Below are 121896 nucleotides of genomic sequence, written 5' to 3' on the forward strand. Positions count from 1 at the left end.
CAATAATCAAAAGCACACAGCAAAAATTGACGAACAATGAACCCATTAATGATTTTCGGACTCGAAAAAAAAGTGAGTCAGGTGATAAAGCAGTAGCAGCGGAGCACTGGACAGAGGCTGGGAGATAGACACATACAACCACATTATACAATTTGTATGAATCGTTCCCTCAAGGTAAGGAAACAACAGATCCTCAACAGTGGTGGAACTAGGGTACTGGACAGCCACTGGTAGACAGGCACATCCAGCCACATGGTATGGGACTGAATTTCCCCAAAATTAGTAGTTGCTGCTACAGTCCACCCCACCTCAGTCAATTGTGCGTCCGCAGGGGGTCAAAAAAGACAGAAGCATTTTGAAAGCTTAATTTGTCTTTCCAACTAAGCAGGGATGGTTCTGGACAACCATCCCTGTATTTAATAGAGAAATTCCATGCACACTCAAGATCCTTCCTACTTTCCCTGCTGAAAGAGCACCAGAATGGGTTGTAATGGTGCCAAAATGGACATTAATGATCCCTCCCTGTTTTTGTACAAATTCACAAATTAGTCAAGGATTCGGTTGAATCTGAATGCACAAGACTATTATTTAATTTTGTTTTTTTAAAAGTGAATCCATCATTTTCATAGTTATGTGATGGGTACGACTGCTTCTGAGTAATCCTTTATGTCTTCTTTAGTAATGTGCTTGTGTTTGCAAGGTTTTTTTTATTTAAACCTCTCTCTCTTGCAATAAGTGCAGTCGGAGTCATACTTCATGTCTTTTAAAAACTGTTTCCTAAATTCTCTGGGGGTGAAGCAAAAGATTGAATTTTGAACACGATTTCTAAAAGCATATAGTCTGTTTCAAGTCTCTATTTGTTGTCTGTAAGCGTTTTGGAGAATCATTCAGCTTCTAAGGAAAATGATAAGTGTGTAGTTTTCCACTTGAGCATTGCTCCAAGAATTATTAATTCTGTTTCGTTTTATCACCCATTCCATTTTTTCTCTTTTTTTTTTTTCATCAAATGAACAATACACAGCCTCTGACAATTCTTTCCTTTAAATCTTTTCAGCATTATTTCCTTAACCATTTTTCTATACTTTATTACCAGGATTACTGACTTCTTTCATCCCAGAATTATTACAGACTTAAATTGTCTTCACACTTCAGCCAACAAATACGAGCACCGGTCATTGTGGTGGCATAGGATTTATACATAATGGACATGTTACTGCAATAGGTAAAATGGGATGGATAAAACATCAAGTAATAGGACACAACCACAGCGCTGCAACTGCCCTGCATTTTAACCCTGTTAACTACTGTACATTTTTGCAGGCTCTCACCAAACTTTAGGGTTGAGCAGCTCCTCCTGCCATACAGGAGCCTCATTAATGGTGTCCAGAGAAGGCTTTAAATTGCTTGAGAGTCTCATTTGTGTCCAAACGCAGTGGAGTCCCAGTGATTCAGCTCCTTAGTAGGCAATCTAGCCTACTTGGGGTACTTTGACACAGTGGCGGTCTAAGAAAGACATGGCCATATTGTGATGGAATCCCCAATATTAATGGCGTAGATAGTTGTTTTCTGAATGGTATTCGCTGAAGCCTAGCTTTTTATTTATTGGTCGTTATTATTCTAGCAGCAACCTGACAATCTGAACGTATGCGCATTTCATGCTCTTTACCCCTTTTTTAACAATAAGAATCTCTAGCATGTGTCTTGCTTGAAGGACGTATAATGCTTAAGGTTGTCTTTAAGAGTTTATCAATGATATATATGGATGGAAATGTATGTCGGTAGTAGTTTTTCATACAGAATCCTTTTAACTGGGATGCATCTACCAAGTCCAATTGAAATAGGTAACGTATAGTCTTTGACATATAGGGTTTGGGAAAGGTAGTGTTCATAGACACAGTAATTATGTGTACTTTATGCTTGGATGGTGAGACTGGACTTTGTCTTTAATCGTTTATGTATCCATTTTATAATCCATATTTTTGTCTGAGAAGTGCCCAATCACTTAAATGACACAGTTCTATAGTTGACAGTAAGCAAATTAAGACCCAATACGTCCTGGACATTTTTCCCTCCTAACATGCTCCCTAGTTAGGATCATGGACCAGTTAGCTGTCCGCCCAGCCAAGAGCTTAAGAGAATTGTTTTGGGTTTTTGGGGTTTTTTTTAATAGTAGGTGGAAAATGGAATGACTGTTTGATCCACATCCCTCATATCTATCATCAAATCTCTGTTTCTGTGAATATGGTACTCCTTTGCGTACAGGTAACCCTTTGTATATGCACTCTAAATGTTCATAAGATTAATAACCAAACTTTACAATTAGTTTAAGTAATCAGGATGTTCAATAAAACCCATCTTCCGATTTTAAGATGTTTCATTCAACCTTGCCCATGCTGTAACACAGGTAGTTAAACTATAATGCACACAGTCATAAATGAGATATTAAAAGATTGTAGTCACTTCATTACTTGTTTTCCTGATACTGCTTCCAGACGAAATTCATCACCCAGAATACAGCCTCAGTCATATATTAAAAATATTGCCGCATAAAATACTTTGAAATTGTACTAAAATAGATTATTCAATTTCTGGGATTAACATATGCATTCTTAAAATATGTGCAGTAAGCAAGTGTTCAGTTTGTCTTGTCAACAGCCTTTTGATGGGTACTGCTGCGGGTTGCAAAGTGCCAACATATTCCTTTTTTTGTGTGTTCCATATTGTGCCTCATATTAAAAAAAATAAATAAATAAAAAAAAAATATATATATATATATATATATATATATATATATATATATATATATATATAGTTTAACATGATGCATAAAGCTAGATTTTGATCTATAACAAAAATCCAGTTTTGACACATCACTTCAGATTTTAATAAAGTCCCACCAAATATTGTTGTGTTTAAAGGAGCTTTTGAGCCCTCCACATCATTAATAAAACAAATGCATGTGAGATATTGCCAGACACAGACTGGCCATCTGGCAGGCCGGGCAAATGCCCTGTGGGTGGCCGGCTATAACCGCCACACGCTAACCCGAACTGCCGCTCCATATAAACTAAGCATGCGACCGTGCGTATCCAGCCTTCGTCCGCACTTACATCATCAGAAATCCTAAGCAAGATCAATAAAAAATGTTTTATTATTTTCACCCAGATATATGTTATTTATATTGTTTACATGCATATGGTTTCAAATAAAACATAAACCAGCCTTGGTCCTTAAGGAGTTAAGTAGTTTGACCGGTGATCAAATGCTACACTGTGAAACCACAACTACAAGAGTGGTGTCTTCTGTAACCGATTTAATGCAAACGCCACAATGCAGATGGAAGTTTATACCTAGAATATTCAGTTACAGACATCAGGGTGATTAATAATGCATCTAAATGATAGCTGTGTCATCTGGGTTCTACAATTCCGTCTCACCTATGATTTAAAGTGAAATGACACATGAATTTTTGTTTGATCCGCACTGACCTTGTCTCTGTGTATGTACAGGCTGGATTAGGCAGTTGCCACACTTCTGGAAAACAGGTTCTAGGACAAGGGTATACATTTTGAACAACCCCAAGAATATGACCCAAAATATGGTCTGATGGGTAACATAGCTGGCTATTGCTTTGAATGCGTCCAAACACATAAGATGTGTGCTTCCCTTGCCTGCTGGAAAAAAAGGTGCCTCATATTAATATTATTTATTTAGATATTTAATGGCGATGTAACTAAGCCATTAAGTAGTGCATCACAAAACGAGCTTGCAACCTATACAAATACTACTGCACAACTATAGAAAACACATTTGTATCCTAACTCATTTTGTACCCCGTCATACAAATTGAAATGTAACTATATATATCTATATATATATATATTTCCAAAAGTCTTTGTAGATCTGGAATACTTTGTAAATATCGATCCAAAACACTACAGATTACACACTAACACCACACACACGCTTGTAATACCATACACACTTACCTCGTACATATACATGCATACTAACATACATACAAACAAAGTAATTATATATATATATATATATATATATATATATATATATATATATATACTTATATACACATGTACACACTAACACAACACACATCCTCTCCCATCACCACCACCCCCTGCTTACCTTGCCTGGAGTCATATCTTCACTGCAGCTCCCACCCTACGTTCCAATTGCTGCCACCGTACTCTACTGTATTTGCAGCAACTGCCTTAGCACATCCCTGAGCAGCCGTTGGCCTTAAAGCGCCAGGGCAGCTTTTCTTCCTCAGTCCGGGACTGTTGAGTTACTGCAGTCTATGAGTTCATAGATGTTTTTTATATTTCTAATAGTTTAAAAATGTCTCCCAAATCATATTTTAAAAACATATGGGTCCAAAAGAAGAAGCTCCTTTAGGTTTTAGTCTTTTAACAGTGCATAAGGATTGTATGCCAAGGTACAGATACAGCCATGCCTACTATAAACTATTTTTCCTTTTTTCTCAATATTTCTATGAGCAGGAAACAAAAAAACAATTCAAATCAATTAAAGATTTTTCCTAATTGTGATAACTTCATTTAGAAAAAGTTGGCATCACTTTTAAAAGGAGATCCGGGATCCTGTCCTCTAGACATGCTGTGTCCTCCTTGTCTCTAAAACAAGTTTTAAAAGGAAACCTGTGCACATTGCACTTGTGCGTTATGTAATATTTCTTTTTTTTTCCTGAAATGGGATATAGCTTCAAATAATTAGGTCTAAGCAAAAAAAAAAATAATAATTTTTATCTTTCTTCCTTTAAAAAGTTTACACAATTCCATTATTGCAAATAACAAATGAAATTAAAATCTGAACGTGTGCTGTAATATTTTTACAAAATGTATTTTTATTTTTGTGTATTCTGACTATAAAGGGAAAATCCAGCTATCGCACGCACTTTAATGCACAAAATAGATGCATGGTCCCTTTAAATTTTCACAGTGTCCTCCCAGCTTTTTTCTATGCATGTAATATGCCTACTTCTCCAGTGCTGTCTCTGCCAACGCCATGGACGGTGGTCTATTCAGACCGAAGAGCGCATGCGCGGAAAGCACTTCAATGAGAGTGCTTCCCTGTCGCTGATTGGCTGTTTTTGGAGAATACATAATAAAGTACTCTTTGATGTTACAGGTCTATCATAATTTATAATGCTATCCATATTTATTACTCGTCATAGACACCAGTTACATGTTTTAGCTCTATGCCAAACGCATTTGAATATATCTCCTGTTTAATCCAGCAACATAAACTCTTTTTGGCACTATAACTGCTTTTAGGTTCTTTCTTTTCTTTCCTTTTTTTTGTTAACAGAACACATCATCTAAATCACAGCCTTCACATTGTAAAGAACAAAAGATTAAACTGATTCCTGCCAACTTGTTCTATCCATCAAGGTAATAAAGCGCTCTATTAAGATCTCGGCTATTCTTGGAATGATTACAGCTCTGTCGAGCATTCGCTATGGGTACGCAGAAACTCCAATGACAAAACCCATTGTGCATTATTTTTGTCTGGATTTAAAAAAATCTTAGATTAAAAATCTATGGCTCATTAAATATAAGAGGAGGAGTACATTTTTTTCCCAAAGAAATATTACATTCTGCCAGCATTGCTTTGTCCCGATGTAAAGCCTTATCTGTAAAACTTGCACACAATTACTCTTTAATGATTCTGCATCGGCTCATTAGAAGTGCAACCACGATTAAGACTCTTAAGGGTAATCAAGCAGATACACCAAAGACCTGAATATTGAGCATTTTGGAACTAAATACCGACATTAGCTGGTTTATATTAAAGTGCATGTACAGCACACAAATATCTATCATCAAAAATGTTAAATGCTATTTTACTAGGAAAGGTTCTAGACTAAAGGTCCATAAGACCTAACCCTTACGAAAAATTACTGCAGTTTTTCTGAAGTAACACTGCTATTTTTTTGGACATGAAAAAACAGCAATACTGCACCTTTACTTCAGTATTACTGCACATTTACTGCAGTTTTACTGCATTTTTACTTCACAGTACTGCAGTTTTACTGCACATTTACCGCACTTTTTTTTTATATTGCAAACCTACAGTTGTACTTCAATGCACTGCAGCTTTATTGCATTTGTACTTCCGTACAAAAATAACTGCAGTACAACTGCAGTACAGTGAAGTACAAATGCAGTAAAACTGCAGTAAATGTGCAGTAATACTGCAGTAAAAGTGCAGTATTGCAGTTTTTTCATGTCCAAAAAATAGCAGTATTACTTCAGAAAAACTGCAGTAATTTTTTTGTAAGGGATACACAAACGGCTTTACCCAACAGCTTCTCCCGCAGACGACAATTACGGATCGAACCTTTGCAGCAGGGCGATAAATATTTCCCTTTGAACGTCTAACAATGCATTACCGCTGTTATCTCTGTGCATGATGCATATGTATATGCTTCCCCAGCTAAAGGAAAACTCTGCTCACCCTACTTTATAAAAGAGCAGAGTGACCCCAACAGACCTTTTTCCAATATACATTTAACTTGTTGATGACCAGACGTCGGAACAACTGTATTTGTGCTGTTTAGCAAAATGGGAAATCTGCAGGTGTCCTGGAAAAAACGCCTAGTTTGATCCTGTACAAGCAAAAACGTATATAAATAGTTACACAAAACAAAGCGAGAGTTCAGTGTATACACAATGAATACCATTCACACTTGTCACACACCACCCACCTCCTCATGTGTTTACCGATACCATGGAGCGAGCAACCCCTCGCTCTCACCTCAATGTTTTTCCAGAGAATAAATATAACAAAATATTTCTTTAATCCCAGAAATGCCTCTAGGGTCCTGGCTCAGTGACACAAAGGGATTTTAATAATAGTAACCTACACGCATTTCCGGGAACAGCAAGAAAAGGTGCAATATTCCTAGAGAAATTACTTGAAAAAAAAAAAAAAAAACAACAAAGTTTATTTAACCTTAGCTTCCCAAACTGTGTGTTTTTTTCATGGGATTGACAGATAAAGAAAGTAAACTGACAATGCAGCTAAAGCATTTGTTTGCTTATGGTTCAAAACAGAACCACAAATGCTGGTAGAACAGTTGGTAATTCTGCACCCCATGTACTTACTAAGAAGGACTCCCTAGCTAAACTTATTATTATCACCTATGGTTTATTTGATTACTTATCCTCATACAGCCACTCATAGATCAGGTGCCCCCATTCAATTCTATCTATCCGTCTGTCACTCTTTGTGGCACTTACTGTTTTCATTTGAGAATTGTACACAGGGCAGGTCGCACAGTGTGTGTGAGCTGCTCGGAAGTACTCGGGAAATGTATGAGAACATGTGTACATGTGTGTGGTGTTAAAGCGAGTAATGTCTGTGGTGTTAGAGTGTGTGTATGAGTGAGAGATTTCAAGGGAAAGGGTTTCTGAGCCCTAGGAATAAGAAGCCCCCTCCCCCCCGTCCGAAATAAAAAAAATACAAACACTTGCTATTTTTTTTGATGATTTTTATAGAAAGTGGGCAGATATTGAGTATTGAGTAATTCCATGTGCCTGTGTGAGAGTGCATGTTAGTATATTAAGTGTGAGTAAATTTTACATTTTACAATTAAATACAATAAACTACTATGTAATGCAACAGAGTTGCTAGGTTCCAAAAAGATCTGCGATTAAAGCCCAATAAATTGTACAATATAAATAGAAATATATAATATCAATATAATTATACTATAAAGCTCAATAGAAACACACTTTGATAGCAGATAAGAACCATTCGGGTTATCTAGTGTGCCTGTTTTTCCTGCTGTAAAGACTCAGACCTTAATTAGTCCTTGGTCTGATGTTAGATTCAGGATAACATTATGTCTATCCCATGCATGTTTAAATCCCTTACTGTGTTACCCTCCAGCACAAGATGGAGCGCATGTACATGAGGGAGAAAACAAAAATACAACACAATAGTGCAATATGTATGTTCAAAAATATAAAATATAAAAATAAGTACCACTCACAAGTGGACTGCAAATGTGTGCTCGTCAAAAAATCCTATTTTCAGGTCTTTAGTGCTGCAGAAAAATAGAAGTGGACAAATGGTGCAATATCTTCAGTGATCGGATGTAAATAAAACGAATTTACACTTACAATTGCGGTGGCACCACTCAAATAGAATAGTGCATATGCATATAAATAAAACTCCACCGGAATCTTGTAAAAAATGGTTTATTAGATCCCTCGACGCGTTTCGCCGATCGCACGTCGGCTTCTTCAGGAGTAGATTAAAATCAAATACAATAAAATATATAGACCTGTCTACTGGGAGTCCATAAGTCCTTTTATGTTCATGGGAGCACTTCCGGGTTCATCCTCACGTCAGATCACGTGAGCCGACGTATTGATGTCATCCGTGGGGTATCATCTTTAGTCCTCGGCACTTCCGGGTTCGTCCTCACGTCGGACCACGTGAGCCGACGTATTGATGTCATCTGTGGGGCGTCCTTTCTAGTCCTCGGCGGGCTTGCGTAGGTTTCCAGCGTCAATGGATGGATCCTATGTCTGTATCAGCGCTTCCACGCCAGTCACGAAAAAAGGCATTCCCCGTCCTCCGCCGCCCACGGGCGGAATCTCCAGAAGCGCTGCACAAGTCCCCGACGACCATCAACCATCCAGTGGTGAGAGGGAAACCGGTTGCCAATTAGTCCTTAGGAGCACATCAGAGGACTAATTGGCTGATGTGCTCTGATGTGCTCCTAAGGACTAATTGGCAACCGGTTTCCCTCTCACCACTGGATGGTTGATGGTCGTCGGGGACTTGTGCAGCGCTTCTGGAGATTCCGCCCGTGGGCGGCGGAGGACGGGGAATGCCTTTTTTCGTGACTGGCGTGGAAGCGCTGATACAGACATAGGATCCATCCATTGACGCTGGAAACCTACGCAAGCCCGCCGAGGACTAGAAAGGACGCCCCACAGATGACATCAATACGTCGGCTCACGTGGTCCGACGTGAGGACGAACCCGGAAGTGCCGAGGACTAAAGATGATACCCCACGGATGACATCAATACGTCGGCTCACGTGATCTGACGTGAGGATGAACCCGGAAGTGCTCCCATGAACATAAAAGGACTTATGGACTCCCAGTAGACAGGTCTATATATTTTATTGTATTTGATTTTAATCTACTCCTGAAGAAGCCGACGTGCGATCGGCGAAACGCGTCGAGGGATCTAATAAACCATTTTTTACAAGATTCCGGTGGAGTTTTATTTATATGCATATGCACTATTCTATTTGAGTGGTGCCACCGCAATTGTAAGTGTAAATTCGTTTTATTTACATCCGATCACTGAAGATATTGCACCATTTGTCCACTTCTATTTTTCTGCAGCACTAAAGACCTGAAAATAGGATTTTTTGACGAGCACACATTTGCAGTCCACTTGTGAGTGGTACTTATTTTTATATTTTATATTTTTGAACATACATATTGCACTATTGTGTTGTATTTTTGTTTTCTCCCTCATGTACATGCGCTCCATCTTGTGCTATTTGGTTGTCTCTACACTATAAGGAAGAGTGTTTTTGGAAGCTGCAGTCTTGAGGGAGGTATTACATTATATTGATTCATACACGTGTTATTTTGGGGTTTTTTCAGTTCTTTACCCTCCAGCACTTCTGCTGGGGGCGGGTTCAATTTATCGACCACCCCAGGACTGGCCTTACCATGGAGCAGAGTGGGGCAATTGCCCCAGGCGGCACTTCTGAAGAGGTAGCACTTTGCCGTCCCCAGCGCCTTTTTTTTTTTTAAAGTGGAGATAGTGGGCGCCGAGTGGTTTTCGCTGTACCCGCTCGGTTCTCTGCGAGCCCTCTAGCTCGATCTCGGTGCCAGGTTGTAATGCTGAGCGCCGGAATATGATGTCATTTCCGGCACTCAGCAGTAAAGCAGCGTGCACCGTGACAGAGCAGGGAGACTCGCCGCAGGACTGCTGAAAGGTAAGTGAAGTACAAAGGGGGGGGGTAGATAATGAGCAGTGGCGTCGGCAGGGGGGCATTATGTCTTGGGCCGGCCCTGGACCACCCTCTCATTATCTAATTATCTATCATTATATATTAGTACATATTATGTAGTAAATATTGTATTCATAATTTACATGTAAAAATGATTACAAAAAAGTAGAAGGACTATCTGCCCCCCCCCCCGGTATATCCTTCCATCCTCAGTGTAGCCCTCCTTCTTCATGTTTAACCCAGTGAATTAAGCAACAGGGGTGACTTGCAGGACGAGTGGGAGCTTGGGGCTGTGAAAGGTGTTGAAGTAGGTGGAATCCACAGAGAATCAGGTCCCCATTTCAGGCTGCCTGGCAAAACACCTGAGGATTCAGCCCCCTTAGCCCACCCCCCGCAACTATCCCCTGAATTGATGGTTTTTACATAATAACATACCTGGGAAGCACTGTTTCCCATTTTTTTTTAAAATACAGGATTTAAAAAGGTTAAATTAATTTGGTTTAAACCTGGTTTTCCCGTAAAATAACCCACAATAAGTTACTTTAATAGGCATATTACTACTCCCTTTTTAAAAACCTGACAGCATGATAGAACAATCAATTTTTCACTTAACTCTGCCCTTTTTGATCAGTTGCAAATTGCACAATAAGAGGTTCTAAAGGGCAGGTAGTTAACATAGTATTGTATTAGCGCTCACAAGAAACAGTTATGCTAATCATTACGATAATGTACCTTTAGATAAACTATTGTTAAAAGAGAGACATTGACATGATATTATAATTTACATTTTGTCAGAATTAAATTATTCAGGAATGCATGTACAACTTGCTTAAATTATTTATTGCCTAGAAACCGTGCAATGGGCAAGCGCTTAATGGGAAACATGAAATATGATGGTGAGATGAATCCTTAATCATTTTGTATTAAACAAATCATTGTTCATTAAAGAAAAAAAAGTTGTTGTTCTAGAAAATTATGTTGATTTGTCAGAAAAAGCACTTAATTCTCAGTGGTGAATTCACAGTATATAATGCCACTTTATGAATTCCAACTGGTAGAATGTTTTTTTTTTAATTTAATTTTATAATTAGAACTGGAAGCAGGTAATTTACAATAGTGAGAAACTGTCATTTGTATTTATTTTTCATTTGTTTTTTTTGTTTTTTTTAATTAAAAACAATGTAGGGTGGTATGTTAATGCTTCATATTTTTCAATTCCCATTCTGCTATATAACACAAAACAAACCCCACAAACCCCTGTTGGCCACTGGCAAGCACCCAATCCCTTATCTACATACCTAGGAATATGTCTTTATATAATGTCTCAAAATAAATGGGGGGTGCAGAGTCTGCATTGTGCTATAGTTTATGTTGTGTGAGTATGCAGTATGTATCCAGTGTCCACTGGCGTAACCACAGGGGTCGCAGTGGGGGGCCGTTACTCTAAGGGGCCTGGTGTGATCCCTTGTACCTGTCTCCTCTTACCGGTTCAAAATAGTTTAGAAAGGGCCCTTCCGTTCAGGACTGTACTGATCCAGGCCAGAAGGGGCCTTTCTAAACTACTTTGAACCCTCACTGAAACTGAGGCTATACGTTTTTTCTTTTGTTTGTTTGTATGTATGAATGTGAGCATGAATCTCTAAGTGTGTGATAATGGATGCATAATTGTGTATGTGTGTGAGCATGGATGCATATTTGTGAGCATGTATGTGTAAGTGGGGTAATATGAAGTGTGTGTTAGTGAGTATGCGTAAGTATGTGTAATTTGTGTAAGCGTGTTTACATGTTATATGTAGGGGGCAAGGGGCAAAGAAGGCACAGATAAGTTGTTTGGGAGCAATGGTGGTCCAGACCAGCTGTTAAAGTTGTGGGGGGCCCCGGGGCAATTTTCACACCAGGGCCCGTGGTTTCTAGTTATGCCCCTGTGTGTGTGTCCTGAGGCCACACCACAGAGAACAACCACTGTGGATGGGCCCTACAATTACATTTTTGAGTATCCCAGTGAGCCATTCTACATACACATTCCTGTTACTTTTAAAGACGTTTTTTTTCATACAACTATGAAACACAACAAATAAAAGAAATAAAAGAAACGCAAAAACAGCTTTTACATGATTTTTGGGGGGTATTTTGAATTGTTTTGTCTTTGTTTTGTCACAAATTAGTGTATATTGTGTTACATCCTTAGTAAATTGTGCTGCAGATAGAACATACTTACTAAAGCAAAGCAAAGATGCAAAATACCGTATTCGCTAGATTATAAGACAAGGTTTTTTCAGAGGAAGTTCGAGGTTATCTTGTAATCAGACCTCAAATAGAGGGCTGATTACAAGACTAAGATCCAGATCCCTCGCAGCGCTGCAGGGGACATGGATCTTTCTCCCTGGCAGCCGTTGGGCTTCTGTGCGATGAGCGCAACCTCCGTTGTTGCCAGCACTTCCTCTGGGGCTTCGATGATGGAGCACCGGCACACATGACCTTCCGGTGCTCCACCATAGAAGCCCCGGCGGAAGTGCCTGCAGCAGCGGAGGGTGTCTGTGCGCATCCCGCAGCCGGTGAACGTTTGCGGGATGCGCACAGACAACATGCGCTGCTGCCTGCACTTCCGCCGGGGCTTCTATGGTGGAGCACTGGAAGGTCATGTGATGCCGACACTCATTCAAAAAAGCCCCGGCGGAAGTGCTGGCCAGCAGCAGCGGAGATCTCCATCGCACAGACCTCCACCAGCTGCCCCACTAGACACCAGTGAGTCTGAAGCACGGGAGGCAAGTAAAGGGATGCACTGGTAAGTCGGGGGAGGTAAGAGTGGCATGAGGGGTTAAAGGGTTTTTTTGAGTCAGAGTGGTACATATGGGGTTAAAAAGCATATCAGGGAGGAAGAGTGATATATAGGGGGTTAAAAGGCAAATCAGGTAGGCAGAGTGGCATATAGGGGTGTATAAGGCATATCTGGGGGAGTGGCAAACAGGGGGTTAAAATGCATGTCAGGGAGGCAGAGTGGCATATATGGGTGTATAAGGCATATCTGGGGGGGGGGCAGAGTAGCAAATACGGGATTAAAAGGCATATCTGGGAGGCAGAGTGGCATATAGGGGGTATAAGGCATATCTAGGGGTCAGATGTGCATAAAAGGGAAAAAAACTGTCATAATCATAGTTTTTATTAAATATGAAAAAATAGTTTACATGTGAATGAATGTTTACTAGTAAAACTTTTTTTTCATATAGGGTAGTCTTATATTCAGGCTTTTTCTTTTTTTCCTAAATTAATATTAAAATTTGGGGGGGTCGTCTTATAATTGAGCAAATACGGTAAATTTGTATAACTAATTGCATTCATTATCATTAATGTGTACTACAGGCTCGTTGACTATTTAAAAACAAAACATACAATTGTAATCAATTAATTTGATGAGCAATGCTTTTTTTCTGATGCAATCAATGATTTTGAAACCACAGACAAGACAAGATATACCTTTTTACATGTCATTTTTTATATAATCAAACAAAACACCAGATACTTTTGGAAAAATGGCTTAAGATGGGTTAAGGTACATTATAGAACACAAATATGTGGGGACAGAAATATGGATGTCATCATAGCTAAGAAGTACATAGCAGTGATGGACAGACTGTGGGTCTCCACATCCAGACAGTGCCATGACATATTGTATGAGTGGGCAACGACCGGGAAAATGCGCACAGTGATGGCTACTATCCACAGTCTTTAGCACACCATAACTAGTAAAAGCAGCATTAAAATAAACAAAATTCTAGGTGTGTGTTACACATACAGAGAAACATTGTCAGATGGCAGCAGTAAGTACTGTATAACAAGCACAGTACGATTGGAGACCACCGCACATAAAGATCACAGATGTCCATGAAATTAATCTTGTCCAATACAGAGTATATGAACACATAGCAAAACGACTAAATCAAGTTCCCTTTATAGAAGCCACACATTTCAGTGATCCCCAAAAGTTCCAGTGAATATATTCTATTGAAATATAGTAATATCCACTGATGTCAAGTAAACATCAATGCTGAACAATGTCTCAGCAATGAATTTTAATGGTATCCATTGGTATCAAGGTACAGTAGCTACATTAATGTCAATACATTACTGTCTAGTTCAATCAAAAGAGTCAATGTAGCCATCATATGCACCTGACTTCGTGTGATGGTTGAGTGGTCCCTTTAACTTTTCATGTAGTCCTCCTTGTGTGGAGGGGTTCTGCAGAATCCCCCTATATACATTTGCTCCTTTCCATGCCCTCCAGTAATTTATCTTGTAGGAGAGTTGTTGAAGGCATCTCCTGCTACGTGATATACTCACTGCCAGGTAGCTCCAGTGCTGGCTCCATGGGAGTCAACACTCCCTGTGCGAATGCTTACAAAACTATCCCATTGGTTTCAATGAATGCATGTTAAATACTTACAAAACATTTTATTATACAATGTTGTTTAATGAGGAGGCTACCCAGAGCACTGGAGTGACATTTTTTCAATGGAGATATAATCCTTTCCATGAAACTGGTATTCTATCATGTAACCCGATGGCAAGTATCCTGGAATTCTTTCCACTGTATGTTACTGAGAAACTAATGAAACCAGACACCTAGAAGAGCCAATCAAAGGAAAATATGAATACGTCCTAAAATTAAGACAGATAAAATAGGGTCTAGAAAATAAGCGGAGAACCGCAGCATCAGACATTGCACTGTACAGCGAAAGGATACATGTAGTATGAGGAAATACCAGTAGATGATTAACCCCTTCTCCCTCTCAGGGAGAGCCGGTTGAAAGCAATTATATCTTACATGTTATCCCAGCTGTTAACTAAGTACAGCACAAAAAAGTTAATGTAGCATAGAATCAAAGCCTGGAGGCTGATGTATACATGAGGCAACATGCATTGAAGTAGATATATAAATTCATAAATGCATCATGAATGAGACCAAAACCTAAATTAGCTGAAATTATGCTAAATCTGTCCAAAAAAGTGAACTTGCCTAAATACTTAATCAAACCAAAGTGGAAGACATACATCAGGAATTACACCTCAGAAAGGTGAACGATCAATTGAATAGTGGATGAGCATGAAGACTGAAAAAAAACAATACCAATACCATTCTTAAAAAATATGATATGGTATGTATAAACATAAAGAAAAATCCCTTTATTTAATAAGACACAATGGGGATAGTGTTTGCAGTGTATTTATAGAGTGCAATTCCCTTCTTTTTAACAGTGTATATAATGTGCTTACCAACTCGTGCAAAGTGAGAAAAAAACGTGTGCCCCACCACACACCTCACAGTGCCGATTGCCCCAGCGGATCCATGCTTGGGGGCACTATAACACCCCAGGCTCTCTGACATCATCCCAAGCCTTAAGGCCAGAGAACCAAGCTTTCCCTCTCTCGCAGGTACTCACTTGATCTTGGCCAAAAGGCTGAGCAGCGATCAACACTCACAGACAGCTGTTTTGTCCTTAATGGGACTCTTCAACATGAGGCTGTGATACTGTTAATACTTGAGGCTTGGGGTAGCACGAGGAATACCATTACATAAGTTATGGTGGGTAAAGGTGATGGAAAACCCTTCCACTTAAAATTAAGGGGCTAGTAGAAGCATTATTAAACAGTCATTTACAGACACCAGACAAGCCAGAAGGCTTGTTTTTCCCTCAGAAATCTCATGGTGGTGCCACAACCACAAGGGATTCTGGGTAGGCACATGCATGGCGTATAGTGAGCCTAACTTTGCTACAATGTATAGAATATGTGGCGATACAGAGACACCTGAAGTCTTTCTTTTTTTACAGCAACTTTACAATAGTCTAGAACAGTTCCACTATATGCCCATTTTTTGTCTAATGACATTTATGTAAATAAAGTTATCATCATCTGACTTGGCCTTTTCTAACTGGTTAATATGGACGGTTTTAAAAGCCATGGAGAAGAAGAAGTCTGCATGTAAAAAATATATCTATGTCTGTTTCTTGTAAAGCCCAAAATGTATGCATCTATCCTCTGACTAGACAAGGACATTCTGAAAGAGAATACATTTGTCTCTGAAATATTCAGTGAGTATGTCAAAATACAACAAAATTTTAAGTTCTTCTTACTAATACAATCCAGTTTGTTTTGCAATAGGGCATCATCCCTCAAAAAAGGGGACACCGTTACTGCAGTACCTCTCATTAAGGTGCCCTACTTCAGCCTCATGGCCAGAATGGGGATAAAGAGAAGACTATAAGCGTGTCCAACAGCTGAATATGACTGGCTACATGCTATGTTTTTCTGCTGATGTAGCGTGCAGCTGGGTATTTCCAGCATGTGGCCGCACACTGAAGCACCGTAGCGGCAGATCGGGTGCTCATGGAGTGATGTCAGGCAGCGGCACTTACCCGGTGTGCAGGATGGCCAATCCAGGCCAGGAGTGCTCAGCCTGCCCCAACATCTGAGTCTGTGTTCTCCTGTTGCTCATAAAGCTAATGTCTCTAAAGCCACGGTTTATAATATTGTGTTAAGATGACATGACTGGTCGTTGTAAGTTTTTGCAAACAGGTACTAAAGAGCAATATTTGTTTCTATGCTTTTCCATGACTGTGGAAGCAGTATTTGGTTTTGTCAATAAATTCTTACCTAAATGGCTACATTAAAAAAAGCTAGAATTAATTAATCAACCAGATGGACTGCAATTAGTGAGTAATCTGAATGATGAATATGTGATGATCTCACTTAGAGAATATGAAAAGACATCTGCATTGATATTTTCTGTGCTCATCAATGTATTTTCCATGTTTGCAAATTTTGACATACCAGTGTCTTTGTGTCTTTTTCCACTCCAATGCGTCCATAACAGTTCTGTTGTCAAAATTAGTTATTTAAAAAAATATATTCTTCACCCTTATAAAAAAAAGCATTTACAGGTTTTCACAGTACATAATACTTTGGCATGTCCTCATACAATCATAAGTAGCACCTGTTAGGATTAAATAAGACTGACCAGATGGAATACCAAGATGCCTACACAAAGCTGGCATGATATTTGATACAACTGGCACACAGAAGGCAGTATGGTCAGTCCCCCGCTTTAGTTTTAATGCCAAGCTTGCTGAAGAGGAAGACAGCAATCATTTATTTTAACAAAGCTGTGTTCAATGGCATTCTTATTGATATAGGGCCATTAGGAAGAAGGGTGTATGCATACACTTTTACCCAACAGGCAAAGTATTGTATGCACAATTTCATAATACTAGTTCAAAACGATTTAGATCACATTAGCTACATATATAATATATATATATATATATAGCATTTAGAATAAAATGTAGAAATCTGCCTTGCTACCTTCTCCTGGATGACACCTCAAGCAAAATGAGTTTGTGTTTTCATGTGTTCGCACACTTAATGTTATATCACCTTAGCAGTTAATGTGCATCTACTCTCTGGTCTCAATATTTTACCTCCTATGGGGCAAATGAGCAATATCCCAAGCAATGGGTATATGGATCTGCACAGTACCCCTTGATATTTGACAGCTCCTCTCCAGCCATGGTTAAATGTTTATCTTCCATGCAATTCATCCTTGGAATAAGTATGGATTAAGAAGACCATTTGACTTCATACCACAGATGCCTGTCTGCCTCCTGTCCAGAGACCAAAAGTACTGGGCACTCGTATTTACAGCCCCACTACACCTCAGAATCATGTATGCTTCGGCCTGAGACTTCAAGCCAGTTACTTCTTCTCTCTCTCTCCATAGACCTAACATTTTATCAACCACAGTTTCTGAGTCTTAACAGGGCTATATCTTACATGAGGCAGGAGGCGCAGGTGCCCCAGGTGCTGCAAGCTGAGAGACGCGTTTGTGCTGTCCCATGGCGATGCCTCTAAACCCTCTTCTGGTTCCGGCAGATGTGATGACAGTGTGGGACAGAACCTCTATCCTTGCCCCAGACACCAAGAGCCCTAGTTACAGCTCTGATCATTAGATAAGTATAATAATTGAACAGAACTATAAAATATGGGTTTTGTTAAAATCATCAGTCAATTTAAGACTGGTCATCATTGAAGACACTAATAGCCTTTAAAACTGACTCTAGATGAAGTAAAACGTGTATGTAGTACCATATACGGCTATAAAATTAATGTTTTGTCCCATAAATATAACTGCTATATTATATAAGTCATTACAATTTCCACTTACCCAGTTATAATATTTGGAGAATTATATAATTACGATATTATAAGAGATGGTGAACAGAGGTTAAACAGAACGCTATTGGTAAGTATTTTATTTATTGTTGTACAGTTGCCTTTGCCTTCTGGGAACTGAATACTGAGGCAACAGTGCCCTGTGAGTCTACTTTAGTGCTGGCAAAAGACAAATGTGTTGAGATTTGCAAGGTTAAGGAGAACGTGTCAGACATCGTGCATTTCCAGAGCTGGTTGACCTTCTGCAACCTTCTTTGCAGTGCATGATTGATGCAGCACAATGCTAACTGCCTTTAAAAAACATTAGCAATGGACACTGGGCATGTAATCTGTGCACGTGGATATGAGTGAAACATTTTCCACATTTAACATCTAAGAAAGCGTTTATAGTTGTATCTCTTATTATTAGCCTCATGTTACTTTATCGTAAAAATAAGGACATATCCCATTAAAGATGCCTGCTTTTTAATTAATTCAGATAATGTAACATCTAGACGGCCTGCCAAGGTGTTCCACTTCTTCTCCTTGTTAGGATACATATTTTCCAAAGGAGATCTCTGTAGTCCGTTGTTTGTGCTTGCATTCTGAGACAGTGTGTACACTGACAATGTACAGTATTCCCAACCATCCTAACCAAAGAGTATTTTAAAAATGGCGGCATCCACACCAGAGAACGTGGCAAGGCATGTACCTATATATAACCGAGGGGTTGTGTAACTCTAATTTACCTAATTATTCAAACAGCATTTCCTAATACGCTTAAAGGGGCTATGTTACATACAAATTGTTTGTAATGTAGATGCATAGGTTAAATGGTATGTACAAATTATGCAACAAACCAGTAAGATTTCCTAAATGGTCAAAATTTGCGCAGTCATCAGATTCATGCACTAAGTAGTCATAGGTACTACCTACAAATAAGTCCAACAATATGGACAAAATGTGCCAGTGACCTCTGCTCTATTGAGGAGTTTCGTTTTCTTTTGTTTTAGTCCAGAGTTACTGAGAAATGCATGTTTAATTTTTTATTTCAGCAATAAAGGTGAAGTTTTACTACCAAGGATGGTGTCCCTCACTGCCTTTCATTGTTAATAGGTAATATACCTATTTTTTTCATACAAAACCACCACCTACAACTCCACTTTTATTCTGATAATGCACATTTTACTTGGCATGGCTAGATTTCTTTGAAAGGGTAACACGAGATATCGATACGTGTGCAGCACACGCAATGTACATAGCTGCATGGAGATTCTGAGAATAGCATAATTATTGTTCTGGATATGGGTCACGCAAAAAAAATCCTAGGCAAAAGGTATCACAGCTTAATCTCATTATTATCCTATATAATTTACATACTAATGAGTGAAAACCACCAGCCACTGATATTATATTTATATTCTCATAAAATACCCAATTTTCCAAACCAGTTTTTGTTCATGGTCCATCATTTAAGATTACAGCCCCGGTTTGAAGATTTTGGGGTACTTTTGTTTGCTTATTTTACTTTACTTTACCAAATTAGTCTTTTTGCAAAAAAAACTGAAGCACTGGCATCCCCAAATCTTACTTCTTCTCCAAAGTCCATATATTTGCATTGTGACATAGATTGTTCATTCTCAAACCTATACGATAATGATACTAACATAAAAGAACTATTATGTTTTAACATCCTATTATATTATTCAAATAGCAAAAATATTTTTAAGTTATTCATTTAAAGGCATGTCGTGACAGTAAATCTTCTGCAGTAATTAATTTTCCAAATTTCTGTAATGAGATTTTTTGGTAATAATTCATATCACATCCACTGCCTGACAGCAAATCTCGTAACATTCAGGTTGGAATAAACATCAAGGCACTTATTTTCCTTTACTGAAACATAAAGTAAAAGATACATAACGGAGAAAGACTGAAGGAGCACAGGGGTGATCTGACCTGTCTGAAAGAATGTAATCGTGGCCACGTACTGTCTAAATCTCCTTACACAGGGATGCAGCAAAGAGGAAAACTCTTGATTATACAAGTCCCTCTAGTGGCTTTAGATATTTACACACTCGCTTGCATGGGTTGATTGAAAAGATCATTGTAACATTAATAAACCAAACACACAGCTCAAGGACTAAAGCATTTAGCTCATAACTGAGTTGCTAATTCTGCTAAAGGATCTTATGAATCAATTTATTATGTCTCCTCTTACATAAAATTTTACGGCACATTCGACCCATGTAGTCTTTCTATTTTTCCTGATGTAAGGGTTTAAACCCCTATCAGTCTTTGGTCCCATAGTGGGGAAGCTTTATGTCTAGCCTCCACTGCTTCTACTGGGAGACTGTTCTCCTCCACCCTCTGAGTAAAGTAGAACTTCCTTATGTAACCTCTACGCTTGCCTCCTGTACTTTCTTAAATCCCTTTAAGTATCTAAATGTTTCTATTGCATCCCACCTCTCTCTTCTTTCCTCCAAGCTATACATACCGTATTTCCTTGATTATAAGACAAGGTTTTTTTCAGGGCAAATGCTCTGAAAAATACCCCTCGTCTTATAATCAGACCTCAAATAGGTCTGACTATGAGACGACTAAGATCCAGATCCCCCTCCTGTCTCCCCCCCGCCCCACTTACCGGTACCTCTGAGTCCCCGGTGTGTAGCTGGGGCAGCGCCTAGATGTCTACGCGATTCGCATTTGCCTTTACCAACATTAAACTGCACTCTCGACCATTATTCTAACGTATTTGCCATTTGAGCTGTTCCACCCGGAATGTTTACCATCATCATCTGCAGAAATACATAGCATACCCTTAAGGACAATGGGTGGTCCCTAAGCCCATTGAAAACAATGCATTTTGAGCCCGTACATGTACGGGCTTTGTCATTAAGGGGTTAAGACCTTCTGTAATATTACTAATAACAAAAAGTACAGTACTGATCCCTGGGGTACCCAACTAGTAACAATACCTTCCTCTGAATTTACACCATTAACTACAACCTTCTGCCTTCTATCACTCAACCACTGCCTTTAACTATTAAGTCTTCTATAAGGCACAGTATCTAATGCCTTACCAAAATCTATATGGGCTGTATCAACAGCTCCTCCTTGGTCCTTTATCCTAGTTGCACAATCAAGAAAATGTGTTAGTTTGAATGGATCTTTGTATAGTAAACCTGTGCTGTTTCTGATCATGCAAATGTTACCAGATATTTAACAATCCTATCCTTAGCATGATTTCTATTAATTTGCCAGCTGACATAAGGCTTACTGGTCTATAGTTGGCCGAGTCTTCCCTACTATATTTTTTGTGCGGCGGTACTACGCTACTTTTCTTTATACTTCTTACACATGTATGCTGGGTAACAGTAATTTAATACAGTCCTGCATTAGAATATGTATAGTAAGATACCCACTTCTATCTTTTTACTAATCTTTTGACTAATAGGTGCGAATAAACCATTACAGTAATTTTCCTGGCTGTTATCTCAGACAGGTGCATTCCGGTATTAAGTAGAATCAATCACCTTATAATCTATGCTTTGATTTCATATCCCTGAAAGTGCTAGTCTTATTCATACGATCAAGTTTTTCTCTCCTCAAGAATATGCATTTCATAAGTGCTAAAAAAAACAGTCCAAAATGTATTTTTGTGTTTCAAGTGCCAACAGTTCTAGTGAAATATTATTTACATTGACATATTATTTAAAGCTGAAACACAAAGAGCATATATTCATAACCACAAAAACATTTATCCTCACATATGATATTGTTTTTTTTATCAAATAGCATTGGTGTGTAATGTATAGGCATGTGCAATAATTATTAAAACTAATCAAGCCCAGTAAAAACATCAGAACAACACAAAAATGGATAGTTTAATTTAAAAATAGACCAACATTCATAGAATAACAGTCATATAAGCTTTAAAGACATCGGAGAGAATATTATTAGGAGCTAATGGTTTTCACATGTCCCAGAAATTGGTACATCTCCAATGGTATTGCACAAAAATAAATAGGAGGCTCAGAAGAATTTCTAATTTTGCCCATGGACATTATATTTTGAATATGTCATATTCTATAACCATACCTGGGAATTTCCCATTGTAGGTTATCAGGAGCTCGGAATCTTCTGGATGGTGGCTTCCTAAAAGGGCAAGTTATGTGTAGGGGTGGGGTAGCCCCAGAGCCTTCAGTGGGTATTGAGTAAGAGGAAAATGGAGTGAGCATGGCTAAAGAAGAACTTACTCGGAGACCCCAAAAGTTGAGCTTTACCAGAGAGACTTGGAGAATCTATAACATTTAAAGCACACTCTGGAGCTTTTAAAGTCAGCACATAAGTTATTTTGGAACTGTATATTAATGTAAAAGAGTAGTAATCCTGCACGCCTCATCTCTTTGTATAGAACAATACATCCCACTCATGTGACAGATTAACTCTGGCAAGAAAAATTTAAATAAATCACATTAAACTGAATAAAAATGTCCTGAAAATTAAAGTTGAGTTTTTCTTTCATGAACATGCACATTTGCTTGAGTCCGAGTGGACTTAAAAAAAAGTATATTACAGTCCATAATTACAATAATAACCTCTCAATTCTAATCCATGTTCCTTTTTTTTTGGTTTAAGCTGTAAAGTCATACATTTAAAACCAAACATCTAAAACATATAGAGAATGATATTTAAAATGTATACAACAAAACTATATTCAAAAAGCAAAAGTGTTTTTTAACTATATTGTACTCTATACATGCATAAAGTATCACACTGGGCGGCCACAGAGTACTTTCCTTGAAATAACTGTCTTCACATCGTGCAAATACATACTTCTTTGCATACTTCTAAATTGTAGGTTGTTCCAGTGTTATCACAGTGCACAGGACTTGACATAGAGCTCTAAGGGTAAACGTGATCTTTGACTTGTATATTATAAACCTTCTAATCCTACGTTTCCTTTACTTGGATTCTAAGAGATGTGGATTGGATTTCCCAGTAATTGATGACAGTGACATTTGCCTAGTTCAGAGGTCCTCAGCTTGTATTGCTAAGATTAATACTGTGCAGATTTTTTTCTGGATAACCTTTCAAAGATCTCAGGTTGCTCTTTAATTAGCATATATGTCAATTGGAAGGAAGATTGAGTGACTGACCAAAAGGACTGTGCTAATGTGAAGCAGGAGCAGACTGGGAATAAAAACTGGCCAGTGACCAATAAGAGCCTACCACTTGGAAGGATACTACACATTAATACATCAGCCTTTACTAGCTGTAGAAGCGTAGCATGTGGTAGGTTGCCTCACCCTGAAATATTACATTTGTTGTCTGAGCCGGCTTAACAGCGGGAAGTCTTTGTATGTCCCCTTCAGTATACCAAGACACTTTAGACAATGCTATGCTTCCAACTTTGTGGGAACAGTTTGGGGAAGGCCCTTTTCTATTCCAGCATGACTGTGTCCCAGTAAACAAAGCAAGGCGCATAAAGACATGGTTGGAGGAGTTTGGTGTGAAAGAATTTAACTAGCCCCACAGAGCCCTGACCTCAACCCCATCAAACACCTTTGGGATGACCTGGGATGGAGATTGTGAGCCAGGCCTTCACGCCCAACAGTGCCTGACCTCACAAATGCTCTACTGGATGAATGGGCAAAAATTCCCACAGTAACTCTCCAAAATCTTGTGGAAAACCCAGAAGAGTGGAAGCTGTTCTAGCTGCAAAGGGAGACCTACTTCATATTAATGTCTACGTATTTATAATGGGATGTCATAAAAGCCCCTGTTGGTGTAATGGTTAGGTGTCCCAATACTTTTGTCCATATAGTGCATGTGGACCTTTAGGCTAGGTTTCCACTTGGGTTTTTGTCCGGCGTTTTTTTCTTGATGAAAAACGCCAGGAAAACTGCCAAGAAAACTGCCACTGCATTTACCTGCGTTTTGGCGTTTTTTCTGGAGTTTTTTCTGGCGTTTTAGCCTTTCTGTGGAAATTGCTTTTTTTGACCTTAGCCAGTTTTTCCAGCCTTTACAAGTTAGAAGTTTCACCCAGCTAAAAGGGATTAGGATAAATGGCAAGTATCTGCCCTCTCCTGATGTCATTTACTTGGTAGACCCTTTTGTCTCTTTTCTGTGGTTTGTAAGGCATGCTTTATGTCGAATGTCTGCTCCTCTAGGAAGATTGGCCCCAAATGATGGTGCAAATTGTTCCAGTCGCGTATGTTTGTTTGTAATGGCATGTTTGTTCCAAATGGTGTAAAATTCAATATGAACCAGTCCAGGACTTTGTTTTGTGTGAAACTGTTTGTTTTCAGCCTATTTCTCGTAGGACACACAGATACTGGGTCCATCCTCTGCATTGCAACTGTGGAAAAAACGCCATAAAAAACGCCAAGACAATAAACCCACATGGCTTTTTCATGGCGTTTTTTCTCTCCCATAGACTTCTATTGGAGAAAAACGCCAAGATTTCTTGCAAAAAACGCCAGAGTGTCAACATGCTGCGATTTTGAAAAACTGCCACAGAGCCCAAAAAAGCAGAAAAACGCCAAAGAGGACTGAAAAAACGCCAAACAGAAAAACGCCAAGTGGAAATGGCATTTTGCGATTTCCTATTGAAGAACAGCTAACATCTGGCTGCAGCCGTTTTTCACTAAAAAAACGCCAGGTGGCGCTATTGGCGTTTTTATGGGCGTTTTTAGCAAAAAAAAACCAAGTGGAAATCTAGCCTTACTAAGCCAATGAACTTTCTAAAAAGAAGACCCACTGAGTGCATGAACTTTATTTGCATGCTATAGATATATATATATATATATATATATATATATATACACACACATATATACAGTATATATATATATAAAGTATTTTAACATTCAAAACACAGAGCTGAATAGCTTCGGTGAAATTCTTATGACCCACTGATAACTGCTGAGTATATTATGAAACACACACAGGGGACATATAAATCATCTGCAGACTCCTAGTGATGACAGATATTCACTTACAAAGTACATTACTTGTCAATGAACATCCTTGGACTTTCTTACATAGCCAAGTTTTAATTAGTTTGGGACAGCGGCATTTATTGCAGCTTTTACCTATTAGGTTCTGGTTGAGCCTGCAGGTGGAATTAATACCTTATGGTGAGCATAGAACACATTTGAATTGTTGTTGGAACCATCCCTATCTGCCTAATGAACCAAGCAGTCCAAATATGTCCTTCATATGCTCCAGTCATTAATCATAATGCTTTCCATTTTAATACTGTAATGTCTTATTTAACCCTTATTAAGGAGAATCTTGAGTTTTTTTAAGGGCAAGGTGTCACCAACAAAAGCAGGTTTCCAGGCTATTATACAGTAAAATAGTATGTTACCTTAGTATAATGTAAAATTCGGTATAATGATGGTGAACCAATGTTACGTTGACCCAAAGGACAGAATGGAGCAGAGAACTTCTAGAGCAAAATGTCCAATTTGGAGGAGTAATAAAAGACTTTAATGGAATTGACCTGCGAAAGACTTCAACAACAGCTCTTTATCTAAAAATATAAAATATTATTTTATGTTAAGTAAAAACACTTTCCTGACCCGGTAGGCTATTTTGTGATTTAAACCCAAGTAAAATAGGGAATTTACTTTGATATAGAGCAGTGCTGGAGTCTTGTTAGCTTCTAATTGCTAAATGAACGTTCTTATTCTGCAGAAAAGGAACTCTGTAGAATAAAAAGGTGAGATTATATGATATTTAGTAGCACCCACAGGCTCCCAGCCACATTAACTTTCCATGATGTGTTGGGTAGGTTACAAAATGAATGTATCCCCACCTTTGCATCCTTAAACGAGAAGTTTACAGCTCACATGTTCACGATACGAGGAGCCGCCCTTTTGAGCTTCTGTTGTAAGAAAAGCTGAAATAGATAATGTATTGATAAATCAGTGAAATGTTTCATAATAATGATAAATCAGTGCAGGGCCAGCTAAGCCCATTTGCAGGGCAGGGTAATAAGGCTTACCCATCGTAATACATGATTATCAACTCATGTTAAAACTCCTGGTTTGCACACAAATATATGCAATTAAAAAAACAGGGGACCACAGTATGCACAGTTCAGTACAGGCATTAAAAAGGCCAAAGGAGGCACTTTTGTTCTAGGAAGTGTGCATACCTCCAACTTTGTAGGTGTCCAAATTGAGACACCCATGTTGGAGGTGAGGAAAGAGGCAGGGAAGGACTGGCTCCAGAAGTGGGACCGGCTGGGGGTGTAGCATACACCTGCCTTACCTGTCACCTCCTGAAGATAGCATCAGTGGAGGTCTGTGCTGCAACAGTGAAAATCTCCATTTATGTTTCATCTCCGTAGGCCAAATTGCAGACAACGGAGCAGGACATTGCCCAAAAATCTAGACAACAATATTAGGAGGTTTTGGTGTGGCTTTACCAAGACTTTTATGTGACCTGCTGATATAACTATTTATGCATCTGAGTGCAACATTTAGAGGAAGAAAATATATTTTATGTAATCAATTATAAACACAGGTCATTTAGCAGGTATACTAAAAGTACAATTTGGTCCCAAAGAAAGGCAATCTCTGTCCCCATATAGCTTCCCAAATATGTTGCGCTGTCCATATTCGTCCCCAAACAGCTTGTCACTTGCCAGTACCATTGTTGTCTACAAACAGCTTATCAGTGCCATATTTACATCCACACAGCTAAACAGTGCAATCTTTATACCCAAACAGCTAATCAGTGCCATCTTGGTCCCCAAACAGGACCAAAACAGCTAATAGTGCCATGTTGCTCCCTAAACAGCTAAACAGTGCCACATTGCCCTCCAACCAGCTAAACTGTGCCATGTTGCCCACCAACCAGCTAAACAGTGCTATCTTTACACCTACACAGTTAAACAGTGCCATCTTTACACCCAATCAGTGTGCAGGCTGGCTCAATTTTTCCCACAGACCAGGGCAGCTTTCTTTAAGTGCCGCCCTGAGATGTGAGCTCTCATTGCGGGACAATGTGTTGGGATGTGAAGTCCCACTGCAGGACTGTCCCAGGCAATCCGGGACATGTGCTCTCCCTAGTATGTAGTGCCACAACAACTGGTTAGCAGCCACATTTGCCCTAGAATAGAAGTGCGTCTATCCCTTTCTTTGAATTTGATTTGCTTATGCAGGGGCATGACAGAATTCATAGCTCAAATCAGCATGTTACTTGAATTCATCTATCTGAATATATAAACTGGTTGGCGCTTAAGTTACCTTAATATCAGAGTATTTGTGTTTCGCATCAAAAGGCCAAATCTCAGAGGAAAGAGCAGATCTTAGACTGCTTTAAACTGTTTAGTGCTGGAGAGGGCAGCAATACGCTGTTTTCCAAAGCAATGCATTGCTGCGCATAAAGACAGACAAGGGGTTAAAAGGCAATGAAATTGAGATACAAGCTTTCTGAATATCTTACAAAAAGAAGAAGTTATCTCACACTAAACAATGCAGCCCACGTTATAAGAAATGGAGCAGTCTGTACTGTGTAAGAGTATTCACGCTATGAAAATAATTTGTTCTTTGAATAAAAGAAAGGCATCATATTACAGGGAAGAAAAAATGCTTTCCATTCCTAGGTTTCTACTGCTGATAGATCTGATTTCTCTAGATTCACGGGGATAATTGTTTGCTGGTTCTTTATCAAATCATTGAGTGGGAGTGAGGGGCAAAGAAACCTGGAAATGCACCGATCATATAGCAAAGGGGCCAAGAGCAGCTATCAACATACCCGGGAACTCCTAATGGTAGACTGCTTGGAGCTCTCCCAAGGGAGTGGATTCATGAAGAAAGAAGAAACTGTCGCAGAGACCAAGTAAAACATGTCCATGCCTGGAGACTCTGGCTCAAACCTGGAAGTTACTAAGTATGGTCATCAGAAGATTTTGGGCTCAATGCTAACTTAGCCTTTCACGTGCTTCCTTCTGCTTCCTTTATGTTACTAGTACAGCTCCCAACACGCTTCCATGCTCTTTAAAAACAATCCATTGGTATTCAAGGTAGGAGTATAGGGGAGTACCGCAGGGTGTCTCTGTACAGTACTACTGGCCCTACCTCTCAGATAACAGCGCTATGAAGCTCACAATTGTATGTGTGATTCTAACCCACCCAGGATGTCTAACTGTTGAACTCCCATAAAGTGGTGCTAGTCAGGTGGCTGGCTGAGCATCACAGAAATGTAAGTTTACTATCAAAGGGATGGTTGAAAATCCTCAGCATACTGTACTGAAACCATACAGTCTTTGTTTAGTTGGTTCTAATCATCATAATGTAAATCCTACTGAGCAAAGCGTTCCACAACATCTGTTTAGGTTCTACTGTATCATAAAGATGTACATATTGCATATTTCTATGTTTCTATTAGTGACAACTGTCATGAATTTATCTAGGGGAGTATTGTTAACCTTTCGTTCACTTAATATGGTTGGAAATGTCTGGAATCTCATTTTGGCTATTATAATAATTATTATGCCATAGTAATCCATCAGAAGCTCTGTGTTTTCTGCTGCAAGATATCTCATTATATTTCCAAAGTAAGTTCTCAAATGCCAATGTTTTCCCTACAAAACAGGTCAGACAATATGGTGATTTACATCTATGCGCTGCTCGCTGCAAACAAAATCCATTCAAATCATTTTTAAACAAATTTTATTTCCTGATCTTTTGGTTTGCATGATATTTTGAGTGTTTTTTTTCTTTCTAAATGAAATTCGATAAACTATTTTCAATAAGGGAAGTCCCTGCAACCATCTGGACTCACATTTCAACAAGATTTACTTCAAACAAAAGCTTAAGAAGATATCCAGACTAGATTTTGCATTGTTGAGCAACATCAGCACCACACCAATGGATATACACATCCATCAGCATGCTATGGGACTGAATTTTAAGAAAGCCAACTGCTCCATCAGTCGTGGGAGTGAAAGAGAAGGGAAGAGAAGAGAGGGAGGGAAAGAAGGAATAAAGAGAGTAAGAAAGTAATGGAGATAGGAAAGAAGAAGGTGTGATAGAGAGAGAGAAGAGTGGAAATAAGGAGTCACGAAGAGAAGGGAGAAAGAGAGAAAAAAGCCAGAGAAGTAAAAAAAGAGAAAAAGAAAAAAGAAATTGAGTAAACAAAGGTAAATGAAAGAGGAATGGAGAGAGAGGAGAGAAGAAAGTTAGAGGGTAAAGAGAAAAAAAAGGGGGACACAATGAGGGAGATAGAAGAAATGGAGTAAATGTAGAAAGACTGAGAGACAGAGGAAAAAAAGAGGATTAAGAAAGAACAGGGAACTAGAGAGGGGGAGGAGAGTAGAAAAAATAGAGGGGGAGAGAGAGAAAGAAAGTGTGTGAGAGGAAGGGAGAGAGAAAGAGGGATAAAGATAGATAGAGGTTAGAAAGAGAGAGAGGTGAAAGTTATAGAGAGAGAGAGAAAGGGGAAAGATTTATATAGAGAGGGAGAGACAAGAAAGAAAGAGAGAAGACAAAAAGACACAAGACTTATTATCTGCATCTATTGCGTAAGATTTTTCTGACACAGCTGTGCCTCTGCCTCTGTTCTGTAAGGCATCTGGCAGTGAGACGTTTCACTCCAAAAAGGTAACAAGAGTTAACTGACTATTGTATGACATCCAAGAAAGTGTATCAAGAGTATATTGACTTTGTTGGATGATATCAAGGAAAGCCTGGGTCAGGTTCCAAGTGATTATGTTAAGGAGAAACGGTTGTAATGGCACCGAAACTGAGAAATTAATGGATAATGAATATTCAGAGGTTTCTCATTGGTGGTCCTTTGTTAATAATTCATTTGATCTAAAGGCACAAGTCTAATCTATTTTATGGCACTACAGTAATGAAGAGTGTTATGTGACATACAGAGTGTACACCCGCACAGCTGCAACATTGGTTACACTAGACATTTGATACTGGACTTGTCCATTCGTATTCGTGAGAACATGAAAATGAACATAAATGTTGCATTTTCGTTGTTCTGAATACCAAATTAACAAATATGGCGGCGGGTAAACGTACATTAAGATGAAGAAGCACAACACGAAGAATCTTAAATTCGGAGCAAAGCAGTTGTTAACGGGGATGGGAATCCCTTGGGATGCGCCAGGAGCCAAAGGTCTGTATCCGGCACAAGCATCTCTTACTTGGGCTTCTCTGTGTTACCAGAGTGGAAGTACAGGGGTATATCTGAGTCTGAGACAACTGCTCTGAGCAACTTTAACTCCTGATGCCAAAGCCATTGGTCTCACCAATGGCGTAATGAGTTAAAGATCCGTAAGAGTGACTCTATTAGTTGATGTCAGAGGACCTTTAAAGTTTAAATCAAGGCGCCGAATCCATTGGTCTCCCAAAACCAAGTTGCTCCGAGGTGTACCTTGCCCTGCCCTTTGTCAGGGGGACTCATATCTGAGGAGGCCCCTGCCAGCGACCAATAGAGTTGCTCTTGCGGATCTTTCAAATCCTGGGGCCACAGCCGCTGCTAACTGTTACCGCGTTAACCCCGGATTAACCCCTGCTAGAAAACGAAGAGAAAAAAGAACACGAAGAATATACACGAATATCCACCTGAAACTAACACGGCAACTGGCGAATATTCATGGAAGAATTTTTCTCCGAAGACAACCATGAAGACTAACACAAAGACCTGGCCGGCGCCCAAGTCTACTTGATACAATCTTGACTAGGTGTCAGCTCTGCTGCTTAGACTCATATGGTATGAGAGTAACATGAGAGAACAACAGCATCATTCCAAATGCTGTCAATAAAACATTAAGACCAGCAAGAGCTGCTTGTTTCTGTGACTAATAAGACAACCCAACTTGCTATCTGAGCTAGCAGTGACTGTTAATTCATTAGGGTATAAAAGATGAAATTGAATCGGCTTACTGACGAAAGGCACGTGTAGTTACAAGACTCTATAGGTCAGGTTACAATGAATTAGTACTCTTCTCTTGGGAAAAAAATATTAGTTACAATTGCTTTTTTTCTCTCTCTCTTTTTTTTTCTTGGCATGCTGATGTAATGTTCTGCTAAAACTGCACATGTTTCTGTTATCATTATCCTTGATGTAGAATTCACTTATAGCAAATTAAACCATTAATCAGAGTTGGATTAGCGAGGCCCAGTTATAGGTTGGAGAGACCAGATTAGTATGGTGTGAGGTCTGTCGCTCCTACAGCACAAACATCTCTTATCACCCCCATTGGGCTTCTGGAAGTACAGAGATATGGCATCGTGCCATACCACTCAACATTATCCAGCAGCACCTGAGAACGTGAGAAGAAGCAGTGTATAGAGATCAATGCAGTAGGAGGGAGATGAGTGCCTCCTCCAATGCCTAGTTAGATGCAAAAGGGAAAGATGGATTAAGAATATTTTTGTAAAGTAGACCATGGTGGCACCAGATAGAGCCTTAATCTGGCCCTGATTCCAATACACCAGCCCCAATTGCTGCGTTAGGAGAACACATATCAGGATCTAGGGTTTTAAAATGCTTTGTCAATCCATTTGCAAAATGTAGGACCCAAATGCATCATTCTCTGTTTTGGCAGTTAAGTCCACAACAAAAACTAATAGTCACATTACCTTTTCATTGACACTATGACACCGTTTTCTTCTTTAGTTTGTCTTTTTGGGGTTATTTGCTGTTGCCTTTTCCCTCATTTTGTTTTCCATTCGCGACTATTTGTAGTTTCGTGAAACATAAACCCAAATAGCATTCCCTTGTATCAAATAAACACATGGATGAAAGGTAAACAGTGCTTTGTTTTATTTATGTCAGTGCTATCAGACAATTTCATCAGATAATCACAGCGTTGTGGACATTTCAATTAGTTAACATAAACAAAAGAGAGAAAAAATCTAACAAAAATAAGATTGTTGTCTCTAACAGGATTAAAGAAAAGCCTGTCTTTTTTGTTTTTATTTTTTTATATATTTATTTGTCTTTAGACAAGATTATGTTGTAAATTCATTAAAGTATTCGAAAGAAATAATTGTATTTAATATTTGGAATGTTAAACATTTTGATCCAGTTTGATGCTATATACTTATTATGATATATCTATACAGTTTCTATCCAGTTGTAAATTAGGAAGTAATATCAAATTTTTGTATTTTCTTTAAAAAAAAATGTTTATATTTTACTAGAGTATAGAGTACTTTAGGAGATAATTTAGGAGATAATACTATTTTTGTTCAATAAAGTGGCTTTTTTAATCAAATCAATGGAGTCAATAGGTTGTGTTAACATTTTTAACACAGTTTATGGCAATTTTTAAGAAATGTGAAACAATAAATTTCATCCTACATTATGTGAGGTTTGGGCACACTGAGCATCCATTGGAACTTCCTCATATTACTAGTTTTTGTCCAGTTATAAGAATTTACAAAAAAAGTGGACAGTCGAATAAAATGGAAATACTTTCTTGCAAAATATTAACACATTGTGCTGTTCTAGTGTGTAGCCAGTGGTTTTTACAGTGATGCTTTTTACCCAAACGGGGTTTATTCGCTAAAAGGTTGATTTTGTGGTTGATTTTGCTATACATTATGAAGATCCAGGCCCAGTGACCTTCTGCTGGAAGAACAACTGGGCAGGTCCTGTATAATGTATAGTTAAATAATTGATATTCCTCACCTATTGAACTATACATTATACAGGGTCAGCTCTGCTCCTTTTGCTGGAGAAACTTGCAAGTGTTGGCCCTTCACAATGAATAGTGAGATGAGAGAGTCGAAACTACAACTCTCCTGTCAACTCTGCAAAAGAGTTTCACACAGAAACCCTCTATAAGGCCATGAGGATGGGGGCTTAAATTATCCAGCATTAGGAAAATGCATGTAAAAAAACCCCATAAAATTGTCAGGACTACACCTTCATGGAAGGGTTCCTTGTTCTATGCAAAATAAGGGGAATATATTTAAGTCCCCAGAATGCCATTTAATTAAAAATCAATCACAAATTCTATTTCAGTCATTTCAAATGTTACTATTAAAACCAGACTTTGACACTAAGCTCGACTTATATAATCAATATATGAATATCTAAAAGCATAAAAGCCTCATGGGTACAGCCAGGAATTTGGGACATTTTTCACACTCCGAGCCATATGCCATTAGACAGGGGGAGAGCAAACTTGTGACATGGCAGTGAGTGGCAGAACTTCATAAAAATATTCTCTAAAGATCACTACCTTGCAGGGTTCTTTCTGTCAATGAGAACAAATGAAGCTAAAGCAATTAATCTCTACAACTCCCTTTCCCAAATGCATTCAGTAGGATATTAGAGTACACGTTAAACCAAGTGTCACAGGATCTTTGTATTACTGACTTCATTAAAAATCTCTATCAATCTACTATCTACTGACATAATATCATAAGATATAAAGCCTTACATGACAGATAGCGTGTCTCATTGGCTCTCCACCCATCTAGAATCCATGTGTTTGATGTAGCCCTAGGGTTTATTCACTAAATCATTAGTTTACAGAAGAGTTGATATGGCTATATTCCTTCTCTTATCAGGAGAGTGGAGAAATTTACCTGATGGAATCAACATTACATTATGAAGGGTGAGCTTTTTTTGCAAGTGAGCTGACCCTGAATAATGAATAGTTAATATAGGAAGATATATTGAGTTCCATAGATAACTGTACATCACTGGGTTTGGCCCCTTCATAATGCATAGTGAAGTTGTACCTAAATGCAGCCATAGGCACATCATTCTTAGTACTGTTGAATGCCCTAACTTTCCCAGAAATAATTATTTAATCATGTAAACCTTTGTCCCATTCAAATTTTTTTCTATGAACATCGGTCATGTAACACAAAATCAGGCAAGGATAGGTTCTCGTAATAGAAACTGATAAATGAAAGGGACAGTTTAATGCCCCCTCACACCTCCACTATAGAAGAATGCATATTAAAGTACTCTGTGAGTAACACCAACCCTCTGTGAGTATTTAATATGCATTCTTTCAAAACAAAAAAAATAGGAAAAATAAAGTCCATACCTAACACAGGATTTGCAGCCATGGAGTCTGAAAAAATATATATATTGGGGTCGGAGACACTATATATTAAACAACCATTTTAACCCAAAAAAAATTACAGAAAACCTGACAAGTGTTTCGCAAGCAACAAGCCAGCTTCGTCAAGGGGAAAAAACAAACATGATGACAAAGGAAGCAGATTTATATATCCTGCTTTTCCAGGAACCTATAATTGTAATAATAATAAATGCAATAATAATAAATGTAAATCATTGCCCCCCAATATACTCCCGCAGTACCTTTTATGGGGTGATGATTTTTCATGCCATCACTTAGAGGGTTATGTTACCACCACAAGGCAATGCAGCATACTGGCGGGGGCAATGTCTAAATGGGGGACCCTGTCAGGAGCTACACCTAGCATTACAGAACCTTACATGATGAAAGCAGCTGTGTTATATTCATTATTCATGATGATGACGATGTATATGCAGCCTGTGTGTTCTGATTCCTCATAGCATTCCGCACAGCTTCCACAAGACGTTAACAAATAAAAAAAAGGTTGCTGTCTTTCTTTTAAGAGCGGAAGGCATATTGAGTACTACTTTTTCTGGCTCTCAGGCAGTTAACTAAAGCAATTACCTACAAGATGCATTAGTGCCATCCCCTTGGACAACTTCTTTACACAAAGTTGTAAGGTCTTTCTTATCAAGTCATTTGAACATGAAGAATTGCTGTTTTGTTGTGCCAGTCCATACTACTCCTTTATTATCTTCAACTAAGAAAGATGTGGAAACTGTGACTGTGTAGCGATAACACATAATGGAAAACAGGCGCTGCTTGCTTTTTGTACAGATTTTCAACCAATAAATACATTGAACTAGGTGCATGCTCTTAAATTGCTATTAAAAAGTTAGCATTCATTCTAGAAAATGGTAAGAAAATAGGGTTGGACGGAGAGTTGTGCGAGAATGACAACCCCATTCCTTCATTATAGACAGACTTGAAAGGATTGCAGTTGAAGAATATTATTGTCCATCTCATGTCTGCTCCCCGGTATGCAGCAAACCTTACTGCGCATGGGTCATTCATGGTCAAGTGAGGAACCTACATAGTGCATAGTTCAACCAGCAATGTGGCTTTTACCATCTCACAGATGAAACTATGCATTATGTAGGACCAACCAAGCTTTTCTTGTAGATGAAGCTCACTGTTGTCTGCTATTCATAATTTATATAGAGGTTTAGAAATAGATCTGGGAACTTTGTTACAACCTCATACTTAGTTATTAAACCACAAAATCTGGTGTTCCTGAGTTCTGCCGAGTTCTGCCTGGACTCAACATGGTTTAGCTATATAATATCTATGGGCAGTAAGATGTATCTTTAGACATAGTATACTCCCATATACCAGATTGTACATAGGTCTGTCTGTATGTTGCTTTGTACGCAATGTGTACTGTTTGTGCAGCTTGTACATTTTTACATCTTCCATTCAAGAATTCATAACATTGTATTATATTTTTATAGCGCATACATACATATTATTTATACCTATTATTGCATAATACATAACAATGAGAAGCCGTTCAAAAAAATTACTCAGTGTGAGAAATAAAACTCCAGCAAAGCATTTTATGATAGAATCAGAGCAATAAAAAATCGGCAGTTTAAATCCCTGCTCTAATAGAGGTCAGAAAGTCTGCAGTATTTATTCTCTACTTTTAACATCAGATACAGTCTGACAAATGGCAGCAACATAAAAAATATATATAATATTTTATATATATATATATATATATATATATATATATATTTATGTTTTGCTACCCTAATTTCATCTGCTTCAGACAGTAATAGGAAATCTACAATAATCCAACCATTCACTCCTGTGACTTTTGGGTCATGCACTCGTAGAACTAGTTTTTAGAGGTTATGTTATAACGCCTAAATTAACACATTTTACAGGAACCAAGTAAAGCAAAACACATATAATTTGTGTTAAATGTACATTATTTGGATAGTTATGTCTCTTCTACATTGTATTGGGGCTACATGTTCACCTGCTTGCATAGTAGCCGGCCTTAAGGGTGTGCGACCTGTGCGACCGCACAGGGCGCCATGGTAGCAGGGGCGCCTGCCCGGCACTTAACACATCGTTTTTTGTTTTTTTTTTTTTAAACTTCATGTTAAATAAAGTTTAAAAAAAACCAAAAAAATTATGCTTTAATCTAAGTCCCGGGCAGGGGCGCCGAATGGTTGCTCGTGAAGTTCTCAGCAACCGCTCGGCGCCCCTTACTCTCCGTGACTCCGTCGCGGTGCCGGCATCTCATGTACATCTCATGTACATTTCATTACATGAAATGCCGGCACTGCGGCAGAGCGAGAAGACGGATGCCTCCCGCTCTCACCGCAGGACTCCGGCAACAAGATAAGTGGGGGGTGTAGTTTGAAGGGGCAGAGGGGGGGTGTAGTTTAAGGGGGTGTAGTTTGAGGGGGGGTAGTTTGAAGGGGCAGGGGGGTAGTTTGAAGGGGCAGGGGGGGTAGTTTGAAGGGGCGGGGGGGTAGTTTGAAGGGGCAGGGGGGTAGTTTGAAGGGGCAGAGGGGGGGTAGTTTGAGGGGGGGTAGTTTGAAGGGGCAGAGAGGGGGGTAGTGGGGGGGCGCCAGAGGAGTAGTCCGCACAGGGCGCCACAACACCTAAGGCCGGCTCTGATAGTAGCACCACCTATGAGTGGTTGGAAATGATTGGAGTTGCAGTCCAAACAGCATATGGCACCTGTGAAGGGGTTACTGATAGAATACAATGGACAATTATTCAGTCAAATGATTTCATGTATGCTGTCCTCCCAGTTAAATTACACAATGGCAGGCATAGACATTGTAGTACTAGTTAGTGTGGTCTGCGGACTTAAATTAGTTAATTTTAGAAAAAAATATCGTGAGAAACGTCACAGAGGAGGGGAAACTATTGTGTGGAGCATCCCAACCATTGCTCAAAATGAAAATTTCTGCTTAAATACAGGTGCATTCAAAATAGCATTATCTCATGATAAGTAATGATTTCCAAAAGAGCCACTATTAGAACCATTTGTTTGTCCAGAGTAGCTAATTTCTGTAATGGGCCATTATAGTGTTAATGTTTGAAGTATCTTAGGGTCAGCTCATTCCCAGACAGTTCTCAAGGATCTTGGAATAATTGGGAACCAGATGTTAAGTGGGGTAAAATTAGAATAATCAGGTTCTCTGTTTAAGTGGCTTTTCTAAAAGTGTTTTTGCAAACATTACACTGTGTTGATCAAACGAGATAGGAAGAGAAGGAGATAATAAATGCCACAACAATAAAGAAAGGCCAAAGAACATTCAGAGACATAGAAGTTGGAGTATGAAAACTCAATGTAAAGGCAGGAGGGAGACTTTCTACAAAATATTTGTATAAGGACAACAGCAAGGACAGTCAAGGGAGGAAAAAAGGAGCAAAACAAAAATGAAAATAGTAAAACAGGAGCTCAGATCACAGATTGGACAAAATATCAATAAAAGGCCAATTATTGAGCAAGGGAAATAGCACTTAAAAGACAGCGTGTTTAAATCATTTAAACCACCTTTGGATAGAGTTTGGAAAGTAAGGTGATCTGTCATTATTGAGTCAAGATAAATATATGGATCTTAGGTGTAAGTAGAGGGAAGTTGTCTCAGTTGTTTTGCCTGATCAATGCCTATTTTCTGTACTATGTACAAATCATAATATTGTAGAACAGGTCTGCAGGAGCCAACAGCAATTGTGGCGTTACAATGAACTACACTCAGTTTAAATGTGGAGTAACGCCCCACAGAGTCCTCCAAGTTAAATCTGGTTGTACCTTTCGCCCCCTCCATAGACCCTTGGGAAGCCTCATTCTGCCCTGTAGAGTTCTATATGTTGTAAGTGCCACCCTCTACTAGTCAGGTATGTAGACTGCTAAATAAGCCATCAGAACATACATAATTTTTTGCAAACCTATTTACTACATTATAAATTACCATAAACACTGTATCCAATATTGAACATGGATACAATCATTTGGATTTATTTTCTATTATTATTATCATTTAAACAATTTAGGGATCCTTGTAGTGTAATCCCCAATAATAAAAGTATCCAAACCATCAAAAGAGAACAGACTCACGGTGGAAGGCAATCAAAGCAAGATATTACATGTAAAATAAAAGGTTTACACGCGTGTTAGAGGCTGCTCTCTGACCAAAATGTAACAAAGCCTGGTCACAGCTTTATTATCATTATTATTATTGTTTATTGATTTATATAGTGCCATCAGCATCCACAGGGCTGTATGTAGAAGACTTTCTCAGAGAACTTAACACAAACATACACACTTACAGGCTAACACATAGTAACATAGTAACATAGTAACATAGTTCATAAGGTTGAAAAAAGACCAAAGTCCATCAAGTTCAACCTATATACATATTGTGTCCCTACCATGTTGATCCAGAGGAAGGCAAAAAACCCTTATGAAGCAGATGCCAATTGCCCCATACCAGGGGGAAAATTCCTTCCCGACTCCAAATATGGCAATCAGAATAAATCCCTGGATCAACGTTCTGTCCCTATTAATCTACTATCCATAACTTGTGATATTATTGCTTTCAAGAAACACGTCCAGGCTCCTTTTAAACTCTTTTATTGAGTTTACCATTACCACTTCCTCTGGCAGAGAGTTCCATAGTCTCACCGCTCTTACTGTAAAGAACCCCCGTCTGTGCTGGTGTAGAAACCTTCTTTCCTCCAGCCGTAGAGGATGTCCCCTTGTTATAGATACAGTCCTGGGTATAAATAGGTCCTGGGAGTGATCTCTGTACTGCCCCCTTATATATTTATACATAGTTATTAAGTCCCCCCTAAGCCGTCTTTTCTCCAAACTAAATAACCCTAATTCTGATAATCTTTCTGGGTACTGCAGTCCTTCCATTCCCCTTATTACTCTGGTTGCCGTCTTTGAACCCTCTCCAGTTCCACTATATCTTTCTTGTACACTGGTGCCCAGTACTGTACACAGTATTCCATGTGTGGTCTGACTAGTGACTTGTACAATGGTAGAATTATTTCCTTGTCATGGGCATCCATGCCCCTTTTGATGCACCCCATGATTTTATTTGCCTTAGCAGCAGCTGCCCGACACTGGTCGCTACAGGTAAATTTACTGTTAACCAAGACTCCTAAGTCCTTTTCCATGTCAGTCGTCCCCAGTGTTTTCCCATTTAATACATATTCCCAGCCTGGATTTTTCTTCCCCATGTGCATAACCTTACATTTATCCGTGTTGAACCTCATCTGCCACATCCCAGCCCAAGCCTCCAACCTATGCAGATCCATTTGTAATCGTGCACTGTCCTCTATTGTGTTAACCACGCTACAGAGCTTAGTATCGTCTGCAAAGATTGATACTTTACTATACAATCCCTCTACAAGGTCATTAATAAATATATTAAAAAGAATAGGACCCAAAACTGACCCCTGTGGTACCCCACTAGTAACAGTCACCCACTCAGAGTATGTACCATTAATAACCACCCTCTGTTTCCTATCACTGAGCCAGTTACTTACCCACATACACACATTCTCCCCCAGCCCAAGCATTCTCATTTTATGTACCAGCCTTTTATGTGGCACCGTATCAAATGCTTTGGAAAAATCAAGATATACGACATCCAGCGATTCTCCCCGATCCAGTCTTGAGCTCACCTCCTCATAAAAGCTGATCAGGTTAGTTTGACAGGACCGATCCCTTGTAAACCCATGCTGATATGGAGTCATACATTTATTTTCATTGAGATACTCCAAAATAGCATCTCTTAGGAAACCCTCAAACAGTTTACATACAACAGAAGTTAAACTAACAGGCCTATAATTCCCCGGGTCACTTTTTGTCCCCTTTTTGAATATTGGCACAACATTTGCAATGCGCCAGTCCTGGGGAACAGACCCGGTCACTATAGAGTCCTTGAATATTAGAAATAGGGGTCTGTCTATTACATTACTTAACTCCCTTAGAACGCGGGGGTGAATGCCATCTGGACCTGGTGATTTGTCTATTTTGATTTTTTTTAGGCGGCACTGCACTTCTTCCTGGGTTAGACAGGCGACATGTACTGGGGCATTTATCTCATCCTGCTGTATATTACCTGGCATTTCATTTTCCTCTGTGAATACAGCAGAGAAGAATATATTTAATAGATTCGCTTTTTCCTGATCCCCGTCTATAACGTCTCCCTCATTACTTTTTAAGGGGCCGACGCTTTCATTTTTAACCTTTTTACTATTTATATAGTTAAAGAACATTTTGGGGTTTGTTTTACTCTCTTTGGCAATGAGTCTTTCTGTCGCCACTTTTGCTGCTTTTATCTGATTTTTACATATTTTATTTTTTTCCCGATAGCTTCTTAGTGCTTCCTCACTGCCTTCCTGTTTTAGTAGCTTAAATGGCTTTTTTTTGCCATTTATTGCCACCTTTACATTTTTACTTATCCACATTGGTTTTCTCTTGCTCCTGACACTTTTATTCCCATACGGTATGTACTTTTCACAGTGAGAATTTAAGATATTTTGAAAAATCTCCCATTTAGTATCTGTGCTTTTGTTTTTGAGGACATTTTCCCAATTTACAGTTTTAAGGGCTTCTCTTAGTTGATCAAACTTTGCCTTCCTAAAGTTCATAGTTCTTGTGGCTCCTCTAAGAGTTCCCTTATTGAACGACAAGTTATAATGTATTATATTGTGATCACTATTTCCTAGGTGCCCTCTGACCTGCACATTAGTTACTCTGTCAGGTCTGTTGGTTAATATTAAGTCCAGTAGAGCGCCCCCTCTGGTTAGGTCCTGTACCATTTGGGACAGATAATTATCTTTACTTATAGTCAGAAAGCGGTTTCCTTTATGAGATTCACAGGTCTCGGTTTCCCAGTTTATGTCGGGATAGTTAAAGTCCCCCATAATAACCACCTCATTGTGATTTGCTGCCTTGTTTATTTGCTTTAATAATTGATCTTCTGCTGCTTCAATTATATTTGGTGGCTTATAGCAAACCCCGATCAGTATTTTATTATTTTTCTTTCCATATATTTCTACCCATAATGACTCCACATCATCATTTCCCTCACATATATTCTCCCGCAGTGTGGCCTTTAGGCTGGACTTTACATAAAGGCAAACTCCTCCCCCTTTTCGTTTTTTTCGATCCTTCCTGAATAGACTATAACCCTGTATATTAACCGCCCAGTCATAGCTATCATCCAACCATGTCTCTGTTATACCCACTATGTCATAATTTTCTGCAGACATTATTAACTCCAGTTCGCCAGTTTTATTGGTCAGACTTCTGGCATTAGTAAGCATACAATTTAGAGGTGTATGGTTTTTTCTCCTATCAAGCCTATCCCTATTAACTATTCTAACCCTTCCCTCCGCTCCACCCCCAGGTACATTTATATGCCCCAGCTCTCTATCTATACTATCTTCCCCTTCTATATTGTAGTTTCCCTCCCCCCCCTTTCCCTAGTTTAAACACTCCTCCACCCTTCTGGCCATCTTCTCCCCGAGTACAGCTGCACCCTCCCCATTGAGGTGCAGCCCGTCCCTACCGTAGAGCCTGTATCCGACAGAGAAGTCGGCCCAGTTCTCCATGAACCCAAACCCCTCCTTCCTACACCAGCTTCTGAGCCACTTGTTTAGCTCCCTAATCTCCCGCTGCCTCTCTGGTGTGGCACGTGGTACAGGTAATATTTCAGAAAATACTACCTTGGAGGTCCTTGCCTTGAGCTTGCTACCTAAGTCCCTGAAATCATTTTTAAGGACACTCCGCCTACCTCTTACTTTGTCATTGGTGCCAATGTGCACCATGACAGCTGGGTCTTCTCCAGCCCCTCCCAGTAATCTGTCAACCCGATCCGCGATGTGCCGAACTCGAGCGCCAGGCAGACAACACACTGTTCGGCGATCCCGGTCTTTGTGACAGATTGCCCTGTCTGTCCCCCTAATAATAGAGTCCCCTACTACCAGCACCTGTCTGGCCTGCCCTGTGCTCGTCCTTCCCTCCTTACTGGAGCAGACACCGCTCTGGAGGTCAGAGGCAGTGACTTGCTGCAGTACTGCTAACTCTGAACTAACATCCCCCTCATCTGCCAACCGGGCAAACTTGTTGGGGTGTGCTAGATCAGGACTAGCCTCCCTGGCGCTTTTCCCCCTACCCCGCCTTCTAACTGTAACCCAGCTAGCTGCCTGACTGTCCTGTACCTCCATCCCGCTATCCTCCCCCACCTCTACCCGCGAGAGAGCTTGCTCAGTGAGCAGCAGACTCCTCTCCAAGTTGTCAATAGATCTCAGTGTTGCCAGTTGCTCCTCTAGACTCAGGATTTGTGCTTCCAAATGAGCAACCTGCACACATCTCGCACAGCAATATGCACCCTCGAAGCGCTGATCAAGGATTGCATACATTGAGCAAGATGTACACCTGACCGCATTGTCAAACATGGAGGACATCTTGGCAATGGGGATAGCTCAAATAACTAGCAAAAACAGACAGTAAGGTGCAAAATATATATAAATATATATGGAATAACAAGGATGTATACTTTCCCCTCCTTTTTGCTTTTTAACTCCTTCTTTGCTTGTAACTCCTCACTTAGAGATGTCACTTAGGAGATTCGCCCCAGCTCAGGATTCGCTTGTGTGTCCAAGCTAAATGCAACTGCAAAAAGCCAAAGAACACATACTTACCGTTAGCAGAACTTGAGTCTATTTTCAGAGTAACAGAGTTACATGTTGCCACTAAGTACTGCTTCTACGAGTGGGCCAGCCAAGGCTGGACTGGTCCAGTTTGTAGAATTTGGACAGGCTTTCAGCTTGGGCCCTGCAGTGTCACTGATTCATGCTTGTGGTCTTTCCAGCTCTGATATATCATATCATGTTCCAGCACTCCACTCCTCTGAGGCATGCAGGGACCATGAGCGTCAGGGAGAGCAGAAAACATCCTCAGACCCCCCAAATTCCATTAAAGCTCATGGAAAACTTGGAAAAGATTAAGTACACACCCTTATGATGACAAACTTGCAGAATTTCTGAAAGAGCTTATACACAGCTTCTAGAATTCTGTAAAAAGCTGGTTTCTACTATACGGCACTGTTAGTTTAAGAGCTCGTGGGTCTGAAATGTAACAAAAAGATTCATGGCTCCAATTCGGAGAAATGCACTTATTTCTACAATTCATAACCCAGTCCTTCCCAGAGACGACGGTGTTGTGCTTCATTACAATCAGCGCTGATCAATACATACTGTATTAAGAAACTCTGCAGAGTATCTCATTACCCAGGCTATGACAGATCATATGCATTATAAACCATTCCTGGATGTTCCCATTAATAACTCCTACTGCCAAACTATCAGATTTTCTACATTCGTTCAATATTGATGTTAACAGTACTCACAGATTATTAACTCTTCAAGAACAATATAGTTGTCTTAAATATCTACTATTATTAGCAACCCCCAGCTCACATAATAAGTAGCAGCAGAACAGCTGACAACAGTAAATTGTTTCTCTGCCATGTTGCTTTTCATTTTGTCCTCTAATTGTTTTGTCCTCTAATTTAAAGCTGGGGGTCCCAATTTTGCCTCAACTAAGGAAACGACGACCACCATATTCTCAATCCTAGATTTGAAGGGGAAATATACAAAAATGCATTCATGTCAAGGAAGGCTCTGTGTAAGAAATGATGTTATCAGCGACGTGTACTTTTAAATGTGTTTTAACATTAAACCATAAACTGTTTGCTATACGATAACACAAAGAGCATTATAAAGGTGTTTGGGATTATTGTTTTTAAATTTTTCATTAATATAATAAAACATTGATTTTTGACAGCTTTTGAAATTAGACAGTATGGTCAGTACTCTGAAAATCATGAGTATGGAAACATCTCTTTAAGAATTTAGTATACATTTAATTGAAAATACATTTCTATGACCAGAGAATTAATTGATGAGTAATCAGGTTTATTATTATCTTTTTTTTTTTTTTTTATCAGCCATAAACGTTGGACTAGTTCCTAACCCTGACGGTAAGCAGCCATAAATGTTTGATGATACCAGCTATATGTTTGTAAATCATTGCAGAATCATTTGCTAGAATATTATCAGCACCTGTGCCAATAAAGCATTAACCTTTTAAAATCCGAGCCCTTAATTCTAACCCAAGGTACCATTTAGCCCACAACAGAAGCCCCAAAACAAACTCTCCAACAAAGATATAGAGTACCTGGGTAGAACATGGGTAATATTTTTAAATCAAATATTTTGAGCATGCCTGGACCAGCCATCAGACATATAGGGCAAATGCCTAGTGAGTTGAAATAATAATAATAATAACAAAAAGACGAGTGATTGAAGCATTGTAATGCATGTCTTTGGATGTGGGGCCCAGCACAAGTAATAAAAATAAAAACTGAAAAAATAAATCTTGAAGGAAATATCCCTTACGGAAGAAAATAAAAATGAAAGAAAAACAAAAGTGAGTCACAGTTATTTTAGAAGGACTCAGTGGACAGTCTTGTCTTATGCATGTTGACTTTGACCCAGCACATACGGGCAACACACTGATCAACCGTGAATACCACACGATTTCTGCTTCTTGGGGCCCAGATAGTATAAACAATGAAATATTTAAAAAAAAGAAATGAAAGCCCTTTTAAAAATGAACCAGGTTCCCAACTGTTAACTAGGGGTCCAATATGTGTAACCTAACAATAAAACACAAAATGAAGCAAAACATGTGAAAGAGAGGGAACAATTGGTCCTTTAGATGTAACCAGTGTGAACCCCTACACCTTTAGTCAACCTGGCACCAGTAAGAACCATTCGGGCTGTCTAGTCTGTCCAGTTGTACAGACTCAGACTACATAATGCATGTTTACGTTCTCTTATTTAACACCTTTTTGGTAAAACAAAATTCCTTATTACATCTAAGGCTTTGACCTTCTAGTTTTACATTATAGCCCCTTGTTCTAACATGTCTTCTCCTTTGAAATAAATGTCTCTACTGTATTTTGGTAAATCACTTTGTTTTTAAATGATTCCATCACATCTCCCCTCCATTTGTCCTCCACGCTGTACATATTGACCTCCATTACTCTTTCCTGATAATTTTTCATCTGGCAAACCACTCACCATTTTCGTAGCCCTCCACTGAACTTTGTCCGGGATGTAAATACCCTTCTAGAGGTGAGGTCTGACCAGACATTTGTAAAGCGGCAGAAGCAACTCCCTCTGCATGCTACTAATGCCTCTCGCTATACAACCCAGCACCCTGCTTGCTTTTTCCATCTCATTGTTGAATTGCTTGCTTACCTTTAAGTCCTCAGAAATAATTTCTCCCAAGACCCTTTAGGTCTGTTGGGTTTTTACGTATATATGTATGTATATACATTAGAATGAGAATGTATGTGTAAGTGTGTTTACATGAATTTGTATGTATAAGTGTATGTGAGCATGAATATGTATGTGCAAGCATTTGTGTGTGCGTGCACATACACTTGTAAGTGTTTTCTGTGTTTGCATGTATGTGTGTTTGTATGTGCAAATGTTTGTGTGTTAGCATGGGTGTGTATGTGTAAGTCGTGTGAGAGAAACTATGTGTGAGCATGAGTGTTTTAAGTATATATGATCACCAATGTATATGTGTAAGTGTGTGTGAGAGAACATGAATGTGAAAGTGCATGTTAACATGGATGTGTATGTCTAATTCTGTGTGAGCATGTATGTGTAACTGGTGTGAGAGGGAGTGTGTGTTGGTATGAGTGTGAAAAGCTGGTTGGTGCAAAGAAGGTACTGTTGGGGGCACTGACAAACTGTTTGGTGGCAAATATGACACAAGCAGACTGTTTGAGAGCAAATATGGTACAGGCAGCCTGTCTAGCAGCACAGATGAGCTGTTTTGTTGTGAAGAAGGCACCTATGGGCTGTTTAGGGATAAACATGGCACAGGGAGACTGGTAGCTTTGACATGCTGTTTGGGGGGAAAGATGGCACAAGCAGGTTGTTTGTGGGCTAGGATGACACTGCTAAACTGTTTGAGGGCTAAGATAGCGCGGAAAAGCTGTGGGCAAAGGAGGCATACATGCATATATCAATTCATAAAGTAATTAAGCACATAGTTTCTGGTGCTTTGGAGTGGGTGGCTATATATCACTTGATTACCTACAATATATAACGCCATTAGCTGGGCAAGCACAAAAGCTGAGCCAAATCACCCTCTGCAGACATTCTGGAGACCCTGCAAGGACCCAGTGCTGGTGGGTGATGGAATGCTTATGTTGGTTTCTGTTTCCATTCCTTTCCCTGCCAATGTGTAAGGCATGCATTATGATATTTAACTGGTTGTAATGCTATGCTCCAGGAAAAAAAAATCAAAACAATCTGTGTAATTTTATTTACAAATTCCTAACAAAAATAGAGCACATATTTTCAGTCTCCTCCTGTCTAATCCTAACTTTATTTACATAAATATCAAAGCAGGTACAATTAACACATGCTTTCCTAAATGCAACTATTTCATAAATAGATGTAGTATTAGAATCGTGATTCCTAGTACTGGTGAATTCCACAAATCTTCCCAAAAATTCATTTAAAATTGCCTCATTCATATTTTTTCAGGGAATGGTTTATTGTCATGTGGCCTGAACAGCCACTGTTTGTTGAGATATAAACTGAAAATGATTTATGTCAATTGATTAACCCTTTAGAGGGAATAAACAATAAGGTTTATGTGCGTAACATATTGGAGGATTAGTTGCAGATGTATTGTCTAGGTGGAACCGCAAATTTCTGTGTATAGACAGTATAGAGTTCACAGTGGGTGCCCTATTCAAATGTCATCATACCCCCCCCAAAAAAAACATATATAATAAACATTATCCAGGTGGAATAAACACAACTTAATACAACACACATGATGCTATAGACATCTATTTTAATGTCAGAGCAGAAACACTCTATAATATCTGACAACATGCAGTTATCGATGAAGAGCAAATATGTTCTGTGTTGACACCCAGTTGTGAATTTAGTGTTTTATTTTATCTGGTAATTTATATGAAAAGCCCTGCTGGTGAATAAAGTGATTCTGGCATAAATATATTGCCAATTCTTTAACCTTCTAGGGGGTAAAATCCCATTCTCTCTCTTTCACAGAATAATACATGCTGCTATGGATTGGCATGTGATTTAACAAAGACATTCGTTCTTACATGCAGTGTATGTATGTATGTATGGGCAGATAAATGCACATATAAGTCTCTCTTTCTGTAGCCTTTCATTAGGATATGATTAAAAAAGAGGCAGACGGAAAGGGATCCTTAAATGGGTTTGTTGAAAAAAAAAATTTATTCTTCTTGATCAAAAAAAGAGCAATTTCCAGGAAGGTGCAGGTGGAAGAAAAGAAAAGGGAAATGCAGTCAGGAGGGTCTGTGGCTTTAAATAAAACCCCCACCCCTTATTTTCTCTGGTCCTTCAAACCCCTCTGCGAAGTGGTTAAGTGAATGCAGCTTTTAAGCATCTGAACCTATGCAGTCTTAAAAGAAAGCACCTGCTTTTCCCACGGTCTGTCTTAATGCTTGCAAACAGAGAGAGCTCTTGTCTAGTCAACTAACCCCCCCTAGTGCTGAGCACTGCTTGTGACCTGCAGATAGCAGCCAGGGAAGCTCTTCTACCCCTCTCTGAGCCCGGCTTCCATTCTCCTCCAGTGGAAACATACAGCAGAGCAGCTGGAATCTCTCAACTCTCTGCATCCTTCTCCCTAAGCAGTGAGATTCTACCTCCACCGCTGGATTCTGATGTCTCTCTTCTGCTGCTGTATGTCTGGGTTGGAAGCTGTTCTTGCACAGGGCACACTGACTTAAACCGGATTATTTCATCCTGTGCTTCATTGGAAGAAGGACTCGCACATTATCTGTGTTACAGGCATCAGTGGATAAGCAGGCACATGTCAGCTAAGATTAGATGGTCAGGAGATCTTCAAGTTTCACCTGGAGAGGAATGCTCCATGGACACCGTTGTATGATGTCCTGAGGACAACCTTGAGGACCGAGTCCCTGGAGAATGCTGAAAGATATGGAATTTCCCTGCAAATGACTTTGCTGTAAGATTTGGGAGGAAGGAGATCTGCTTCTAATGGCAGAGGGGGATGGGGGTACTGTTATGTAAAGGGAGGCTCCTGCAAGGAGCCTTCAAACTTCCCACCTGCAACCCCAAGGAGGGGCACAGCCAGGGAACAAGACTTTGTGTACTTCCACTGTCTGATCGCAGGGGGGTCGTCAGTACACCCACTCCACAACTAATCCTCAACTCACACACCATGCTCACCGTGCAGTTGCTCAAGCAGTGTGCGCACACCTGGAGGCTGGTATAGCACATTTGCACAAATGACACATCTGAGAAGCAGGGTGCAGTGCTGACTTCGGACTCCATGCCCAGCGACGCACCGATATATTCCTCCCGGCAGCGTCCACACCGGAGTGGATTTCTTTGCTTGTGTAATGCATTCTATGCAGTGTCTGCGCTGGGATTAGCACCTGGTCCCGGGGTCCCAGACAGCAGTCCATGCGCCTATCAGTCCCCGACGCGTTAGACATTCATCCACCAAGACTCAGGGTAGACTCATTAACCTCCAGGCACCGCCACGATACTCCGGACATGATGGCACCGACATGGACAAGAAGGATCTACAAGCTCAGGTATCGGCTATCGTGCAAGTTGGTGGGTCCAACTGTGCTTTAGGATCCGTCCTATATGGTCCATCCTTCCTGCTTTGAGGGCTTATTCTCCGTGTAGAGTGAGTGGCCAACACTTGTCACCTGTATGACTGCACCAGAGGCCAGCTTCATATTCGGACTTCTGGACCTGCTGTTGTTTTTCAGATCGTTAGTCCCCCTAAGCCAGGTTTTATTTATGTGGACAACTATGTTCTGGATCTTGCTGGATAAGAGGGATAATCTTACCCCAGGAATGAAAAACGCGGTATAATTTATTTTTGTGATACTTTTGGAACGCGGAGTTTAAACTCAGTGGCTGGGTGACTTTGCAAGAAGGAGAGGTCCGTTGACCACGCCCCCTAGGAGCCTCAGTCAGTGATTAGGTGTCAGTGGATAGAGTTCATCTCCTTGGGGAAGAGCTGGAGCTGCCTGCAGAGGGAGCCGGGTAGCCATGGGGTTGCCTCATGGGAGGGCTGCCCTGCTGAGAGTTGCTCTCCTACTGCCTGTGCTCAGCAAGTTCCTGGCAAGCTCCAGCCATCTATCAGACAACCAAGGTAATAAAGTAATCTGCTGATCCGTGATGTAAGCGTGTTGTACTATGTGGGGTTCCTATTCTATGCTATCTTGTAAATTGTGAGCAAAATATAAATTGCGTCATAGATTAACCCAGGTATTCAAGGGACAGAGATGGAGGCATGTCTAAGTGTCTAAGTGTGACTGTTGAATTAACCTTATTGTTATTATAGGTTCCATATCTCAGTTCATGAGACTCATTTTGATGCCACCACTTTCACTATCTTCCTATAAATAAAAAGTAAACCCATATCTTGAATACAATTCCAGCCACCTATATTTTACAAGTGGGCCCGTGAGATCAATGAGACAAAAAATAACCCTATGTAAAAAAGTTTTAAGATGCCTTACAGACTAATACATTTAAATGAAATGTATATATCAAACTACCAACAATGTTATTGAATCATTCAAAAAAAAAAAAAAAAAGTTAAAAGTAACTCCTGAAGCCACTTATGGGGTAAATCTATACCAATATAATTACTAAGACAGAAGTCAATTTCACAGAGGTGGGGTACACTGTCCCTAAACAAAAATGCAGGGTTCCTTCCAAACTTTTTTAATTTAATATCTGTAAGCTCAATATTTGTTCATCTAATTTTTCTAATGTATAGTCAATAAGTATGTATTTTAAGTACATGTTTAGGTATGTAATTATCGAATGTTTTAAGCCTTCACAGATGACACAAATGAGTAATAATTACAAACATTGAAGCAAAACATAGTAAATACAGCTATCTTTTTATAGCTTTGACTTAGAATGATGATATTTTTAAAAGATACCTGGTATACAAATATAACATTGTAGATGCAGTAGGTGTTACATTCCAGACATGTATTATGCTTAAGTTATTAATTTCCCAAAAATGTTTCTATCTGCATGCACATGTTAACAGATCTAGATACCTATATTTAGATATATCTGTGTATCTTTCTGTTTACACATTATAATGAAAAAGAAGCTAACACTGGGGAAAAAGAGATCTTGGATTCATGTCAAAGAAAAAGGAAACCTACATCTGATCTGAATATATATGTGGAACCTGTAAGAGGTGTTTGAAACACACACACACATACAGTACATACATAGTGTGCGTACACCAATATGTTTTTTTGTTTCTGCTATTGATTTTTTAAATTGCCACTACCATGAATCCCAGCCAAAAGTGGGCTTAATGTGATTAATGGAAGGGTTAATTAAAGAATATATCTGATCTGCTGTACACATATTAAAGTTAAGAGCTGGACCTTCAATGTGAAATGTATTCTGACTTCTACACTTATATCAATCACAAGGTTATGTTAACCCCTTCACTGTCATCTTAATATCCAGACCACACGCGATGCCTGTTTGAGCTATCAAAGCATGTTCACGTAGGGCACTGATACGCCTTACAATATGACAATTGTGATATGGTGGAGACTTATTGTATATGAATATTTTGCCACAGGCCCCAAAGCATAGAGAACCGCTGATGCCAAATGATATTTTAAAAGTCCATATGATGGCTGGCTGAGGTTTATGAGATTTGGAAGTAAACAATAGCTAGAAAGCTACAGGCTAGCCAAACCTAATCTAAAGTAGGTTTCTAATTTCCGCGAATTAACGTAAATATCGACTCATGTACCTACAACAGTGGGGACAAGTTTGGTGTTTGAACAGTGACAAAGTGTCATGACTTATTTAAGGACTAGGATTTATTTAATGAACTCATGATCAGATTATTTTATCAATAATACTAGTGAACCGCAGGTGTATTCCTTTGACCTATATGGATTGTGCAGGGTGTATATGTTTGACAATCCAATCCAATGTACTTTGCATCTGCCACTATGTTTAATTGTTGAGGGGTAATTCTGGCCCTAGTTCATTAGAAAAAATAAAGCCGTTAATAAGCAAATGAGAATGTTAACATGTAATCTAAAGCGTGAGTATTATTAATCAAGGACATTGATAAATAGCATTCCGTGACCAGAATACTTAATGATTCACCCCCCCCAGAAATCATATTTTCAAGATTTAATTTACCAAAGATACAGAATAATATGTTAGCTGTTTTTTGCCCGTTTCTCTGTTCTGTTTGAGTAAAAATAGTTTTTCAAAATCATACTATGCCCAATTTTTTGAAAACATGTTACATGGCAGCTGTGATGAGCTGTGTATTGAACATTCCCTATAAGAACTATAGCATTTCTGCAATCCCTCGTAAAACAGCTACATATGGTAGACCGGGTCCTTCATGTTTGTTAAGGAATTTTGGACAGAATCAACATACTTACTGTTAAGAGGTAGAAGAGACATCAGTTCAGTAAATATTTATTATGCTGAAAGGGTGGTAAATAGGTGGAACATCCTCCCAGCAGAAGTGGTAGAGGCTAATACAGTGAGGCAATTTAAACACATATGAGATAGGCATAAAGCTATTCTAAATCAAAGAGAAGACCAATGGCTGATTAAGATCTGCTTTCAGATTCTATATTTCTATGTGCTATTTGTGTAATCACAAGAAACATTCAAAAAACGTTTTTTTATCAATTCCTTTAAACAAGTTTTTACCTTGGGTTGTCTATATTACTGCAACATGGCAACTATAGGTATTTGTATATTGGTACTAATATTTTGAAGTATCTGGTTAGTGCCCTTGATACTTCATAGCCGTTTTTATCTCAAATCTGTTTTAACCCTTCTGCACCTAAAACACTAAGAATGCACGGCTGTGTGTTTTTACAAGTGACCCCAAAGTAAGGAGAAACACATTATGTGCACGTGGGTACAAGTTAAACCAATATTAAAATGTAATATAGTAACCTGTGTGAAAAGAGGAGATTATTGTGATTTGATTCGAACCATACACTTATAACAATAGCTTTGCATTGGAATTTTATGGCCCTCGTGGAACTTTCCATAGTAAATGAATTACCGCCGCTATATGTCTCTGTGACAGGTGCGGTGTCTGTGGATCTGCCCTAAGATACAATTTTGATCTAATAACATGGTAGGAATATATATTTTGAAAACAAAAGTGAAATCAATAACAAATAAGCTTTATTAAATTCTGACATTTAGCACCCTATATCTTAAATGTCAGAATGTCAGAAAATGAGCAATATTTGACTTTTCAATGACTAAGATGTTATTCTGTCAAATGAATACTTTAATGTTGTTTACATTTTTAAAGGTTACTGATCGATGTTTTATTAGTAATATAAACCAAATTTTTTCCCCATCTACCAGCGAATCTTTAAATATAAATATTAAATCTTCATACCGGGTTATTTTTTTCTAGAACTCCCGTTCTGTGAAGAACATTTGGTTTTCATGCAATGTTTCTTTTCCATACTCTATAGAATATATATATATTATTCATTTCAGCTTTGTAAAAGAGGTCACAGATGTTATCTTGGTGCAGGATGATACCTGGACATCTGTTTACTCTTGGAGTTGAATTATTTGAAGTGGAAATATTATATAGAAAGGTACCAACTTCTAGAAACATGTTATTGTGACACTAAACATGCGCATGATGCACGGTAAAGAACTATACTTGGATCCCCTAACCTTCTAAGTATGGTTCCATTTCTTCTGTAATCTCTCTTTTCTCCTCTTATCTCGCAGAAATAGTTTCTCTCATTTTCCCTTCATTGCTCCTTCTCCAGCTGCTATTTCTTAAACACGGAAATCATTCTTTCAATCATAAGCTCTTTCCCTGGTATAGTGGCTTCTTTGACACCTCTTGCTTGTAAATGCTTTATCCCACATAATTATTTCATAATGTGGAAAGAACTGACCTTTGATGACAAGTATTCTGCTTTAAAGCATTAACCATTTGTGGGCCAGTGGGTGCAGATACATATTTGGGAGGCTCGGACGCATTTCTGAATTTTGTTACAGTTACATTTAGGTCAAAACCGTATAAACAGCTTTATTTAGGAAAGCATACATAGTTGCATTTGCAGGACAAATTGAGCAATTTATAAATGCCCAGTTTAAGGCATTTACAGTTAAGAAATTCATAGACTGCATTATCCCCATTATTTTCCCATATATATATTTAAAAACTCCTGGGCCCCTTGGTGCATTTTTCATATATATCGGTATGTAGCTTTGCATTCATGCTGATGGCCCCCAGACAGGAGAAAACACACAACTGATTACAGGGTAGATATAGTCATAGTATGGGGTTTATGTGCCATTCTTTTAACAGAATAACACAGAGTTTAAATCAACTGTCCCCAAAGGAAGAAATTGTTTTTAATCAACAGAGAATAGTACATGTGTGTGTGTATGTATGTATGTGTGTGTGTGTGTGTGTATATATATATATATATATATATATATATGTATTTATTTATATATATGAATATATATATATATATATATATATATATATATATATTTATACAGTAAACTGCAAGATGTAGCATTTTGCCATATCGTGCTTTATCGTCACAATGACATCCTGTTGCTTTGTGGAGGTGAGGCTTTGACTGCAAGCTGTTCCTCTTTTTACAAACGGGCTAAAACACAGCACATAAACAGGCATAGATTTAAGGACCATGGGTAGGAAACTGATTTATATTCTGCAAATGAGGAAACCTCTGTAGCTATGAAAGCTTATGCTGCACAATACCTTGATTTACTGATACGCCAGCTCATTAAAAGGTATCACAACTTACAAAACACTCTGTAAAGAATTACGAGGGAATGTGCTTAAAAACAGTGTTCTAGACAGACAATAAAAGGAGACTTTTAAAGTTGTCTCCAACTACAGAGATAACATAAAGCTGTCAGGAATAACTTTTATATATATATAACTTTTATACTTATAGATTGGTGCCTCTGCAAATACTCCATCCTTAACGTACTCGTCTATTAAAACAGCACTATTTTTTTTATAATAACTGTAGGATCTCTGTTGAATTTTCCTAAAATGTAAATATTTTACATGAAAACTGCTGAACACATTATGGATGTTGTTTAGAGAAGGTCATGGCATAGCCACCATAACAACGGGTTATTTTTTTAGTTAAGCTGCAATAGAAGCTAAACATAGAATGTTGATTTAAAGAGATTCTAACATTACACTGCTCAAAAAACCAACCGAGCAGAGAGCAGGGCTGATTTGTTTTTAAAAATAAAAGTACCAGGTCACCTCGATATCATCTGACAATTGGTGTCATAAGATGTGTGTGTGAGATTACTGGCATCCATTGACCATTGGTAAGCCCACATAACTTCTAACTTGGTTGCATTAGCCAAGCACCAATTATGGTGGGCAAGGAAAATATTTTTTAGTTTTGCCAACCTATTCCCAAAAGAAACTAGGTAGTCACCCTGGAGTAACCTTCTGAAACTGATCACTGCAGACACTAATGACACAAGGAACTTATGTTTATAGTTCAATGGCACATTTACAGGCGTCAGCCTATTCCTATTCCAAAAGGCATTGTTTAAAAGTAGGAGTGTATATAATATTTAGGGATTCCACCAAGCAGCACAATGAAAAACTACAGGGTTTAGAGTATAGTGTAAAGTTTAGGGAATCATAGGCTCCTTGTGCATTTTGGAAGCATTGCCAACCACAAGTGAATGCATGTTGTCACAAATAATTTTGTCATCAGAAATGTTGTTTGGAAACTGCTTTTGAATTGGAACCTAGTCTTATGAAGGCTGGCACTTTTAATTTACAAAGTTACAGATCATGAGAATGGAAAGTTTGTTATGAGTGCAGTCAGTAACATATTTACTTTGGCTGTGGGAATTCACAGTGCATTCACACTGCTGAGCGCCAGGATATGATGTAATACATGCTCCATCTCTTAAAGGCTCGCAAATAGGTACTGAGTACCAACATAATGTATATATAAACATATATGGACTGGTTGGGTAGCTCTCCCTTTTAACTGTGCCAATGAGCTTCAAGACAACAGGGGGGCGATCTTCTCTCTGTTTTCTTGGCAGATGGACTGTTGCCCTACTGAACCTGCCTCCTTAGACCTAGTCACACTGGGAGTGGTTGTCTGAGGACAGGGTTTTCAACCAAATCAGTAATGTCCATCTTTAAATAATATCGAAAATGAGCTGACAAATGCACAAAACAACAAACATATATGTTGTAAGCAATGATTAATGTCTGCTGAATTTTCAGAATGACAGTTACACACCGTTTCTCAAGTTTTCTATACTTGCTGTATAAGATTTTATATAATACCAAAATGTGTTTAGGAAATAATGAAAACATTTTTGTATGTTGCATTTAAACCATGTTTTAAGTGCACTCGGATTCCAAATAATGCAGACCGATCCAGAAAGAGAAGCAATTTTGCACCTTTCTTTCTCCACGTCTCTGTCTGCATTATTCTGGCCTCTTGGAGTACTTCCGCGAAAGGGCTGAGCCACGGCGCACTCCATGGGGACGCCTCTCACCCATTCCACCAATCAGGGTAGAAGATGTAAATGGAAGCTCCACCCTTTTGTGGAAGCATCCCAGGAGTCCTGGATAACGCAGTGGATAGCACGGAAAAGCAGACCAAGAAAGAAGAAAGAATAAAGCAGAAGGGAGGGACAAGAGGAAGCAAAACAATAATCGGAATGACAGAAAAGGAGACAGGGACATGGAAAAGGTTGGTAGATAAGGTAATGAATAAAAACACAAAAAAACAAAACTCAGCTGGCAGCAGCTATAGTGTGAGAGTGAATCTGTGACAATTAGCTTTGTAACATATGGACAAGGTAACATTAACAGAGACTGCGAGTGAATGAGAGCATGTGAGAGAGTGAGTGAGGCTAAGTGACAACAAATTTCATTTCTGAATTGAAAAAACCCTACATATTTCATGCGAACTGAAAGGGCACGAAACGATTTTTTTGTCTGAAAAGGAATGGACCTAAAATGAAACCAACATGTGTCCATGTGATCCATGTGCACAAGTCTAGTTTTTAATTATTATTATTTTATTTTTTTTGCTGCAGAACAGTTATTGATTGTACGCTCGTTTGAGCAGGGCCCGCCTCACCTGTTGTCTCTGTAAGTCAAATTGTTATATTACATGCTACTTGTTATGTCCTGTCTACCCATTGTACAGTGCTAGGGAATTTGATGGTGCTATATAAAACAATAAATACTAATAATTTGCTTATTTCCCCATACATTTACTTTCTTCTAAGTAACTGTCCTCTTTACCTAACCCTTCTCTCTTTCAATTTAGTTTCTCCTCTTGGGACCATAAAACCTTACCCCCATCCACTACCCTCAATATAGTTTCCTTATTAATAGTCTTTAGCCAAATTTCCTTCCTTCTATATTTCCCCTAGTCTTTCTTTCCGCCTCTTCTGGTCATCAGCCCTTTCTCTCATCTTCACACATAATAATTTTTGCAATGCCCACCATTACTGACCATTGTTTGTCAGTAATTTATAGCACCTTCGCTTGCCAATCCTTCCAGGCTATTGTATCCAAGGAGGCATCACTTTTTAAAACAAATGCATGGCCAGTACCCTTTCTGTGGACCGTCTAATAAAATAGATATGCTGCTCTATCACAGCGCACGCCTCTTTACCTTAAGTTTAATGTGGACAAAATCGACCACAACATAAATATTCTAAATGTATACGATACTTGCAATTTCATTTTACAGTTGTAATAATTGTAGATGAAGTCATTGATGCCAGCTCCGTGTAGTGTGCCATCAGAGTGGAAATATTAGGCTATCGTACAACACAGAAAAGATTAGCCTATTTGCCTGTGATTCAGAGTATTCAATTTCTCCTAATGTGCTTTAGTTATCTATATTGTGAAATGAACCATACAGGCACTAAAATGACAATAAGGAAATTATTACACTGCAGCAGATAAAGAAAAGAAAAGTTTGCTATTTTATTCCGAGCAGGCATTAGTAGGAAAAAAAAACTGCAGCCTGCATGTTATAGATATAGAATTGAAAATGTTGTTTGGGAGAAGGCAGAAGAAATATTGTTATGTTTTACTGTGTGTGATGTTTATTAATATTATATATTGATTTTTATAGCACCATCACATTCTGCTGCGTTGTATAATGGGCAAACAAGACATAGTAATGCCCCGGCTACAACAGGTTTACAGTCAAGAAGGTAGTGTAATAGGATTATCAAATTAATTTGTAAAGCAAATACATATTATGATAGCAATACGAATAATGAAAAATATTTACCTATTTTATTTACCCATACGAAGAATTTTAATTTTAACACCAACACCTCACTAAAGTTCACTCTAATCCCCTTATTAAAATGACATGTAAAATGCCACTGGGGGGCTATGCAGCCTTTAGCGGTTTGTCAGTTTCATTATTGAATTCTTAATGGCATAAGGGACATTGTAAACCTATTTCAATACTGAAATATTGCTGGATTTATTTGTTTCAGTCAAATTAGAATATTAATTGATATGTCTAACATGGTAGCTATAGGTGGTTGAGCTGGCTGCACGAACAAGGTCTGGTTAAGCCACAGACCGGCCGAGATAGATTTACCCTTTTAAAATTAAGGGTCGCTGTCTACGTCCAAAAACTATTTTTTATACATATGGTCTCTAACTTATGTTATACAGTATTGTTTTGCTTTTATAGCGCAGTAATTCTGAAGCTTTTATTATTTGCCAAAAAAGACTACCATGGCCATTATTTTGAATAAAAAAATTAAGAAATTTGGTCATCCCCCAAAATAAAGAACTTTCTGGCCTGGGAAAACCTTGCTACTATGTTTGAGTTTCCGTCAATGTATGCTTAAAAACCATTATAACATAACCTCTTAAGGGATGCTGTAGGAAACGGTGTGATGCTAGCAGTGGGGCTGGTATCTTCTGGCCGAGGTGGCCCACTGGCACCTTGTCCCCAAGTAGTTAACCTATTCAATAGTACACTAACTATAAAAAATACACAGACTAACATACACATTCACTCACCCTTACACATTCACTCACCCTTACACATTTACACATTCACTCTACAACACAGATACTAAAACTCATCGCTAGCAGCCTATATAATCAAAGTATGCTCTCTACTATGTATATAACTCATAAAATTCCAAAACAGTAGTTTATATATAGAACAAATAGTTACATAACCTGAGGATTATGTCTGAAACAATAGGTACAGCATTTTTATAATGCTTAATAGCGCCATCCTACATCATCACTGTATTTATCGAACTTCAGGATAAAATAGTACATTCTTTAATCCAGATCATATCAGCTTCCCTGGCTTGTAAATCTTTTCATTTTTTTCTCATTTGTAGCTAGCGCGTGATAATGGGAACTAGCTTAACATTGCATTTGATTTCTTTCATTGTAATTAGCTTTGCTGTTGTTTTTTACAAGGATACGCTTGTCTGTCACGCATCTTTGTTACAACTGGATAATTCGGAGTCTATCAGACAATATTGGAAGAAAAACAAGCGTGTTTTACTGCCAAGTGTGAACCAAGCTGTTGCAATGCTAAATCAAACAGAGATTGCGAGTGAAGAAGCAGAGGACTGTAGGTGCTGGGAACCAAGTATTCAGGAACCTAACACATCCTTGACTACTACATTATCTGTATTATTGAAGTATGATGTTGGAACTGGTGACTTACTACGAGAGAACGAAGAAACTGATTTGGAGACCCAAAGGGTATGCTTATGTCGAGTATGGTCAAACCAGAAGAAAAAAAAACAATGCCGTAAAGGACATCTTTATAAATTGTGACGTATTGTGGACCGTGGACGACCAAACTAAATCTAGCTTTATAGGAGGAGTTTCCTTTTGTAAGAGACATTAAACCCTTATTTCAGATCCATATGAAAGGTTTAGGAAAACCCTTACAAATACCTATTTTTTAATAATTTCACCTGGATTATCCATGATTTCTGAGCTTTCTTCTTTTCTAAAACCTGTCAAAATATTTCCCTAGCCATATAAGATGCTCACGAAGGAGATATTTGTTCTCATGCATTGTATAGCTTTACATTATGCATTGATCACTGGACAGCTTATTCCTAAACCCTCAAAGCCCCTGCAGAAATTTCCTCTGTGTTGTTTAAGAAAAAAATAATTTAAAATAAGACAATGAACAGCTTGTATATCTGTGATAGAGTTTAGTCTTTGATGTTTTGCGCATACCCAAAGAATATCCATAGAATAAAATAATTCTTATTGTATTAATAGTCCAAATTAACAAATTAAGTTAAAGTCTGTTTACTTGTGGATTAGCTGTAGTCTGGTTTATTCTTAACATACCAGGACACTCATGCTGTCATACCCAGACACACACACAAACCCAGACATAAACACACACACATAACCAGACACACATGTATCCACACATACCCATACAGACACACATATCCAGGCAGACACACATACCCAGATAAACATGCTAACCAAGACACACATATACCAGACAGACACATATACATATCCAGACACACAAGTTAACATACCAGACACGCACACAAACCCAGACATAAACACACACACATAACCAGACACACATGTATCCACACATACCCATACAGACACACATATCCAGGCAGACACACATACCCAGATAAACATGCTAACCAAGACACACATATACCAGACAGGCACATATACACATATCCTGACACACAGGTTAACATACCAGACAAACCCATGCAACTAACTTACCCTTCAGCTTGCTTTCCATACGGTTTGTTGTCCCCTACTCCTGCAGGGTCATGCAACTCAACATCATGTGACCCCACTCGCCTCCTTCTTGAAACTAGGGAGATAAGGAGGTAAGTCCAGGACTCACAGACTTACCTCTTGATCACTACATGTGAAACATGCTGTCACCTTTCCCAATTGCCACCCCTGTCAAGGTGCCCCCTGGGTCCCATGGAATCACTGGGAACCATGGTAGGGCTGGCTCTGATGCTATTGTAAAGACTCTCCGTACTTTGAGAAAAAGCGCTAGAAAATGATAATCTGTTTTAAAGAAATACCTAGTACAATAAGATATATTGTCCAATGGCTGGTTTCAGTTAACACGTTTTGTCAGTTACTCTAGAGTTCTGCCAAGTTCATTTCCAAAACTTTTTTCCAGCACTGGGGACTGAACAGAGAAATGAACTCTGCAGTCTTTCTTACGTTAACACTTAAGTCAGCAATTTCATGCAGATGCATGGTCAGCTGTCTTGCCTACTTTTGTGAATAGTAACATAGTTATTTAGCTTGAAAAAAGATATGCATATATCAAGTTCAACCTTTCTGTTGATCCAGAAGCAAGAATAAAACATATTTAAGCAAATTTCACTTGTTCCTTTAAAAAGGGTGAATTCATTTTGGACTCCGAAATAGCAATCTCATTTCTTACTGGATAGCTGACAATAAAATGATGCACAAAGCAAGGTATTGGAGTTCATGAGCCAGTTTAAGAGATCCTCTGATCTCCCCAGGCTGGTCCAGGGATCCGTGAAATCAATGAACCCACTGGAGGTCCCACGCGGCCATCTTATGATGCTCGGCAGCTGAGCTCCTGAGTTGGCTCGTAGGATAAGCTGGGTGTGGGTGGTCATTCTCCTGCCCAGGCTATGTCTGCTCCAGCCCTTATGCCATGCTCACTAACACATGTGTCTGGATTTCAGAGCCTGAAAAGGGGTATGCATGAGTAGTTTCAGGAAATGAACCTACTAATGATAAAATCTATGATTGGAACAGTTCTCTTTACAGTCTGACATTTCTGTCGAATTTGAGAAGTTGGTTCCACCCATTATAACAACATAATCTGACGTATATTCTGTCTCCAATTTCACGTAATGATGCCCGAATGGTATATTAGAGTTGCAAGGTTTAATTATTTACAAATGAGTATTTTTTTGTTGTGATCCAATCTGTTCCATAATGGTTTTATATTTTTTCATAATGAAGAGATGAGAAGATTTACTGTAATAGCAATTATTGACAAAACTGATAATGAATTGCACAGACATAAGCACATGAATTTGCTGCCATATTTAGTTAAACTTTTTAATAAATAATGACAAGATATGTTTAAATATTAATCTCACCATCAATTAGGAAGCTATAATCTATCACAGAGACATTATCTACTTTATATCCCTTATTACTCTTTTCCCATCTTATTTCCTGCTGATTCTTGCTCCATTATGTGTAAAAACACAAGGACTAACTAGATGTCAATCATTCTGAGAGCTAAGAAGGTTCTTCTTCTTCTTCTTCTTCTTATTATTATTATTATATTATTATCCATTAATCAACTTCCATCAAACTAGTTGATTTTGCATTTAGTTGTATTGACATATGTATGTCAGAGTGTATGTTGGAGGGGTGACAAAAGGCAAAGAAGGCACAGACATGTTTTGGGGAAATAATAGCACAGACAAGCTTTTTGAGGGCAATAATGGCACAGACCAGCTGTTTTGGCACAGATAAGTGTTTTGGGGCACTGACAAGCTAGGGCAAAGATTGCACAGACAGGCTGTTTGAGGGTTAGGATGGCACCTATAATCTGCTTAGGGGAAAAGGTACTCACAAGTTGTTTGGGGCAAATGTGGCGCTCACAAGCTATTTATGGCAAAGGTGGTGACGTTGGTGGGCCCCGGGGGAATTTTCACATCAGGGCCTTGTGGTTTCAATTTAAACCCCTGCATAAACATATGTACGATGCAAGGACACTCTAACCTTTAACACATTTCCTGCTAGCAGTACTCCATCCTCAGATTTAACAACCTATCAAGGTAATCCATAAAACTATTATAGATATAGAAACATATAGTTCAACAGCAGAGACTTTTCAAGAGACCAGGAGGCGCCAGAATCCGTAGAGGGTACATGCACCTCCAGCAGCACCGATGCCATTATCCTCTGCACGAAGTACTTTTCTGACATGTATAACATTGCTCAGACAAAGTGCGCACAATTTTAGCTGGTAGCTAGACAAATTTGCCCCCTGCATATGAATGAACTATAAGAAGAATTGAGATCTTTGTTAAACAGAACAAACCATTTACAAAATGTAAAACACAGGGATTTTTATCAGTTTTATGGGATTTGAAGTTGCTATATGGGTTATGAAAAAGAGCTGACCCTGCCTATTGCAAGGTTATAGTGGGAAATGTATTATAAATCGTCTCACTAACTATCATAACTCCCAATCATCCTGTTTTGAGCACGGCAGTCCCAATTTTTCTGCAAAAGATGAGTCACTCAGCTGTCCTGCTTTGTACCGGGTAGTGATGATGGGTCTACCATGCTGTAAAAGTGATGAAGATCAGGTTATTACATCATATCTCAGAGCTTCATTAGACTAGTGGAGCTAATATTTATTTTATAAAGCCATAGCCGCACATGCCCCCAAATTTAGCATACTGCTATATCCAATTGAGTTGTTTTGGGTATTCTTGTAAAGTAATCTAATTTCTCAGTCATTCTCAAAATATTCAAAATCACAAGTACTTACTAAGATGTAAGTTGGTTATAAAGGCAGGTTTGCAGCAGCAAGTTGGAACGAGTTGGACAAAAGTCAAATTAGCACTCACACAAACTCGCTCTTAACTTGCATACACTTAACTGCAGGAGGTGGTGTTCATAAAAGTTGCGGATTCAAGGTGACATGTGAGTGCACCCAAGAGCTGTTAACCAATGGGGGTGGCAATTGCACTGCGTCTTTCCTCACCATGTGTGTGATGCCGTAGAGAGCATAATATCAACCGTGGGGAGCGGGTGGTTGCTCACTCCGAGGGGTTCTGTTTCTCCTGATGGCATATTTTTTTTATATGTTAACCCCCATCTAGAGGATGAGTATGAGCTGTGAGCAGTGGTGTATTTACCTTGGGTGCTGCCCCTCCACATTGGCAACCTGAATTCATTAAAAGGCACTGATGTCCTATACCAGCCAGCCATGTTTTAAAAGTGTGTAGTGCCTTATAATGCAGTTGATGGAGGCTGTGCTGAGCCGCGACAGCCTCCATTGGAAAATGTGGGTGAATATGCTGTGCCGTATTTGCCCTTGACATGCCGTAGGACAAACACAGGGCAGCACCATCAGCTACCCCCTCCGCGCAGCCTTTTAAGCATGTGCTGTGCTGTGCTGGGCAAAAGTGAATTATGGCCAACAGAGAGTAGTAGTAGTACAAAGTGTTAATGGACTAATTGAGAAGATCAGTATTCTCCAACTGGGCCATTGATCATTGATGCTACATATAGCCTGATCGCCCAATAGGAGAATTAGGTCCCTGTTATATGGTAGAGTGGCTGCCGCCACAGGCCTAGTTGGCCTAGACCAGACTACTCTGTAGATATCTGCTTATAAATGAATGTCTGATGTCTTTATGTGAGGTTTGTTTTATACCTTTTGCTATTTTTTGACATCAGTGTCATAATTTATATTTTTTTTACTTTTTTTTTCTAAAACTGAAATAACAAGGATTATATATTTCTAGAAAACCTTTCCACTCTTTTTCCCGTTGACATGTCCGTGACAGAATGTTGATGGAGAGAGAAAAAAAACATATTTATGGTAAAACAGCTTGAGTGAAATCAGCATGTAACGTTAAATTGATGAAAGTGAAGCTTACAGGTATTTGATCATTAGCATTTATAAGCTTGAATGCTAGCTTGGCAGCCTAACCCAGGCACTACCAACAAATAGCTCATACTGCAAAGGCCCTGTACTTAAAATTGTAAATTATAAATGAAGAGAAAAACAGTGACAGGCTGCTCAGCTCACAGAAAAATGGCAGGGCTGTGGAATATTACTGCCTTTCCGGATAAATCTAGAAGTGTCCTTATGTAAACGTGTTTTAAGAGCTAAAGATATTAAAAACACCAAACAATGAACAGGATTGGGGGGGTCAATTAAGGAAATATTCAGTTGTAGGCATGCAGGGTATTTTGTTAGATACATACGAGAACGTAAAAAATAACACACAAGGTTAGAAGATTTTTGTGTGTGTGTGTATAACATATACATTGATATCTCAGACAGAAACAGGGCTTTGTAACATAATATCTTTAGAAGAGCGTTCCTTGTTATCCATCTATCTACACTAATAATTGATATACCCCCTCGGACACCTTTGGGATGAACTGGAACGGGGATTGCGAGCCGGGCCTTCTCATCCAGCATCAGTGTCTGGCCTCACAAATGCTCTACGGGATGAATGGGCAAAAATTCCCACAGGAACACAAAACAAAATCTTGTGGAAAGCTCAGAAGAGCGGAAGCTGCAAAGGGAGGACCAACCTCATGTTAATGTCTATGTATTTAGAATGCAATATCATCAATGTCCCTGTTGGTGTCCCAATACATTTTTCAATGTAGTATATATATATATATATATATATATACTAACAATATGTTAGTATAAAATTGCATGAATTTTCCTTGCTCTATGAAAGGATAGGTATTAGAGGACTGCATTGGGAGGCGTGTCCTGTGGGACCCGCCAAGAAAGTAGTGGGCGCGGGCAGTCTTGCTGGGGTTGCGGGCGGGAGCGGGCAGGCACTGTACCTGCGGGTCCCGGTAATCCCGTGCAGTCCTGCAAGGCTGCCTTCTCCCTGCTCCCTTACAGTGTCTCCTCTCTTGCTCCGCCCAGGAACAAAACAGTCACGTGAGCAAGGTGGGCGGAGCAAGAGAAGAGATGCTGTGAGGGAGCAACTCGAGGGCAGCCTTGCGGGACTGTGCGGGAAATCCGCAGTTCAGGTAAGGAGGTGGGCTTAATTGGCCGCAAATGTGGCGGGAGCGGGTGGGATTTACCACAAATGTAGCGGGAGTGGAACACCCACATTGCGGGAGCGGACGGGATTGGGCAAAAAATCAGCGGGAGCGGGAGGGAGCTGGATTAAAAAAAGCCGCCCCGCGCAGGGCTCTAATAGGTATTAGTTACAGTGCATTTCTCACAGTTGCCTAATGAAGACAAAGGGCACGTACAAGGTATAAAATCCATGCTGTGCAAATGAGAACCTAAATCGAAAAATGCAGTAAGTGATTGGAGTGAAGCTTGTGAAGGAGAAGGTGACGGTATTTCAGTATTCAGTGACGTATTCTGGCCCAGGCCGACCATGCCTAGGGTGGCAATTCCAGGGTGGGGCAGCACAGACAAAGTAACATAGACAAACAGCTCTATTCACCAAAAAAAATGACAATGATGTCAAGCATCTGAAAATTTAAACTTTCATGCAATCTCATTTAGTGAATAGAACCCTCATTTGTATCAAAGCTCTCTGGGGATAATTTAGATTTATATGGTGTGTGGTAATGGTCTTATTGCCTAAAACTGAAGCAGTGCAATGGGGCGTGAGTGGGCAGCTCTTTATCGGGCATAATCTTTTCCTCATATGCTTAGTGTATGATGGTATTTCCGTTAATGTTTTTTGCTCTTGTTATTTCTCTGGCCCTGATTACCACAGTTTAAACTTGGGGTATTTTAAGACCAGATCTTTGTATATGGCCTTCCGATTATTTTGAAAATATGGTGTATTATATCAGAATGAATGTTTTAAAACATGAATATAAATTTTTGTTCTTCACACTTCTGATTTACATTCCTTTTCTTTTGTTACCTTTGTAAATGCCAAGTGTTATTATGTGTTATTGTGTTCTACTGAAACTATAATCTTAAAATGCAAAACAAAACCCCACAGCCTACTTTACATGTAATATATACCAAGGTATATTTCAATAGGAAATGTCTGGAAATATTTGACAAGTTGATAGAATTCTGGTAAATACATAATTTGTTTATAAAACCCTTTGTCTACCAAAACATTTCTTTCTTGCAGTATTAAATCATTTTTCACAGTTCTTTGAATGTGTTTTTTTTATCTAGATTTTCAGATGAATGTATATTTTTAAACTCTTAATGATCAATAGAATGCCAGGACCTTCACGGAAATCCAAGCATTAAAGAGATGTATAGATCAATGGTCGCTGCGCAGTAAACCCCTGCTAGAGGAGATAGGATTGTGAGCATTTGGATATGATTTATGCACAGTACAACTGTGGGTGCTGCCTGCCAGGTGTTGATCCACAGCCATTGCTTTAATGCATATGATAGCTGAGAGGTCCCTTTACATTTCCATAGTGTTCATCTTGCAAATAGGTGGTGGGATTCTGCAAACCCCCCCCCCTATATGCATTTGCCCCTTTGCCTGACCCCAGTTATACATGTGCTAAACTTGCCACCAGTCAGGTCCAGGGATGTGTGGAAAGTACTATGCTAGTGCTTTTCTGCCACTGATTGCTTCAAGGAGGTTGCAGGTTTTTTTTTATTTTTTAAAGAATGAGTACTGATAAAATACGTAATTATGCATTCCTTTAGTGGGTGTCAGTTTAAGTGAAACAGCACTTGATTATAGAGAGAAGGAGAGGGAGTAAAGACTTCAGCTTTACAGTTCCAGGGGATATCATGAGGTTTATTTTTTAACTGTGCTACATAATTATCAACGGCTTCTATACCCCTTGACTTGACATACATAGCTTGACGGCACCAATAATGTCAAGAAATTGCAATACCCCATTAGTCATTGCAAATCCTGTGTGGTCTATATACTCACGATGTGTAGGAAGTGTACAGACAATCTGCGGGTAGCAGTTATGCCTCTGGGAGATCCTCTTGAAAGTCTTCTCTAAGTGAGCAGTCGTACTTCATGTTAACTCTGCTTGGCCGAGTATATCAGGCTCATCCTAGAAACACAAAGTATGGGGTTACTGATGTGTTGTACTTTTCAATTTTGCTTTTGTAAGGACTCTTATGTTTTCCACTTGAGAAACAAAAAGAAAAAAAATAGCCCCTTTCTTCCACTTACACTGTGGCGGCACTGAAGAGTGCTACTTTTAAGCTGACAAGATGGGACGTGACACATCTGATGCATCAGAAGGGCTGCAGCTCTTGTCGGTTCGTTGCTTGCTGTAGAATTTTGCACGATGCAGGTCACTTTAGTTAAAGCCGGATTGCCAGATGACCTTACTTAAGGGAAATAGTAAATATAGGGGGGGGGGGAAGAAAAATAAGTATTTTATCTCTGTTTTGCATTATGGTCAGGTTTATAATATTTTAGCGAGAGAATGGTGAGCTGACATATTCAATCTGTTCCTGCGACAAGCAAACTGTCACAGATAAGATTGTCAAATATAACTTAAAGGTTCGATAGCCTTGTGTAAATCCACACTGCACAAATGCCTTGCAGCTTCTACTTTTACCAGAAGCTACTAGCTTCTACAAATGATTTGATGGTACGCAATTGACCTTTTCAAAGATGGAACATTACCTACAGGATGCGTACTGTGTAAATGTATAACTGTAAATTTTATAAATGACACTGTAGTCCATATTGTAATTTTGTTTAATAAAAAATGATCATTATTAAGAAATTCCTACAAACTGGTTAATAAATGACTAGTTTTCCATTTGTATTTCTTACATTGAAAATTAAGTAGAGATGATGGTTGAACTTAGAATTTTCATTTTAATTAATTGTAATGTCTCTGTTATGTAAAGAGTTAATTAAAACCTATATCACTCATATGAAAAAGTAATTGCCCCCTAAACATAATAACTGGTTGTGCCACCCTTGGCAGCACAAACTGCAATACAATGGCTTTGGAAGAATTACGTCCCAATCTTCTAGGCAGAATTGTCTTAATTCACCCACATTGGAGGGTTTTCGAATATGAACTGCATTTTATGGTTCATGCCATAGCATCTCAATTGGATTCAAGTCAGGGCTTTGACTTGGCAGCTCGAAAACCTCCATTTTCTTTCTTTTGAGCCATTCAGAGGTGGACTTGCTTATGTGCTTTGGATCATTATCCTGGTGTATAACCCAACCGAGCTTGAGCTTTAGGTCTTAAAGTGATGGCCAGAAATTCTCCTTCACAACTTTCTGATAGAGAGTGGAATTCATGGTTCCCTCAATTATGGCAAGTTCCTCATATTCTGCAGCATAAAAGCAGCATCATACCATGACACTACCACCATGTTGGTATGATGTTCTTAATGTGGAATGCTTTGCCAGGACCCAAGTTCCACTTTTCACATATCAGTCCACAGAATATTATCTCAAAAGTCTTGGGGGTCATCAAGATTTTATTTTTGGCCTTGCAACTCACCCATGGATGAAATTTCTGCCCAGTCACTTTCTTATCGTGAACACTGACCTAAACTTAGTGAAGTTCAGTTCTTAGTGCAGTTCTTGACATGTTAGTCTGTTCTCTAGTGACATCCTTGTTAATACTCTCTCGAAGAAATTTTTGTAGGCCGGCCACTCCTGGAAGGTTCACCACTTTTCCACATTTTATTTAATTTTTATTTACTGTGTCTAGTAAAATTGAAACACATTATCAATTAAATAAGGTTAATCAGTTGATTTAGTAATTAAGGGGAAAATACATTTTTCACACAGAGCCAGATAAGCTTGGATATACTTTTTTTCTATACATGATATAACTTGAAAATTACATTTTGTGTTTCCTTTGGTTATCCTTGCCTAATAAAAAATTAGTTTGATAATCTGGAACATTTAAAGAGGACAAATATGCAAAAGTAAAGAAATTGGGAAGGGACAAATACTTTACAAATACTACAGTTACTGCTGTAACTCCAAGAGCTGTTCTGTAGAAATGATTGAGAGTGTAATATGGTGTCCAGTGCAGGGCACTCCGGTACCCGGTATAGCTGTACCTCTCCAATATCATAAGACAACTCCTTACCCATATATATGCTAACACCACTGTGGTTCTATCAGGGGCAGGCTGGGCCGGGGGGCAGGGGGGCAATTGCCCCCCAGGCCGCCCGAAATCTAGTCTAAACGGCCGCTGGGTGCTGATGCTGCCGGCCGGCGCTACTTTAATACTTTTTTTTTAAATTTAATATGGCAAGCCGGATCGGCTATTAAATAAAAAAAAAATAGTATTAAAGCAGCGCCGGCCGGCGGCATCAGCACCCAGCAGACGTATACGATGGCCGCCAAATGATGGGAGCAGTGTGAGGGGTGAAAGCTCCGCCCCATCACTATGCGGCCATCAGATTGTTGGAAATCAAATCTAAAGGGCCGCTGGGTGCTGATGCTGCCGGCCGGCGCTACTTTAATCCTTTATTTATTTATTTTTAATATGGCAAGCCGATCCGGCATATTAAATAAATAAAAAAAAGGATTAAAGTAGCTCCGGCCGGTGGCATCAGCACCCAGCGGCCGTTTAGATCAGTTTTCCAGCAGTCTGATGGCCGCATAGTGATGGGAGCAGCGTGAGGGGTGAAAGGTGAGTGCGAGGGGGCGGAGCCACTTCACTTGACTTGCCCCCCAGGCCTTAGGCTGCCAGCCCTCCCCTGGGTTCTATTATATACATCTCTTGATGAGAAAGGTCCTGTTTCTGTTAACAGAATTTGACATGACCACCTACTAATCTGAAAACCCATTAGCTGTCACCGCTATTAACACATGCCATGTTTCTGCAGGTGAGGATATTTTAAGAAGCTATTCCCGTATTATTTCTAACATTTGATTTGATGTATATTTTTGACAAAGAAAAATATAATTTGCCTGTTACTTGGTTTCAGACATTCAGATAAAGCTTGATATCAGTCACGCTTCATAGTACTTCCAATATGTTTCAACCAATTCATGAGTACCTAGTGCATTGTTACTGCAGCTACACAGTAATTACAGACATTGTACGCATAAAAAGCAAGCAGCAGATGCAATAAATTAGCATTATTTCAGTAGGTGATGAAATATTAGTTGAAAATGTTCAGCATCATAGCTTCAGTTTAAATATCAGTTTATGTTGTAACATAACTCACGATTAGACTTGGATGGCATGCAGAGCCATTGCCGGCGTTGTATTTGGGAAATAAAATTCCTTATAGTATGAATTAAATTCCGGTTACAAATATGTTTTAAAATTAGAAGGCTCAGAAAATTATATAAAAGCAAGACCTTTCAAATGAATATGGGCCAGGCATATATGCCCTTAACTATACTACAAGACTACATTTGTATCCATTATGCGCACCGTACCGTGAAACCTGCAATGAAGCAGGTGGAATTTGGGAAACTGAAATGTACATATTTTTATTACATAAAATAAATAATGATCAATTGATCAACATATTTCTTTTGTGAAAAAATCAGCACGTTTAATAAAGTAGCAAGAAAAGACAGATGGGACGGCCCTTATGCATGCTTCTGTAGTAGATGTAGTGTTGGCAATCTCTGGTAAAGTAATACAACACCTGTTTCATTGAAAGGAGGACATCGACTGAAAAGAAGAAAATGGGCATTACAAGCAAAAAGTGAAAGGTTCTGTGGGCATTTCCCACCATGTTTAGAATATGGACAAAGGTTGTTGCCTACTTCTGCACATAACGTATGCAGTTTTTAATGCCTTCTCCCGAGCTTCATATGCTACATACTTAAGTGTTATACTAATTTCAGCCTTCTCTGATTTGTTTCTTTTTTAGTTGTTCTTCTTGATACTACAACAGCAATTGGGGAATTAGAATGGAAAACATATCCTGTAAATGGGGTAAGTCTAAATATGTTTGTGTTTTATTCCTTTTGGGCATGGAATGTTTACATAAAATACCAGTGTAAGCTTTCAGTTTTATCGTGCATTATTGTATGTTTATACAAAGGGTCCATAACACGAGCTTCCCCCCCCTGTGTGCTCATACTAAGAAAACCTATGATTATGTTCAAAAATCCCTAAACGCTGATTATACTTAGTGTTTCTCTGAGAAGAACAACTCAGAGGGTTATAATCTCTCTCCTCTTACCCAGTTTGTGGTGTTAGAGGTAAATAGCAAGTAGAGAGCCTTTGGTGGGATAGCCGGGATATTAAATATGAGGACTATCCTGTATTCTCATCCTTGGGGACAGTAATCAAGAAGATTCTAACCAAATACGTCCTCTTACTCCTCCATTCCTGGGGCTATGTGTTGCCTTACTCTCTAGCTTAATAAAAAATATATGCGGCAAAGGATGAATATCTGGTCAGTTTTGGATTATCTGGAGGCCAATTTAGTGAGCAATTACATCTCGCAAAAGACCAGTTTCAGTAACGCCATAGAACCCCTAAACATTTTGCTGCCACTATATAATCTTTTTAAATTAAAACAAAATGTGTGATTCGTTAAAATATACTCCCCAAAAACCTCCATTTTCAAATGTTCAGACTGTTTTTCATGCTTGACTGAGCTAACCAGATTAGAAAAAATGTTTCCTATTGTGCTTTAATAAGTAAATGTAACATCTGGCCATTGATACTAATGCCTTTTTAAACATATGGCATATTTGCATCCATTTGCAGCTCATATTTATAAATGTGCTAAATAATTAAGCTACAGCAATAATAACAATGAAATTAAAGAACAAAATAACGTTGCAGCAGAATGATTATAACATACCCCATGAAAGTACCTTATTTATCTTTCTTAATGTAACACTCGGTTAAACCCCAAATGACAAGTCTTGAGATTTGCATGCAGTTAAAACACTTGGAGATATCCAAAAAGTCTCCAGAAAACCCCCCGAAACATATGATTTCTTGTAGTAAAAAAGGGGATATTTATGCGACATGAAACAATGTGCAGTGTATCACCTTTAAAAATATAATATTTTATATGCATGATTGTATTATTCAGTTATGCATGTTGACCAGATCTGGCAATATCAAGCCAGAGAATTGGTGAACAAGCACAACTCATGACCAAAAGTGCCTGGACTCCCCTCCTAATTATTGAGTTTAGGTGTTTCAGACACACTAAACGTGTTCGCTATAGTGACGAATCACACTTTACTATATAGAAGTCTAATGGACAAATCCGGGTTTGATGCATGCCAAAAGCACGTTACCTACTAAAATGCATTGTGCCTACTGTAAAGTTCGGAGGAGGAGAAATAGTTGTCTGTGTCTGTTTTTATATATAAATATACCGTAAATATACAATCTGACCTTGGGGTGAATTTGCTAGGACGTCCACTACTGGGAAAATTCTCAACTGACTTAAATGTTTTCTACTTTTGAATACTATTTCTCTCTGTAGAATGATGGACTTTAAGTTGTTTGGAACTGGCCTTATAACCCTTCCTAGATTGATGGGCAGCAACAATTGCTTCTCTAAGATCATTGCTAATGTCTTTCCTGCTTGGCATTGTGTTAACACACACCTGAATGCTCCAAACCAGAAAACTGCTAAAACTTAGTTTTTTTATAGAGGTGGTCACACTTGCGGATGATCAATTAATCAAGTTAGCAGCACCTGCCTGCTACTTAGCATCTTAATTCCTATGAACGCAGTAAGGGTCTACTTAGTTTTTAAACATGGCTTCTCCATTTTGGCTTTATTTTTGTTGAATAAATCATGACACATTGTAATATGCCATGTGTTATTGTTCATCTGAGGTTGTATTTACCTCATTTTTATACCTGCTAAGGAACAGATGATTGTTATTATGTCCTGCCTGCTAGGTAAAAAAAACCACAATGAGTATAAACTACACAGTTGTTTTCTTAATGTTTCATTTTTTAGGATCTGCTTAAGTATTCCTCATCATTAAATTCTTCTCCATGTCTTAAGTTACAGACCCATTTTGATGGCAGCTGATTTGTTCTGGCAGGATGGAGGCAAGAATTTGCTCAGGGTACACTTCATTGTTAGGTGACATGGAAGCAGGCAGTGATTGGTTGTTGTGTTTGTCTTTAAATTATCCCACTGATTATTGGGATTATTAAAGATGGATGTAATATAGTAAGTGAATAGTTTGAGTAATGACATTATTAAAGATCTATGTTTTTAAGCCTCCACTAATAGTTACAAGATCAGTTGTGCATATGTTTTTTTGCTATCTATCTATCTATCTATCTATCTATCTATCTATCTATCTATCTATCTATCTATCTATCTATCTATCTATCTATCAATCTATCTAGATGTATTTCTAGATAGCTCTATATGTCATATACCCGTATTTGAATGAGATATATAAATAACTTTCTTTAAAATGAAAGGTAAAAAGGAGTTATTTATGACATAAGAAGCCTCTGTGATCAAAGCCATCAATTTAATTTAGCATAACTTTCAACTCTGCCTAGATGACTGGACAGCTTAATGAAATTATGTGCGGCAGAGCCAAGGAAACTCTGACATATTGCTAAAGAAATTCAAACTCAAATGATAGCACTTTATTAAAATCAAACTACTTTTAGGCATTCCCTGTAGCTACCTAAAGTTGTTTCCCCCCGGCAAGGTCATATGTGATTAAGTGGCAATTACCATAGATCTTTGTTTAGTGTTAGACTGATCATTTGTTTTATTTTAATCAGGTGTATTAGTAAAGTACACAATCAAAAGACTCCCCATAGGGCAGCTGATTCCAGACACATACAGGAATAAACACTTCCCTGTGCCATCAACTATTTTTCTTAAAACTTTTTTTGTTGGACAAAAATCATTCATTCCATCTCTATCCTATTAATCTCAAAAAAATTGCATCATCTCTGATGTCGGCAAGAAGTTAGTCTGTTGGAACACAGGTTGCCTCCTTTGAAGACTTAGACCTGGTCTAGTTCTCGCCCCAAAACAGGTCCTTTTTCCTTTAAGTCTTTGATAAGGGACCTTTGGTTTATTACCAATAAAAAGCATTTGATGGGGAAAGGGAAATAACCAATGCAGGGGCATACCGAGACACCCCTACACCACCCCAGGTTCTGAGCCACAGGCCAGCTCGAAACCTACCAAACTAACTTGAACCAAGTCAAATTAGTAAAACAAAACCAAAACCCACTGTACCAAAACAATTATCCCCAACTATCTCCGCCGCTGTGAAAAAACGGGGTAGAAACCTCCACAATCCAGTAGTAAAGGGGGGGAGGGTGAGACAAACCAGATTTGGAAAAACAGTTAAGTGAGCCTTTTACAAATAGGCTTCTACTTATATACCCTTAGTGTTAACCCCACCCATAACAAAATTGCACCAATTAAATCACTTCTTCATGCACATCCACTAGCTCTGTCAAGGCCCACTCCACTAAGCTGTGTTGTTCCATGGGCTTCATTCAACCAAGTGCCAGAGAAGGACTACAGGCGTGCATGTATGCACCAAGTACAGTCTCTTTTTTAGCTAAAAATGCCCTAGTTTTTATAATAGGATATCTCCCAAAATTGTTATCACTTACTTTGTTAACGTAGGTCCCGTTAAACATCCTTGTTGGTCTTCAGACTTAAACCACAGATTATATTACTATTTAGTTTTTATGCTGAAGGTTGGACATTGAAATTAACTATTTGATGAAAGTGCTATTTCTTCTTTATGAAACAAGGCAATTTCATTGAAATCTACAATTTTAAACATGTTGATTTCGCGACCAATTAATTCAACACCCAAAAACGTAATGATTGGGAAAAGGCTGATAATGAGTCAACAGCTGGATCTGAACTGATAAATTACACTTTCAACACTTTATATTAACTGTCTTCACATTGTTGTTGTGATATCAGATAAAAGAACAATGTTAACTAAGAAGCTTGATTTTTTTTCCCACCAAGAGGTACAGCAACATTTAAAGAATGCGTTGATTAACAATCAGTGTACTTTAATGATATCATTTGTCTTTAGGACAGTCCTTCTCTTTCTGCTTTCTCTGCATATATTTGAATATCTATCTATCTATCTATCTATCTATCTATCTATCTATCTATCTATCTATTTATCTTTCGCACATGTATCCTTTGCTTCTCAGTTATTTAATAAGGGAGTATTCTGTAGACCCCAGAATAAACATTTTGGAGTGAGATGTCAGAAAAGATTAAGGAACATGTATAGCTTGGCGGGTTGGCGGAGAGAAGGGATGTGGTAGAACCATTTCAATGTATAAAGAGATTCAACAAAGTACAAGAAGGAAGTATATTTCAAACGAGGAGTCATGTTAGAACGGTAGATCATAGTCTAAAACATCTAAGTGAGATACTTAGATGTAATGCAAGGAAATTGTACTTAACCGAGAAGGTGGAAGTTGAGTGGAACAACCTTCCAGTAGAAGTGGCAGAAGTTAATAATACGGTGAGAGAATGTGTATATGCATGAAATGGGTATATTGTCTCAATGAGACAATACAGCAAGAACAAACTGGGACAGACTAAATTAAGTGGATGGGTATTCTTTCTATGTTTCTGTGAATGTATGCAGACATTGTATGCACCAAATAATGTATCACCCGGCATACTATTTACAAGGAAATGTTATTGTATTGTTTTTCCATTGCCTATGCTGAGAGCTTATTGTTGGATTATTATAATGCAAGTATAAATTGATTAATGTTAAGTAATTATATGCAGCACCTGTGTGTATTTAATACAGTCTGCTGTTTTCACAAGGAACATTTCTGGTCTTCCTTATGTGTCTTTTAAGGACATTTAATGTGCTGCCAAGGTAAACGGAGCTGAATTAAGAATCATACATTTTACTTTTTCCAAGCTGTCATGCACCAGGTAATTAAGTCAAGAGATTTACATTTATAAACTTGTGCAGTGTATGATAGGGTTTGAAAGTTCTTAGCATTCTGCAAGATTTTTTTTATCCAAGATTTTTTTTTAAACATTTTGCATCATATATTGATTATTATTAATTGGAAAACATATTGCAAATTGCTATGATAATCAGGGTAAATCTAGTACAAAAGGTACTTCCAGCTGAAAGCGTAAGAAAATTAACTCTTTCATGCGTGAGAAGATCTTGAAATCTTAAAAGCAAAACATGAACAAAAAAGCTACATGGATCATATCGACTGACCATCTTGACATTGCCCAATAACCCATGGGAAAATTTCTATTTCTTCAATAAGTAACACATCTTACCATGATAAAACATTTTAAAAAAAAATCCAAAATGAACACGAATTCATCAGAATTTAATTTTTTTTATGTATGTGGAACGTTCAGCAAAAGTACTTCTCATGGAAAAAGGCGCTTGGTTTCACACTGTATAAATCGTCCATTCATTGTATTTGTCAACCAAGGAAACGTTTCTCTTAATGTTTTATTTCTATTTAGAGACCGGCTATGCAATTTTGTTTTTTGCTTATACGATTTACCCATTATGAAGAGTAAAGTGGTATACTAGCAAGTTTAAAGTTAAAAATAAAGAGATAAAGTCTACTTAATGGTGCTATTCCGCATTAGGTTTCTAAAACAAATAAAACTTAGATATCCTTCCCTTTGAACAAACTTTTAACAAACTTTTTCGGTTTTTTTATGGCAACGAGTGTTCCTAGCAAAAAACTATGGCAACAGTTCCCTTGACTAAAGAATATTTTTTGGGAAAGGTTTAGAATAATATCTCAAATGCGTAACTTAGTTATAAAGGTGTTAAATTCAGCAGAGTAGGTGGAACAGCATCTTTAAGTGATGAAAGATGCCATCTTACTGTCATGTACAATGAGGGACGGACTGGTGATGAACCTGCAACCTCAGTTTTTATGCTCACGTTGTGTGCGACCGGGCATACCTTGCTGCTGGGCGCATGGATTGGCAGATCGGGTGAGTGTGGGGTGCCAATAGCCAGCTGCCCACTGGGCGTTTGCTTACAGTTTATAAGTGTAAGCAAAAAAATGTGGTATGGCACTTTATATACTTTAATTCTCTGCAGGTTTCAATGCAACTGTTTATTTCTCTTGTTGGACAAATCAGCATTTCCTGTTATCATTCTGATTGCAATAAGACACTTTTTCACGCACTTGATTTTTAATGTAAGCATAATTTTGGAGCTCACTGTCTGATTAAACGCGCAGGGCCTCCAGCTGCTGCCTTATTTCTGAAGTGTTGGGAGGTAGATTGAGTGTCTTGCATTAATATTTATGGCAATATCTCCCAGTACACATAATTTGTCTGCAGCAGATCTGTGAGCATGCATAAGGTTGACTGTGAACTGCATTGTTAACACTACTTCTTTTTTTTGTCCTATAACGCTGTACAAAATGATTTGGTTTTATATTATAGAATTGACTGGCAACTATCCTACTTAGCCCAAAGCATTTTAAATATACTCATATTATATCCATGACTACACAACAATAGTTTTGCTCATATAATTCCATTATGTGAGTGAAATATTTCAGATAATGTCTCCGGTGGGGAAAAACAAAAATGATTTGTTATATTTCACCTAAGCTTTTTCATTCAAATTAGCAACATAATAGTGTTTTGCCAATATGTTTTCCAACAGCCTATGCATTTTTCTTAAAGCAACTGACTGCAGTATGGATAGTAGGATTTACAGATATATGTCAACAACTTATCATAAAGAAAGTGTATGATAATAGATTTATACGGCACAAAGGGCTTGATCCAGAGACAGTTTTAACCTTTAGTGGTGTTAATGGTGATTGAAAATGCATTGTTTGTGATTCACCTAGCTGACTAAACCCAAAATAGATTGTCCTATGTTTCACAGTACAGCCACACTGTATTCAGGAATGGAGCCTATGAGCATAGTTAGACAAGGAACAGATGGCAGTGTAGACCACCACAGCAGGATATTGGTACACATGGTCAAAACATACTGAATCAAGACAACCCAGGTCAGGATTCCCGAGAGCAGTGAGGTCAGGACAAGCCAGGTCAGGATAACAGAGGGCAGCTAGGTCAGGACAAGCCAGGTCATGAGACCAGGGACCAGTGAGGTCAGGACAAGCCAGGTCACAAGACCAGCAAGCAGAGAGATCAGGACAAGCCAGGTCACAAGACTAACAAGCAGCAAGATCAGGACAAGCCAGGTCAAGAGATTAGTGATCATGAGGTCAGGACCAGGCAGGTCATGAGACTAGTGAGCAGTGAGGTCCGGATGAGCCAGGTCACAAGACCAGTACACAGCAAGGTCAGGATACAAGAAAGCAGTGAGATCAGGACAAGCCATCTCAGGATACCAGAAAGTAGCAAGGTTAGGACAAGCCATGTCAGGATACCAGAGAGTAGCAAGGTTAGGACAAGCCACATGAGGATACCAGAAGGCAGTGAGGTCAGGATAAACCAGGTCAGGATACTAGAGAGCAAACAAAGTAAAGACAAAGAAGGTCAAAAAAACTAGGAGACTGGACAGACCATTAGTGAAATAAATCCAAGTAGTAAAAAAAAAACTAATCCAGTGAGTGAGCAGGGTTAATCTAGGCTCCAGGGTGCAGCCTGAAGATGTCACAAACATTATTTAGGGAAGGAAACAGCAGGTGCACTCTCGCTAGCCGCCAAAGGGGAGCTGAGGATGCAGCCATACGTTTTTTGGATCTCAAATAAGTCCTAACACTGTCTCCCATGGCTGCCACGGGAAAGGTTGGTTCATGGGCCAGTTGGGGAGATCAATGGAATAATATGCTGTTGCAGCACGGGCGTCCATTGTAGATCCTACGTGACTTTCATGCAATGCTTTGCATCTGGACATCACAAGGTGGTTCTTCAGGTAAGGTAGGTACGGTTATGCTTCCCCACCTCCAGACCATCCCACTCCTGCTTCTTGTGGTCATGAAAGACTTCTATCAGTATTCTCCTTTGAATACTGTTGAGGACCATGTTAGGGAAGAGTGTAAAGGCATAAAGGTTATACTGTACAAACAGGTCTGCTGTGTAATTGCACATAGGCATGTGTAAAATGATATGTGGATATTTGTTACTTTATCAATATGTGAGTGATATTTTTTGTATGGTACTTTGGTTTGCACCCAGGTCAATATATCTATCTGAGTGTCTAGTAAGCTTGCAAGCAAGACCCTCTTTACCTAATCTATTGGTTTGCCTTGGTCTGTCAGTTCTAGTTTTGTCATACCCTTTGAATATACTGTATAGTAAGAAGCACTAAATAAATGAAAGATAATAAGAAAAAAAAAATTAAAAAAGAACAGACTGCTAGCAGAAACAAAACAGAGAAATGTTTTTTACAAACAAGTTTCCCACTTGCTGTTTGCTGGAAAAAGTGGTAGACCCAACATTTGCCTGAAATGCACACTTCTATAAGCTATTAGGAATATTAAGAATAATTAAATTAAAAACCTGTGTGTTGCCACTGAGAATATATCATATTTTTGTGACACCGTGTAATTAAGTCATGCTTTGCCATATACAGTAAATGCAGTACAATAACAGAATAAGATGTGCCTTCCCAGTCCTAGTATGGCATTAAGGCTTTGTAATATGAATTATAATAGCTTTTGCTCCATTACGCTGCAAAATGTTCGGATATAATTATGTATGAAAGAAAGTTTCTTTTCATCACAAAATATAGTACTTATACATTTTTAAAGATCTCACATTGGTTTAAGAGACGTGTCAAAAATGACAAAATACCTACAATCTGTTGTGCAATGGGACACAGAAGTAACGCTTTACTCTCCATATATACTTTAGCTTAGAATGTAGTGGGAATGGGATAGAAAAATAAGAGGTTTTACTTCTAAAACCATTTTTGTTTTGGGCATCCCATTGTGTATACATGCTATATAATGCAAATTTACCACGGATCTTGCCAAAGGCCTGCAGAAGCATACCAAGCAACATCACAAAAAAAAGCCAAAAAGGGACACTTTTGTTGCAGGAGACATGGTTAGAGCTTGATTTGTTGATGTTTCTGAACATCATCACTATTGTAACCTTTAGAGCTGTAGAACACTTTGAGCTCCTAGAAAAGATGGACATTAGGGGCAGAAAGAGAGACATTGGAATTTGGGTCCAAAAGAGGGTCTGCCATCCCAGAATAGGACACTTGGGAATTATGCATATAGTAGAGTATTGCTGAGCCTCAGAGGCAAACCTTTTGCTCTCCAGGTGGGGAAAGGTTAGTTCTGTTGCTCTCAGCTTTCCTAGCGAATTCTAAATGATTTCATCCACTTTTCCCACCCACATGTGCCTGGCCCTTGTCTGGACCTGCTTTCTTAGCACAGATCCCACACGAAGAAGAGGTGCATAATTTCCTGGGTCTTATGCTGTATGTTGCACACTGGTGATTGCGTCCGTGACTGTATTTCTCAGCAGATGCCTGAGGAGCAGTTTATGCAGTTGTCTCTTCTCATTACTAAAAGAGAACGCATTTTCAAAGACCACCCTCAATCTACAATGTGCAATACCACCCAAAGCAAGCTGTTACTAACCAAGAGTGGCTACATATAAATTCTGTAGGAAGTTGCAATTGTACAAACTTAATTTAATGAATTTTGCATAATTTAAAAAAAGACCCTTGATAAAATGTGTACGTATTGATTTTCCACAATTCTAGTAGAAAGGCTAAGTATGTTGCAAATCAATGTTTCCTCTATACCATTAATTATCTTCTAGCCTGTGCTATACCATACACTCTATGAGCACAAACCAATTTTCTGTCCACCCTCTGAACCCTAGGATTGGTGCAAGGATTTCTGCCACCCTAGGCAAAACATAATTTTGCTGTCCCCTGGCTCCACCCCCACAAGCCCCTCCCCTTTCCCACACCCACTTATACGAGTCCCACTCCTCCCCGTAGTGACTGCGTGCCTGCGCTTACTGAATGACCGTGGCTCGCGGCTGCAGCCTGCACTGCCTGCGCGGCTTCTAATGAATGACCGCGGCCGGCCCTGTCTTCACCCATTACATTTTGATACTTTCTTTTGTCTTGAATTGGTCTGCACTAAGATTTGTGAGGTATAATAAAATGACAACATGTAAGTTTAAAACAAATGGTGGACCACTTGTTTAACTCTAGATGACCAAGAAGGACAATACCATACAATTGTCTCTTTTTTTCACACCTCCAGTCATCCAAAGGGTCCATAAAAGAGAACAAAACATAAAGAGAGCTTACACAAACTAAGCAAAACTGTGAGAAAAAATGCAGAGAATATTGATAGCAATACTCCAGTATGTACCATTATTTTTTTTAGTTGTTTATGTTTTTTAGCATAGATGTCTCCAGTGTCTCGGAGATCACAATAGAAGCCATATCAGCCATCTCTAGAAAGTAAAAATAATGAACACTCCAAGGCACCTGTTAGGATTCAAAGTTATTAACATATAGCAAGTCAGCAAAAAAAAAAACCACTTTCTGAAAATTCATCTGGCATTTCTTCATTTGAAGCTATATTTTCTCAATAATGTTTTTGATAAACTGTGTACACTTTCACATGTAGAGCCCACTCAGCCTGAATTGCTTAATAGGTGAGTATCCATCCCTATGAAATAACATCTGTAAGCAAGAAAAAAGTAAGCATTTAGATACATTGAGGTGGAAGTACTATTTCTCCTCCATTTTATAAGGTTCCTATTGGGACTGGATGTGTTATAATTTGGTTTCATGTACTGTATATATGGATCAGTGGTGTGTTAAGTCTAATGCAAAATCAGAAATATTTTATTAGGAGGAATTCTCTGGAGACCTTACTGTTTTTTTCACAGTATTTTTTTGATGTTGAAGATTATCAGGCTCTATAATCGGAAAAACTGTATTGTGCTTTATTGGAGTAACCTCTCGGTTTAAGACAAGCTTTCCAGCGTATCAACCCCGTGTTTTTAAAATATTGCTTCAGATTTAAAAATCCAGATGATGCTCCAAAAAGCATGTCCTAGAAACTAAAACTAAAAACTAATTTTCCTAATTGTAACGATTTAAAAAAAGTTTCTACCACAAATGAATTACTTTTTTGATATAGTGTACCGAGTTCCTATGTCATTTAGTAGATCTGTACTTTAGGGTATATAACATAACCAGAATAGTATTGTTACTAAAATGAAAATAATTCTGCCATTGGTCTTTTTGTGGATCTTCTTTTAGCCATATGGGCACTAAATCACGCATGGGTGTATTTCCTTACCACCGTAGCCATTTCCTATTTTGTGTTAATGACCATTTTGTTTCTTAATGGTTTTCTTTCTATAGAGCATAAGACATTTTAAGTGTAAAAGGTTTGTATTTTCACTTCTCTTTACCTACAGAATCACATACAGCATTGTTTCGAGAAGCTGTAGTTCAAGTTATTTGGGGGGGGGAATTTCTTATTGTGTTTGTTTAGCGTGTGTATCGTCCATGTGTGAATGGCTAGAGTCATTCTTCTGAAGCTCAGGCCCCAAGTTACCAACAACCTCATTCACCAGTATGCCATATATCCTATGTTAGTCTCGTGTTCTTATTCTAAATGTATTATTATTTTTATTATTATTATTGTTCACAATTTGACAACACTTGTCTGCTAATACTGACTATCATACTGTATATAATATTTTTTGAGGCCTTCCCATTGCTTTTACTCCCTGATAGTTCTCTACTCCCTTATCAAATGATAAAAAACATATTGGGATTTGACAGTCAATGGATAACTGCATTCTCTGGAGAATCACATAATAATTGTTGTATTACACATCAATATCTTTGTGAATATGTGGCATTCATTTTACCTAAACGTTAAGGTAAATCCATCTGTTGCAACACATTATTTACAGCCAAAGGACGGCGTTCTTTCATAATTAAGAATTTCTTCACAACAGTCATTATCATAGTCACTAGGACACTGTCCAATCCCTCGTAAATTATTTATAAACCACACCGTCTGTGTATTAGCTTAATTTTTGGTTTAATCTGCATATGAAAGTAATATGAAGAGGGCATGCCACATAAAACGTGAATGTCAGAGTGTTTAATCCCATTAGTTCTGGTAACGAAAAGGGCAAAATGAAAAGCAAATCTGGAAACTCTGTAGCCAACAATGACTTTTTGTCTGAAAAGTTGGCTTTGAGGCAGTGAATTACAGATTTATGACATTTGCCGAGAACTAAATACTCTACATAATCCTTGTCATGTTCATAGATAATTATAATTCGCTTCCACTTGGGTATTCATGACTGCAATAAAAGCTTAAAAGAAAGATATTCATCCAACCCAGCTTTTAGCATCATCAAATTATTCTGTTTAAACTTCTCATAGCTTGTGCTATTTTCTTTCATTTTTCACTGTATTGTTTTGGAGATATTTGGTTTGAAATTAAAGTGTCTAATGAGAAAAAATAGCGGTATATAACCTAATATAAAAAAGGAGAGAACAAAGTTGATGGGGTTAATTGTGATACTTATTTTAATAACAGAAAATTAAGTAAGGTGTTCCCAGTGGTATCCACACAATGGAGAATTTTAATCTATATGCACTTTATAATCTTTGAACACCAATACATAGCTTTTCTTTGGTGACGCGGTGGCATATATAAGAGTTGAGAGAGTGGTATATGTATACAAATGATGGCGGGGGAAATGCATGGAGGAACTACAGCATGGGGCCCTGACAAAAAGTATCTTTGGGGTCTCCTGTATTTTATATGCTATTAAAAAAGTTTAACATTTTACCAATTTGCCCCTTTTAAAGGTTTTACTGTAACCATGATAACCAGCTACTTATTTGCTCAATGCTAACACAAGATGCCTAAAACCCCCGCACATGGTCATCAAACTTACAAGGAAAGCCAACTGTTCTGTATAAAAAGTGTTGGCAAAGTGTTTTTTAAACTCGTTTGGCTTTGAGGTGTAATGTTTTATTTCATATTCTATGTCATGCACATTTTAACAGATAAAACCCCCAATTTAATTGCTTTTTTAAGGTATTGACAACCAGTTAAAACTCTCATCTGTAGGAGAAATACTAGGTGCTCTGTTGATAAATTAAAAAAAAATATATGCAGAGAAGCAAAAAAAGAAATAAAATCATGGCATTGCGTATTCTGCTCAAACAGTTTTCTATAGAAGCCATCTCTGTTTTTGTATGAAATAACTGAGTATTTTACCTCCGCTCAGGCAGATGGCCTTTCAAGGATTTGGCAACCTGAGCACTCTGTCAAAACATTCAGAGATGGCAAGAAAAAGGCTATTCTCACAATTTAGCAGATGCTAAATTAAATTTAATAAAACTCAAATCCTGCATAATTTGAAATAATCCTAACCATATGTGTTGCCTTAGTGAAAAATTGTATTGTAATTGTTTTTGCTTTTCCTCCTCACCTTGAGCTGCTTCAAGAAAAGGCAGCTGAAACACTATGAGTTTTAACATTTTTTTTTTTCATAAACCATTATTAAAACTTAGCTATATTTTTATTGTGTATTATTACATTTATCGTTATTGCATTTTTAGCATTATTAACTGTTACTACATGGGGAAAAAACCCAAATAAATACATTCTATTCAGCAGAAAATAGTAAAGAACTAAAACATAACTTTTATTAATTTGCCTACAACCGAAAAAACAAAACAAAAAAAAACAGATATCTGTAGAATTGCGGGCTCTTCTTTTTCTCACCGCCTAGTTGTCAACTTTTTATCAATTTTTAAATATTTCATTTTTTTTCTTTGTAGTTTTAGGTGAATTAATAAATGTTATATTTTAGTTACTACCAATGTCATTTGCCAATATGATGCATTTTATTCCTAGTAATACCTATTTCTAATTATTCTGAATTGTGTGGGTTATTTACATCATCCTGTCCTTTAGATATAGGACATTTGTGGCAGAGAAGAAAAATGTTACAAAAACAAGCAATTACAAGATTCTTACTCTATCAGAATAAAAGGGATCATGTCAAAACCATGCATGATGGAAAGGCTCAGTATAATGTAGACATGAATATGAAATAATATTTTGGAAATGAAATCATATGACTGCCACTTAATTTATCGTACACAACATGAATAGTTAACAGAAGTAAAAAAGTATGGGATGCTACATGTTGCCCAATGGAGTGGCTAGTGGCCTCTCAGTAACTGCAACTCTTAGTCTGACTCTGAGTCTCACTGTTCTAGAAACAGTCTATAATGCTCACTGCTTGAATGCAGATGTCCCATGCTCTTTAAGCAGCAATACATGTCGCTGAGCAAAAAGGAAGTAGCCAGTGAGACTGTGCTGAAAATAAGCAATGCCAATAATGTCAATATACTCCATCAGAATAATCGTCATAATTGTTTGATTACAGAGATTTTTATAACTAAGAACAATATTTCTAAAAACCCCAAGAATGTCAACCCTGGATATTCATGAACATATAGTCTGAATATAGTGAAAGGATTCTTCACAGTACAACAACATATGGAAAAACTATTTTTCTGCTGAAAGATGCTTCCTAACCAATGATTTTTACCTCCTTTAGTAGCAAGAGTATTTAGTATACTTTTTTTTGTCATTTTTACCATATGTTGGTTTCCCACACAAATAAGGACAAGTATGGCTTTTAATGGAAATACATAAAAAAACCATAGAAATGAACAAAATATAATAATTATGAGTGGCAATGTAAAAAACCTATACTAAAATAGAAAAACATTTTTTGTTGCATTTTTGAGTACAATTTCCTCTACACAGTAGGTGCCACTGCTGAACAATAATCCAATTTATGTTTGGCAACATTCTCTGATTACAGGAATGGCCAACATACATATTTTTTATGGTCTGGAGGGCCATGTGTATCCCTTACATATTACGCTATAGTGTATTATTATTAATACTTAGGGTGTTTCAGGTAAGTGAAGGGATATTGTTTTTTTTTGCTAAGGCAAAAGGATGTCGGGACTATATTTTGCCATGCACAAAAAGAGAGGTTGGAATGCAGCACTCAGCAGTGAAATGGTGCACGAGCCAGGGTACCACCAAGTCCCTCAATAAATCCAAAATAAAGAAGCAGAGGCTCAGCACTTCAAATAATAAGGTGAGTTTATTTCACACAGGCAACGTTTCGACGCACAGGTCTTTCTCAAGCTCAAGAAGGCTTGAGAAAGACCTGTGCGTCGAAACGTTGCCTGTGTGAAATAAACTCACCTTATTATTTGAAGTGCTGAGCCTCTGCTTCTTTATTTTGGATATATTTTGCCATGGTGACATCACTGAGCTGCCTATATAGTTTATTTTATAAAAAAATGTAAAGTATTTCAAGTCTCTCTGATCTTCCATGTACTGATCACACTGTGATCAGCAAGCATAGCTCTATACCCTACCTAGTGTACAGGTACATCCTAAGCACCATACTACCTACAAGAAGCATCCCCACTAATTAGTGCTGTGCGTTTTCTATATCCCGCTCCAGAATATGACATCCTATCAGTAAATGGTCTAGTGACAATATAGATCTCAGATGTCCCATATTGGCCCATTGGTTAGTTGTGTATCTGCAGAGCTAAGCTAGAATATTGGTGGTCTCTTAAGTTTTTGACAGGAGCAAACCACAAGCATTCATATGGTCACACACACTAAATGGCAATAATTTTCATTTAATTTGTGAGGTGCTGTACAATTTAAAGTACCTGAGTGCTTGCAAGATGTCGAGTAACATCAACCTCTATATGTGTAGTTCCAGGAGAACAAATGGACAATTAAAGGGGACAGATTAATTGGAGAATTAAGTAATTAAATACAGTAGTTTAACATTTTATTTTATTCCAGTGAACTTCCTTTACCTGCATACCTGGAGGCTACTAATGTTGTAAGTCATGTAATATTTTGCATGGCCTTCCCTTCCCAAACATCATACTGAGATGATTCTTAATGGCAAAGCTAAAAAAATGTGCTCTTGTACAATGAAATGCTTTCCTCTTTTGACTGTCACTAGTCAGCGTGCCATTGCATGGGAAACTAAGACTGAGCTACTCTATTGGTGACCACAAGGCATTATTGGTTAGTAGAGTGAACACTACTAGAACATAAATGGCTAATATGCAGACGCCTGAAAACATTACTGAAAAACACATTTTAAAGTGATACTAGTAGTAAAATATTGTTATTTGCCCTTTAATGTGGTTCTACATCTCCCTTTTCCATTTTCAGAGAAATCTGCTAATAGCAGTAGCAATATAAGTGCAGTATGACAGGAACAGACATCTCTTTGCCTGCCATGGAATAATACTTCTAGTACATTTTATTTTTGGTTGCCAGATATATAAATCTGGACACTATATCCAGACATCTGCTATCCTAAGAAAGATATTTCCCTTTGTGCAGACATTATTGTTTCAAAACGAAAACATCACTAAAGTTTAATTTATAATTTATGATCTTTGGGGTAAAAGAAATATGCACATCCTGCATGATTTATGCGGCCGTGATCTATTATGCAATAGATTATGGGTAGTACCCATACTTTTCCCAGAATTAATCAGAAGCTTTATATTGATCTTTCTCTTAATTAAAAGTTAAGCCATTATAAAAGGCCTGCCCAACTTATTATTAATAGAGGAAGTGCATCAGAAACACAGCTTTATGTGCATGAACATAATAAATGTTTTAAGAATTAGCAGAAGTGTTATTACAACCAGACAGTGAAACATGTGGTTATAGAGTACTTAATTGTCAACTTTAGACATGCTGATTGCATCTCAAACTGTATTTTCAGCTCTTATCTAATTATTTACCGGCTCAAAGAAAGTGGATCACAGTTTTTCAACATACTTCTTGTCCTGTATCGTGGACATCAGTTTCTGTACTTTGGAGGAATTTCTATTGTATTCTTAATTCCTTCACCCATGATTTTTCTCAGCAAGAGAATAAGACAGACAAGGCATAGTTGATAGGTAAATGGATGTCCACTTTCTTCATTCTTTGCTCCATAAGGCATTGGGTTTTTTTACCTACTTTCCACCTACACACCACTGAATCAGCCAAGTTTTATTCCTTATTAAGTTTCAGATTTAATGGTTTTGAGTTAGAAGTTACGGAGATTTTTATGTAGAGAATCTCGGATACTTCCCCAATAATGTAATCCCTGGTAAATCCTATTGAAACGCCAAAAGGTAAAGAAATAAACACCAGAAGGTGAACGTGAAAATGAAATAATAAATTGGTACTTCCTCACTGTACTGCCGCAGCCCGCAATAACACTCCTCTTAGTGTTAAACAACAAGCAACCCGAACGTAGGCGCGCATGTACATGTGTGGGAAAAAATAAACAATAATAGTGCAATAATGTATGATGAAAAGTACTATATGTACGTGTAAAATGTGCACTCACAAAATTTACAGAAGGTCAAGGCTCTTCAGAATAAAATTCTTTCTTTATTTCTTCTTAATACTAAAAATTGATAAAAAGAGAACGGCCAATAGTGCAATATATTCCTGTAGCTGTTAAAGGAGAATAAAAATGCACTTACAAGATGGCAGAAATTTTCATGTGCTTCAACTAAAAGTCCGAAGTTTTAAAGGCAATGAAGTCCACAGTAGTAAATAGTCCTCGTAGGTAGTCCTCAACGCGTTTCGCCTGTTGGCTTCCTCAGGAGAACAATTTGATGGTGTTCGTGGGTATAAAGCGTCTATTTATGTGTTTTGTGTCCGTGTTCCGTGTTCCGTTTATTCGTCGTCTTTCCTATTGAAATACTAGTAGTACGTTATACAGTTTGTAGCAAGACTGGAGTGTGTTCTGTGAATGATGTACTACATGAATTCTTGAATATTTATACTCCTTCTACCACTATTTGTCATGGCAATGTCACGGTAATTTTATGCCCACACAATCATAGATCATTACATGGACATCTTCTGCCTAATGTTAACCTCACTTTAACACCCACTCTTACACACAACATTATATACACACAATAATACCACAATTTTATATACATACACTAACGTACACCCACACACACTGACTCTAATAGAATATATATCTATATATATCTATATATATATTTACTCACAAAGTCCATTGCACACCATTCCAAATATTCCAAGCCTGGTGCTAGTAACCAGGAGTTTCCATACAAAGCACTTTCAAAGGATGGTCAGCACTCCAGGTCTTTATGTTAACAACTTCTCTTTATTCAAACAAAGTCGACGTTTCAGTCATTGCTGACTTTCATATATGTCCTGATGAAAGTCAGCAATGACTGAAACGTCGACTTTGTTTGAATAAAGAGAAGTTGTTAACATAAAGACCTGGAGTGCTGACCATCCTTTGAGAGTGCCTTATCTATCTATCTATCTATCTATCTATCTATCTATCTATCTATCTATCTATCTATCTATCTATCTATCTATCTATATATACTACCATTTGAAAGTTTGAGTTCACTTGAGTTCTTGCTTTTAAAAGAAAAGCTAATTGTGTCCATTAAAATAACATCAAATGGATCAGAAATACAGTGTAAACATTGTTAATGTTGTAAATGACTACTGTAGCTGGAAATGGCTGATCTTTAATGGAATAACTTCATAGGCGTACTAAGGCCCTTTATCAGCAACCATCACTCCTGTGCTCAAATGGCACATTGTATTAACTAGTCCAATTTAAAAGGATAATTTATCTTCATAAAACCATTTTGTAATTATGTTAGCACAGTTAGAAATGTCCTTGTTTTACATGAAAACAGCTGAGTGACCACAAACTTTTTAACAGTGGGGGGGCACAAAGGCTGGCCTGTGTGGTCAAACAACAGACAAGCTACTGTAGCTCAAATCGCTGTAAAAGTTAATGATGGTTCTGATAGAAAGTGTCAGAACACACAGTGCATCGCAGTTTGTTGCGTATGGGGCTGTGTGGACGCAGACCAGTCAGGGTGCCCATGCAGACCCCTGTCCACTGCCGAAAGCACCTACAATGGGCATAAGAACTGAACCACGGAGCAATGGAAGAAGGTGGTCTGATGAATCACGCCAGGCCCCCTGCTGGAATTACAATAGGGACCCCCAAGCTCCCGTTACACACACAGACAGTACCATACTAACATACACACACATATAGTAATTGTCACACAAACTAAAATACTTACACACAGTAATTACTGACATTCTGTTTTGCAATAATGCCAATCCTGTTAAAGTGACCGAATTTGCATGAATTAAGTTAGAAAAAAAATAAATGTTTAAAAAATGATAAAATAATTCTGCAAATAGAATTGTATATCCACCTGAAATAGAAAGCTTTATTCTAGTTAGTTTGCTGTGGGTTTTATTTTCTTTATTTGATGAGGCAGATGATTTTGAAACACTAAAATTGAAATATGGAATAAGGCTTAGGGATGATTTACAGCATGTCACAAATTGTAAACTCAATTATGGTCCATTTGAGCCCAACCAAGCACTAAATTTACATTTTTATCAGCAAAGCGTTGTCAGAGAAGATATAATCATATTGTGAACTAAATGCTTGTTGCAGGTAAAAAATATTAATATGTTCACATATCTAAGGGTCCTCAACAAGTTGGTTTGATCATTATGGTCACTGTGATGTGTAATACGTACATTACAGACTATGTTCTGGGGTGATGCATGGAGGTGTACAACGCTAGCTATCATGATTGCACTTATGTGGATTTAGAAGTCTTCATAGAGTCTAATTTTGCAGATATGATACTGCCACATGAGATGGAGTAGTTAATATTGTTGAGGTTATTTGTGCCAAAACCTGAGCAACTCTTTATAAAAGAGAAGGGTTGTCCTCAGGGTTTGTAGGTCCCAGGTAGAGGACTACAGTGTGACACGGGACCCGCCAAAAAACTTGCGGGCACGGGCGGTTTTGCCGGGGTTGCGAGCGGGAGCGGGCGGTCAGGCACTGTACCTGCGGGTCCCGGTAATCTCGTGCAGTCCAGCAAGGCTGCCTTCTCGCTGCTCCCTTACAGTGTTTCCTGTCTTTCTCTGCCTCGGGAACAAAACGGAGTCACGTGATGTGTTGTCACTTCCCGTGACTCCGCCTTGTTCCTGGGCGGAGCAAGAGAAGAGACGCTGTGAGGGAGCAACTTGAGGGCATCCATGCGGGATTTTTCCAATTTGAAATATTCTAATGATAAAGAGACTTAAGTCAAGATGACTATAATGCATTCATTTTGCCATTGTGATATTGTTGTATGTCATGTATGAATTACAACAACCATGCCTGGAAACTCTCAGGATTTGACCCAGAATCTCCAGGTTACTATTACTCTTTCTCCGGTTTAGCTGCTCCCATACTCTGCCCACTTCCCCTCTTATCCCCAGCCCATTTTATACAGTCTGTGGCTAGTCTCGCCCCAATGTATGGAGAGCATTGTCTCACACACAGCTAGCCCTGCCACACCATGAAGTCACTTCCACAGGAGAAGGAGAGCTCCAGGGAGCCTAGCCTGGGACATTCCCAGAAATTCAAATATTATTGTTCTTAGTAAATGTATTAAAAGGGATGCATACATTTAGAGGTGAAAAGTATTCCTAACATTCAGTTGTTATATATTCCAAATCATTGGATTAGCTATGCAAAAATATGTATACATAAGTATTGATTGTGGATTCTTTCAAACTTCCCATGCAGAATTACATATTTTCGCAGTTCCTGCTCTTATTACTTTGCTACATCTCTCGATCAATAAAGGAGACATCCGATTAAAACAAAAAATTAGAGGGTTTTCTACTAGCATCTGTCAATGTCATGGAAGTTGCTTAATCAGTGTTTATGGTCATGGTTTTAAAGCATAAAGTTATGCCTTATCTAATGTTATGAGATCTATGCGTAAAAAAATCAATCCTTATTTTACTTTCATCTTAACGGTAAATACACTTTAAAAATCTGATAAATAAGGTTATTGAGTTACCTTGCCAGTTGTTCACTTGGTCGCGAGAAGCCCAGTACAGTAAATATTGTCTAAACAGCAGCTTTCCAATGAAATTCATATTTAAATAGATCTTTATTGAATAATGGTGGATGTGAAAAAAGAAGTAGCAAGCAAGTATTAGCATCAGGAGCGATTATTTATCCACAGTCAAACTACAAAGTAATAAGTTCTTAAGAAACTATTCACATTTAGTAACAAGATACCCATGTATACTGCTTACCTTGCAAATATGTTGGATGCTTTAGAGCCTGCAAAAGAAAAATATATATATATAGCTGTATTAGCCCAAGAGAAACTGGAGTCTTTTGTATTGGGCCAACATAGAAAAAAATGTAAAGTTATATATGCTGTTGGTACCTATTAGGTCTTATCTTTAGATGGAGTAAGACACCATACACAGAGCTTGAATCTCCGCAAGGTCTAGTGTGGCACTAGTTTGAAGTCCTTGGTAGACGTGCACATGGACCAAAAACTGGACACATTTTTTGTTTCTTTTTCGGTCCATTTGTTTTTGAACAGTGAATTTTGTCTCTTGCCTTTCTGGTTCTGATGAAATTCAGAGGGCTTTTGGGGGGGGAATGGAAATTATTGTTTTTACTCACTTACTTTTTCTTGCTCTCTTTCACGCACTCTCTCCTTCCTTCTCCAACAACTGCTCCCTTACTTCTGCTTCTCCTTTTTCACGGCTCTGTCTCCGATTCTGCTTCACCTCATCCGCCGCTCCTTCTCTGATTCTTCTTCTCCATCTCCACTGCTCCGTCTTTGCCTCCCCAAGTGCATTCTTTCCTCAGAGGACTTCCGCAACACGTGCACACCACAGGGACAACCTTACAACCTCTCACCCCATTTCTCCATGGGGGCTTCGCACTGTTGCAGAAGTACTTTAAAGAGGAAAGAAGAATGCAGAAGGAGAAGCGAAGGCAGAACAGAATAGGAGACAGAGCAGCAGATGAGGAGGAGCAGGATCAGAATCAGAGACAGAGCAACGGACAAGGAGGAATGGAGAAGGAGAAGCGGAGGAGGAAGAGTGAAGAAGGAAGATGGGGAAGCGGAGACATAGAAATTCCCCTGTTTTCACACATCTGCCACAGAAATATATAAATCCTCCTCAATACATGCCTTATAGTAAGCTGCATATGCTGAATTTGCATTGGTATCAGTTTTACTTTTACTTTCAGGTAAAGTGGTAACCCTACCTTTCAGAAACCTTATGCACACTATAGTTTGCTGATAATGAGTTGTGTGACTGACTAGGCTCCTTGGAAACCCGAGACATCCTACAGCTACAACTCTTGACAACCTGTACCTAAAAGGTGTGGGCCCCTGAACATCACCATTGCACGTTTACTAATGCCAGGGAACTTCCTGGGGTGTGCTACCTGGAGCTCTTCCTCTTCAAGGAAGTGACTTAATGTATGGGTGGGGCTATCCACATTTATGGGTGGGGCTATCCACATTTATGGGTGGGGCTGGACCCACACAACCTTTAGTGGATTGTGGAATTATTATTATTTAGTGTTTTATGTAGCACCATCAAATTCTGTAGCATTGTACAATGGGTAAACAGAACATAACAAGTAGTATGTAACTACTAGGGTGTATTACACAATAGGTAAAAAGTAAAAGTGCCATTGTTGGGGATGGACCAGCCACACTAGCTAAAGGAATATGGGAGGGCGTTAATGTGTAATGTTGTAAGCGTCCTTAATGAAGTGAGTGTTGAGGGAATTTTTGAAGCAATGAAGGCATGGGGAAAGATGGATAAGCCGGGGAAGGGCATTCCAGAGGATAGGGCAGCCCTTGAGAAATCTTGTAAGCGCACATGAGAGCTAGGAATCAGAGGAGAGGATAGAAGGAGATCATCGGATGAGTTAAGAGACTGGTAAGGAGTGTATTTAGAGATGAGTGATGAGATGTAGGTAGGGGAACCGCTGTGAAGGGCTTTGAAAGGATCTTGAAATTAATCCAGAATCACACAGGCAGCTAGTGAAGCGACTGACAGAGGGGAGAGGAATGGGAGGGAAATGGCAGGGAGTGGGGATGGCCAAACACCACCCTCCTGTCCAGAAACAGTAGAAATTCCCCTGGAGACCTGTGGAAGGAGGGCTTAATCTGGAGACTCTATGCCACATCTGGAGTGTTCCCAGGTAGGCAAATATTAAAAGATATCAAATGAAGGGTTTTACTTTGCACTCATATCCCCATTGTTTTGCTTTTCTCTACACCCACTAAACTTTTCTAACTAGACTGTCAAAAGAATTTTAAAAGTGGCACCTTTAATGCATTGATTAACTTAAAGATTTCAGAATTCTATTCCACCATCATTTCACCTCACACAAAATAAGAACAGACAGCAATTATTTTAGACTCTCAATGTTCCATGTGAAAATGTAATTTGCAAACTTCTTCTCAAATCGGTTGCCTGTAATAAGACTTTTTTTTCTTCTTATGTGTCCAATTAATAAAAGAATCGCAGCAGGGATGTGTTCTGTTTAGATGTATGCTATATTTTAATTGTCTTACCCTTCTTGTTTTGTCATAAATATGAATGATTTTAAAACAACGTACTACTAATTGTGTGCGTAAAGTAGTGAGCGTTTATAACGTTTTCTACTTATTCCATGATAATAAACATACAGAATAATATTTCACAAATGCTGGTCAGTTCTTAGATGACTTTGGATCAAGGGGTGGCTTATAAATAGATAAAGCGTAAACGTCTTAGGTTCTATGAAGCATTCATTCATAGATAACTGCTATATAAGCTTGATAATTGAACTCTAATCCATTTGTTAATTTTAAAGGTGGATTTACATATATGTGTTTGTTACATGTATGTGTTCGTTTGTCTGAAAATTTAAACTTTTTCGAAAAATGTAACATTATAACATTATATTTTCACTTTAACATTATGAAAAAAAAAAAAAAAAGTCCATGGTTTATGTAGTCACTAGGCATTTGTTGAGCTGCTTATGTGTTAGTGCCACATATCTTTACAAAGATGCCACATTTTGGTAAAAGAAAAAGTACCTTGTTTTTGCTTCAACTTTTATAGTCTTTGTAATATATGTAATATGTAACACTATATATATATATATATATATATATATATATATATAATTCAGTACAGGAAGATACATTAAGTAAATATTCATATTTTAATTAAAAGGAAAGTTGCATGATAAATCTAATTACTTACTTACATATTACATAGCTTTGATTTTATCAAATGTCTACTTACAAAACATATATGCTTCTGCCAGATTATAACATGCATTATGCATTTTGGATTAAAAAAAAAAAGCTTGGAAGCTAAAGGCTGTCGTGCGCTGTTACCAATTTGCGGTTTATGTTTGTAAATCTATACATTTATTTATTACCCACGTACCCGTTATATCCTATAGTCATATTTCAGGCTGTATGAGATGTTTTGATTTAAGTGTTAATTTCCAGAAAATGTTAGATTAGCTGGTAATATGACTTTATATGTTGATTATATATTTTTTTGTTTATTCTTTTAATTGAACACTCTTAAAAAAATCATCTCCTCTGATATTTAGTGCCTGTTAAATTTACATACAAATACCTTATGGTAACATATAGAGAGTTAAATGCACATTTACAGAATATAGTACAATTTGACCTAATGTCTGTAACATATTCTAGCTAGATAATTGTAAAAAAGCCAATAGATATTACTGTGTGGGGAAACTGATTACCATCTAAAATTTATACTTACCTCTGATCTCGGAATTGGAATAATACTTGATTAAAAATATACCGTGATTCTGAGCAGAGTAAAAATACAATAATCAATGTGAGCTTCCTAGAATTTGATCAGTGGGCTGTTTATCAATCCTATGCCTCCACATCTGCTTTTGGCATAAAGCACAGATATACTGCAGTAATAAGTCTTGTTTATTCCCAACAGTATATGGTCGGATATGGCCTCTTTTATTCTTAAAGAGAACCTGGACCCTCTTAATAGTAAATCTCACTTTTTTTTTCCTTACTACTTTAGCAACATACTAAATGTAATATTGTTCCAAAATCAGATCTTGTTACTAGATATTGCAATAAAGCTTTTTAAACATATAATAAAGCAGAAAAGTAAGTTGTACTAACCTTTGATTTTCACCATGGTTTTTGCGGAGTAGGGCAAAGTGACTGATATAAAAATTTAAACACTCTCTCTCTCTCTCTATATATATATATATATATATTCTCTCTCTCTATACATATATATATATATATATATATATATATATATATATATACTACATATTTTATATATATATTTTTTTTTTTACAATCAATCTCTCTCTCTCTCTCTCTCTCTCTCTCTTTATCTCCCTCCCTACCCCTGTCGCCACATCTCTCTCACCCCCCCTCTTATATATATATATATATATATATATATATATATATATATATGTATATGCATACAGTTAGGGTCACCCCCACATATACACAAACCCAATTTAGGAGTGGTAGGGAATGTCACAATAAGTTTTTTTCAGCTTCATGTTAGCCATGCAAGTGCATATAGAAAGATGCACTGGAAATGTAGTTTGTCTTGCCGTAATGCCTAGGGTCGGCTATGTGTGGATCTATATGGGATGCCCCCTAAAGGCTCCCTATGTCTCATTTGTAGATAAAATAAGGATCAGTTTGCAGGATTGCTTTAAAATATTGATGATATTTTTGTTTTCGTTTTTCGCTGATGCAGAAATGATGCTAAAATGTGTCAGGGTCCATTTTTTCCTTCCTCTAAAATCCGACTAGTTACAAGGCATAGAGAATTCTTTCACGGTAAATGTTCGAATAGCTAACGAAACACAATGACAGCGATATCGTAACAACCTAAATACATATGACGTGGATCAATTCTTTATACCAACCAGGTAGGAATTTCTCTAATTTGCCTTTGATTAGGGTGGAGATTTTACATAGCGCTCAGAGCACATACTGTCATCTGTTGCTGCTATCACACTATAAAAAAAAAATCAATTTCAACGTATTCTCCCCCTGGACTCGGCTATCAGGAAGTTCTCGCTGTCCTCAGTTAACCTTCTGCACTTGCACTTGAAGAAACCAAAACATTGCAGAGTATCCCTTCTCAGTGGAATATTCAAGTGGGTTTGCCAAGAAGCCGAAGAGGTAGGTAACATGAATCTGAGTGAATAAAACAAAGTAATATTTGCCTTTCATATTGACACAATTAGGAAAAAGAAACTTCATTTGTAGGGAAAAATAAGGGATAATTGGGTGGCACTACATACTCTTGAAAATGTTTATTTACTAAATTCCAGGGATGAGAATTTTTTGTATAAAAAAAATTTAATGCAATCATAATCCAATGATTATATTTATACTCTGGGTTATACTATGAACATGGCCCCTGCTGCTTTCCTAAATCCTAAAATTCATCCTTTTTAGTAACCTATTTGTTAAGAAAAACATTTTCATTATAAAAACATGCCATAGTCAATTTGCACGGCCATTCCTTCCTTTAATTTCTTCCAGCTCGTCATCCTTAAGTCTGAATAATTGTGATTTTTTATTTTAGTATGTCAACGTTAGGTTATTATTTTTTTTTACTCATTCTCATTTGGAATCTTTATCAAAGTCAGGATCTAGCAGAAAAGTTTTCAAATAATACCAGGGATGCTAACCAAGACTTAATTAAATTACTTTAGATATTAAGTCAAAGATGCAGTGGTGCCAGTGATTAAAATGAGAAGCGATCTTTCTGTTGGAACGAAACACACAGAGAAGCAAGGTAAAGTTATTAGTCAGTGTTGGAGGAGTAAGGTACCAACTGGATCTTATGTATCCGGATTTTTCATGTGGAAGTAGCAGAACTGGTAGTCATATAAGGATTTAAAGCAGTGCCCTTTGACTATGGTGGAGCATACCCTTGTGGAAATAGCAATTTGTTCAACTTAAGGAATTATAGTGACATTAACAGCTGTTTTATAGGCTTATTGCATGGTCATTTTCAATAATCCTTCAGTGTTTTCCAACTAAATACATTTGTTTCCACCCCTTTCTCATAACTGTTGTCATGTCACCGCCTAAAAACAAATAGATGCCACGTTAGACTTCTGAACTAGCTTGTAAAACCTAGTGGCTACTAAAAGGTGCATTACGTAGACCTCATCTTCCCCAAGGTACATAGGATATGTAGGATAGGGAAGGTTTTTACATTGAAGGGTACCTTATTATCAAGACTTCTATTTGGAGATATCTCTATCACCATATGATTCTTCTATACTATATGAGCAAAAGTATGTGGACACCTGACCATCACAGTTATCTGAGCTTGTTGGACATCCGTACGATCCCTACGAGCTACATGCTTCAGCACTTGGTAACCCTGCTCTGTGAGTGTGCGTGGCCTACAACTACATGGTTGAACGGTTACTCCTAGATGCTACTTCACAGTAATAGCACTTACAGTGGACCGGGGCAGACCTAGCAGTACTAAAAATCACTGAAAATCAGCTTATTTAACTGCCAGTGTTTGTCTATTGAGATGGCTGTCTATGTGCTTGATTTTTTTTATACCTGTTAGGAATTAGTGTCTGTGAAACACCTAAACTCAATACTTAGGAGGGGTGTCCACATACTTTTGGTCATACAGCGTATATTGTGCTGGGATGTATTATATTAGTCTGACAAGTACTTCAGCCTATATTTCTGGAGTAAATCCAGACTGGGAGACACCAGATAATATGACAAGCAAAACACTGCCAAGGATAATCCTGTACCTGTACACTTTGAATTGGCTAGCTGTGAGCTCTTATTTAAGCCCATCTCGCAGAGCTTAATACCCCTCCCTGTTTTTTTTTTCGTGCTGATTATTTTGTCAAAGTGCTTGTATATTTCTGAGCACATTTGTTTTAGAGGCTGATGGGACCAGTTTATCCTGCCTGGCACGCAACATGCTTTTGGATTGCCTCTCCATCATTACTATGGGATATCTAGCGAAATCTACTATTTGTTGTCTATTCGCGTTTGGGAGTGCAAAACACATGTATGTGTTCATAGTTACATACTGCTATAATTAATGTGATATCCAACATGAGTGAAATAAAAAAAAGGAAATTTGAACTCTAGCGAGTATGTTGCTGTAGGGTACGCATTTTGTTCGTCGGCTTAATGCTGAGGGGGAAAAAAAGCATATCACACCCGCAATCTAAAATTAATTTACAGTACAATAAAATCATCTCTATCATGGTTCTGTCTTGTTTTTTTTTTTCTTTTTCATTTTACTCTTGTGCCTGACCCACTTTTCCCTACCTCACAGTAATCACACACAGGGGAGCCGTTCCACACGAGAGAGATTCTATATTTGTATCTGGACAAGGTTATAGACTTCTAAGGTTAGTGGTAGGCTTGTGCAGCTATAATTATTGGCCTGAATTACAAGTTTATACACTGTGCGAGAGGAGCAGCTGTTATTTAGAACCCATCATAATGCAAACTGTGAAAACAATAAAAACTCTCCGGTTAAGATGCTGCAGTCCATGCATAATTAATTATTAACCATGTCAACACAATCCTTTAAAGTTTATTCTACCACAGCAATAAGCACTGTCATCTTGCATTTGTCTATGGAATAACTTAGGTTAAAGTAGTGCCTGGGGAGTCAGCAATGAATTGCAAGCCCCCGGTCCCGTAAAGGCTAAGTGTACATGAGCATATATCACAGTAAGGTCCGCCAATTAGTCCTTTTGCTATGAGAAGAACATGGAATGTTCCACACAAAGGGATGCTGCAGTAGGAACTCTGGCAAGGTGGACAGTTCTACTATATTTATGGACCTTTTGTTTCTAGATTTGAGGGCCCTACCCTCTATATATCTATAGCTCTGATGGAATAAATTGATATGATCATGCAACACATTTTCATGAGATACTCTGCTCAGTGCTTACCATGAGTTCTGGGAAGTGGATTTATATTCTAGTTCCCTCAATTACTCGAATGCGGGCAGATCTCAGCTCACATATACTTCATGAATATTGGGGTGAACTGTTGGCCGCTGTCATGAAAACTGGGGATACGTGGTGGGACAAGAAACACAACATATTTACAAGGCCTACAATTGATGGCTCAGACCTATTTAGTTATCCGCTCCACTGAAGAGCAGGTCACCTCATGTGAAGAGTCATACTCATACTAATGTAGCAACATGGAAACAATATCCATCGCTAAAGAAGACCAAACCATTTTAGTGTGGATAATGGGGCCAATATGATGATTTGCTCACTCTTCTAGGACAGTTTTTTTTTTTTACATGAACTCATACATTAAAGAACATGTTTAGTTTATTATGAAATAGCGTGTTTTAATGCAGCTGTTAATATTGTATATCATTTTGTACAGAATTGAATTACTCAAGCCAAATCCTAAGTGGGAATTTATCATGCAAAAATAAATTTGCACCAGTGAAAGGATGGAACGTGTGCAACTAACAGAGATATACTATAGTTAAATTAATAAAGCACACTAAAACAAAGTATTTAGATGTGGATTCACATTGTAAACTGTTGAGTGCCCAAGAGCAGTTTGAAGGGTTAGAACCACTGAAAAATCATTGTGACATTTATGACTAACTAACTAATAGCCAAGAGGATATACCTCTAGTTTTAAACTTCAACAAATGTCATTACGATATGAAGAAAATAATTAAAAGACATTGGCCTCTTTTATTAAAAGATAATGACCTACAAAAAATACTCCCAAAAAACCCCAGAGTTATATTTAGAGGAGCACCGAATTTAAGTCGGGACTTAACGTCCAGTTACACCCAATCACTAAAGAATAATCAAGATGAACACTTTTTGAATAAACATAAAGGTTTCTTTAGATGTGGTTATTGCACCACATGTAAAGACACACATTCTAGAAATGGGGAGGTAACTACCAATTTTATATCTAGTGTTACAAATAAACAATATAAAATTAAACATTTAATAACATGCCATACCAAGGGGGTTATATATTTATTGCAATGCCCATGCGGCTTACAATACATCGGCAGAACGATTCACCCGCTACATAAAAGATTAGATGAACACATAAGAGGAATAAAAACAAATAAAACCAATCATCCTGTGCCAGTACATTTCTCCAGATATCACAATAGTGATCCAAAATGCCTTACATATATGGGAATAGAAATTGTTAAAAAAGACTGGAGAGGGGGTGATTACGTGAAAAAAATAGGACAGATAGAAATGAAGTGGGTTTTTGATCTTAAAACTTTAAACCCTAAAGGTTTAAATCAAGATTTTGATTTATTTAATTTTTTAGATTAAAATATAATACAATATTTCTTGCTTTTTCTAATTTATACATATCTTCTTCTTTTTCTGTAGGATTCGTATTGATATATTTATACTTTTGTAATTATATTTATATTTTTGTAACTGTATTTATATATTTTATATCCATAGTTATAAAAATCTTTTATGGATATATGTTGTGGAATATGATTCCTATATGCTATACAGTGGATGTTTTATATTTTATATTTAATATTGTTTTATTTATTCATATATATGTATATTTGTATTTCATGTTGTATTTTTGTATTTTTATACTATAGATATTTATATTTATATTTCTATATTTAATTGGATTACTATCGACCTTATGTACATATATATACTATATATGTACATACTATGAAATAGGGGTCTAAAGAAATTATAATATTGCATTTTAAGATCAGTAAATATCTAAATTTTAATTTTAATTATTCAAAATGTCAGTAAGGTGGAATTAATTCCACATCATATATGTTTTTTGTATCAATATATGGATGTACTTTTGACTGACTGTCTAATTTATTACATATTATATAAATTCATTATGTACATTACTTTTATCTGGTCCAATTTAACCTGATATAACACAATAAGAGCCAATTAACACGTCACAGAGAGATAGCTAATGCTTGATACAATGTAACAAGAACCAATTAACACGTCACAGAGACTGGAAACAAAGTAACGAGAGACAATCAATACACCGTACGAGAGATCGAGTATTTAAGGAGGGAGGAGAGAACCAACCAACACGTCACTGAGGAAGCCCGATTGGGTGAAACGCGTTTGCGTGTTGGATTGCGTTGGATTACGCTGGATTACGTCATTGCGCTAAACCTGAAAACTGTTTGCTTTGGAAAGGAACGGAGAATTTCAGACGCGCTACAGACTGTTATTTTAAATGTGAGCATGCTGCACTTTTTTTAATATTAAATATATATCTATACTTCACCTCCCTGCCTGCTCTATCTCTCGTATCGACCCGACCCGCACTTGTTGCCGTGTGGACGGTATAACACTCGAAGCGATAATTCGGAGAGGGCGTCCCGGAACAACTTGTTCGGCGGGAACGGAGTCGAAGCTCCTTCACTAGAGAACCTGATAAGTCAGAGCAAACTCATTGCTCATCTTCATGTGAGTGAAAGATCATATGAAAGATTTACTGGATTTTTATATATTTACGGAAAGCACTATGATTTTTTCTTTTCTCTTTATTTTTACATATTGCAACATACTTTGACACAACGAATGGAAACTGGAAAATTAATATAAGTATTGTTTTTTGTTTATTTGATATTATATTATTTATATATTTATATTGTCACAATTGTAATAGGCGCAACACTTTACTATATCTAATTTAAACATATTTTATACATTTTTGGCTGTATTTTTTATTTAATTAACCGAGGTAGTTGGAAATAAAAATAGAAATTTAACCTTACCTAACACCTCCCTCTTCTTGTTTCCATCCTATTTAAGGGTCTAGATAGTAAATACCCTTCCCTAGGATGAATTGTTATATATCAGTGCATCCCTTTCAGTCAGGCTCCTATTGTCATCTAGTCCTAGGGGAGTGCAGGGATGAGCGCCAACCGCAAACACACGTCCATTGATCTTACAGGTGCCAGTGTAAAGCACAGATAACAAGGTAATGTTTAAAAAGGACATTTTTTTTATTATTTACAACATTTTGTGTATACCGAGTGATATAAGCTGCTCACAGTTTTTAGCCAATCCTTGATTCATCTTCAGTGGAATATAAGGCCTTATTAGTACTTTGGTAAGTTAGTGGAATTTATTAAAATTGTGCTGTTTACAATGATGGCATAGATGTCGTAGATGTCTATATATTGGGGAGTTTCTATAGTGGCCATCTGCGCCCTCTAGTAAAAGCACCCACCTGACCGGTCCAGTTGCCTGACTCAACTGGTGCTAAGACCAGCCCCATCTCTTATTTCTCCCCTAATGTCTCTCGGTTCTTGGAGCTCATTATGTTTGACGGATATTCTGAATTCATTGAATCTCTGATTTGTCTTTAGTGTCACATAAAGCTTTATTAGTAGTTTGGTAAGGTAGTTGAATTTATTTAAATGGCAATGGAATATTGGTGTTTATGGTCTTAAAAATAAAACAAAAATCCAAATTTTACTATATAATTGTACTTGGAAAAGGATCTTTTGTCACATTGAATTCATATCACCCTTCTGCTGTCTGAACTTAATTGCAGAACAGTATCGTATTGTCAATAAGTACGTTTGTGCTGACAATTTCACAATGCTTGTCAAGCGTCGTCAGCAGTGTTTTTGAACAATTGTGAAGTTCAAAGCACGCAGCAAATTAAAAGGAAGCTTTCATGATTTGTTTTGTAATGTTTTTTTTAACTTTGAACATTCAGCTGTTTTGTGATCCTGTCACCTAATCAGGATGTGTTTTCTTCTTCTCTACACATCTTTGCTATGCTGTAAACATCTTGAAATTGTATTGTCCTACAAACCTGTCTATCTAAAATAATGTGCATAGGAATGCAGTACATGTCCATTTGTGGTCAGTTAGATCATGGTGCAAACAAGTTGTGGTTAGCATGATTTGAGTGTATGTATGTTTTTACGCATAGTGTTAGCATGAGTGTTTATTTGAATATGGTGCTGGAGTGAGTAACCTGAACCCAGCCGGTTGACCCTACCGTATAGGTGACCTAAGAACAGTAATCTGTATTGAAGAATGCATATATCTCTGACCGCAACCCCCTCAAGCTGCATAGAGAGAGGGACCCCTGGGTCCACCTGCAGGCTGCCCATGGTACACCTGACACCCCTTTGATATGAAGAGGGAACCACAAGTACGCTTGAAAGGCAGCCGAGTAAAAGTATATAGGGCTTAGAGAATATTTCCTCTGCTTTTATTTCAAGTAGCTTCATTTTTACATAAAAATATTAATACAATTTCCATTAAATAATATCTAATAGACTTGTGGATTCGGATTTGTACAAATTTTAATGAATTTCCAATTCCGTTAATTCATATTGTCTCAAAAGAAAGAGGAGAGAGCCCCAACAAAACAAACAAAAATAATGCATAGAGCTCCGAATTTTTTGTCCACATTTCGTTGCTATCACTCTTACTCACACATTCTTCTAATCGGGGGAGAAGGTATACATGGAGACTATTGCCATTTTTTATTGGAACTTGATACCGGGGCGATGAAAGAAGACAGAAGAACAAGAAGGGACAAGAAAAGATGCAGACCAATAGAAACATACATTGGGACAGGGAAGCAGTCGGCAGAGAAGCTAGGGAGACATTGAGAGAGAGTGTTAGAGAATTAATGTGAGCGTAAGATAAGGTACATGAGAGTGTGAGAAAGTAAATGAGAGCGAGTGAGTGCTTGAGGGTGAGCGACAGCGAATTTCATTTCCGAATGGAAAAAGCCCTGCTCAAGATAATTTTTCTAAACCATGTATATATTTATATACTGTGCATTTTAGTAAATAAAGTACATTCCTGGGTGTTATGCCCTTAGCTAAGTATTGGCAAGCTTTTGTGTGGATTACACAAAAATAGGTTAATTACTGGGTGATTTCAGCTGCTCCAGAAAAAAAGAAGAGAACACAATCTCCAGCCAGGTCAGAAGAGGGATAGCAGCCGCAACGGTTCAGGAACCAACAGCCCCAAAATGATCCGGTAAAACCCGTTACTGTCACACAAACCTTTTATTTTTTTAGATTTTTTATTATTATTATAATATTTTTTTCTTTTGTTTTTGCTTTAATTAATTTACCAGGAAATAAAAGGGAATAGTTGAAAATTCAGCTGTGAGATATCAATCCAAGTGCAAAGCATATCCATATACTGTAGCCAAAATACAATCAAATAAAAAGTTCAAGAAGCTTTATTGTAACATTTTAAAATCAATTAAACAAATATCATATTTCTGTTAGATTTACCATCTGCAGTTGAAAGCTGTGTTTCATACAAAGATACTGAAGGAAAGAATGCAGTAATGATACAAACGTGTTGGTGGCTTTTTGCTGGGTGTAGACTGGCACAAATCATCTTTTTGCTGTACTGCAGTGTGCTGTTAGCTTATGTTTGCATTCACGTGGGTTGTCAGGGGAAATTTGATGTAGAAAGCTAAAAGCGTAATAACTAAGCCATCAAAAAGCTATAACATAGATTATAGAATGTCGCTAGCTGAATTCGCACACGGCTTTGCTTAATAGTGCTGAGTAGTGCTAGTTTATAATTAGTTATTTTATTGCATGTTGAAGCTGTGTACTACCTAATCATTTTAGTAATGTACTAATCATTTGCGTGGTCTGTAATAATCATTTCAGTAGTTAACTAATAATCTTCATCAGAACCCCAAGTGTCCCTCTTTAAGTAGGATAGTCCATTTTTGGGATCTAACTATTTCTGTCCCTTATTTCTCCCATGATGTCTCTGGTTTCCAGGCGCTCATAATATTTGGTGTATCAGCCCTAAAAGTCATCATTTGTGTATAACTGTTCAAATTTGTGTGCATACATCACATTGTGATATACATACCAATCAATAGGTCACATAATATGATTATTTTTTTATTAACTTTATGTTTTTGTAAAATTAAAATCACTGTGCGGACACAGTTTAATTTAAAACACATTTTCTACTTTGCCTTTTTTATCTGAATATTGTTGTAGCAAAAGGGACAGAGATTATGGCCCCAACAGGGTGACCTGTCCATGCTAATGTTGCCCAGACACTGCCACCACTTCAGACCAGTCTCCATGGGATGGCTAAAGCTAAAACTGGGGGATTAGTAAGTGGGGGATTAGTTAAATAGGGTTAAGTAGGGGCTATTTTTTTTGTTAAATCAAAACCTAAAGGAAGAACAAATGCAAATGATATAGGGGGTTCCAAAAAAGGGCTAATTTCCCCAATTTATATAATAACACATCCTTTCAAGTGTACATCTGAGTAAAGCTCTACATCTCATAATGCGGCTGGCTTTGGTTAGGGTGATTATGTGGGTAGTGTTTGTGCCCAGGTCACGATGAATCATGGTAGAAGCTGAACCCTAGGTCATACTCAAATAACATGGTCGAAAAATACAGTCTGCCATGTGGAAAACAGAAGATCTAGTCTAGGAGGTCAACCATACTGTTGATAAAATGGTCTCATGTTGTCTTACTCATTATAAAGTCATATGTCCCTTCAAGTAACTATTTTTCAAATATACACAGACCATGGCTTTGTCGAGGGATTAATGAACCTTGCAGAATGTGATGTTGTGGCACTAATGATCTCTGCATATATGGTTAAACTGAATACATACAGGTGCAACATCATAAATAAGCATTAATTTATCATTTGTCAATTTACAAATCTGATTTAGAAAATTCTTGCCATGTGTTTGAATGTCAGATCAAACATTCCAGGGATATTTGGTAGTCGGATTTCATTCTGATCAGGGATTCACATTTTTGGGAAACCATATCTCAGATTGCTTCTTGTTAAATTTATGTCAAAGACAAATTTACAATGTTAATGAGTTTTTTTTTAACTACCATATAAAAGAAACCATCTTTATAAAGTCGTGGTTGTAAATTAAAGTGTATGCACATTAAATATCATACACATGCAAATTTTGACATTAAAGTGCTTTATATTCTCCAAAAAAGTAACATTAAAATCTTAAAATGCCACCAAAGTAATTGGGAGTATAGCATCTTGTAAGGAGATTAGTGTATTCATTAAAGTGTTCTTAGAGTTATGTATTATTCTTATTACAAGGATAAATTAAGATGTATGACTATAAATTAATCGGGTAAATTAATCAGGTATCCCCAATAAAGCTAATATTATCCAGTACAAAAAACTAATAATATTATCCATGGAGTTTACAGCACTGAATTTAAGCAATCTGGAATTTTAAGTTGTGCACCAGAGCAGATGTTTTCCTTATTATGATATCATTCTGCATTGGCAATTAAACGCACACTTTTAAAAGGCCGAACAAAATGTAGCGCCACAGGCTTAATTTATATAGCTATTTGTTTCATGATTGACAATAAAATAAGGAAATATAAAAATACCTTCATAGCAAAGGCAAAACTTCCAGCTTTCAAAAACTCCCAATATAATTATGGCTGCTATATTGAGGCAAAGAATGGATCTGTTGTAGATGTAAATGTTTGGAATGTGTGACATGTATAGACTGACTGTAGTTTTAGTAAATTCCAAATGGCATAACCCTTGTTGGGATCTTCTAATCTGGAAACGCTACAGGTTTGACCCAGGTTTGGGTGAAGTGTTGTTTCCAGAGCCAGATTAACCAAAGAGCACATGGAGCTATTGCTCTAGGACTCTGGAGTGGTAAGGGACCCTGACCCTAGCCTGGTATGGCTCTAATGCAATAGCAAACATCTGTCTGGCACAGACTGTGTTAAAGGGTGCCAACCAGAAATAAATGTGCTTGAAAGTGTGTATGCCAAGTATTTCTGGAAATTCATATTCTGCTTAGCCATTTGTGTCCAGCGGAGTGGCCCATTGCTTGCTTCTTAAGACAATGTAGGAAACATAGGTTGTATAAGTATTTGACTCTCGATACCACCAAAAAAGAGTAATTGCCTTTACAATGTGCTATTTTACCCAGACTTTAGTTTCTTTCAATATTATATAATTTATACACATAAATGTATACACATTGTATACTGCAGATAGGACATATTTGACAAAATGCCGTGTGCTCTCTTCCTATTTATGTCTAAAATTAATTTGCCAATTAGAACTCATTGAAGGATTAAATTAAGGATGCAACCAGGGTGTAAATTCTTCTTATTCTCAACAAACTCTGGTGGTTGTGTTTAGAACCATAGGTTAAACACAAAAAAATTAACCTAGACCTAGTTGTCTGTTACTGGCCAAAACTAAATCATTGGTTCACTACAAAACTAAGAAAATCACAGTTTTATGCGTTCGGGCATATCCACCCACTAGTCGCACACTACAACTAGAGCCACAGATCATATAGCTGTGTGTGTGGCTCTGTTGGCCAGAAGCCCACCGTGCATTTTTCAGGTGTGCCAGATGGCCAGTCTAGGCCTGATCAGAAGTACAGATGGATAAATAGATTATGTAGGTAAAGATTCTTTCAGGTGACCCCCCTGTTTTAATATTCTCTTTAACATTAAGTGTCTTTATTATAGGAGGGGCTCAGAGTTTTTCTAAAAATAAAATGTCCTTCTGATAAAAACACAAATTACTACTGCAGTGACATTTTTCTGAGGTAACTGGAAGCTTGCTGGTTCTAGGGGACTCATAATTACATATTTACCTCAGTAAAATGAGAATTGTTTATAGTTTGGGCAGCAGCAATGTCGTAGCTTAGTATGAAAGCAAATTGTGTTTACGCCCTCTTAATTTGAAAATAAATTATGTTCTTAAATAATGCTTCAATTCTGATATTTTCATATGGGGTAGTGATTTTGACAGTGTTTAGGCTGAGAAGGAAATAGGAAATCTAGAGATGTAGCAAGTTGTGTGTATAAGCCAGAAAAAAACAGCACAGGTTAAATAGGTTATTAAACTAAATAAATACGGAACAGACAACTCCAGGCTGTGTCTTAAACATCCAAACACACAGCGTTGATAGACCATGAGCATCATGATTTCATTTACCTAGAAGCTTATTAACAGGCAGCAATAACCTTTTTGGTTTGTATATACCATCTATATGAAGACTTGCAAGGAGTCATCACTGAAGCTTATTGATAACCAATGTGTTGAAGCACGGAACAGTTACATGTATGTCTCTAACATGTCCCGGGAACATGACAGATGATTCCCTTTTCAGCTTGGAAGAGCATGCACAGTTGCAAGTTTTGGTTCCTCCAAAGGCCTTATCGCTATACCTCATAACTCTCTGTGTTTGACCCGGAGTCTCAGTGCTTTATCTGGTTTTCAGGTCAGTCTCTTTTTTCTCCAGTCAGAGGAGAGGTGTCAGGCCATGTCCACTCCCTGTCCACTAATCTCCTACAGGCTACCCACTAAAGGCTGGGGCTAGCCGCACACCTACTCACACCTAGCCTTGCCCTACATTCAACTAGCACCCACAATACGTGTGGTTACCCCCACTCCTTTATTAATACACTCATTCAGAAGAAAGAGAGGGAAGCCTACCCTGGAAAGTCTCATGATATGTTCATTCAAGTGGGTTAACACTGGTCCTTTATACTTAAAGGGTCAGTTTAGTGTTGTTGGAGATGAGTATGTCACATGCAGGGCAATTTTCTTTGGCTGAACACAACTCCTGCATGGAAAATAGCTGGGGTGTGAGGGGGTATTTGCAAGGGGGGTGCACCACAAATAACCACAAATAATATTTGTTATATGAAAAGATTAAATAAGAAAAAAAGGTAAAAATAAACTGAACAAGAGCAACATACTTGCCAACATATCAACATTTCTAGTGGCCAGAGAGGGACACTTATTTGGGATGTGGCATTGATGTGACTTTATATATGATTTATAAGCACATTTGCATTGGCTGGTTGGCTGGTTTGGCGATGCTGGCCCCTTCATGGACAAAGAGCCTTCCATATTGCAGGGGCTGCAGGAACCTCCATTACAATGATCTGTACAGTATATGATTTGTAGTTGCATGAAACCAAACAATTAAGGGTCAACTCCAATAAGCTTCTTTTGTGAAAAAGGCATGTTTAATATTAGAAGACATTTCCCTGATGTATCTGTGCATTAGACATGGCCAACGCTTACCTGGGAACTCTTTAAATATTAACCCTATAATAGCCCATCACAGAGAGTCTATTGAAATGACTCATAAATAGTGGTGTCTAATAACGGTCTAGAGTCCAAGCTGCAGCAACCTGAAAACATGTGTAGGAAAAAGTAGCACATCAAGTCTGCCTTTTTTTAAATTACCGTTTAACTCATTATGTAGGATATATTTATGCACATCCCAGGCCTCACTGAATTTCACTTATATGTTTGCGTGTAATACTTCCAACGGAAGTCAATTCAAGGTATATACCGTATTTGCTCGATTATAAGACGAGGTTTTTTCCAGAGCAAATGCTCTGAAAAATACCCCTCGTCTTATAATCGAGGTCGTCTTCTAATCAGACCTCATTCTGCTTCGGCCGTGCTGCTTACCGGGATTTGATCGCGAGGAGCGTCTCTGCTATTAGCAGCAGGAAACAGGAAGCTAGCACAGTCCTCACATAACTCTACCTCCCCCTCCTTCCTCTGGGGGCGGGGCCACAGAAGTTGCTCTCACCGCCGGGCCCCTGCAGAAGTCTGCGAGTGGGAGATCTGCAGTTCAGGTAAGGGGGTGGGGGGTTTGAGCGTGTGTGTGTATGTGTGATTAATGGAATGAATGAGTATTTAAATGTTTGTGAATGAGTGTGTGTGTGATAGCATGGATGTGTAAGGGGGGTGGGGGTGGTAGCATGGCATAGGGAGGCTGTAATCACACTTCTAACATCCCCAGGTTCCAGCATGTACTGGCTGCCTTGGCTTGATTGGAGTGTGATTGCTGTTAGCAGTATATATATATATATATATATATATATATCTCCAGAAATGCATTTTAACCCCCTATATGCTACTCAGCCCCATGATATGCCTTTTAACCCCCTATATGCCAGAGTGGCATATAGGGGTATAAGGCATATCATGGGGCAGAGTGGCATATAGGGGTTAAAAGGCATATCATGGGGCACAGTGGCATATAGGAGGGTATAAGACATTTCTGATATGCCTTTTAACCCCCTATATGCCCCTCTGCCCCATGATATGCCTTTTAACCATATAGGGGCAAATAGGGGGGTATAGGGCATTTCTGGGGGCAGAGTGGCAAGCCTGGGGGCAGATGTGCATAACTGGGGGGGGGCAGGTTGGCAAATAAAAGGAAATAAAAAATATATTTTTCTCAATCATAGCTTTTATTAAATATGAAAAATAGTTTACATGAATTAATATTTACTAGTAAAACTTTTTTCCTATAGGGTAGTCTTATATTCAGGCTTTTTGTTTTTTTCCTAAATTAATATTTGATTTTGGGGGGGGTCGTCTTATAATCAGGGTCGTCTTATAATCGAGCAAATACGGTATTACAATTTTTTAGAAACCACAATTTTCTCACTTTGCCCTTCAGTCTTTCACCCTTTAATCACACCCTTTACTCCTGGTACTGTTCTTTTTTAGGAAAAATGCTTAAAAACATTCAGCTGAAAATGAAAATTATAAAATGATTAATATATTTTGATCTGAATTTTGGTAAATTAAATATTATTTACTTTTGTAAACCAGGTGACTTTGTGGAGGTTGGCTGGGCACTATGAGGATTGTATACTCCTGACATTTCAAATGTCCTTATCTGTTAGGGGGTTAAGCAAGAAGTGCGGGGCCAGTGCCAGAAGTGGGTGAGGCCACAGGCATGGCCACCCACCCACTTCACTTGGCAATCTTGTGCTTCATTATGCATTACTTAAAAATCAATTTATCATAAAAATGATTTGTAACATTAGCAGAAATGCTGGGAATGGTTCTGTATGAGTTCCAGTTACTTACACAATTAGGAAGTTCCGGCCTTATTAGCCCAGCAGGATTCATCTATGACCATTGTCTTCAGGTTAAGGAGAAGGTCCTGATCTTCCTACTTTATTCACTACTTTAAATGTTCCTTCCCACATTTGTTTCCACCTGGAAAATATCCAACAATCTGTTTGATCAAATGGGCCTTGTGAGGCTAGAATTAGTGATCTGTATTAATCCATATGGCACCTTCCATGCGATCAAACACTTTACAGCCCATTTACTTAAATGAGTCATAAGGGGCCCCGTTTTCAGACACTTACTGAGAAAGTGACTAATTTACTTACTTAGCAAAGTGATTAATGGTATTACCTGGTGCCACTTGCTCTCTCTATCCAAGGCCATGTACTGTAGGTGTGTGTAACAAGTGTGTGTCTATATTAAATATTTGAGGAATCATAAAAGTTACATGAATTTACTTTTACAATTATGTGTACTGTTAATTATTATAAAGTACTTACGTCTTCTACAGAGCCGTAGAATGGTATACTTTATACTGGCTTCCAGGGACATGCCCTGCTGGCACCTAGTGGATATTCCAAAGAGAAAGGAAATCCGATTAAGATTTTTTTCTTCCTTTTCTTTGCCATTTTTGTAAATTTACAAGGAAATTGGAACTAAAGGCCTAATTAATTCATGAGTCAATCTTTATAATTCTTTTATGGTAAGAAAACAATATTCGTGAGGGAAATGCTTTGTCTACCATGATGTAGAAATGTAGAGGGACCTCCATTGATTTATTTTTTATGGTGAGATATAAGATTAAATGAATGATTGTTTTATACAATACTGTATGAATGGGCAAAACAAATACAAAAAAAGGACAAATAAACATAACTCATCCAATTAATAATTATGTTTCAATTTGAGATGTTTTTCTATCTTAGACCTTAGACTTTGCTTGGCTGTGTGTTATCTTCAGCAGTGATGTATTTACTTTCACTTTTGTGGTCAGTGTCCTAAAATCCTTAAAGGGACACAGCTTCTTTTAATGAAGTCTATGAAGGCTGTGCTGAGTTGGCACAGTCTCTATAGCGTTAATAGGCCAGTTGGGGAGATCAAACATGTGCCTTGTATTAGCCATGTGACAGGCACCGGGGGTAGGGGTAAGTGAACAGCACACATGCATAGGAGTGGATTACATGGGAACATTTTATTTAAAGTTCAACTATGTATGTATGATATCTGGTATGCCTTTAAATGTTTTTTAGGTTTTATATATATATATATATATATATATATATATATATATATATATATATATATATATATATATATAAAAAAATTTCCAGTTGGTGGATATTTGATGCAGCTTTGACATTATGTCTGAATGTGATGAGCTTGCACATTTTTGTGTACAGCACTTCTGTATATTTAACCGAATCCGGGAGAATCATTTCCAGTCACTAATGAAGCAGGTGGCTCCCATCCACATACAATAAGTTAACTGACAGCTGGGCAGCTTGATGTTTCTTCAAATCAGTTTTCGGATAATGGTTCTTTGCATCTGAAGTTGCTCCACTGAGACCATGATCAGATAAATGGACCCAGATGGCTTTTAAACCATCGCTGAATCCGTGTCCGTTACTGCTAAGGTCACTTTAATTGGAATATCAACAAACTACTAACATAACTTCCTAAGCAGGCGTGACATCTACTCATTTACTTGTGATAAGTTCCTCAGCAATACCAGTAGCAGTCATCTCACAGATAAACAGATAAAAAAGTATGCCTCTCCTGTTTTCCCCACTGATTGATTAATGGCAATAGCCCCCTGTTCATTATTAACATGTAAAGGGTTAAATCTGCTTCTAGTTAGTTTTATACTTATCTGCCCAAAGCATTCATAGCACTTTTACTACAACCTTGTCCAACCATGAAATTATATATGTTTTTTAGGGCAAGCAAGAGTTTCATTTGAAAGCATATTCTGCAGGGATCCTGCAGCATTGAGCTCTAGGCTACCCAGTACAGATACCAGGTAGTTTGGTGTTCATTTGCAAGCATTAAGGCTATGTGCGTCTTAGATATAAACAGTTAAAATGCAATGCTGCCTGTGCACAGTGTAATGTACAGGAAATGTGAGACTGTTGGCAGGTGTATGATGTAATCAATGTAAAAACAAAAGGGCTTTCACCAGCTATGAAGATTCAGTTGTCAGCGTTTCCAGCCAGAATTCTTAAGTCAGTCGTATTTAGCAGGTAACACATTCATTCACATGAATTTATATGATGACAAGGTAAAAAAAATGGTATTAGAAATAACCCCACTTCCTATTTTTAAATGTTTTTTGCCCTAATGTCCTCTTTTTAACTAATTCTGAGATTTATTTATTTTTAATATTCATTAAATCCAGTATACTTCTTCATTGTGCTATTCTATGTTTTATTGCAGCGCTGACACATATTAAATTTGATCTGCCAATTTTTCTTTAACTGTCCTATGTTAAGACTCATCTATGTGTTTTGGTTTTGCCTTTTACAGACAGTAATATTCGTTTAGACCTGACTACAAATGTCAAGACCTGTTGACTAAAAAGTAACAGTTTAAGACATGTTAATGCTTTGTTTGATCTCCATGTAGCCCTTTTCTTTAGCACCCACGGTCTTAATTTAATAAAGTGTAGAAAAAATGTTAAATGATTGTGTAATTATTTGTGGGAAAGGTGTAGCATCCATCAATACCAAGAAGGATATTGCATTTAGTTACAAAAGGGTTAAATTCAATGGGTGGAAAAACACCTTTGTCCATTAAAAGGCAAACAGGAAAACAGAGGTGTAAATATAAATATATTTACAGTAAAAGTTGTCAGTGGGATATTATTGAAGTGTAACTTGTGCATGTATTTTCTCTCCATGTAGTCTCACTTTGTTAATTATTCACATCCCAAGATTTCTTGAATTCCCTTTCTATGTTTGTCCGCATTTCCTTTTTAATCTGAATACTTAGACATAACCAAATATGTATCAGACAATGTGAATGAAATATTTCATGGAAGCAGAGTTAGCGCCTCTTTCCTTGCGGTGCTTCACAAATGTACATAGACACAGAAAGGCATAATGCACATCCATGCATACACACAGAGATATGCAGCCGTAGGTGTACAACCATATGCATTCATATCCAAAGACACACATGTATACACACCAACTTCAGTAAACACGGATCAAAGCTCCTACCTACATAGATTATCTCTGCTCCTGTGACACAGTGACTCGGGTCTTGCTTTGCAGGGATCAGTGCAGCTTGCTTTCTCATGACTCCAACATGTATACTGTTTACTCCAACAGGTAAACAGGTTTTTTTCTGATGTGGCTCATCCAAGAAACTGTTTATTTAAGTAAAAAAATCACCAGAAAACATTACATGGGGAACTAAGAACTTCTTTTGCTATTTATTTACGCAATTGTACAAGGAAATCATGCTTGTCCTGTAATAATCTTTGCTAGATCAAACAAATGTTTATCTTCAGAGTTTTAGCAAACATGTAAATTATGCAAGATGGAGTCTGAGGGACATTGGGGCAAATAATCCATTTTTTAATCAGCCCCTGTGTATTTTATAATCAAATAACTTTCAGATATCATCTACTTTACTGTAGTTTATTATATTTAAAGAGCCCATAAACTTTGTTTCCGATCCTTAGGAAAGTGATAAAGGACATTTCTCTTATATTAACCCTTTCAAGACCGGGACGTACCTGGTACTTCCTGGTCACAGGTCACCGCCAGACCGGGACGTACCAGGTATGTCATCGATGATTCGCGATCCAGCGTCGCAATGAACGTGTGTCCCCAGCGATCCGTAGCTGCCACTCCCCCTCAGTTCCGTGCACGTGATCGTTTTGAACCGAATTACGAGCACGGAATTAAAATATTTAAAAAAACTGCGGTCTTCAAGGGAAGACGCAGTACGCAACCGCCGGTCCTGAAGAGGTTAAAACATTGTGCAACTGACGTCTTTTCCATAAAAATGGCCAAGTAGCACATTGTGGGATTGTATTATACACAGTAGCGCTCTAGGCGCTCACCAAGCAGTTGCCAGAAGCAAAGCTAGAAATTAATTTCTATAGTTCGATGGAGCAGCTGATTTGTTGCTAAGGCAAAGGGCTCGCTTGTTTACATGCAAGACTTCCATTAAAGAAGGATGTTCCTCATTTACACTTAAAGGCTGAGGCTTCTTCTGGGGGGAGAGAATGCTGCTGACTGGCTAGTGATTGATTGTCAGCTTCTCTGTCAAAAATAATATAAGAAAATTAATAATTATTATTATTAGCAATAATAAATAATTATTAAATGATAATAATAATAATCTGGCCCCAAGAATTAAAAGTGAATCTGTCCCTTTTGCAAAACCTCATATTTTATTACTGATTAAAATAATAATAAATGTATATGTAATAAAAACACACCTTTTGTGTATACCACGGAGAAAAGCTGTGCGCAATTATTTCTCCTTGTTATCTTGATCACTCGTATTGTTAAATTGCTGGTTGTTGTTGATGGGTCCAGACAGCCTTTGTAAGGGTTGAGTGTGGAGATAGAAGACTTCTCAGCAGATCTCAGCTTTCACAATCTAAATTTAAACGAAATATTTCCAAAACAATGACACTGACTGTCACAAAAATGCACAAGCTGTAGATACCTTTAAAAAACGAATATAGTTCTGCTAAAGGCTGCTAAATGCTTCAAGGTGACCGCCACCATACTGTATACATAAGGTGGGTTTATAATGCATATATATTACTTGTTTTAATCTGTAAATGACATTATATGGACTTCTTTAGTGTATAGAACACGTAGGGTTTGGGAATGTGACAGATCTGTTGTAGCTTATCTGGGTTTTTTTTTATTGATATTTATTGATAATTTCACATTTTTCAGTTCTTGGTTTCCTTGTTTACAGAATTTGTTTGAATGACTTTATGATACCGCTGGCCCTCCTGACACATTTAAGTAACCGTCTTTATCATTTCACTTGTGTTACATAGTTTTTTTTATTTTGACTTTGATTTGTTTCTTTTATGTTTTCCAAAGATACATGCCACAAAGTGATCTAGTATCGATCCAGTTTTATTACACTACATATTACTTGTCACATACTCTCCCATATCGTCCAACTCTGATAAATGATTATATCAGCTTCGATGCTTAACAGATAAATTCAACACCTGGAATTGCCCATATCAATGGAATATCAGGTACAGATAGTTGCCCTAGAATGTATGTCAAGTCCATTGTGGTTAAATTCTAGCAAATGTAAAGAATCAATTATATTAACTTAATTGATATTCAAATTGGCTTCTTTGGTTGTATAAAGAGCAAGTTCGGTAAAGATAATACCTATATTGGCTAACTGAAGTATAATAGATTGCAAGCCTTTGTGACTATCTATGTCTCTTTTTCGGGAATATTAACATAATGTGCCTGAAGAAGAGACCTAGATAGTCTAGAAATCATGCAATCTATTATACAGTTAGCCAATATAGGTATCATCGTTACCAAATTTGCTCTCTCCTTTTTTATGACACAGTACAAGTTTATACCTTGGTGTAAGATAGGAGTACACATGTGTATTGGACGCAGGTTCGGCCAAGTTGTTATGGATCATTATATTAGTAGATTAGTTTAAAGCTGCCTATCTGCTCTATGATCAGTAAGACACCAGGTAGGCCAAAACAACCAGCTAATGAGAGATCCGTAGGTTTTACGGAGACCTCAAGGGGATCTCTAGTCATGCTGCATTATACTTACGAATATATGAATTATATGATAAAAAAGGTGGAAAAAAGATGAAATGAAAATGCTTTGTTAAAGTTTACTAATGTAAACAATCAAGTATGGGTGTATATCTAGTAGATTGGGCTAAAATAACAGCACAGGAACCCATACATATGGATAATGATCAGCTGCCTGGAAACATTATATTATGCAAAAATTAAAAATGATTTTAAAAAAGAAAACACATTTATACTATTTTATAAAGAATGGTGAGAGCTCCCTTTCAATCACACATAGCTCTCACACCGCCTTTTTTCTTAATATATTTCCATTGCAAAATTGGCCGCAAAGTACAACTTCCATTTGGCTAAATTCTAGAAGTTAAACAAAGGTTTTTATTCGTATAAGCCTAAGTAAATAAAAATGCCTGATGTTTCAGAAACCGAGACCTCCAGTTCCTTCGGGTCTGCAGCTTGTAAATAAAAATGTTATTACTTGTAATAGGGGTTAAGGGTTATAAATGGTATCTGTGCGTTTATTGTAAGTATATGGCTGAAGTAAACCAATGTAAAGTAAATCCAATTTGTACCATGTTCCTGATAAGCACATAGACAGTAGTATTTTAAAAAAAATTTATATATTTCAGCATATGCACATTTTCTAAGAAAAAAATCCTTTACATATTAAAAATGAAAATGTTACATTTTTTATCTTCATACGGATAGCTAGAATATCTCCGTATTTCACAGGAAGTCTGTAAATCACAGTTCATCATCAAGCATTGTGTCTGCGTTTAATTTCTGGGTTGGAAGAGTGGTGTTATGAGAGCGTTACAACAGAAAAGCTCACCAAGGTTCCTAGATATGTCAATCATCCCTCAATAATTTCAAAAACATAAAGTGTTTTTTTTTGTTTTTTTTTTTTTTTAGTGGGACGCCATCACAGAAATGGATGAGTACAACAGACCTATTCATACTTACCAAGTGTGTAACGTGATGGAGGCAAACCAAAACAATTGGCTGCGGACAAACTGGATCTCTCGCGACGCAGCACAGAAAGTGTTTGTAGAAATGAAGTTCACTCTCAGGGACTGTAACAGCATCCCTTGGGTGGTGGGGACCTGCAAGGAGACGTTTAATCTCTACTACATGGAGTCCGAAGAGGCTCATGGAATAAAGTTCAAGCCGAGTCAGTACTCTAAAATTGATACAATTGCTGCCGATGAGAGTTTTACACAAATGGATTTGGGAGACCGCATTCTAAAACTCAACACTGAAGTTCGTGAAGTGGGTCCAATTACTAAAAAGGGATTTTATCTTGCATTTCAAGATATAGGGGCATGCATTGCTCTTGTGTCGGTAAGAGTGTACTACAAAAAGTGCCCATACATGGTAAGAAATTTGGCAATGTTTCCAGATACTATTCCAAGAGTTGACTCCTCTTCGCTTGTGGAAGTACGTGGCTCCTGTATAAAATATGCAGAGGAACGGGACACTCCGAAATTATATTGTGGGGCAGATGGAGATTGGCTTGTACCTCTTGGACGTTGCGTCTGCAGTATTGGGTACGAGGAAGTGGATGGATCCTGCCATGGTAAGGAATCTACTGTTTCTATAATATTATAGATGCCAATAAAGGACACTTACCTTCATGGCCAGACTCGGGATAGCAAGGTGGCCTTGGCACTTTAAGACCAAATGACATAAATACAGCCAGGCCTGCTTCGCTTCAGCATGATGCCTACATTTTACAGGTGTTTACTTTCCTAAAATGTATGCAGGTATATATTTTTGGAATATTTTTAATTAATTATGGTCAATCAACTCTAACCTAGTGTCATATAGCAATGTAGCTTATCTGAGGCACCTCATGCATCTTACATGAATTGTTAGTTATGTTGAGTTAAAGAAATATAAGTTTATATGGTAAATATAGTAAATAGAACATAATATATATATTTAAAGATATCTAAAGTTTCTTTATATTATGACGGCATTTGTTATATAGTCGATTGTAAGCGTCAAATACTTTAAGAGCCACCGTGTACTGATCATCCTGACAGCGTGGCTTAATTGTTTTCTCCGTTCTAGAAAGGGCAAAGTTTATTTGACACTGCTTTTAGAAAAGGCTAGTTACTCACTCAGATAGAATAATTTCCAGAGGGGATATCAATGTTGGTTTTCCTATGTCACAGACATAAACATATTGATTCTAATTGTCTGAACATTGTACACCTGGCCCCCTGGTGACTTACAAATGTCATTTACGGAGAGAACTTTAAAATTGTGCAATTCTGCTCAGATTCAATTCGAGCGATGATAAAAAAAAAAAAGGAAAATAGTGTAATTGTTTTAACAGGTGCACAATTTTCGGTATTTTTCTGAATATACCCTTAAGCAGCTGTTTTTCTTTTATGAATGGTAAGAGGTGCAACTGGGCGCATCTGGCAGTGATCCCAACACTTTGCTAAGCTCTAAATGGTTAGAAGCAAGTGTTCTCCATCAGATATGTTGAACTAAAGCAAAAGACTTTTCAATCGCTTCTGTCTTAAACTAGGAAGAACAATATAATCTATATATTTCAGTGCAACAATGGGTTTTTGTGTGATTATAGTGGCTCATTAAACTGTATTCACACTGTGTTTGGTACTCAGGATGTGCCATATGTTGTTGGAAAGATGTCCGACTTCTCAAGCAGTGCGTCTAATTGTTATTGTCTGCAATGTATATGTGTTTGTGTTTGTACCGGCACTTAGGGGTATAGTTTGAATCTGACCGCGGTGGATTTTGAGTTTTCACAATTGCCGAGCGGGCTCACGCTATGGTCAACCTTTTACCCGCTCCGATGATCTTTTAATTTTAGTTGTGCTTATTTGTGCGTACCATCGGAAAAGCCGCAAGCTTTGTGGCCTCTTTTAAAGTATAAAGCACTCCAGTCACCATCCAGCTGTTGAAAACACATGTAAATGCCAACAGAATTATTAAACGAGCCACCTTCAAATCCAAATGATTATTATGCAAAATACAGTAAGTTATGAGATAATAAATCTGAACAGATCCGCTGCGTAGTTGTCTATTTGAGATTTTCGGCCTCTGTGCCAACAAAACAGGAAAAAAGCAAACAGGCCAGCTTTTTAATCATGCACTCCAGTGTTTTCCTTCGGAGTGTAATTCAACAATGTTATGGAGGATCCAGCTGTCAGCGATTTCTAACGTTAGACGTATATTACAACTATTTTTCCTGATTTTATTTTTGTTTATTGAGCAGCTTGGTTTTATTTGACCTTGTCTGAGATACAAATCTTGTTTTGAACACGTATTTTAATAATTTAAAGGTGAACGTCACATGGGTGGGCGAGCTTGACGGCAAATTGCATGTCAGCCAGTCATTGGACACATCAACTGAAGCCACACCCCCAGCACTCCTATTTTACACTGCGGGAATTGGGTAGAATTATTACCATTATTGCACTACGACAGATCAGAATTTTAAAATGTCCTTTTGTAGCCAGATGGCAGCTCTATGTCTCAACGCCATAAATAACAGATGTACATTTGTATTGATCCTTAGTAAAAAGACATAAAATATTAGGAGTTAGATAATTAGGTATGCGACCATTACTCTCCATTGTGTTGGAAAAGCTTTGGTCACCTTCAGCACTGACAGTGTATACCCAAGTTTTTAATCGTCAGTGGTTACTATAGTTCTAACCACTAGGATGCAGTTTGTCAAGCTTAATATTATTGGAGTACAAAACATACCTAAACTAGATAACAAATACTGTGAGTTTTAATATTTCTGAGGAATTGTCAGCATAGGAATGTTGAAAATATCCAATGGTGTCCAGATTTCTTCACCCCTTATGAAGTCGGCAAAAATATAATGTGGCTGCTCCGTGGCACGTACATTAATAAATATACATTCAGGATTGGTCCTACCACATAGGCAACTTAGGTGGATGACTAGCGAGCTAAGCTGATAGATGGTGCCATCGCCAGGCTCTTTCCTATGTTCGTAAGCATGTGCTTGCGAGAGTGCGCACCATATACGCAATTTACCTAG

General features: G+C 38.0%; 1 protein-coding gene across 1 annotated transcript; it reads left to right on the plus strand.

Annotated features, from left to right (window-relative positions):
• Window positions 1–48120: 48120 nt before the first annotated feature.
• LOC128473574 (ephrin type-A receptor 6-like) lies at window positions 48121–119459 on the plus strand. Its single transcript, XM_053455831.1, has 3 exons — window positions 48121–49614; window positions 71096–71160; window positions 118764–119459. Exons 1-3 carry the CDS (start codon window positions 49512–49514, stop codon window positions 119457–119459), a joined length of 864 nt encoding a protein of 287 aa, XP_053311806.1. The 5' UTR covers window positions 48121–49511.
• Window positions 119460–121896: the final 2437 nt, after the last annotated feature.

Source organism: Spea bombifrons, chromosome 2, assembly GCF_027358695.1.
Source record: "Spea bombifrons isolate aSpeBom1 chromosome 2, aSpeBom1.2.pri, whole genome shotgun sequence".
NCBI classification, from domain to species: domain Eukaryota; kingdom Metazoa; phylum Chordata; class Amphibia; order Anura; family Pelobatidae; genus Spea; species Spea bombifrons.

What these genes read in the sequence shown, in the direction of transcription:
- LOC128473574 (XM_053455831.1), top strand. Translation starts at nt 49,512, where the DNA reads ATGGGGTTGCCTCATGGGAGGGCTGCCCTGCTGAGAGTTGCTCTCCTA. An exon ending in CCATCTATCAGACAACCAAG is followed by an intron (nt 49,615 to 71,095) that starts GTAATAAAGTAA and finishes TTTCTTTTTTAG; the next exon opens with TTGTTCTTCTTGATACTACA. An exon ending in AAACATATCCTGTAAATGGG is followed by an intron (nt 71,161 to 118,763) that starts GTAAGTCTAAAT and finishes TTTTTTTTTTAG; the next exon opens with TGGGACGCCATCACAGAAAT.